The 143,186-nt window shown below is 38.6% G+C and overlaps 11 protein-coding genes and 3 long non-coding RNA genes across 19 annotated transcripts; 5 read left to right on the top strand and 9 right to left on the bottom strand.

The window, feature by feature from the left end:
* Positions 1-840: 840 nt before the first annotated feature.
* Positions 841-1,666, bottom strand: LOC110227133 (uncharacterized protein At4g04775-like). Its single transcript, XM_021020466.1, has 2 exons — positions 1,168-1,666; positions 841-1,084 (listed from the first exon to the last, which is right to left on the bottom strand). Exons 1-2 carry the CDS (start codon positions 1,327-1,329, stop codon positions 875-877), a joined length of 372 nt encoding a protein of 123 aa, XP_020876125.1. The 5' UTR covers positions 1,330-1,666; the 3' UTR covers positions 841-874.
* A 398-nt stretch (positions 1,667-2,064) lies between these two features.
* On the bottom strand, positions 2,065-5,138 carry LOC110227160. Its single transcript, XM_021020533.1, has 3 exons — positions 4,999-5,138; positions 4,351-4,531; positions 2,065-4,249 (listed from the first exon to the last, which is right to left on the bottom strand). The coding sequence occupies exons 2-3, from the start codon at positions 4,364-4,366 to the stop codon at positions 3,045-3,047; spliced, it is 1,221 nt and encodes a 406-aa protein (XP_020876192.1). The 5' UTR covers positions 4,367-4,531; positions 4,999-5,138; the 3' UTR covers positions 2,065-3,044.
* A 276-nt stretch (positions 5,139-5,414) lies between these two features.
* LOC9310496 (AT-hook motif nuclear-localized protein 14) lies at positions 5,415-8,119 on the bottom strand. 2 transcript variants are annotated; one of them, XM_021023121.1, is made up of 6 exons: positions 7,643-8,119; positions 7,111-7,163; positions 6,803-6,931; positions 6,373-6,525; positions 5,959-6,238; positions 5,415-5,834 (listed from the first exon to the last, which is right to left on the bottom strand). In XM_021023121.1, exons 1-6 carry the CDS (start codon positions 8,082-8,084, stop codon positions 5,824-5,826), a joined length of 1,068 nt encoding a protein of 355 aa, XP_020878780.1. In that variant the 5' UTR covers positions 8,085-8,119; the 3' UTR covers positions 5,415-5,823. The 2 variants fall into 2 exon arrangements, with proteins under 2 accessions (XP_020878780.1, XP_020878779.1); XM_021023120.1 differs by having other exon boundaries at positions 5,415-5,829; positions 7,643-8,116.
* Positions 8,120-33,570: 25,451 nt separating this feature from the next.
* On the top strand, positions 33,571-34,469 carry LOC9308385 (major centromere autoantigen B). Its single transcript, XM_021022975.1, has one exon. The coding sequence runs from the start codon at positions 33,918-33,920 to the stop codon at positions 34,320-34,322; it is 405 nt and encodes a 134-aa protein (XP_020878634.1). The 5' UTR covers positions 33,571-33,917; the 3' UTR covers positions 34,323-34,469.
* Positions 34,470-36,612: 2,143 nt separating this feature from the next.
* LOC9308386 (neurofilament medium polypeptide) lies at positions 36,613-37,235 on the top strand. Its single transcript, XM_002872271.2, has one exon. It carries the CDS (start codon positions 36,702-36,704, stop codon positions 37,128-37,130), a length of 429 nt encoding a protein of 142 aa, XP_002872317.2. The 5' UTR covers positions 36,613-36,701; the 3' UTR covers positions 37,131-37,235.
* Positions 37,236-50,189: 12,954 nt separating this feature from the next.
* LOC9308387 lies at positions 50,190-50,785 on the bottom strand. The gene is made up of 3 exons (XM_002874384.2): positions 50,721-50,785; positions 50,489-50,615; positions 50,190-50,402 (listed from the first exon to the last, which is right to left on the bottom strand). The coding sequence occupies exons 1-3, from the start codon at positions 50,757-50,759 to the stop codon at positions 50,248-50,250; spliced, it is 321 nt and encodes a 106-aa protein (XP_002874430.2). The 5' UTR covers positions 50,760-50,785; the 3' UTR covers positions 50,190-50,247.
* A 1,605-nt stretch (positions 50,786-52,390) lies between these two features.
* On the bottom strand, positions 52,391-53,041 carry LOC110227839. The gene is made up of 2 exons (XM_021023617.1): positions 52,941-53,041; positions 52,391-52,853 (listed from the first exon to the last, which is right to left on the bottom strand). The coding sequence occupies exons 1-2, from the start codon at positions 53,037-53,039 to the stop codon at positions 52,569-52,571; spliced, it is 384 nt and encodes a 127-aa protein (XP_020879276.1). The 5' UTR covers positions 53,040-53,041; the 3' UTR covers positions 52,391-52,568.
* A 40-nt stretch (positions 53,042-53,081) lies between these two features.
* On the bottom strand, positions 53,082-54,671 carry LOC110227785 (zinc finger CCCH domain-containing protein 13-like). Its single transcript, XM_021023378.1, has 2 exons — positions 53,676-54,671; positions 53,082-53,603 (listed from the first exon to the last, which is right to left on the bottom strand). Exons 1-2 carry the CDS (start codon positions 54,444-54,446, stop codon positions 53,385-53,387), a joined length of 990 nt encoding a protein of 329 aa, XP_020879037.1. The 5' UTR covers positions 54,447-54,671; the 3' UTR covers positions 53,082-53,384.
* Positions 54,672-61,401: 6,730 nt separating this feature from the next.
* On the bottom strand, positions 61,402-63,808 carry LOC9310498 (GRF1-interacting factor 1). Its single transcript, XM_002874385.2, has 5 exons — positions 63,648-63,808; positions 63,427-63,531; positions 62,276-62,352; positions 62,100-62,184; positions 61,402-62,018 (listed from the first exon to the last, which is right to left on the bottom strand). Exons 2-5 carry the CDS (start codon positions 63,505-63,507, stop codon positions 61,632-61,634), a joined length of 630 nt encoding a protein of 209 aa, XP_002874431.1. The 5' UTR covers positions 63,508-63,531; positions 63,648-63,808; the 3' UTR covers positions 61,402-61,631.
* Positions 63,809-69,432: 5,624 nt separating this feature from the next.
* On the top strand, positions 69,433-71,491 carry LOC110227157. The gene is made up of 2 exons (XR_002330939.1): positions 69,433-70,919; positions 71,006-71,491. It is a non-coding gene; the product is annotated as an uncharacterized LOC110227157 (long non-coding RNA).
* Positions 71,492-79,752: 8,261 nt separating this feature from the next.
* On the top strand, positions 79,753-81,825 carry LOC9310499 (protein WAVE-DAMPENED 2). Of its 3 annotated transcripts, none has more exons than XM_021020587.1 (6): positions 79,753-80,130; positions 80,441-80,598; positions 80,693-80,830; positions 81,007-81,078; positions 81,151-81,261; positions 81,366-81,825. In XM_021020587.1, the coding sequence occupies exons 2-6, from the start codon at positions 80,449-80,451 to the stop codon at positions 81,489-81,491; spliced, it is 597 nt and encodes a 198-aa protein (XP_020876246.1). In that variant the 5' UTR covers positions 79,753-80,130; positions 80,441-80,448; the 3' UTR covers positions 81,492-81,825. The 3 variants fall into 3 exon arrangements, with proteins under 3 accessions (XP_020876246.1, XP_020876247.1, XP_020876245.1); XM_021020588.1 differs by having other exon boundaries at positions 79,754-80,130; positions 80,441-80,544; XM_021020586.1 differs by having other exon boundaries at positions 79,766-80,130; positions 80,441-80,610.
* A 687-nt stretch (positions 81,826-82,512) lies between these two features.
* Positions 82,513-84,305, bottom strand: LOC9308388 (probable WRKY transcription factor 74). The gene is made up of 3 exons (XM_021020531.1): positions 83,168-84,305; positions 82,957-83,082; positions 82,513-82,873 (listed from the first exon to the last, which is right to left on the bottom strand). The coding sequence occupies exons 1-3, from the start codon at positions 83,878-83,880 to the stop codon at positions 82,726-82,728; spliced, it is 987 nt and encodes a 328-aa protein (XP_020876190.1). The 5' UTR covers positions 83,881-84,305; the 3' UTR covers positions 82,513-82,725.
* A 14,056-nt stretch (positions 84,306-98,361) lies between these two features.
* LOC110227078 lies at positions 98,362-98,999 on the bottom strand. Its single transcript, XR_002330881.1, has 3 exons — positions 98,807-98,999; positions 98,658-98,707; positions 98,362-98,559 (listed from the first exon to the last, which is right to left on the bottom strand). It is a non-coding gene; the product is annotated as an uncharacterized LOC110227078 (long non-coding RNA).
* A 7,398-nt stretch (positions 99,000-106,397) lies between these two features.
* LOC110227185 lies at positions 106,398-108,731 on the top strand. Of its 3 annotated transcripts, none has more exons than XR_002330969.1 (5): positions 106,398-106,952; positions 107,062-107,143; positions 107,381-107,737; positions 107,880-108,199; positions 108,518-108,731. It is a non-coding gene; the product is annotated as an uncharacterized LOC110227185 (long non-coding RNA). The 3 variants fall into 3 exon arrangements; XR_002330968.1 differs by having other exon boundaries at positions 107,381-107,480; positions 107,647-108,199; XR_002330967.1 differs by having other exon boundaries at positions 107,381-108,199.
* The last annotated feature ends 34,455 nt before the right edge of the window (positions 108,732-143,186 follow it).

Raw genomic sequence — 143,186 nt, forward strand, 5'->3', positions numbered from 1 at the left:
AGAAGCTAGACGATGAATAGATCCTACAGAGCCTCGTCCTTGAACAGATCCAGACCCTCGAACTTGAGTAGATCCAGATGCCCGAAATGGATATGACCCAGACCCTCGAATCATCGCCGGACTGGAACAGCTGCGTCGGAGGAGGATAGTCTCTATGAGTCGGAGGCTGAGACTCTAGGGCTACAGGATTTACCGGACTTTGTTGAGTCTCTGGGGCTTCAGGATTCGCCGGAGTGAAGGTATACTGGCTAGGAAGAGTACTGGGTCTTCGATTTGACGTCCCAGAAGCAGTGGGTCGATTGGCGACAGGTCGATTTAGGGAAACCTTTGGAGCCCTTCCTCCTCCTCCTCTTCCTCTCTTACTTTTTCCACCACGAGGAGCCATCGAGAGATACAAAAAAGGATTAAGAAGATGAAGGATTGATAGGATTTAGAGAAGAATTGATGGGGAATTAGGGTTCTTCAGTGAAGAATTAGTCGTCTGCGAAGGGAAAAGAAGATTAGGGTTTTCTGCGAAGGGAAAACGAGATATATACTTGGGCTTATGGGCTAATGTTACTGGGTCGTTGGGCTTCTTGGCCCAATTTGAATGTCCAACTAGAATTACGCAGTCGCTAATTCGTAGCCACTGAGTCGCTCCAGTTGGCGACTAAATATTCGGTAACTAATCCATCGCCATATTTAGCGACTATATAACGACAATATAAATCAGTCTCATATTAGATACTAATTAGCGACTATCGTATTTTGGTTCATATTTAGTCGCCAAAACGTAGCTAAACGGTCACTAGCTGTAGCGACTGCAAAATTAGTCGCCGAATTAAGTCGCTAATCCCATGTGACAAACTTCTTAGTAACCAAGAACAAGGTTTACTTAGTTGTACCATTTTACTAGACATACTACAAGAACACAACTACAGAAAACGATTATCATCTTTTTATTAAGTTCCTTCATATCTTGTATCTTCTCCATCTTCATCAGTCTAACTTCTTCTTCAAGAACATCTACTTGAAAATCCAATTGTTCTATCTCATCCACCAATGCTTCATCAAGCCACTTGAAGACATGGTTATCATTCTCAAGCTACATCAACAAATTGGTAAAATAATAGGAAACATTACACAATAGTAGGAAATGTTAATCAAACTAAAAGGCATAATATTTACCTTCATTTGTGCCGCATACGCACACCTGTAGTAGCGACGATACGGATTTGGTACCGATCTAGAAATTTTTTGAACAATTGGGGACTCACAATGACACTTTTTCGGAATTCCAGGAACCCTTACTCGGTTAGAGGAGATCGAAGCTCCTGAATTGCAGCTCATTCTCAATTAGACTGAAATTGAAGAAAAACCCTAGAGAAAACCTATGAAACGAGGAAGAAGGAGGAGAAGGAGAAGGAGAGGGATGGGAAGGGATAATGGGCTGATCCATTAAAATGGATAATGGGCCGATCCATTAAAAAGGTGGGAAAAGAGGGATTTTTCAAATTTTAAATTTGCCTCAGTTTTAAAAATCACGTGATACACATTGGCCAGGGAGAATCACATGTGGCGCCGCCAAAGGACACTAGTTGTACTGGAGTATCAAGTTGTACCATTTTTACAAGTTGTTCTTTCCGGATTTTTTGATTCAAATTAGTTATACCCTAATTACAAGTAAAAAATTTTAGTTGTACACATGATTGACGTTAATTTTGGTACATTAACAACGTATTCATGCAATAATAAGCGTTAAAACAATATTTTCGTAGCTTTCGAAATGTTATGTGGTTTACATTAACAAAGTGACCCTTAAAGTGTAAGGTGTTTCATGAGAAACCAAGAATATGATGAGATCTATTCTCACAATTGTTTTTTCTATATTAATAATAACTAATGTTATAAAAGGTTATAAAACATTGTTTAATATTTTTCTCTATACAATATTTATATATTTTTGTAATAATAATATTTTAAAACAAGTTTTTAATAATATTTCAAACAAGTTTATAATAATATTCTAAATTGTTTATACTTGAAATCATTAATGATTCCATTTCCATTTGAGATCCCTTAAAGTTAATATAAAATATTAAATTCATATTGTTCTCAAGTTGTACCAAAACTTAAACAAGTTATACGTAGTTGTTCAAATCAGAGATTACATAAAACACTCCAAAATACAATTAACTTTGATGATGTTCTCCGGATGATGGAACCGTCTATGTCCTTGTCTCTTTCTTACGCTTTTTCTTGCGTCCATGTTCTCCTGTCGACAGAATTCTTTTTGTTCGTTTACGTCCTTTCTTTATGACATACTCTTTCGGAAAGACAATCAAATCACGTACATGTGCAGGAACATCCCACATAGACATATTAGGAACAGGATAGATGGTCCTTGAATATGCCAATGACCAATTTTCCATCCAATAATACTTACTGCACAACTCATGCAATTGGATCTCAGTTCCTGTTTTTTTTTCAGCTTCCATGGCAGCAGCAATAGCATGCACACACAAATACTTGTCAATGTCAAATAGCTTGCAAGAGCAAGTTTTCTCAACCAAATCAACCACATAACTACTACCACCAACTCCAGTCACATTATACTCAAGAAAATAGCGGTTTAGTTCAGTCACCGGCAAGAGAGTCGCTTCCACACATCTTATATGCATCAAATTCTCAACAAACGGTATTAACTTCTGCGTCCTTGGTGTCTCCAATGATATCTTCCTATATTTGTTAAACCATTCCGACAGTTTAGCAACCATCGCATCAATCATTGGTAATAGCGCGTAAGCCCTTACGTATCTAAAGACACCATTAATAGATTCAACTGTATTAGTGGTGTCTATGTTGTATCTTGCGCCTGGAAAATAACATCGCGCCCATTTGTTCTGTCCAACAGTTCTATCAAGATAAGCACCTGCAGCAGGATATCTTTTGATAAAAGCAGCATAGAGTTTCTTGAACTCGGCCTCTGTATAAGTCTTAGCGCATTTCATGAACTTGGTCGCAACTAACTCTCTGTTCACGTTCTTACAGCTCAGTTTCACATTTTAGGACAAATGATATATACAATATCCATGGTCAGCCAACGGGTATACCTGCATTACTACCTTGATGAGGCTTTGATTTCTATCAGAACAAAACACCAGTTCAGGACAATCAAGTACAACTGATTTCAACTTGCTGCAAAACCAAGTCCAACTTGCATCTTTCTCACCATCAACTACACCAAATGCAATCGGGTAATGGTGATGATCTGGATCTTGAGCTGTAGCAATGATAAGTACTCCACCATATACAGTTTTAATATTGGTTGCATCCACAATGATCACCTTTCTCATGGCCTTGAAGCCTTCAATGCACGCTCCCAATGCGAAGAATAAGTACTTAAACCTCTTATCTTCATCCAATTCAACATAGGAAACTGTACCTTGATTCATCTTCTCCAACATGTGCATATAAGAATACACCATCTTATAACTGTCATCTGGAGTACCACGTAGATCATAAGCAGCTAGCTTTTTCCCTCTATTTGCCGTGGAGTATGACACTTTTACACTGGCTCTTAGCTGGACCAAAGGAATGAGATTTTTGGGAGTTGGAGTGTCTATCAAACATGGAAAATCCTCACGTAAAACAGATGCAACTAGATGTTTTGTGCCTCTCCTTTTGTTTCTCATTGTACTTGTTTCTGACCGTAAGCACGTATGAATCTTGTTGTATGTTCTGACCGAGAAACTGTCTGAGTTCCCATCCTTCGCAGCTCGTAAAGACCACTTGCAACCCTTATCTACTTCTGAACATTTAACCACAAACAACGTCGTATCCGACTTCACTATAATAAACTCAAAACAGTTCTTATGTGCAGTTTTGTCAACTAAATCTTTAACTGCTTGCTTGTTTTCAAATTCTTGACGTATGGTCACATTCATACCATCTTCCCATTCACGCTTTACAACAGGTATAGCTTCAGCACCTTCACACACATCACTGTTATCTACCACTGCTCGTTCTTCGGATCTTTCTTCATAAAGAATAATATTGTCATCTCTCGCTTGCCTATTTTCCACCACCTCATCACGTTGAGATGACTCCCTTTCATCAAGAGTCATGTTCTCATCTGTCTCTCTACTACTTGAAATCAGCTCCTCATTACTTGCACAAGCTACACTCCCTCGATCTTCTCTACCACACGGTTGCTCTTGTCCCTGATTTCCCTCGTTTATGACTTCCACATGCAAAACTTGGAATTGATCTTCATTCATTTCCAAATAACACATAACATCATCATCATCAGATATATATATTGGCCTTTTAGGATCCACTAGTTCTGGAACATAACTAAGTTTCATCAACCTTCGCTTTTCTGCATATTTTGTTCACTAATGCAGAATAAGTAACCTCCTCAATAGATGTTTCCATTCTAAGAGATTGATGAACTTGTTCTCTTGATTTTCATCTTGATTCATTTCCCCTTTAACATAGTATCCCCCATAATCAAAAAAATATGATTTTCGACGATTATTATTCATTGTCCCTGAAATAGAAAAAAAAAACTCACATTAAAATTGGTACCAAGTTGTACCAAAAAGTCCCAGAAAATAGTCTAACTTGTAACAGTTGTACTATATAAGTTATACCAAATACTACTGGTTGTACCGTATAAGTTATACCAAATACTACTGGTTGTACCCGTACAAGTTGTACCAATTACTACTAGTTGTACTACATCCACAAAATCACTACTAATGATTCTCTAGTAGTTTCAGACTATTCTCCAGACAATTCCCGACTTGGTTCGATTGAAGAGTTACAATGCGTGCATTATCAATAGAATTTGACCCATATCGAGTAGAAGAACAAATAAGACTGAATCTAATAAGCATTCAAGATAAATCTTAGAACTCTAGACAAAAATCCCTAATTGAATACACAACATCCTATACCATTCACGAGTTTTAAACAACTTAAATTTAACAATGGGAATAAAATTGGACAAATTACCTCAATGCCGGACTGGTTGCGTTGATGGAGGAGCTCTCCCTCGAGTTTCTAAGCTCTTCTTTTGGGGGAGAATTTGGACGACGAAGAAGATGAGGAATGAATGGGAGAGAGAGTGTATTGGTGTGAGCCACATGTTTTTTTTTTCTTTTTTTTAATTGAATTTCGTTTTATTAAATCAGGGGCAAGAAGGAGAAAATGAGATCAACACAAAGTCAAAAGATACTAAGAACATAAAAGGGCATTATTGAATTATTTTTCTGGTCAAAGGGCCTGATTGATGATTCTCCTTATTTTTACATGGAGAGTTTCGAATACAAGCGATTAAAAATTTTAAACTAATTTTCTCCAACTATTCCTCTTTTTGGCTCGATCATTCTTCAACAGTACAACCCCTATGTCATAACCAATAACAACACTTTTGATCTTTTTCAACATTGCATTAAAGTATAACTTAAAAGCCGCTTATTGAACAAATTCTATATTTCTAAAGTTTGCAATTCCTTTAAGAAACAAAAAAAAAAAACTGATTGTAAGAAAAAAAAAAGAACAAAAAAGGATGAAATGAAACAGAATCCAGAAAAGGGAGTGCAGTTATTATAATTTTACACTGAACCAAGAACAAAAGCATCACTGTCTTCTCTACCTCTCTTTCTCTGCCTTTGCAATGAAAAATTCCTTCAGACATTATAATGATGATAAGTCCACTCTCACCTTGATTCATGCTCATCTCAGTTTCAATCTAAAACCCTACACACGTCTCTTTGAATCCGTAACTAATCTGTGCCATTTACTCATAATCTCCGTTTTCTGATGACCCATTTCCTCTCAGTCCTGCACTACATAACATCCATAAGGCTATCTGCTTTACTCAAAACTCTTAAGCCAAAGTATTGATTTACCAATCTCCATAAACCAAAGATGCGAAAGTATATAAATGAATAAGTGGTTAGCTAATTTTACCTGACAAATCATACCCAGTACCGCCCCATTCAGAAGGTCGGGCATGTGTCATGTGCAAGCCCTGAGGTGGTTGCATCATGAAATGAGCTCCACCACCCAATGCACTACTAGTAATAGTGTGATGCTCATCGTTTGGATTTTCCATATCAGGATGGTAACCAAGCAAAGATTCTGTGCCAGAAGGAGAAGGTAACATGTTTCCACTTCCCGAAGCATCATCTCCTTTCACACCATTTCTTCCATCCTTCCTTTTCTCTAGCTGAAACGTGCCAAGAACCACCTGTACAGGAAACCAAAGCCAAGAACCAGAGACTATCCTATCAAACTCGGCAAATAATCAAGGAATTCCATTTCTAAATTCAGGTGAGTTTGTGCACAAAGGTAAATTAAACTATAAGACAAGAGGAAAGATACCTGAACTGGACCAGCAGCCTTTAGGAGTCCCCCAACTCCTCCACCAAATATCTGACCATCTGAACTAGATAAACAAACGCTAAGGCCACCAGTTTTACCACCGTGCTCGCCCCGAATATAAGATCCACTCAGTGAGATAATTTCATACTGACCCTGAATAAAAGTTCGTAATTCTGAAGCAAGTTGATGATCATATGCAATTATCAAGCATGTATGTCGGAAGTCAATAAAAGATTCTTTAGCTGTAACGGAAGTTTAATTGTAACAAACAGTTCCCAAAAGAAACCAATTTCTTTGACAGAGAATCAATTCATAATTTCTTTGAGTAAAGCAGAAAACCCTTTCGAAAGTTCACACATTTAAGATCCTTTTTTTACAAAGTCAGTTCAAGAACTAGTTTAGAGGGACTAGATAGTAACAAGAGAATCACCTCATAAGATACACTGGTTCCTGATGCCAAGTGAGACAAGGATGCATTAGAGATGGAGCCAGATGCAGAAAGAATGCACAACTCATGCTTGCTTTGCTGAGCGAAAAGGACAATTTTCTGCGCCACATCCTATCAAATTAATCCGCAAAACACATAAGAAGACAGCAAAACCAAATCCAATGTATATTAGCACCAATGAAAACAACAGAACACATTATTAACGCACTCTGGCAAAACCAATTATACAACTGATGCTAGATTCACAGTTTTAACCAAATCATAGTCTCAAAAGAAGGCTTTACACTCACCTCACCAGGAGTTATATTAACAATGTGTGGAGTAAAACTTTGCCCAGTTTTCCCTGAAACAAGAGAAATTGTTTATGTGAAGCTCACAAAATGACAACAGCAAGAAGAGTACAATGGGGATCAATTAATCTGATAAACTGATTGAATCTTTAACATAAACTCACCTGCCAATTGTTATCACAAGATTTAAACGATTGGTACCGCCACAAGTTTTAAACAAAACAAGGACCATCAATCAGTAAAATGAAGCAATACTAGAAACACGAATCTACAAATTCTTCAATGAGTTCAAAACAAAGTTTTTGCTCCAATACATTACACATTTGGAAGCACAGAGAGTGTCTATAGAAACTCAAGAGTATCAAAGAGTTCTATATACCCAAAATTCAAGAATATTCAGTTCCATCACTAAAAATTGAAACCTTAACACAATTCACATAGAACTCGAACAATATACGATTCCAGATCACGTAAAAAGCCAAACTTTGCAACAATTAGATGAGAAAGAGAAAAGGGTTTTGAGTAAACGAACCGACGGAACCCAAAAGTGATTTCTTTGAACCGGATTTAAAAACCGGCGGCGAAACACCGGCGGCAGCAGCAGCGGCGGCTTGTTCTCTCCTTTCTCTAGCAGAAGAATTACTCGCAGAAGAAGCCAATTTCTTAGCCGCTAAAGCTTGAGCTGGAGTATCATACTTCCTAGGTCTACCTCTCTTTCTCTTAACCGGATCAATCGAAACATTCACAGCAGAAGACGGAACCGAGAAGAGAGAAGAAGAAGACCCATCATTAGGTAATTGCAGATTACCATTGTTAGAGGAAGGAATCGAGTTTCCGGCGGAAGTAGTGGTGGGTGGTGCGGCGGAGACGGTGGTGGGATTGTGGTGGTGGAAAGGATTGTAGTAAGAAGAAGTGAGATGGTGTTGTTGTTGGTCTTGGTGGTGGTGGTGGTGGTGCCTTTCGTTAGGTTCCATTCTTTTTAGATAGAAGAGAAGCTACAAAAATAAAAATGATATTTTTTTTTCTTTTCTTTTATTTTCTTTTTTCTTTTTATGCTTTATGGATTTTTTTTTTGGGTGATAAAAAAAAAGAAGGGTTATCGAGTCTATCGTGTTGTCGTCGTCTGGGATTAGATGTGTTTTTTAGTCGTTGGATTAAAAAAAAAACTTTTGAGTTTAGTAGTTCTTGACTTATGGGATCTCTGAGGATTTTTTTTTTTTTTTTTGTATTTTAGTATAGGTTCGTTTAGCTTTATATATACATTCCAAAGCTTTAAATTAGGGAAATAATAACACCTAGTTTATATTGGTAATGTCCTTTTTTTTCTTTTTGATAATTATTGGTAATGTATCTTAAACAAAACATTGGGAAATCTAACAAAATATTGTAGGTTGTAAAAGTAGGTGTGTGTATATAAACATGAGATTTCACAAAGATTTACTTCCTCTGAAATATCTGTTTTTTTTTCTGATTTCTTTTTGTTTTTGTATCTATTTTTTATTTGAAAAAATAATTAGTGTTATGATTCGATAGAAAAAAAAATCCTAATAAAACATGGGTTACCGCATTTTTCCGATCTAGATTTGTTGTATTCTCAGCTTTATGTACTATATTTTCGTTTCTGAAAAAACTACTAAAATTTACTTTATTATTAATAAACTATACGTACTTTCGAAATTATTCTTAAAAGTACACCTCTAATTAAACCGATCAATAAACCGGTAATCACTTAGACCGGTTTGATTTAATCTGAATATAACCGAATTTAATACAATTTTGACCAGTTTTTTCTTCTTTGTTCACCCGATTTTGACCCAAACGATTTTCACTAATTTCGATCTTCACCTTCCTATTCTTCATAGAAAGGTTTGCTCAGCACAGCTTAAGCCCAAGCAAGATTAGATAAAAATGGATTCAGTAAATCACACATTGTCCAAAATCCTACAGCTGCCACTAGTTACACTTCCTCTAGCCACATCTCCACCATGGACTTCTCTACCAACAATCAGTCGTAGTCTTCTGCTTCACTTCAATCGAAATGTTCCCCAAATGAAGAATCTATTCTTCCTCTACATCCGTCTATACCATCACGTTTTCATGATGCCCATTCGAATTAGGGTTCTTGAACAACAAGATCACGCCACAAAGGCACAAACATGTAAATCTCGACACTTTGTTCAAAACAAATCCAAACCCGATTAAAAAAACAAGAACCTGAATAAATAAATCGGCTCTTTTATTTTCGGTCTAGAGCACAGATCTCCAAAATAAAAAAAAATTATGGCTCTTCTCTAATTTAACTGTTTGAAAAAAAAAAATCTAAGTTAAAAGAAAATTTATCAATATAACCTTTTTTGGTAAAACATTCCCAATTTCAGAATTTCCCTATCTGAGAACTACCATCTTGATAAACAAAGAGTTTTCAATTATCTTCTCCAAATCCAATTATAAGATTATTATTTTTTCGAAGGCTAAATCTTAGGTTCGAAGAGAATGTAGTAGAGAGGGAACAATGGCTAGAAAACTACTTTTTGTGTGGGAGGGGTGGGGGGGAGAGGAATCTAAAATGCCACCATTCTAATTTTGTATTGATGCGAAAATAAAATTTAAAGGAATTTAAATCAAATAAATATGAAATTTTTTTTTAAAAAACTATCCAACATAGGAATCATGACCCAAGCTCATCCGACCTAAAACCATCAGACAAAAGAAACCGAATTGATTTCCCCTTTCAAAAAAATCGAATCCCTAATTTTAGAACAATAAAAATCGATATAAATCAATTTCTTTTCCCCTTCCTTCTCTCAGTCGCTGTCGAGGATAAAAAGTGAAATTTCGTCGAGTTTCTCCTATGTCGGTTCGCTTGTTCATATCTAACTCCTTCAGCCATTGAGAATCTGTCGCCGCTGGTAGTACTGGCTCGTGTTATAGACAGTGGCTTGGTATATGATTCGGCGGCGAGGCGTCCGTTGAAAGAAACTATCGTGATTAATCGGAGAGAACCACCAATAGATGCTTCGGAGATTGAAGCTGCAAAAGGAACCGTGGAGATGGAACAATATCCGACAGAACCACCAACATATGCTTCGGAGATTGAAGCTATTACAGGAACAACTTAGATGTAAGAGGATCTGATAGAACCACCAGCAGATGCTTCCGAGATTTAACCTGTAAATGAAACTCTAATAGAAGCTACAATTGAATGGGCAATTGAAGCACGAGAGGCTGAGTTAGAGAATGATCCAATAGAAGCTGGAGTTGGTGGCGTGAATGGTTCAAGAGAAGCTATGATAGATGCAACAGAAGCAAGAGACATTCTATAAACAAGATAACCTCCCAGAGAAGTGGAAAATGTAAATGAAATGGAAGAAGCGAGCACCTTTTCAAATGAAGGTGATGGGGAGGAGGAGGAAATGGTGAATGCAATAGAAGAAAAGGAAGATAACATTATCTCATGTGTATATACATTGAAAGCTCTATATATATATATATATATATATATTAGTTTGACAATGGATTAGAAAAGTTATGACACAACTAGTTTAACTATTACAACTTAGTAGAATTTTGTCTTCTTGGTAAATATGTTCATATGTGTTTAAATTTATGTGTTTTGATACAATTAGTTTAACTAAGTAGTATCAATGTATTTTTTGAATTTGTAGGATACATATGAAGCCAAGGATGTTGCTGGTATAGAAGATGATGATCATGCTGATAAGGACGATGATGATAAAGAGGAGGATGATGATGATGCTATATAGTAAGGATGATGAAGATGGTGAGTATGAAGATGAAGATGCTGGTGATTATGGTAAAGATGATGGTAAAGAGGATGATGATGACGATGCTGGTACAAACAATGATAAAGATGGTGATGATTCTGGTAAGGATGATGGTAAAGAGGATGATGATGTTGTTGGTAAGGATGGTGAATCTGGTAAGGATGATGATTCTGGTAAAGAAAATGTTGGTATGGAGGATGATAATTCTGATGCTTCTAAGGCTCCTGAGAATATTGATATTATTACAAATGAATATGATTCCCAGTAACTACTGTCAAAGAGTATGTTTTTAGGTCTGACAGAATACACCAAAGGATGTAAAATATGAACTAGGTGTAAGGTCACACAGACAGTGGAATACATAGAGAAGAAGTGTACATGAGTATTAACTTGGTTTATAAATCACCTTTGATTCAACCATGTATTCCACATGCCTAAAGAACCAAACTACATGACTGAAGGCATGTGAATGATTATGTTTCGCACAATTTGCATAGAGATGGAAACAGAATGCTGTTTTGTGGTGAATGGAATACCTATTAGTTATTCTCTGAAAACATATGTTATTAACTGGGTTTGATTGCCATGAATGCCTGGAAGACTAAAAGAATTGGGGAATTTGAAGTTTGTGAAGATGATGTTTGGCGGGACTGAAAAAATAAAGATAAAGGATGTAGAAGATAAGTTGAATGAGAAGAAGAGTAAGAGCACTATAGACATGAATAAGTTAGTCATCTTGTACTTCCTATGCAAGGTAGTAAAAGCAAATTCAAAGGATAATAAAAACAAAGAATCCTTTCTTTTAAGGATTGTTGATGATGTGAATGCATGTGAGAAGTTTTCATGGGGCGTTATTCATTCTTAAATTGTATGAAAGGGATCCAGAATAGATGAAGAACATGAAAGGGTCCGTGAAACGTAAAGCGCAACATAACTTTAGTGGATTCATTGTGCCTCTTGAGGTAAGTCTTTATGATTATTGTATGAGTATAAGAAATAAAGCAATATTTTTATGATATTAACAGTGTGTTTGTTTTGTCATTGTATTTGTAGATTCTCGCTTTTAAATCTATTTCATACCTTGAACTAAAATTTAGAGAAGTTGCACCCGTAGAGAAGGACTGTCCAAGGATGTGCAAGCACGGGTTTAAAGAAATTTGCATGTAAAGTATCATGTTGGAAGAAATATACCAAGAGCTTAGAAAAAATACGACTAGAGTTTATGTATTCACTTGGTAATTTTTATATATATAATGAGATTAGATTTAAGTTAAATATATTTCTATTTACAAGTTATTGATAGCATCTGTTGGTGTCGGATCCCACACCAGAAGTCCGAGACCAACCAAAGATTGCCACGAAGACAAGATAATGGCCCATAAAGGATAAAGCCCATTGGACCCGTGAGCCGAAGGAACGGTCGAAGTGGTTATCACCACTTCGAGAATCCGAAGTGATTGCGCTTCGACATGAGTTCGGTGTAGAAGACACGGGTAAGTCGGTTCAAGGACACTTGGGCCAAAAGGCGAGACCCATAAAGACCAGAGTCAACTCAAATTCAAACGTTGAGCATTAAAGTCAAAGAATCAAAACGAACACATTTAAGAGAGAATAATTGTACTTAATTAGCCATTTAAATGTCATTTTTTTTATGTATAAGTATGGAGGCCAATGGCCATGTAAAAGGGATCTCTCTCTTGAGCAAGAAATACGATAGCAATTTTTGTAGCAATTCATAAGCCTTTTACGTTCTTATTTTTTGTCCCTCAAGAATAATCTTTCCTACTAATAAAAATACTTGAGTGTGTGAATCCGACATCCACATTTTGGCGCCGTCTGTGGGGATAGAGGATTCTTGAGTGGTCAGATTTTTCTTTACTACATTCCCGAGATAAGCAGCAATGTCCGGAGGAGACGCCGTTGAGACATCATTGGCCGAAACCCTCAAAGCTATGCAGCAAACCATGTCGGACATATCACAAAAGTTCTCGGATGTGGAAAAGGCTGTCGATACGTTGTAAACATCCCAGGTATCTCTTAGTCAAAACGTCAATACTATACAAACTCGTGTTCGCTCTTTAAGTGCAGGAAATCCTGTGGGAATCCGAAGGCGGATACTCAACTCGCCAAGTTCCGTTGCGCGAAATGAAACCAGCGGACAAACAACTCCTGGTACTACTAATAATGTAGTTCAGCCATTGGATGGAGAGGCACAGCTCGAAGATGAAGCTCAACTTGCAGATCAATACGAGCAGGAAAACCTTGACCAGTTCGAGACTATGAGGAAGGTTAGCCAAGAACTAAAAGAAATGAAGTCAAAGTTCCATCAGGCTACAAGTTCGGAGCCGGATGTCAATCGAGTCATTGAAGAAGCTAGGAGAACACCTTTCATCTCGCGAATTGCGAGTTTGAGAATCAAAGATTCCCGGAAGCTCAAGTTGGACCCTTACAGCGGATTGGAGGATCCAAAGAGCTATCTCGCAGCTTTTCTGATCGCTGCTGGAAGAGTCGAATTGGATGAAGCTGATGAGGATGCAGGTTACTGCAAGCTTTTTTCGGAAAATCTATGCGGCCAAGCTTTAATGTGGTTCACCCAATTAGAGCCGGGTTCGATCAGCAATTTCGACGAGCTGTCAGCTGTATTCTTAAAGCAATATTCCATCCTTATGGATAAAAGCGTTTCGGATGCCGATCTTTGGAACTTATCACAAGGATCAAATGAATCCCTTCGAGTTTTCATCACCAAGTTCAAAGGAGTGCTGTCAAAGCTCCCAAGAATCTCACAACAATCAGCTTTATCTGCCTTACGAAAAGGATTGCGACATGATTCAAGATTTAAAGAAGATTTAATACTTCATAAACTAGACACAATTCAGGATGCACTCTTCCGCGCAAACAACTGGATGGAGGTAGAGGACGAAAAAGAAAATTTTGCCAAAAGAAACAAGCAAGAGAAGCCGGCAATCACCGTCCCTAACAAGAAGTTCGAACCCAGGGAAAAAAAAGGACCAAAGAAATTTGGGTCGCAACCCTTCAACAGTACCGTCGGAAAGCAATTCCAAGGGAAAGGAAGATCAAACACTTGGGTCCGTGATGAAAGTTTATATTGCGACATTCATAAAGTAACCGGACATTTAACCAAGGATTGTAGCGTTCTTAAAAGGCACCTCGCAGAGCTTTGGGCCAGTGGAGATCTTTCCAAATTCGATATAAAAGATTTTGTGAAGGAATACCACGAAGCAAAGGAAAGTTCCAAAGATCAAAATTCCAAAAGACCAAGGTTAACCAACGAGGAAGAACCAAGGAATTCTAAGGGTAAGATCAATTTTATTCTAGGAGGTTCCAAATTTTGCGGAGATTCGATAAGTTCCATCAAGAAACATAGAAGAAATGTCCTACTCAAAGCAAGCTTAAGCGAAGAAGTCGATTTTCAAGGTGATCAATATCATTTAATGAAGAAGAAACGCGGTACCTCGAAAGACCTCATGATGATGCTCTAGTCATTACCCTTGACGTTGCCAACTTCGAAGTATCAAGGATCCTTATAGATACAGGCAGTTCGGTCGATTTGATCTTTTTAAGTACTTTAGAAAGAATGGGAATTAGTCGGGCGGACATAGTGGGGCCTCCGTCTCCATTAGTTGCATTCACAAGTGAGTCAGCCATGTCTCTCGGGACAATCAAGCTACCGGTCCTTGCCAAAAAGGTATCAAAGATCGTGGACTTCGTTGTCTTCGATAAGCCCGCAGCTTAAAACATCATCCTCGGGACTCCCTGGATTTATCAAATGAAAGCAGTCCCTTCTACATATCATCAATGTATCAAATTTCCAATATCAAGAGGAGTGGAAACAATTCGGGGAGATCAAGAAGCTTCACGGACGTGTTATCTAGCTAGCCACCGTATGAAGATTCAATAGCAATTAACGAAGCCCGCAAAAGAGGGACTAAGAACAAAATTTCCTAGCGGGCAGAAGAAAGACGATGTAGTAATCGAAGTGGTGTTGGAAGAAGACAAGCCGGACCGGAAAATTCGAATTGGGGCAACTTTGACTGGCCAAATAAAAGAAGCTTTGATCGAACTCTTAAGGAAAACCAAAACATCGTTTGCGTGGTCAGCAGCGGACATGCCTGGCATAAATCCAAGTATAATTTGTCATGAACTAAACGTTGATCCAAGCTTCAAACCGGTGAAACAAAAAAGAAGAAAGCTTGGAGTGGAGCGAGCAAAAATAGTAAATGACGAAGTGGATAAACTTTTGAAGATAGGGTCCATAAGAGAAGTGCAATATCCGGAATGGGTAGCAAACATTGCCGTTGTCAAGAAGAAGAATGGGCAAGATAGGGTTTGCATCGACTTCACAGACCTCAATAAAGCATGTCCCAAAGACAGTTTCCCGCTCCCACATATAGATCGACTTGTAGAGTCCACCGCTGGGAACGAGCTGTTAACATTCATGGACGCCTTCTCGGGTTATAATCAAATAATGATGAACCCCGAAGACCAAGAAAAAATGTCATTTATCACTGATAGAGGTATCTATTGTTACAAGGTAATGCCTTTTGGTTTGAAAAATGCAGGAGCAACTTATCAACGGTTGATTAACAAAATGTTCCATAATCATCTCGGGAAAACAATGGAAGTTTACATAGATGATATGTTGGTTAAATCGTTAAAGAAAGAGGATCACGTTAAGCATTTAGAGGAATGTTTTGATATTCTCAATAAATATCAAATGAAGCTGAACCCGGCGAAGTGCACATTTGGAGTCCCATCTGGAGAATTTCTTGGCTATATCGTGACAGAAAGAGGGATTGAAGCCAATCCAAATCAAATTAACGCCTTCTAAACATGCCGTCTCCAAGAAATTTCAAAGAAGTACAATGGTTGACTGGGCGGATTGCGGCTTTGAATCGTTTTATCTCGAGATCAACATATAAGTCGTTACCTTTCTACCAAATTCTAAAAGGGAACAAAGGATTCCTTTGGGATGAGAAGTGTGAAGAAGCTTTTGGGCAGCTTAAGGCATACTTAACCACTCCACCTATACTGTCCAAACCAGAAGTGGATGAAAAACTTTATTTGTACGTGTCGGTTTCAAACCACGCGGTTAGTGAAGTCTTGGTTCGGGAAGACCGCGGGGAGCAGAAACCAATTTACTACGTAAGCAAGTCAATAACGGATCCGGAAACCAGATACACAATGATGGAAAAACTTGCACTCGCGGTGGTGACTTTGGCTCGGAAGCTGCGCCCATATTTTCAATCCCATCCGGTTGAAGTATTAACCAACCAACCACTCCGAACAATACTTCATAGTCCAAGTCAGTCCGGACGTTTGGCGAAATGGGTGGTGGAATTAAGCGAGTACGATGTAGAATTCAAAAGCCGGATCAGTATCAAGGCTCAGGTTTTAGCAGACTTCTTGACCGAGCTACCAATACCTGGAACGATAGAGCAACCGGAGAACCAAACTTGGAAATTACATGTAGATGGGTCTTCAACAAAGCAAGGATCCGGAGTGGGAATCAAGTTGGAGTCTCCAACATCAGAAATTCTAGAACAGTCATTCCGATTGTTATTCAATGCATCCAATAATGAGGCAGAATATGAAGCCCTGATTGCCGGACTTCGATTGGCACAAGGAGTTGGGGCTAAGGAAATAGTGGCTTATTGTGATTCGCAATTAGTAGTTAACCAGTTTAATGGAGACTATGAAGCCAAAGACTCAAGAATAGAAGCGTACCTCGAAGTGGTGAAGCATCTATCTAAAAATTTCTCGAAATTCGAATTAATCCGCATACCTCGGGGAGAGAATACAACTGCGGATGTACTTGCCGCATTGGCGTCAACATCAGATCCTGAGTTGAAGAGAGTTATTCCAGTGGAATGCATTTCGGAGCGAAGCATTCAAGACAACAAAGAAACCCTCGTCGTTACAAGGTCTCGAGCAGCGTCACGTGACCGTGGCGAACCAGAGATCGAACCGCCACCCAACAAACGGAGGAAGTCAAAGGGATCAAATACATCTAACAAGGAACCCGTTGTCTTAGCTGAAGATGTGATTCGAGAAACGATATTAGAAATCAAGCCGTTAATCAAGGAGGATGTTCTTAAACCAAACGAACATCCCGAGCCAGAGCCACGAGTATTTCACAAGGTTGACCAAATTCCGGCTAAAGACTGGGGGGCTGACTGGAGGGAGCCAATAAAGCACTACATCATGACAGGTGAGCTCCCAAAGAATAAGTGGCAGGCCAGGAAAATGAAAATCGTTAGCGCGAAATTTTGTCTATCAAAGGATGCGTTATATAGACGAGGTGTCAGTGACCCTTATCTATTATGCATTTTTGGGCCCGAAGTCGAAATCGTCATGAGCGAAGTGCATGAAGGATTATGTGGGAGTCATTCATCAGGAAGAGCTATGGCTTTTAAAGTTCAAAAGAATGGGATACTATTGGCCCACTATGATCACGGATTGTGTTAAATTTGCCCAAAAATGTAAGCGCTGCCAACTCCATGCACCATTGATCCATCAACCTTCGGAGTTATTCTCTTCCATCTCCGCCTCGTACCCGTTTATGAGGTGGTCAATGGACATCATTGGACCATTGCACAGATCAACTCGAGGTGTACAATACCTTTTGGTCTTGACGGACTACTTTTCGAAATGGATTGAAGCTGAGGCATATGTTGGCATCAAGGATTCGGCGGTAAAGACTTTCATTTGGAAGAATATTATATGTCGACATGGAGTTCCATATGAAATAGTCACCGATAACGGGCCACAATTCATTTCACAAGAGTTTGATGCCTTTTGTGCGGACTGGGGAATCAAAGTCAGTTACTCGACTCCACGATATCCGCAAGGAAACGGTCAAGCTGAAGCCGCGAACAAGACGATATTGAGTAATCTCAAGAAACGTTTGAATCATCTAAAGGAAGGATGGTACGAAGAACTCCAACCCGTCCTATGGGCCTATCGTACAACCCCTAGGCGACCTACCGGAGAAACTCCATTCTCTTTGGTTTATGGCATGGAGGCAGTAGTACCAGCTGAACTCAACGTGCCCGGACTTCGCCGAACAGAAGCACCGTTAAATGAGGAAGAAAATTCAGCAATGCTTAATGATTCACTAGATACCATAAATGAAAGGCGTGATCAAGCTTTGATTCGGATTCAAAACTACCAGCAGGCAGCAGCCCGATATTACAACTCTAAAGTCAAAAGTAGGCCGTTCTTCGTAGGAGATTATGTGTTAAGGCGCGTCTTTGACAATAAAAAAGAAGAAGGTGCCGGTAAACTTGGTATTAATTGGGAAGGACCTTACATTATTACCGAAGTGGTTCGGAACGGTGTCTACAGATTGAAAGACTTAGAAGACAGGCCAGTCAAGCGACCTTGGAATGTGATCAACCTAAAGAAGTTTTATATTTAAAGCTACATGCATTTTATATGTACATGAACTACGGTGTGGCTTGATCCCGAAATGGGTACGTAGGCAGCTCGGAAACGAGTTCAGCTATTAATAAAAATTTGTTTTATTTCTGTATTAAAGGGAAAGGTTCGACTGTGCGAACAAATGAAGCAAATAAAGGTTCGGCTATGCGAACATACAAGGGATTGGAAATAGAGCGTTTATTCAAACAAAAAAAAAAGGATGGAATGTTCCTCATCGAACACCTCAGGTTATGGAGATCTTGTTGACGAGCAGAACACTTCAACTCCTTGACCAGCAAGGTCGAGGATTGGCATCATGCAGTCCGGAATTCGAGCGAAGTCAGAGATTCCGAGCTCGACCCATTCTCCAGGGTGAGATTCAAGGATGTGAAGATCTCTTGACACCGTAGTAAGCCTGCGTTTCATCCGGTTAATCTTCTTCCGGAGTCTCCTCTTTTCCAACGTAAGCTTCCGATGTTGAAGCGCAAGTGCCTCTATGAACGCCATTGCTGTTCCTTGGTCTCTGATTGGGAGATTCCTGATCAAAGCACATGGAGCTCGGATCTGGGATCTTAAGAAGCCGCGAAGTGGAAGAGGCCGCCTATTTGGCTCATTTTGGGCATCTTCGTGTATCATTCCGATCCTGGAGAAGTCGGGCATAAATTCTGAACATCGAAGGTTGAACTCCATACCTGCTAAAATGAAAAAGAGTGGTAAGGAGAAAAGAGAAGTTGAGGCTATAATTTATAAGAGTATCATATTCCTAGTAAGCTGCGGATTCTATCCTAATAATTGAGTGATTCGCGGAGAGATTTATGCCTTTAAACCGATCCTGCATTAAAAGACGCATCTCCGAGAATATTTGAAGAATAAGGAAAATCGCAAATGCTTCCATAAATAAAAAAGGGGCCGAAGCCCATTACGAGTTCAAAATAAGTAAAGAAGTTAGAGAACATTTATGGAAGAGGCTCAGGAACAGGCTCCTTCATTGCCGGTTTAACTTTCGAAGTGGACGCCTTGTTCTTGGCATCCACTTCGGGACAATCTCGAACGCGTTTTCGACAGGTGCTGGCCTCCTCCTCGTCTTCTTCTTCGCTGTCAGATGGAACGGCATAGACCGGGGCATTCACGGGACCCGGGACTCCTTTAGCGCGGAGATACATCCGGAGCATCTTTGGGATCTCAGCGACAGAATCAAAGTTCCGCCATTCCCATTGAAAGGGATCACTTTCCAAAGCCCGTATCTTCCTCTCCACCCGAGCGATGCGAGCCTCGAGCGTTTGCCTTTTGAGGCCCAGCCGCTGCCTCTCTTCACACAAGCGACGGTGTTTGTCGGCAACCTAGCATAAAGATGAATGAATAAGATGAAACAAAAAGTTTTTAATCAAAGACGACAGATATAAACCTTGTCAATAAAGTCGCAAGCCTCTTTCTTCTCCTTCGAAGGAAAGTGAAAGACGGTGTGAGGGAAAAGAACGCCGCCCGGTTCAAAGCCGTCGCCGGACAAGAAGAGTGGGCTGCCGGGATCAATGGGGGCTACTTTTTCGTTTTCCATTCTCGTAATATTTCTCAAGTAAGATTCTAAAATCGTATCTAAAGAAAGCTTAGAGGTAGGTAAGCCTTTATTTATAATGGTTTAGGGTTTGTCTTGGAACCATAAATCCAATAATGGTAGTGTGCCCGAGTGGTTTAAACCATTTTTGGAAATAAAGAAAAGGCAGCTTTTGCATTAAAGACGAGCCGTTTTCCTACTTTTAAGAAATAAGAAGGGAAAGAGCAACCGTCGCATTAACTACAAAAGTTTCTAAGGCCCAAGCCCAATAAATTTATCGAGTTGACTAAACCCGAAGTGGGGAACTCGCTTTAAGCCGAGCTTAGTTCTCGCATTCTAAAGAGAAAGGTCTGATCAGCCTAAAAATCTCGAAAGCATAACCACAAGGCCACAAAGGGTTAAAAGCGGACTTTGCAAACCCGCACATAATTTTAACCAAACCCCCTTGGGGTCAAAACCTAGAAAGGTTTAAAAGCCTCCTCAGGCAAATATCTTGTTCAAAAGAAATAATAAAGCCTCCTTAGGCAAAAACAAGTTCGAAATTAAGTTTTAAAATTAATGGGACAATTCCCAATTTAAAGTGGACGCAGCCACTACGGAGTAACAGCCACCTCGGACTCCGGCTTGACAGTTGGAGTTTCATTCGCCTCCTTGGCTGGTGCTTGGTCAGATGGAACTCCTGGTCCGCCCTCCACAGTACAACCATCCTCCGGGGTGACCTCCGATATCACAGGAACTTCGGGTGGGATGACATCTTCCGTCTCACTTGGGCCTAGGAAGGACGGTTCCAGTCAATTTAAAAAAAAAACAAACAAAACATAAAGTGAGGAAAAGGTAGTAAGAGTCAGGAGCCAAGCGTTACCTGCCCAGTCTAGACCCGATTCACTTATAGGAGGCGATTCAGTGAAGAATTCCTCGAAGTCCTGCGGGTTGAAGGTCGAAGTAGGAAGAGCTGCCAAGCGACTCCGCTTTTCAGAAAGATTAGCCGATAGTTCGGTCCTCTCTTGTACCTCGGAGAAATCTGTTTCATGGATTTGATCCAACAAAATCAGATTGCTTTCATGCTCCTTGATGTCTGATTCTAGGTCTGACCTAGCTTTCTCGGTTTGAATGAAGCAGATGGCTCCTTGGATCAACTCCATCCCGCGTCCCTTAACCTCCTTTCTGGCTTTCGATACCGACTTCGCCAACTCGGAATCACGCAATTTGGCCATCGCCTTGTACTTCGCGTTAAGCTCGATAAGTTGGTTGTTCAGGGAATCAGCGGTTGATTCGGACTCGTGAAGCCTACCCTAAACACCAGAAAGCTCATCCTGGAGTTTGAAATTCTGGTCGTACTGGTCCTGCAGCTCCCCCTTTATCTTCGCCAGCTCGGATGTTAGATTGTCGACCTTGTCCTCCAGATCGTTCTTGGAGCCGGTAGAAGAGCTTAGTTCAGCCTCAAGAGCAGAAAGTTTTTTCTTCCACGCGTCAATCTCCTTTTCCCGACCAAGGACCAGCCCCTCATAATGTTCAATCATGTCATTAAGCTCACCGTTAGCCTGCCATTATGCATGAAATCGAGATGGTGAGGCATTTCGATGAACGGCATCACAATCGGAAAAATAAATCGGAACTAACCCGAGATGAATGATGAGCGTGAAGAAAATAGCGTTCACGAATCGCAGGGCGCCACTTGTCGAAGTCTGGCAAGACCGCGCCCGATCGGGTCTTGAAGCATCGGAAAACACTGCCTTCTTTCTCCATAGCTGTAAGGGAAGAAGAGTTGTAAAAATTAGAATCTAAGCAGAGATAAAAACTCTTAAGCATATGTAAATCTTCAAACCTGAAAGTGATTTGATTTGAGAGACAAGAACAGGCTTTAACTTCGAAGAAGCATCTCGAGACTCGGAATCTCCCTTTTTAGGAGATGCACTCCGGGAAGTCTTCTCGCTTTCGGGCTGGGAAGAGGAAGACATATCAACAGGTCGAGGAGGACCCATTGGTTCAGTGGGAGAGGATGATCGTGGTGAACGGTCAGTCCGGGCTCTTGATTTCTCCCTTCGCGGAGAGGAATCACTGCGAGATGACTTGTCTCTCTTCCTGCGAACCAAGTTCTTAAGTGGTTCATTGCTAAAATCATCTCGGGGAGGACGAGGAGAATCACGACAAGGAGATCGGTCCCTCCGAGGAGAACGATCGTCACGACGTTCGCGACGAGGAGTTAATCTGAAAGCAGCGACGGATCTGGCTCCCTCGGTGCTGTTGTCATCAACCAGCAGGGTCCTGCTGTAGTCTTTTTTTTCGATGGCGGTCGCAAGGAACGCCTTGTTTTCGTCGCAAGCCTCTACTATCGGCTTGGAGAGTTTCTTACGCTGGGCAGTAAAGGCCCGAGCTAACATTCCCTGAGTTGAGGGAGGAAGCGGAAGACGATGAAGTTGATTGGGGGGACTCATCCTGAGTTTTCGATTGGCTTCAACGAACCGATCGAGGGTGAAAGAATTCCAAAGGGTTTCCCCTTCAAGGATTGTTTTGAAGAACTTGACGAATTCTTCAGTCGGAAGAAACGGAGCGATGACAGCTGCGAAGTGAAACAACGAGTTTGGTCAGTAAGAAAATAAAACAACCAGGAAGGAAATATACGACCTAGTTTCTACCGGGCTTTGCAGTCCACTTCGATGGGAGTACATCGGAAAGATTTCCAATCGAAGTAGGAGTTTTCTTAATCAGGAACCAAGGATGGTGCCAGTTTTCATCCTTGTTCGGGAGGTGCGAGATGATGTTCCTGTTGGCATTCGGGTACGCCGAGAAGTACCCTGTCTTCTTTGACGAACTTCTCACGCTCAGAAGCTCGTTCAGCTCGGGGACCCCAATAATGTAGTCTGCTTCCGCCGTAACGGTTATGATCCCGAGGATGGTTCGGATAAGATTGGGGATTAGCTGAGGTAAAGCGATCTCAAGAGCCGCCAAGTATCGAACCATGGCTTCAGGAAGAGGGAAGGTCAATCCGCAGCCCTTGAAATAGATTTCATAAACGCAAAAGTAGCCGTCGCGATGATTTTCCGAGGATTCCGTAGGGTCAGCTATCTGCGCTTCCGCTATAATTCCAGGGGGAATCTGGCAAAGCCCTTTTAATCGCTCTAAGGATTGAAGGGTACAGGTGGATCTGTAGTGTGGACCAGCTATATCGTTAGGACGAGTGCATTCGTCATTACTGGAGCCACCTTCAAGGGATGGAGACTCGGGTCTTTCGGAATCAGAAGTCATCGGAGAATATGAGAAATTTAAAATCCGGCAAAGAGAAAATTGGCGAAGAAAGAGAAGAGAAAGTTTTCGATTAAAGCGTAAGAGTAAAAGTGATGATGAAAGAAGTTACCTCACGAAAGCTAAGTGATAATGATGAAACCGCCTTGGGAATCGTGAGGGAAGTGGAAAGGTTTCCCGCTTTAATAGAAAATAATTAAGATACGGTCATAATGGTGACAGATGTCACGCGACTAAATATGGGTAGCGCCGAAATTAAAGGGTTGATGGGATCTTGGCGGGAAGAAATCAGAAGATTCCTCGGAACGCAATCTTTGGTCATTAAAGCATTTAAAGTCCTCCGAATTGGAATAGCACTTCGAAGAACTTGGGGGGCTAATTGTTGGTGTCGGATCCCGCACCAGAAGTCCGAGACCAACCAAAGATTGCCACGAAGACAAGATAATGGCCCATAAAGGATAAAGCCCATTGGACCCGTGAGCCGAAGGAACGGTCGAAGTGGTTATCACCACTTCGAGAATCCGAAGTGATTGCGCTTCGACATGAGTTCGGTGTAGAAGACACGGGTAAGTCGGTTCAAGGACACTTGGGCCAAAAGGCGAGGCCCATAAAGACCAGAGTCAACTCAAATTCAAACGTTGAGCATTAAAGTCAAAGAATCAAAACGGACACATTTAAGAGAGAATAATTGTACTTAATTAGCCATTTAAATGTCATTTTTTATGTATAAGTATGGAGGCCAATGGCCATGTAAAAGGGATCTCTCTCTTGAGCAAGAAATACGATAGCAATTTTTGTAGCAATTCATAAGCCTTTTACGTTCTTATTTTTTGTCCCTCAAGAATAATCTTTCCTACTAATAAAAATACTTGAGTGTGTGAATCCGACATCCACAGCATCTTGGAACCGGACTCTGATGAGAAATCGATTTTGACGTAGATCGTAGAAGACCATGTTGATGATTGCCTAAATTATATTGATCTACTTGTTGATAGTTGGAGACAACGTCTAATCGTAGAGAATAAAAAGATATGGTGGAAATAAATGTACCCGTTGGACTTGGATTTTCGACGTATCGTTGAGAATATTGATGAAGTCCATGAAAATGAAGTCTCCGAGGAAGAATTTCTTTAGAATGAAGTCACTAGATATGTTGGCCCTAATCTAACTACAATTGTTGCATCTATTAGCTGACTAACAGAGGCGATGACCAAAGGCTGCTAACATGAATGTGAGAGTGGGGGCTCTTGAATTGTATGTAGTTGCGCATGTAGATAGAGAATCTGAGATGGAATACCAAAGAATTTTCAACAAAGGCCACCAATGGATTTGGTTGTTTATAATGGAATTCCTGACCCAATTTCTCCAAATACCCAGGATAAAAATGAGTATAAATCCTATGTTGGTTATTTTTAAAATTTATGTATAGGTTGGTCTTAAAACTTGTTTTGTTTGAACTTGTATGAAGGTAGTAAGGAGAAAAACAAAAAAATGATGAAAGAAAAAGCGAAGCAGATGAACAAGAAGGGCAAGAAGCAAACGGGTAGACTATTAATAGAAACTGGAAAGAAGTAAACAAGGGAAGCATTCTATCTTCTTAAGACACCGTATATATGAAGTTGAAGCGACGGAGAAAGAAGAAAGTAAAGTGGGTGTGTAGGCATTTTGGTTGTATGGTTGTAGACTAAAAGTATTTTGGTTGTAGACTGAAAGTATTTTGATACAAGTATGTTTTAGAGCAATCGTACAACTCGATTATTTGGTACAACTATGTTTTAAGCATAATGGTACGAATGGTTTATTTGGTACATTTATGTGTTTGTAAATGGTACAACTATCTTGGTTCAACTGGTTTTTTTAGTACAACTACCTTATAGTCAGATCATATTAAAAAGTTGATTAGGGAAGCCGAAGACATTGTAGATACTTAAAAAAGTCGAGAACAGAAATTGTAGATACATAAAACCTTAACACCACAAAGAGTACAACAAGATTATTAAACCGCATATTGTTTAAGTAAGGAGCCAACTCCAATAACCACCAACTACCACTTAGCTAGTAAATCTTTCAGCATTCTAATCTCACATTCTTTCTGGACCAAACGCTCCTGAAGATCGATTTGAACACACATTTGACGCATAGTCTTACTAATTGACTCCAACATAGGATTTTGGTAAGGATAGCATGTATGCATCTTTCTATGTACTCTAACATTCCAAAAATTTAATTTCTGGATTTTTGCAACTCTTAATTACCAATCACAAACCATGGCTGCTTGATTGAATTATATCATAAGTCGCACCGGGTCCGATTTAACATCATTCACACCAAACAAGTTCTTTATTGCAGCTCTATGAACCAAATCTCAGACTACCTCCTTAGAACAAAATTCTTGATCTTTTTCCAGACCCAAACAATCTTCCCATTCTTTAACAACTTCCTCACTTTCTTTTACAAGATGTCGAAGCTCAACAAATTCATGCCTAACATGCAAATCTTCATCCACATTCTCCCAATGTTTATAAATACCATTCTCTATCATCAACTCTTGAATAAGCGGTTCATTAATTATCTGGATAAGGCCGGTGAGCTGGACAAGTCGACCTCAGTTGGTTTCTTCGGAGGAGGAGCAGTTCTGGACCGGACGGAACAAATGTCGATCGATTTCGATTTTAAGATTTCGATCTCGATGGAATCACTTGATTTCAATTTTTTTTGGTTTTTTGTTTTTATTATTCATTAAAGGCAAAACTTAAATTATTAAATGGCATGCCAGATTTATTTTCTCTATTTTGTGGCAATCTAGCCTTTGCCCAAGTAGAAAGAGAGAGAAGAAGAGAATCTAGTCGAGAGATGGAGTTTTAATATAGACCGTACATATTAGCGGTGGATTTGTGATCTTGCCTCGATCTGACTTCTAATTTTTAGATCAAATATTTGCTTGTAGTTTGATTTAGTCTTGGTTAAAATCGGGTGAAAAGAAAAAAATTCGGGTTAAAATTGAATTAAATTTGGATTAAGTTAAACCAGATTAACTGGTAATTGGTTTATTGTTCGGTTCAATTGAAGGCGTAGTTTTAAAAATAAATAGAAAAATACGTATAATTTTATTAAAAATAAAGTTATTTTTGTAAGTTTTTTCAAAAACGAAAAACTGAAATTGCAACTAGTTCTATAAAATGATTATTTCATTTCAGTTACTCGTCGTTGTCGCTATTTGATGACGTACATAACTGTAAAATATTATCTTCATATTATTTTTATTTGGGAAATTGGAGGCTATATCCAAGAAAAAAAAACTTTAATTAACAAAATAACCATATAAACTATCGATCTACAATATTCTCTTTATCTATAATAATGATATAGATGTCCTTGTTGCATGACTAATAGTTACTATTGTTCTCTCTCCCTAACATACGGACATACTCTCTCTCCCTACCTTGTCGATATGCACACAAATTTTCTCCTCCCCTCATTTCTTCACTCTTCTTTCTTTCACTTTCTCTTTTATTTTTACTCTTTCATTTAAATTTTGCAGTGAATTTCTTCACACAAATTGTTCAGATTTCACAATCTCACTTAAAAACATATATAGATTTACGTTCATGATCCCTTAAAAGAAATAGACTTAAGACTTTTTTTTGTATGTATCATGATTTGAATTTTTAAAAACTGATAAAAAAATTTAACGAACTAAAATATGATTATAAATACAATATTTTTTTCTACACCAAACATGAGAATAAAAAAATAGTCTGATCTCTCCCTAATATTACTCTTTGAATTGCTACTTCCATATGCGTTTAACTAAAAATTTTTTGGTTATTTTCTAGGTATAATGTCTCTTACTCGATGTGTGTTTAACTCGAAAAATTGTGTTTTATATGTTGTATTATTTAGGGGTATAACTTCTTTATTTGGCATGCATTTAACTTGGTCATTTGGATTCTCTACGTTGTATGCCTTAGGGTATAGTGTTCTTTATTCGTCGTATGTTTAATTCAGCATTTTGTATTCTCTATGTTGTATTTGTTAGGGTATAACGCGTATTTTTGTACATATGTTTTTGGTTTGAGTGTATGTTCTTAGGTTTTGTATTTAAAGTTAAAGGTAGGTTTATTTATGTAGATTTGTGGAAAATGGTATAGTACAACATTCTACTCCCTCCGTCCTACGTAATTAAATTTTTTAGAAAAACAAACTGTCCCACAAAGATAAAAGTTTTGTGTTTCCAATGTAAAATATAAAACACTTTATCTATTTTACCCTTATTAAACAATTACATAGTTTTTAATATTTTTCAAAATCTTTTTGTCCATTCCTGAGACTGGTCTTCTCCATTAATTAAAGGTACACATTCCAACGTATTTCTTCCTCCATGTACTATATTCCTTGTTATAATAAGGAATCGGATCTTTTTTGGTTTGGGTACGACCCAATACATGGTTTCGTCTCGGGTTTACGCACCAAACCGACGTAACCACGATTCGGGGAGATTAAGCTATTGAACTTCCATTTCGTGGGGAAATAAGTATTTAACTTCCGTTTCATGGACATATAGATCAAGGTCAAAGAATGGATTCTATCTGGCGCGATACGCATACTTCTCATGGGAAAATAGACTGTTTTCCACATTGTACATATCAACAAACTTTGGTAGATTAGGAAGAGTACTCTTATAGTTTACAAAAAAAAAAAAAAAAAAAAAAAAAAAAAAAAAAAAAAAACTACTCTTATCAACCATGGATAGACAAAATTGCAATCGAACTGTCATATCATCCTCCTTAAGTCTTGGTTTAAGATTACCTTCTTTTATACGCCGATGCATTGTTGATTTAGACACATCCAAAGCTATTGCAATTGATCGTATTGTTGTTCGACGTCGAAATGGAACATCAATAACTCGATTGAGATCTTTCTGATTTTTTTAGGACCACACTTCTCTTTCCTCCTATGTGACACATCAACAGCCTCAGCATTAAGAGTATTCTTTGCTCGCCGCCAAATTTTTTGCACCGTTTGCATAGGTATTGAAAATTAATCAGAAACATCTTTCGTAGTATTTCTCTTTAAGTGTCCATCCACACTCTTCTCTAACAAAGCATTGTAAAATTCCATTTTTCTGCATCTGACATTTATTTTCTCTTAGGCTTTACTTCTTGTTGACTTTCCAACATTTCAATGTGCTCTATATTAGAAAAAACAAAAGTAACAGCAAAGAAATTAGTATAAAATCCAAACGCTGCTAATAATAATGCTCTCACAAAAATATTTTCATTGATAACAATAATTTAGTTCCACTATTCACACAAATATAACGTAACAATAATCAAGCTAAGTAAACGTACTTTTCCAAATAATTCACTATTCTATGTTACGTTTCCTAATACTCCCTATTTTATATGAAAAAAAAAGCTTGGTGGATTCATAGTAGAATCATGAAGAGTTGAAACACTGAAAGCCATCATTGAAGAGATGCTTTCACTTGGATTCTCAATATTTTCAAAGGTTGTTGGTGTTTAATTCAAGTCAAAAGAGTATTATTTTTTACTATTTATAACTGGTATATTTATATCAATATTCTGAGAAGTCATTGATAATGTGTTTCCCACCATAAGAATTATGTAACAATATATAGCCAAGGAGACTTTCACATTTTGGCTCCATTCAAAAAAATTTAATTTTTTATTATTATTCTGATTTTGGCTCCAAATGAAATTTTAGACCATTTGCACAATTGATTTCTCGGTGGAGTCTTCAAATAAATTGGGAAAGTGTTTCACTTAAAGACAAATGAAACGTACATGACGTTTTGCATTATTTTTTTATTAAAAATGTTCAGCTAGTCATTAACATGATTTAAAGTTTACGTATCTTTTTATGTTTTAAAACCGTCAATTTAATTTTAAAGTAGATAAGCATATACTCTTGAAAGTGTGTTGAAAGGTTAAAATTATCATTATACATTATTTTTTAAAGAATGTGAAATTTCTAAAAAATTCACATACGTGAGAAGGAGGGAGTATTTAATATAGATTCTATATAGTACACCTTGTAATTAACTACAAACACTATTCACTATTATAAAATTTTCACATCCGATTTTTAAAATTCAATATGTTTCATTCAGAAAAACTGTATACTTTTTTAAGATAGATTTGAAATTCTAATCTTCAAAGAAAAAAGGTATGCTCCATTCAAATAAGATGGGGTAACAAAATAAATTTTTTTTAAAATACATACACCCTAAAATGGTAATTTCCCCAACCCCTCATGTTAGTCTCTTCATTTTTTCAAGGGCTACCTGCCTCTGTCCCCCTGTAATATAGTATTTCAACTCGGATCCACCCATACTTTGCATAGTTGCTCATCTAATGGGAAATGTGCGATCTTGAAGTCCCGTAATTGCTAGATTGTTCTTGGACAAGCTGAGGCTAAATGAGAAATTTATGCATATGGATATTCAGCAATACATCAAAGAGCATTGGAAATTGGTGTCTACAATTCCACAATGCCAAAGAGGAAGACTTCTTGAACTGAAAAATGCTTAAGAAGGGGTATAAAGACCAATTTGCACATATTCGAGGATATGTTGAAGAGATTCATTCTCAGAACCCGGATTCTATTGCATTCATTGATACATATCCAAATGATATTGGTGAAGATGTGTTCAATAGATTTTATGTATGCTTTAACATACTAATGAGACAATGGGTTGGGTCTTGTAGACCTATTATAGGGCTAGATAGTACATTCTTGAAAGTTGCGGTGAAAAGAATTTTATTGACTGTAGTAGGTCACAATGCAAACAATCAAATCTATCCAGTTCCTTGGACTGTGGTTCAATATGAGAATGCCGATAATTGGTTGTGGTTAGTTAAGCAGCTCAAAAATGACTTGAATCTAGCGGATGGCAGCCGATTTGTCGTTATATCAGACCACTCAAAGGTAAGATTCTCTCATTACCTTTGTAATCCATTACATGTTGGTAAAGATCTCATTCTCATTTTGTTTTTCAAATCGTTTGATAGGGTCTTTTGAGTGCTGTTAAACATGAATTGTCAAATGCTGAACATAGAATGTGTGTGAAGCATATTGTAAAGAATTTGAAGAAGAACCATGCCAAGAAGGACATGCTGAAGACATTAGTGTGTAAATTGGCTTGGAGTTACAATGAGAAGGAATATGAGAAGAATCTCAATAACTTGAGATGCTATGATGATGCATTGTACAATGATGTCTTGAAAGAGGAGCCACATACTTGGTCAAGGTATTTCTATAAGCTCTGTAGTTGTTGCGAGGATGTTGACAACAATGCTACCGAGTCATTCAACTCAACAATCAGCAAAGCAAGAGCGAGGTCATTGATTCCAATGCTAGAAACAATAAGGAGGCAAGGAATAACTCGAATTGTCAAGAGGAACAAGAAATCATTGCGTCATGAAGGTAAGTTTTCTAAATATGCTTTGAAGACTCTTCCATTGGAGAAAACAGATGCGGATAGAAGTATAGTATATCGTTGGTGTTTTTGAGGTTTATATAGATAGGAATGGTCATAGAGTGGATATGCAGAAAACACTGTGTTCATGTGGGAAGTGGCAAATAAGTGGGATACCTTGTGAGCATGCTTATGGTGCTATGATAGAAGCTGGTTTGGATGCTGAAGACTACATATCCGGGTTCTTCTCGACAGATCTGTGGTGATCCAGCTATGAAACAGCCACCATGCCATTAAGGGGACCTAAGTATTGGATGAATGAAGGTTATAGGTTGGTAACCGCACCACCAGAACATGTTCCTCCTGGAAGAAAGAAAGAAAAATCTAAAAAGGGGAAGTTTTCAAGGATCAAAGGGAAGAATGAGTCACCAAAGAAGAAGAAAAGGAAGAATAATGAAGTTGAAAAGCTAGCCAAAACTGGTCGAACCATACATTGCAAGAGCTGCGGTGAAGCTGGGCATAACGCATTAGAATGTCAAACGTTCCCTAAGGAGAAGGTACCGAGGAAGAGAAAGTCAAAGAGTGATGGCCACGATGAGGTCTGTTTCTGTTTAAAAGTTTATGTCTTCATTCCCTGCCTTTTTAGTAGCTTTCTTACTTCTACTTACCTACTCAGTTTGAAAAAAAAAGCTAAGAAGGCAAAGAAGGATACCAAGGAGAAGAAGAATGATAACAAGGAGAAGAAGTCTAAGAAGGCGACTGAAGGGCCGGATACGCTCACCATCACACAACCTTCTCAAGCAACAAAAGAGTAGTTTAGATGTTAGGCTTCTCGTAAAATGGCATTTATATATGTTGTCAACAACATTATTGCCGTTTCAGATGTGTTTTGGTGCTAGACTAATGTAACAATTATGATGACGTTTTTGAGAAGAAGCTTTGTTTCAGATTTCATTTTGATTTCTTTCTCTTCGAATCAAACTTTCATTGCATAACACCCGAAGGTCTTAACATAACAACAATGCTACAAATCAAGGGTCTATATCTTAGCTTAACAAGACACATTCAATTACCAAACAGATCACAGAACCTTTCCACAAAGCCATGCCATTGAAACTACCACAACCACAAGTACACAAACTGTCTTCATGCTCGCCTTCTCCATACTCTCCTTTGGTACCTTCAGCTCTTGCTCAATTATCTCCTTGATCTTCTTGTTCATCTCTATTTCCATCTCCTTCACCATCTTCCTTTGAAGCTCTACATTGTCCATCACCATCTTCCTTAAATCATTGACGTCTTCCAAGAGTTGGTTATGCTTAATCTCCTCTAGAAGAGCTTCACCAACCCAACTGAATAGGTGTTTCTCCTTTTTATCCTTAAAACATGCCCGAATAGAAAGCTCAATCTACTGAACAAACAGAATTTTGATAAATTTTAAAAACCAATACATTACCTTCACGCCCCTAATGCATCTGTAGAATCATCGATATGGATTCTCATCTGTCTTTGAAGTGAAGGTAGTAATCTCGTCACCACACCAGCACCTACTCGGAACACCACTCTGAATAGTGTTCCAAGTTAGTTGAGACGAACCAGAAGAAGAAAATTGACTCATAACTTGATTTTTTCACTTAGACAAAACGAAGGACAAGAGAGTGTGAGGTCGGAACGAAGCTGAAGCTGTCGGGTGTCGATGGAGAGAAGAAGAATGAAGAACACAACCGTAATTTCTAAGTTTCCCCAAATCGATTTGGGTTTAGTAGTCTGTTGCGTTTATTAGGGTTAAATTCGGGTTTAGAGACATTTGGTCGGGTTATGATACATATTTTATCACGAAAATTAGATATCTTTGTTTTGTATTTTTTAACCTTAAACTCGAAGGATAATGTGACTAATGACTATGCCTAGCCCGATTACTCCCCACTTAATCGCTAGGACCACCCTACCCGCCTCGATTAATGATTAATCCCCTAAAAAATCAATTACACGATTACTTTCCGCTTAATCCGATTACTTTCCGCCTAATCCAATTACTCTCTGCCTACTCTTACATATCCCGATTATTATTAGATTCCAAGTATAATTTTTTTTTTTATTTTTGTTATTCAATCATTTAAATTGGGAGTTTGTGATGTTTTACAATAACTTATGTTCAAACTTTAATAAAAATCATAAAAAATTATCTCAGGAATATAGTTTTATGTGTTTACTGTATTTATGAAAAAAATATTGGATTAATATGTTTTAAGAATATTAAAATAATCCTAAAACTAATCTCTGATTAATCTCTGATTAATCTCTGATTTTAATCCAATTTTCCAATTAATTGCTAAGTTCATACCAAACGCGTGACTATCAACTAGCAATTTTTCAAACAACAATGGTTATGAGTCATGACAACCAAGTGGATGCAGGTCATTATTTTATTTAAAGTTAATTATATTCAATGATTATGCTCGCTTGACCAAGTCTCATAATTAAGTCTCATGTTTTACCTTTTATATATGTCCGACTATTTTCAAGTAAATCAATAATATTCTGGAATGTAATTTTCTTCTAGTGGTTTCATATTTTTTAAGAAATCTGAAAATATAAAATTTTAATTCGTGTATCAACTATAATTCTTAAAGTTGTACAATTTACTACTTAAATGCAAATAAGTTTATTACTTTTATTTGTGTTATCGTGTGTTTGAGCATAGATAAAATTTCTTGTGGTCTTACTCGTTTTGAAATTGAGTCTCCGGGATTGGAACAATGTGAAAGGTAATAATATCGGCTCGGAGGCTAACCAAAATAAGAGATAGATATTTTTTTGACCATTTCTTGTAAGAAAATCTAGTTAGTTGAGTCTGACTAAGTCAATATGTTATAGGCTTATAGCTCTAAAGCTAAAGCCAGAGATTTGACACTTTTTGAGCATGTTTTCATATTTTGTTTTTCTCAATTTGACTAAAATTATATTAAGGTCTCCAAAAAAAAAAAAAATCTTTAATGCCTTTAAATACATATCCGCCTCTGAGTTAAAGAATATTTGCAAGAAATGAATAATCTAAACACAATTTGTTTAATTTACTTAAAAGACTAACTCGATTCATCTTTGAAACAAAAAGCACTAGTATATATATTGTAAAATCTATTTTGCTCGGTCAAGGTTGGAAGAAGTCAAACTCTAGGTGCCAAAATTAGCGAGTAGAATGATTGAGAGCATATTATATATAAGATGCAAGTGGTGGATCGTGGATCGTATATATATATAGGTTTGCTTATAAAACACAAAGAGGTCAAAATTCAAATTATGATTTCAGGAAAGAAAAAAGAAAAAGGACAAAAAGAGAAAGAGGATGGAGAAACAATTATATCCAAACATGGAAGCTGCTCACGTCGAACGAGGCATCGGAACACTAGACTCGTCGCCGGAAAAGGAGAAGGAAAAATCCCATAAGCATAGAGGACTATTTCACCTCCACCATCACTCAAAAGATGAGAAAGATGAAGACAAAAAGAAAGAAGGATCAAAGAGAGAGAAGATAGCTGCAGCAATGGTTGGTCTTGGAGCGACACTCAAGAAAGTTAAGCATCCGCGCCACCATGGAAGCGGTGGAAAAGAGGAACAAGAAGGAGCAGCAGAGGAAGAAGAAGTAGAAGAAGAAGAAGAGGAGGAGGAGGAAGATGATGGTGGAGATGAAGAAGAGGGAGGCAAGTTTAGTGCTTTCATTTCGATAATCGCCAAAGCATTTGAAGAATAGAAATTGTACATTAATTTGTTATTACTTTGTTGTATTTTGTTTATCCTAACTTGTTATCAAATTTAGTATTTGTAACGTTTCCCTCTTAGCAAACGTTAAAATGAGATTTTTAATTAAATGATTTATAAAATGGTATATAGTTTTATATATTATATTTGTTATATATTTCGAGTACTTGTAAAAGTAGTTTAAGATATAAAGTCCTATCTTTACTTGTGTGAAGATAAGAAATACATCTTACTGTCCTGATGTGGTTCGAAGTTTGAAGTTTCTAATATAATCATGAGGCTGACACAAAACAATATACCTATATAAATATATATAGTTGATTGTACATGGTTGACATTTTAGTCTACGTGTATATATGATGGGTTGATAATCAATTAGCTTATAAGGAGATATTAAATTACAAAATGGTGAAAAGTTTCATGATCTTTAATACTAGCTAGAATGTATTTATTACAAGATCAAACATATCACCAACGATTTGACCTAATGGTTGAACATCTTAGTTACCAAAAATGTAGGAAGGTCACAGGCTCGATTCATGTTAGGAGGGTTCTACTCTATAAAAAGAGTTAAATTATATGGTATGAGACTCGTCATAGAGAATATACGGATCCAGAATCTCCTAGTCATAAAAGAAAAAGAAAAGACAAATGACGGCTTGTCTTTTCTTGTGGTAGGAAAAGAAATTAGTTATAGCATAATATAGTCAAACTGGTTGATATGTTAGTCTTCATGTATAATTGATTGATCATATATACCAATATGTTTAATAAGATCTACAGATATATATTGATAAAATCAGTTTAAAGGCGGAAGATTTTAGGCAAGATTTGATGCAATGTATGCACATTTGTTGTCACATACCAGTATTGTGTGATCTAGAATTGGTATGCATAGATTAAGTGATTAACAAACAAACAAAAAAATTGATTCAACCAAAACAGTTCACATTTCACATTTACCATATTGTGATACTTAGCTTACATACTACTTGTACTTATCGTGAGCAGACTGATGGTGAGTTACTTTTAGATTTACATGAATGAACTAATTTACCAATGTGCATGCATTCTTAAATCCATCCATTAAGGCAAATCTTTAAATTTGAGGCGTATAAGAAATTTTCTCATGAATTAAAATTGATGTATTTGATGATTTGATAGCTCCATATAAATGTATATAATCATAACGTCTCGACTGTCACATGTTGTGGAGCCTAACATCTGTTCTCGACCACCCCCTTAAACGGTATATAGGTTATTTAAGAAAATTCTAAAAACTTGTCAATTGACTAATGTAGTAATTTCGTTTCTTATCTGTTTTGGTGTATAATGTATACTCCCTCCGTTTTCGAATAGTTGTCGTTTTAGAGAAATTTTTTTTGTTTTTAATTAGTTGTCGTTTTCAGTTTTCGATGCAAAATTTATTACTTTTTTATTTTTTATATTTATTTTTATTATGCAACTTGATTTACTATTGGTTAAATTATGTTTAGGTAGATAATTAATGATATTTTTATATTGAAAAACTAACGACATTAATAGTTTCTTAATTTGTGTGCATATAGTTAAAACGACAACTATTCGAAAACGGAGGGAGTATGTAAGCAAACAAATGTTCAATTAATTCTAGACGTGTTTTGTGTTTACCTAACTTGTCGTTGTGGTCATTTACTCGTCGTGAAATTAAGCCTTGGGTTTGGAACAATGTGAAAGGTAGAGCCAGTTCTTAATCCCAACCAGATTAGGTTGACTTCGAAATTTCATATACTTAACGACCGAGTTTTTATAAGTCCATTTTTGTTAGAAAATCGTGTTAATTTTAAATGGACAGAAAATCTCATTAGTTGAGTCGATTTAAATAATTCCTGAAGATTTGACTATTTTTATTTTTCCGTTCTTCAAAAATTGTTAATTGGTCTCAATAAAAAATTTTAAAAAAAATTGCTTGGAACCTTTGAATTTTCATTGCCGCCTTGAGTTGATAGAATGTTTGCAAGGAAAAAAACTAAAACTCAAAAAAAAAAAAAAAAGACCATTTGTTCTTCTTAAAAGTTAAAACACTAGCTAATTCAATTCATTTTTAAAACTAAGTAGCACTAGTTAATGTTGTAAATCAATTTTACTCGGTCAAGGTTGGATGAAGTCAAAGTCTTGGTGGCAAAATTAGGGAGTAGAATAATTGAGAGCACATTAATGTAACAAGATAATGGGGCCCTAATATATAGTTGATCAATAGTAAATGATGCAAGTGGTGGTTCATGGACCGTGTTTAATGTTTATATAAATATGCATAAAAACACAAAAGAGCTCAATTCACGATTTGAGAGAAAGAACTAAAAACATCAAGAAAAAAAAAGAGAGAAAGAGGATGGAGAAACAGTTACATGAATCCATGGAGGCTACTTATATCGAAAAAGGCATCGGAACACAAGACTCATCGCCGGAAAAGGAGAAGGAAAAATCCCATAAGCATAGAGGACTTTTCCATCTCCACCATCACTCAAAAGATGAGAAAGATGAAGACAAAAAGAAAGAAGGATCAAAGAGAGAGAAGATAGCTGCAGCAATGGTTGGTCTTGGAGCCACTCTTAAGAAGATTAAGCACGGAGGCGGTGGAAAAAAGAAAAAAAGAGGAGGAGGAGGAGAAGAGGAGGGAGGAGAAGAGGAGGGAGAAGAAGAAGAGGAGTCGTCATCGGAGGAGGAAGAAGAAGAAGGAGGTGATGGTGGGGATGAAGAAGAGGGAGGAGGCAAATTTAGTGCTTTCATTTCAATGATCGCCGAAGTCTTTGAAGAATGATAATTTCATTTGTGATCAGTTTGTTATCAGTTTTTTTTTTTCAAATTATAGCATTTGTAGTGTTTCATATGGTATGTTGAATTGAATAATAATTTTATCTATAATATTTTGATATGTATTTGGAAAAGGAACACAAGAAATATATATGGAGTCCTTCTTGTGGCAATGTATAAAAGAAATTAATATAGTATAAATAGGTGCATAGTTATTTTTAATATATAGTGCATATATAAATGCACCTTCGTGACGACCTGTTCGAATCTTCAGTACTAATTAGACAGCCTTTGTTTATGTTATTGGATTAGTCTAAGGATCTCAAGCTCAGAGTTTAGTTTTCTATGCTAATTAAAATATACTTTTATAGAGTTGATCGGTAAATTGGGAGTAAAATAGAGTTGATCGGTAAATTGGGAGTAAAAGTCTACTTTTGTAGGTCCTCAAGCTTCTAATCTAATTTTGGTTGGCATAAAGAATTTCTGGTTAATCGATCATATAGATGTGTACTTACATAACTGATTAAATCTGGTTGACATTTTAGTCTACATGTAATATTTTTGTTTTTTAAACAATGTTGATGGTATTTTTATCACCAAAATTCACTTATCTTTTTCGTATCAAATATTAAGATAACTCCACAATTAAGATAACTACAACGATTTAATGATATGTAGCCTACTTTCACTACAGGAAATGAAGGTATTCATAGCGTCCGAAAACCGCTATATAAAGCTACTATAGTGTTGGTGTCGGATCCCGCACCAGAAGTACGAGACCAACCAAAGATTGCCACGTAGTCAAGATAATGGCCCATAAAGGGCAAAACCCGTTGAGCCCATGAGCCAAAGAAACGGTCGAAATGGTTATCACCACTTCGAGAATCCGAAGTGACTGCACTGTGGTACGAGTTCGGTGTAGAGGACACGGGTAAGTCGGTTCAAGGAGACTTGGGCCGAAAAGGCGAGGCCCAAGAAGATCAGAGTCAACTCAAATTCAAACGTTGAGCATTAAAGTCGAAGAATCAAAACGGACGCATTTAAGAGGGAATAATTGTACTTAATTATTCATTTTAATGTCAATTCTCTATGTATAAATATGAAGGCTAATGGCCATGTAAAAGGGGATCTTCTTCTCAAGAAAGAAATATATAGCAATTTTTGTAGCAATTCATAAGCTTTTTACATATTCATTTTTTGTCCCTCAAGAATAATCTTTCCTACTTAATAAAATACTTGAGTGTGTGAATCCGACATCCACATTTTGGCGCCGTCTGTGGGGAGAGATTAGGATTCTTGAGTGGTCAGATTTTTTCCTTTATCACACTTCCGAGATAAGCAACAATGTCCGGAGGAGACACCGTTGAGACATCATTGGCTGAAACCCTCAAAGCTATGCAGCAAACCATGTCGGACATATCACAAAAGTTCTCGGATGTGGAAAAAGCCGTCGATACGTTGCAAACATCCCAGGTATCTCTTAGTCAAAACGTCAATACTATACAAACTCGTGTTCGCTCTTTAAGTGCAGGAAACCTTGTGGGAATCCGAAGAGGGATATTCAACTCGCCAAGTTCCGCTGCACGAAATGAAACCAGCGGACAAACAACTCCTGGTGCTACTAATAACGTGGCTCAGACGTTGGAAGAAGAGACGCAGCTCGGAGATGAAGAACAACTTGCAGCTCAATACGAGCAGGAGAACCTCGACCAGTTTGAGACCATGAGGAAGGTTAGCCAGGAATTAAAAGAAATGAAATCAAAATTTCATCAAGCTACAAGTTCGGAGCCAGACATCAATCGAGTCATTGAAGAGGCTAGGCGAACACCTTTCATCTCGCGAATTGCAAGTTTGAGGATCAAAGATTCCCGGAAACTCAAATTGGACCCTTACAGCGGATTGGAGGATCCAAAAAGCTATCTCGCAGCTTTTCTGATCGCTGCTGGAAGAGTCGAGTTGGATGAAGCTGATGAGGACGCTGGCTACTGCAAGCTTTTTTCGGAGAATCTATGTGGCCAAGCTCTAATGTGGTTTACCCAATTAGAGCCGGGTTCGATCAGCAATTTCGACGAACTATCAGCCGTATTCTTAAAGCAATACTCCATCCTTATGGATAAAAGCGTTTCGGATGCCGACCTTTGGAACTTATCGCAAGGATCTAATGAGTCGCTTCGATTTTTTATCACCAAATTCAAAGGAGTGCTATCAAAGCTCCCAAGAATCTCGCAGCAATCAGCTTTATCTGCCCTACGAAAAGGATTGCGACATGATTCAAGGTTTAAAGAAGACTTAATACTTCATAAACCAGACACAATTCAGGATGCACTCTTCCGCGCGAATAACTGGATGGAGGTAGAGGACGAAAAAGAAAGTTTTGCCAAAAGGAATAAACAAGAAAAGCCGGCAATCACCGTCCCTACCAAGAAGTTCGAGTCTAGGGAGAGCAAAGGACCAAGAAAATTTGGGTCGCAACCCTTCAACAGTACCGTCGGAAAGCAATTCCAAGGGAAAGGAAGATCAACACTTGGGTCCGTGATGAAAGTCTATATTGCGATATTCATAAAGTAACCGGGCATTTAACCAAGGATTGCAGCGTTCTTAAAAAGCACCTCGCAGAGCTTTGGGCCAGTGGAGATCTTTCCAAATTCGATATAAAAGATTTTGTGAAGGAATACCACGAAGCGAAGGAAAACTCCAAAGATCAAGATTCCAAAAGACCAAGGTTATCCAACGAGGAAGAACCAAGGAGTTCGAAGGGTAAGATCAATGTGATTCTAGGAGGTTCCAAGTTTTGCGGAGATTCGATAAGTTCCATCAAGAAACATAGACGAAATATCCTACTCAAAGCAAGCTTAAGCGAGGAAGTCGATTTTCAAGGTACATCAATATCATTTAATGAAGAAGAAACGCGGTACCTCGAAAGGCCGGATGATGATGCTCTAGTCATTACCCTTGACGTGGCTAATTTCGAAGTATCAAGGATCCTTATAGATACATGCAGTTCGGTCGATTTGATATTTTTAAGTACTCTAGAAAGAATGGGAATCAGCGGAGGAGACATAGTAGGACCCCCATCTCCGTTAGTTGCATTCACAAGCGAGTCAGCCATGTCTCTCGGAACAATCAAGCTACCGGTCCTTGCCAAGAAGGTATCGAAGATCGTGGACTTCGTCGTCTTCGATAAACCCGCAGCTTACAACATCATCCTTGGGACTCCCTGGATTTATCGAATGAAAGCAGTCCCCTCTACATACCATCAATGTATCAAATTTCCAACATCAAATGGGGTGGAAACAATTCGGGGAGATCAAGAAACTTCACGGACGTGTTACCTAGCTAGCCACCGTATGAAGATTCAATAGCAACTAACGAAGCCCGTAAAAGAGGGACTAAGAACAAAATTTCCTAGCGGGCAGAAGAAAGATGATGTAGTAATCGAAGTGGTGTTGGAAGAAGACAAGCCGGACCGGAAACTCGAATTGGAGCAACTCTGACTGGCCAAATAAAAGAAGCTTTGATCGAACTTTTAAAGAGAAACAAAACATCGTTTGCATGGTCAGCAGCAGACATGCCTGGTATAGATCCAAGTATAATTTGTCACGAGCTAAACGTAGATCCGAGCTTCAAGCCGGTGAAACAGAAAAGAAGAAAGCTCGGAGTGGAGCGAGCCAAAATAGTAAATGACGAAGTAGATAAACTTTTGAAGATAGGATCCATAAGAGAAGTACAATACCCGGAATGGATAGCAAACACTGTCGTCGTTAAAAAGAAGAACGGGAAAGATAGGGTTTGCATCGATTTCATAGACCTAAATAAAGCATGTCCCAAAGATAGTTTCCCGCTCCCACATATAGATCGACATGTAGAGTCCACCGCTGGGAACGAGTTGTTAACAGTCATGGATGCCTTCTCGGGTTATAATCAAATAATGATGAACCCCGAAGATCAAGAAAAGACGTCATTCATTACTGATAGAGGTATCTATTGTTACAAGGTAATGCCTTTTGGTTTGAAAAATGCAGGAGCAACTTACCAACGGTTGGTTAACAAGATGTTCCATAATCATCTCGGGAAAACAATGGAAGTCTACATAGATGATATGTTGGTTAAGTCGTTAAAGAAAAAGGATCACGTTAAGCATTTAGAGGAATGTTTTGATATTCTCAATAAATATCAAATGAAGCTGAACCCGGCGAAGTGCACATTTGGAGTCCCATCCGGAGAATTTCTTGGTTATATCATGACAGAAAGAGGAATCGAAGCCAATCCAAATCAAATCAACGCCTTTCTGAACATGCCCTCTCCAAGAAACTTCAAAGAAGTACAACGGTTGACTGGGCGGATTGCGGCTCTGAATCGTTTTATCTCGAGATCAACAGATAAGTCGTTGCCTTTCTACCAAATTCTAAAAGGGAACAAAGGATTCCTTTGGGACGAGAAGTGTGAAGAAGCTTTTGGGCAGCTTAAAGCATACTTAACCACTCCGCCTATATTGTCCAAACCAGAAGTGGATGAAAAACTTTATTTGTACGTGTCGGTTTCAAACCACGCAGTTAGTGGAGTCTTGGTTCGGGAAGACCGTGGGGAGCAGAAACCAATTTACTATGTGAGCAAGTCAATGACGGATCCAGAAACCAGATACACAATGATGGAAAAACTCGCACTCGCAGTGGTGATATCGGCTCGAAAGCTACGCCCGTACTTTCAATCCCATCCGGTTGAGGTATTAACCAACCAGCCACTCCGAACAATACTTCATAGTCCAAGCCAGTCCGGACGATTGGCGAAGTGGGCGGTGGAATTAAGCGAGTACGACATAGAGTTCAAAAGCCGGATCAGTATGAAGGCTCAGGTCTTAGCAGATTTCCTGACCGAACTACCAATACCTGGAACGATAGAACAACCGGAGAACCAAACTTGGAAATTACACGTAGATGGGTCTTCAACAAAACAAGGATCCGGAGTGGGAATCAAGTTGGAGTCTCCGACGTCAGAAATTCTAGAACAATCATTCCGGTTGTTATTCAATGCCTCCAATAACGAGGCAGAATACGAAGCCCTGATTGCCGGACTTTGATTAGCACAAGGAGTTGGAGCTAAGGAAATATTGGCTTATTGCGATTCGCAATTAGTAGTTAACCAATTTAATGGAGACTATGAAGCCAAAGATTCAAGAATGGAAGCGTACCTCGAAGTGGTAAAAGATTTATCTAAAAATTTCTCGAAATTTGAATTAATCCGCATACCTCGAGGAGAGAATACAACTGCGGACGCCCTTGCCGCATTGGCGTCAACATCAGATCCTGAGTTAAAAAGAGTTATTCCAGTGGAATGCATTTCGGAGCGAAGCATTCAAGACAACAAAGAAACCCTCGTCATTACAAGGTCTCGAGCGGCGGCACACGACCGTGGCGAACCAGAGATCGAACCGCCACCCAACAAACGGAGGAAGTCAAGAGGATCAGATACATCTAACAAGGGACCCGTTGTCTTAGCTGAAGATGTGAGTTCAGAAACGGTATTAGAAACTGAATCGTTAATCGAGGAGGATGCTCTCGAACCAAACGAACATCCCGAGCCAGAGCCACGAGTATTTCACAAGGTTGACCAAATTCCGGCTAAAGACTGGGGGGCTGACTGGAGGGAGCCAATCAAGCACTACATCATGACAGGTGAGCTCCCAAAGAATAAATGGCAGGCCAGGAAAATGAAAGTCGTTAGCGCGAAATTTTGTCTGTCAAAGGATGCGTTATATAGACGAGGTGTCTTACCTATTATGCATTTTTGGGCCCGAAGTCGAAATCGTCATGAGCGAGGTGCATGAAGGATTATGTGGGAGTCATTCATCAGGAAGAGCTATGGCTTTTAAAATTAAAAGAATGGGGTATTTTTGGCCCACTATGATCACAGATTGTGTTAAGTTCGCCCAAAGATGCAAGCGCTGTCAACTCCATGCACCATTGATCCATCAACCGTCGGAATTATTCTCCTCCATTTCCGCCCCATACCCATTTATAAGGTGGTCAATGGACATCATTGGACCATTACACAAATCAACTCGAGGTGTACAGTACCTCTTAATCCTTACGGACTACTTTTCAAAATGGATTGAAGCTGAGGCATATGTTAGTATCAAGGATTCGGCGGTGAAGACCTTTATTTGGAAAAACATTATATGTCGACATGGAGTTCCATACGAAATAGTCACTGATAATGGACCACAATTCATTTCACACGAGTTTGATGCCTTTTGTGCGGACTGGGGAATCAAAGTTAGTTATTCTACTCCACGATATCCGCAAGGAAACGGTCAAGCTGAAGCCGCAAACAAGACAATATTAAGCAATCTCAAGAAACGCTTAAGTCATCTAAAAGGAGGATGGTATAAAGAACTTCAACCCGTCCTGTGGGCCTATCGTACAACCCCTCGGTGGCCTACTGGAGAAACTCCATTTTCTTTGGTTTATGGCATGGAGGCGGTAGTACCAGCTGAACTCAATGTGCCCGGACTTCGTCGAACAGAAGCACCGTTAAATGAGGAAGGAAATTCAGCAATGCTTAACGATTCACTAGATACCATAAATGAAAGGCGTGATCAAGCTCTAATTCAGATTCAGAATTACCAACAGGCAGCAGCCCGGTATTACAACTCTAAGGTTAAAAGTAGGCCGTTCTTCGTGGGAGATTATGTATTAAGGCGCGTCTTTGACAATAAAAAAGAAGAAGGCGCCGGCAAACTCGGTATTAATTGGGAAGGACCTTACATTATTACCGAAGTAGTTCGGAACGGTGTTTATAGGTTGAAAGACTTAGAAGACAATCCAGTCAAGCGACCTTGGAATGTGATCAACCTAAAGAAGTTTTATGTTTAAAGCTACATGCATTGTTTATGTACATGAACTACGATGTGGCTTGATCCCGAAATGGGTACGTAGGCAGCTTGGAAACAAGTTCAGCTATTAATAAAAATTTGTTTTATTTCTTTATTAAAGGATAAGGGTTCGACTTTGCGAACAAGTGAAGCAAATAAAAGGTTCGGCTAAGCGAACATACAAGAAATTGGGAATAGAACGTTTATTCAAAAGACGGAATTTCCCTCATCGTACACTTCGGACTATGAAAATCTTGTTGACGAGCAAAACACTTCAACTCTTTGACCAGCAAGATCGAGGATTGGCATCATGCAGTCTGGAATTCGAGCAAAGTCAGAGATTCCAAGTTCAATCCACTCTCCGGGGTGAGATTCAAGGATATGGAGATTTTTTGACACCGTAGTAAGCCTGCGTTGCATCCGGTTAATCCTCTTCCGAAGTCTCCTCTTTTCCAACATAAGCCTCCGATGTTGAAGCTCGAGTGCCTCTATGAACGCCGTCGCTGTTCCTTGGTCTCTGATTGGGAGATCCCTGATCAAAGCACATGGGGCTCGGATCTGAGATCTTAATAAGCCGCGAGGTGGAGGAGGCTGCCTGTTTGGCTCATTTGGAACATCTTCGCTCATCATTCCGATTCTGGAGAAGTCAGGCATAGATTCTGAACAGCGAAGATTGAACTCCATACCTGCTAAAATAAAAAGAGTGGTGAGGAGTAAAGGGAAATTGAAACTATAATTTATAGGAACCCCATATCCTTAGCAAGCTGCAGATTCTATCCAAAGAATGGAGTGATTCGCGGAGAAATTTATGCCCTCGAGCAGATCCTGCATTAAAAGACGCATCTCCGAGATATTTGAAAAGAAAGGAAAGTTGCGAATGTTTCCATAAATAAAAAGGGGCCGAAGCCCATTACGAGTTTAAAGTAAGTAAAGAAGTTAGAGGACATTTATGGAAGAGGCTCAGGAACAGGCTCCTTCATCGCCGGTTTAGTCTTCGAAGTGGACGCCTTGTTTTTGGCATCCACTTCGGGATGATCCCGAACGCGTTTCCGATAGGTGCTGGCTTCCTCTTCGTCTTCTTCTTCGCTGTCAGATGGAACGGCGCAGATGGGAGCGTTCACGGGACCCGGGAGTCCTCTAGTGCGGAGATACATCCAAAGCATCTTCGGGATCGCAGCAACGGAGTCGAAGTTCCGCCACTCCCATTGAAAGGGGTCACTTTCCAAGGCTCGTATCTTCCTCTCCACCCGAGCGATGCGAGCCTCGAGCGTCTGCCTTTTGAGTCCCAGCCGCTGCCTCTCTTCACATAAGCGACGGTGCTTGTCGGCAACCTAACATAAAAATGAGTGAATAAGACGAAACAAGAAGTTTTTAAATCAAGAACTTTAAATATTTACCTTGTCAATAAAATCGCAAGCCTCTTTCTTCTCCTTTGAAGGAAAGTGAAAGACGGCGTGAGGGAAGAGAACTCCGGCCGGTTCAAAGCCGTCGCCGGACAAGAAAAGTGGGCTGCCGGGATCGATGGGGGCTACTTTTTCGTTTTCCATTCTCGAAATATTTCTCAAGTAAGATTCTAAAATCGTGTTTAAATAAAGCTTAGAAGTAGGTAAGCCTTTATTTATAATGATTCAGGGTTTGTCTTGGAACCATAAATCCAATAATGATAGTGTGTCCGAGTGGTTTAAACCATTTTTGGAAAATCGAGAAAAGGCAGTAATTGCATTATAAGACGAGCCGTTTTCCTTACTTATAAGAAGGGAAAGCGCAACCGTCGCATTAACTACGAAAGTTTCTAAGGCCCAAGCCCAATAATTTTATCGAGTTGACTAAACCCGAAGTGGGGAACTCGCTTTAAGCCGAGCTCAGTTCTCGCATTCTAAAGAGAAAGGTCTGATCAACCTAAAAATCTCAAAAGCATAACCACAAGGCCACAAAAGGTTAAAAGCGAACTTTGCAAACCCGCATATAATTTTAACCAAACCCCCTTGGGTCATAACCTAGAAAGGTTTAAAAGCCTCCTCAGGCAAATATTTTGTTCAAAAGAAAATAATAAAGCCTTCTTAGGCAAAGACAAGTTCGAAATTTAGTTTTAAAATAAATGGGACAATTCCCAATTTAAAGTGGACGCAGCCACTACGGAGTAATATCCACCTCGGACCCCGGCTCAGCAACCGAAGTTTCGTTCACCTCCTTAGCTGGTGTTTGGTCGGATGGAGCTCTTGGTCCGCCCTCTACATTACAACCATCCTCCGGAGTGACCGCCGGTGTCGCAGGTACTTCGGGTGGGATAACATCCTCCGCCTCACTTGAACCTGGGAAGGACAGACCCAGTCAACTTGTTTTTTAAAAAAAAATACATAAGGTGAGGAAAAGGTAGTAAATGTCAGGAACCAAGCATTACCTGCCCAGTCTAGACCTGATTCACTTATAGGAGGCGATTCAGTGAAGAATTCCTCGAAGTCCCGAGGGTTGAAGGTCGAAGTAGGAAGACCTGCCAAACGACTCCGCTTTTCAGAAAGATTAGCCGACAGTTCGGTCCTTTCTTGCTCCTCGGAGAAATCTGTATCATGGATTTGATCCAGCAGGATCAGGTTGCTCTCGTGCTCCTTGATGTCTGATTCCAAATCAGACCTAGCCTTCTCAGTCTGCATGAATCGGATGGCCCCTTGGATCAACTCCATCCCGCGTCCCTTAACCTCCTTTCTGGCTTTTGATGCCGACCTCGCCAACTCGGAGTCACGCAATTTGGCGATCGCCTTGTACTTCGCGTTAAGCTCGATAAGTTGGTTGTTCAGGGAATCAGCGTTTGATTCGGATTCTTGAAGCCTACCCTGAACACCAGAAAACTCTTCCTGGAGCTTGAAGTTCTGGTCGTACTGGCCCTGCAGCTCCCCCTTAATCTTCGCCAGTTCGGATGTTAGATTGTCGACCTTGTCTTCGAGTTCGTGTTTGGAGCCGGTAGAAGAGCTTAACTCAGCCTCAAGAGCATAAAGTTTTTTCTTCCACGCGTCAATCTCCTTTTCCCGACCAAGGACCAGCCCTTCATAGTGTTCGATCATGTCGTTAAGTTCGCCGTGAGCCTGGTATTATACATAAACCCGGGATGGCGAGTCAGTTTGCTGAATAGCAATGCAATAAAAAAATAAATTAAAACTAAACTAACCCGGGATGAATGATGAGCATAAAGCAAATAGCGTTCACGGATCGCAGGGTGCCACTTGTTGAAGTCTGGCAAGATCGAACCCGATCGGGTCTTGAAGCACCGGAAAACGTTGCCTTCCTTCTCCATAGCTGCGAAGGAAGAAGAGTCGTAAAAACCGGAATCTTAATGGAAATAGAACGTCGAAGACTGTATGAATCACCAAACCTGAAAGCGATTTGACTTGAGGAACAAGAGCAGGTTTTAACCCCGAAGAAGCATCTCGAGGTTCAGAATCTCCCTTTTTTGGAGATGCGCTCCGGGCAGTCTTTCCACTATCAGGCTGGGAAGAGGAAGACATATCAACCGGTCGTGGAGGACCCATTGGTTCCGTAGGAGGAGATGATCGAGGTGAACTATCAGTCCGGGCCCTTGACTTTTCCCTTTGCGGGGAAGAATCACTGCAAGAGGACTTGTCTCTCTTCCGGCGAACCAAGTTCTTAATTGGTTCGTTGCTAAAATCATCTCGGGGAGGACGAGGTAAATCACGGCGAGGAGATCGGTCCCTCCGAGGAGAATGTGAATCATGACGTCCGCGACGAGGAGTTAATCTGAAAGAAGCAACGGATCTGGCCCCTTCGGCGCTGCCATCATCAACCAGCAGGGTCCTACTGTAGTCCCTCTTGTCTATAGAAGTCGCGAGAAACTTTTTCTTCTCCTCGCAAGCCTCAGCCATCGGCTTGGAAAGCATCTTACGCTTGGCCGCAAGAGCCCGAGATGACATCCCCTGAATTGAGGGAGGAGGCGGAATTTGGTGAAGATGACCAGGTGGACTCATCCTGAGTCTGTGGTTAGCTTCTAGGAATCGTTCAAGAGTGAAAGAATTCCAAAGGGTTTCCCCTTCAAGAATTATTTTGAAGAATTCGATGAATTCTTCAGATGGGAGAGTGGAAGCGACGAAAGCTGCGAAATGAAACAACGGTGTTAGTCAATAAAGATAAAGAAACAACTGGGAAAGACACGGGCGACCTAATCTCTACCGGGTTTTGCGGACCACTTCGAAGGGAGAAAATCTGCAAGATTTCCAATCGAAGCGGGAGTTTTCTTAATCAGAAACCAAGAATGATGCCAATTTTCATCCTTGTTCGGAAGATGCGAAATGATGTTCCTGTTGGCATTAGGATATGCTGAGAAATACCCCGTTTTCTTCGATGAACTTCTCACGCTTAGAAGCTCATTTAGTTCAGTAACTCCGACAACGTAACCGGCCTCCGGCGCGATTGTTATAATTCCAAGAATAGTACGGAGAAGGTTGGGAGTTAATTGAGGAAGAGCGATTTCAAGAGCCGCTAGGTATAGAACTAGGGCTTCGGGAAGAGGAAAGGTCAGCCCGCAACCCTTAAAATAGATCTCGTATACACAGAAATAGCCGTCGCGATGGTTTTCTGGGGACTCCGTAGGATCAGCTATCTGCGCCTCTGCTATAATTCCCGGTGGGATTCGGCAGAGCTCTTTCAATCGTTCAAGGGACTGAAGGGTGCAGGTGGATCTATAGTGCGGACCGGCAATATCGTTAGGGCGGGTGCACTCGTCATTGCTAGAACGCCTCTCATCAAAAGACGGAGATTCGGGTCTATCGGAATCGGAAGTCATTGGGAAGAAAGGAAAATTCAAGATCCGGCGAAGAGAGGTTTTTGTGAAGGAAAGTAGAGAGAGTTTTTGATTAAAGCACAAAAGTAAAAGAAGAGAGTAATGGTGAAAAGAAGTTACCTCAAGCTAATGATGAAACCGCCTCGGAAGTCGTGTGGGACGTGGGAAGGTTTTTCCCGTTTTAATAGTAATTAATCAATATACGGTCATAATGATGACAGATGTCACTCGGTTAAAAATGGCTAGTGCCGAAATTAAAGGAGTGATGAGATTTTCGGCGGAAAATCAGAAAGATTCTCGAGCGCAATCTTTGGCCACTTGAGCATTTAAAGTCCTCCGAATTGGAATAGCACTTCGAAGAACTTGGGGGGCTAATTGTTGGTGTCGGATCCCGCACCAGAAGTACGAGACCAACCAAAGATTGCCACGTAGTCAAGATAATGGCCCATAAAGGGCAAAACCCGTTGAGCCCATGAGCCAAAGGAACGGTCGAAATGGTTATCACCACTTCGAGAATCCGAAGTGACTGCACTGTGGTACGAGTTCGGTGTAGAGGACACGGGTAAGTCAGTTCGAGGAGACTTGGGCCGAGAAGGCGAGGCCCAAGAAGATCAGAGTCAACTCAAATTCAAACGTTGAGCATTAAAGTCGAAGAATCAAAACGGACGCATTTAAGAGGGAATAATTGTACTTAATTATTCATTTTAATGTCAATTCTCTATGTATAAATATGAAGGCTAATGGCCATGTAAAAGGGGATCTTCTTCTCAAGAAAGAAATATATAGCAATTTTTGTAGCAATTCATAAGCTTTTTACATATTCATTTTTTGTCCCTCAAGAATAATCTTTCCTACTTAATAAAATACTTGAGTGTGTGAATCCGACATCCACATATAGCGTTATTAGAAACGCTGTATCTCCGCCCGTTATAATAGGTCTGATACTTTATATAGCGGTTGTTTCTTATGCTATGGTATATTTTTAATACATAGCGGTTTTGTAAACGCAATATTTAAGTTTACAATAGCGGTTGTTGTTTGCTATATATATAGTTAATTATTCTATTATGAATTACAATAGCAGTTAATATATGGTTATAGATAGCGTTTTCTTACGTATAGTTTTATATAGATAGCATTCGTATGAAAGTATTAAATACGTATAATTTTGTATAGATAGCGTTTTTGTAGAAGTAAAATACGTAAATTTTTATACGTATATTTGTAGAAGTATAATATACGTATAATTTCCGATACGTATATACAAGATTTTAAAAGGTATATACAGTATTTTGTACATATAAAATTATACATTTTATACAAATGATGCATTGTACAAAAGAGTATTTTTATACGTATTTTTATACTCATTTTTTTACAAAAAAATAAATAAGAAAATACATAAAATTTGTTTATTAACAAAAAATAAAATAAGAAAATACATAAAATTTGTCTCTTTAGCCTCTACACCTTTCCACTTCCATTATAGTTTTCCTCCACTTCCATTGTAAACCGAAACATCGTAAATTCACAAAATGGTGAAACGACTTTGAGACTTTTTGTTTCCGGATCCATAGCAAAAACTCCATATCCCGACAATGCCAATCTTCTTGCAATTCCTGCAAAATCAAGCTAGTTAGCAATCAAACAAGCCTCATTTTAACATACAAACCATTTGCTATTTATGAAAAATAAACAAACATGCCTTCGAAGAAAAACGTGCAAGTATCTCCATAACCATGGCAGAAACAAACCAAAGCTCTAGGCCTAGAAGCTTCAGGAAGCCAGCTTTTGGAGAAGATCTCAACTCCTCTCGAATTCACCTCATAAGACTACATAAACCAGAGATCATTACAAACAAGACAGTTGCTTCAAGCTATAAACTAACTTTGATTAAGGAAAAATTGAATTAAAACCTAATCCTTGTCTTCTTTTACCTCCTTTGTCTTAATCCCAGTCTCTGGTGTCTGCAACATCACGAAAAACCAACACTTTTAATAAAAAACCACACATCTCAAACAAAGCTGAAGCAGATTGGTCTAAAGTCTCAACCTTTCTAATACTCACTTCAATTGGAAAGGACAAACAAACAAAAAGACTTAACAATCTACCGATTCATTCAATTTCGGATGTTTAAAAATCAACAAATCTGGATTCCAAATAAGAATAAAGCTCAAACTAATCTGGATTCCAAATAAGAATCAAGCTCAAACTAATCTGGAGTTCAAATAAATGTTGTTAATTTGACTACTCAGGCTAATTAAAATCACCATTTTCATGTCTAAACAATAGCAGTATTAATCAATTTAAGAATCGATAAAGCGAGATATGAGGAAAAAGGGAGAAGCATATAACTCTATCGAGAAGGTGATATCTGTTGATGTTTGTCTCAGGAAGAGAAGGTGAGAAAGCTAGGGTTTTTACTGTCAAACAAATAAACAAGTGTTAGATTCAGTTGAACAAAACTCTTATAATGGTATCAAAAGAAACACATAAACAATTTGTTAGATTCGACAGACCATTCTTATTCTTCGTCTTCTGCTTTGGTTCTCTCATATTCGAGTCAGACATGGCAATGAATTTGAGGTTTGAAGAAGTAGGATGAGAGAATTTTTTTCTGAATCAGCGAAGAGAAGACCTAATCTGAATCAATTTTGTTGTGAATTTTGTTCTCAGTCGAGGAAAGGAAGAAAGGGTTGAAGAGAATCTCGCCCCAGAGCGATGAACGGATGAGATTAAAGGAAGAAAGGGTTGGGCGATGAACGGATGAGATTACCTTAAACATGCAGCCGCCAAAGCATTTGAAAGGCTGAGATGTCGCCACGTCATGTATCCGAGTGAAACATTATGATTGGATAGAGTAAATTGATCAGGTATTAGATCAGATAAATGGCTGAGATCTCGCCACATCAGCAATCCGAGTGAAACATTATGATTGGCTTATTTTGTTTATAGACATAAAAATGTGTTTTTACAATTTATATAATTTTAAAAAATTATATATTGATGAATTAATATGTTTATGATTTATTTACATGATTAGATAATTTTTTCGCAATTTAAAAAAAATATTTTGCAATGTTTTTAGAAATTTGAAGGTAACACATATGATTCCCTTATAATACATGCACACTAACCTTTTTATTGTGTAAATCATATTGTTGAAATACATTAATGATGTTATAATTAAAAAAATGATTGAATTCATTTCTGTTATAATAGTATACTTTATATCATTAATATTAGCTACTATTTAAAACCCTAAACCCTAAACCCTAAACCCTATACCCTATACCCTAAACTATTTTAAAAAATGAATATTATTTATGTTATCATTTGTTATAATTAATATTATTACTATTTGAAACAAATATAATCCAAAAACCTAAACCATACATTTCATACCCTAAACCCTAAACCCTATACCCTAAATATTATAATTAAATATTTATGTCTTTTTGAGCTATTGGGTTATATTTGTTTTTATTTACTTTTATTTTTTAACTTTTTTTTATAAAATTCGAAAATCATTTAAAAAATCTTTAAAATCTTTAAAATCATTTCCAATTAAAATGTTTTAAATATGTGTTTTTGTTTTTAATATATGTTTGCCAAGAGATAACATATAATTAGTAACATGAGAAAACAAAGTCAAGTGCATGTAATAAAAGAAAACACAAAGTGTTTGACAGTTGAAACAACAAATTGTTGGACACTTAAAACAACAAATTGTTCGACACTTGAAACAACAAATTGTTCGACATAAAGGACAAAACACAAATTGTTCAGAGATAGACTATCTTGTCATTAGGCCAAGCAACGGTTGTGCCTTGTGCATCTGCTATGATTTGCACTTCTGAGGAAGGCCTCCACACTTTAGCATTATCAATCAATGAAACAACAACCCAGACCTTCGTAGCATTTGGTCCTAAGGGTCTGTTATGGACTTTGTCTGCAGGATCAGTTGAACACACTCGGCCCTCTGCAACAGTTTTTCCAGGATTTTTGCAATCCAAGAGGAAGCACTTCTTGTTTTTCCCATTGCTGGAACCAGAGTTTGAACTTCCATTCTACCACATCAATAACACAATCATAACACAGTCATCAGAAATTCATCATTAAAATGAAAAACAAATCATAGCAACATCAATACTTACCCCAGGCGAGTTTCTCACTGAAGGCACCTCTGCATTCTGACTGATGCGTTTCATCTTAGTAAGTGGCCATTGGATTTCTCTATTCATTGCATCAGCCATCACATGTAATTCAGGCTTCACAGGTCTTCCATCCTTATGAGTATGTCCTTCTATCCATATCTTACTTCTAGTAACCTTAGAAGGGTCTGAACTCTTCTTTTTCTACAAGCAGTCCTAATATGAGTAACATGACTTATGCTTCTTATATAACTAAAGAGAAACAGAATTTACCATCTCTTCTCCCAGACGAAACATTCCTTTGCGGCTAGTTGTCTGTGGAATCTGAGAATTTCTCAGCTTCCTCATTATTTCACTTTTCTCCTGCAAAATTAATCCACAACGATATCCACATTTACTATATATGTATAGAAAATACATGTATCAAAGACATAAACAAACAAAAAATCAAGACTGCACCTTAGATTTTGTACTAAGCTTGCTCTTCACCCATTTATTCCATTGGGTTACAGATGGGATGTTGCTTGGTTTAAGCGCTAATCGTTCTGCGTGACTGCTCGCAGCTCGAACTTCGCCCACAAGAATAGATTTAGCTGACCTCCATATACAATTCATCTGCTTAAAAAGAGAATATTTTTGCCACTCTTCCTGTACTTTAAACCTCCCCTACAACAATTGTGAGGTTAAATGACAGTACCTTTTTTGGATAATTAGACATATACTTATAATACACTATACCTGAATTTCCTCCCACATTATGTCCTTTGTTTGTTGATCGAGTTTTCTCCAGTCATTGAGTAGTACAGAAACATGCTCTTTCACCAAAACACCAAGAAACGATGAAAGTGTAGTTGAGCCAGCTCCAGAATGTTCACCAAGACATGAAAAATCCACCTCAAGCTTGGCATCCTCGTCTTTAGCCAGTTTACGCATCCTGGTCTTGCCCCTTGTTCTCTTGGTGGTCTTGGCTGAGTCTCCTCCATTCGAAGCATTTACAGTGTCACCTTCAATAGACTGGGGAGCAACTTGTGTATCATCTCCAGCATTCTCTTTGTCACATTCAGTAGACTCTACAGGCAGTTCTTCTGCATCTTCCTCTTCTCCTTCAGATTCTACAGGCATGTCTTCTGCAGCTTCCTTTTCTCCTTGAGATTCTACAGGCATGTCTTCTGCAGCTTCCTTTTCTCCTTCAGATTCTACAGGCATGTCTTCTGCAGCTTCCTTTTCTCCTTCAGATTCTACAACCTCTTCTTCCTCATCTACTATTCTCCCTTCATCCATTTGCACAGTATCATCTTTTCCTCTTTCATCCATTTCTTTCTCTTTCTCTTTGTGACTTTCATCAACTACTTGTTCCTCAACCTGATTAGCTGACTTTTCTTTAACCAACTTTTCAACACTCTTTTTCTTTGGCTTCTTGGTGATTTTCTTGGTAACAAGAGAACTCCAGCCTTTTCCCGCCTGCCGGTTGCTGCGGCGGAGATTTTCTCCTCCTCTCGTAGTAACCATGACTTCCTGCAACACAACAACACAAATTATACCATAAAAAGCTGTAGCCAATTCCCTAGCTTGTACTTTGATATTAATCTTCCACTATAACTCCATCACAGTCATCCCTAACACAGTAACTCTCATCATCAGATGACTGATTCTCCAAATCTTCAAGTTGCTGGTCATACACTGGTGCTGTGACAAACTCTTCCTCTGTATCTAACTCATGATATCCTCTTGGTGGCGCCCTCATGACTACATACCAAGGAGAGGATTCATCCTCTCTAGAGTAAAACACTTGTTTTGCTTGTGATGCCAATATGTATGGATCACGGAGAAACGCCGTCTGGCTAAGATGGAGGTTTACAAGAGTGAATCCTTCTTCTTCTTTCACACCATTCCCTGTGTTTGCCCAACTGCATTTGAAAAGGGGAACATGGAACATGTGGTAGTCAACAAGAATGATCTCCCTGATCACTCCATAGTATGTAACTACGTCAGCCCTTTGGTTACTATCTCGTGCACTAGCTCTACATATAGAAAATGCTTCATATGTCACTCCACTGTTCTGAGTCTCCCGCTTAACATCATCAGTATGGAATCGAATTCCATTTATGACAAAACCCTTATGGCTTTGAGCAATATGTCTTGGTCCAAATGCCAGCCACCTCAGCTTCTTAGAGTGAGCCTCTGAGTTAAAAGGTATCTACAAATTGAAATTACAGAATTAGTTAAAACCAAAATGAAGATAAGTAAAGTAAAGGAAACTTAAGCACTAAAGTATAGAAAAAAAAGTCAGACCTTTTCTTTTATCCACTGTGCAAACCTTTCTGTATGCAATTTCCATAGTACATTTTCATTTCTTTCACACCGGACATCATTAGCTTGCAATTCTTCTAAATGCATCCTGTTTATAAAGATTCAGCTCTACAGTTTCATGTATATAAATTTTCATAAAGATATAAGTTATAAACATAATTTTACTTACTCAACATAGGGCTCCATAAGTGATTTGTTCATTAACACATACAAATGGGCTATATCTCTCTCTTTGTCTGAAAGTCTTACTTCAGTAGCCTTCTGCAGTGGCCGACCCTCAAGGAGAATATCATCAGCCTCCACATCTTCATTTCGCTTTACAGCATCTTCAACCGGTGCAGAATTCTTTAGAAAATCTAAGCAGAAGGCTATGCATTCCCCAGCCAAATAGCCCTCAGCCATACATGCTTCTGGCCTTTCATAATTTTTCACATATCCCTTAAGTGTCTTCATATACCTACAACTCAATCACATAACATAATGTTACTAATCTAATTGTATCAAAACAGAACTAATATAGACAAAATCAAAGAAAATTGTACCTCTCAAATGGATACATCCAACGAAAGTGTACCGGTCCACCTAAACGAGCCTCTCTTGCTAGATGTAGAGGAAGATGGAACATGATGTCAAATAGTGATGGTAGAAAGAAACGCTCCATTTGGCACATTGTCTCCACAATCTCAGTCTCCAATGATGTTAGCATCTCTGTGTCTATTGTACGCTGGCATAATCGGTGGAAGAAATTGCATACTCGAGTCACAGTTATCCTAGGCCCTTTTGGCAGCAAGCCTCTCAAAGCCACAGGAAGCAGATTTTTCATTAGCACATGATGATCATGCGATTTGAGATTACCAATACCAGGAGGATTCACTGTCACACAATTTGCGATATTCGCACAATATCCATCAGGTCCTCTGAACTTAGATAACCTAAGGCAAAATCTTCTTTTCTCTTCCTTTGACATCCAATAAGCTGCAGGAGGCAAGTAAGTTTTCTTTACCCTAGATTCTGTATGCAAGTGCCTTCGTATTCCCATATCTTCCAAGTCTTTTCTTGACTTCAATCCATCTTTAGATTTAGAATTTTGCATCAGAGTGGACAACATAGCGTCAGACACATTCTTCTCCACATGCATGACATCAATGTTGTGACGAACCGGCAAATCCTAACACATAGTAAATAAGATTTTCAGCATTTACTCAAAATTATATCTTAAACAAATCTAAACCACTACTAACCTTCCAGTAAGGTAAAGTGAATAATATGGACCTTTTCTTCCACCTCCATTGAACACTGTCTTCATCATACTCTTCCTCTTCAATAACCTCACCTCGGCACAAGGCAGACCCTTTCCGCTTACGCTTCTTATCCAAAGGTTTTCCAAAATTATTTCTGAAATCTTTTAGTATCTCAGCAATCTCTGCCCCAGTTTGAATTCTATTTGTTGTCCCATTCTCAACAGTGTTGTCGAACCATAAATTTTTGCGCCTATACGGATGTCCAGCCCTGAGTCGTTTCCTATTGCGCATATACACATATTTGCTACTAAACTTCAACCACCTACTTGGTGTGTCCTTCCCACAAACGTTACAGGCTTGTTTCCCCTTAACTTTACATCTAGACAATGTCCCAATGCTGGATAGTCACTGATACTCCACAACAACATAGCCCTTAGTGTAAATTTCTCTTCCATAAATGAGTCATAAACCTCAATACCTTCATTCCATAAATCAATCAAATCATCTATCAGTGGTGCTAAATAAACATCGATGTTGTTGCTTGGTGCAGTTGGACCAGGGATCAACAAACTCAACATGATGTTCTCGGACTTCATACACATTGTTGGAGGCATGTTATAGTTCACTAATAAGACTGGCCATACACTATATTTGGTGTTCTGCATCGAAAAGGGGTTCATTCCATCTGTAGAAAGACCGAGTCGAAGGTTTCTTGGTTCTGCAGCAAACTCTGGCCACTTATTATTCACACGTGACCAGGTAATAGAGTCTACCGGATGTCGCATTACACCATCTTCACTACCATTGTTGGAATGCCAACGCAAATCCTCAGCCTTTCTTTTTGATCTAAACATCCTCTTCAATCTGTCTTTGATAGGAAAATACCGAAGGACCTTTGCAGGAATGCCTTTCTTTTCCTCACCACTGTGTTTATCCATTTCTCATCTTGATGCAGTACATCTAGGGCAGCTTTCCATCTGAGCATATTGTTTCCGATACAGTATACAGTCGTTCTTGCATGCGTGTATGACATCGTAACCAAACCCAAAAACCTCAAGAACTTTTTCATCTCAGCAGTGGACTTTGGAAGCACATTATCTTCTGGCAACATGTCTTTAATTGTCGTCAATAGCTGATCAAAGAAGTTCTCTGACATCCCACTCTTCACTTTGATGTTGTAAAGAACCGTTATTGCAGAAACCTTGTTATACTTGTGACACGTTGAGTATAGTGCAGTTTCAGCATCCTCTAACTTTTCCCTAAACTCTACTTCTTCTGTAGTATACGCCTCAGATGGATGTTCATCACCAACTTCAGACTCAAAATATGCTGTCCTTATCAAGTCATAAGCCTCTTCCTCTAAAGTTAGAACATCTGCAGATGTTCTCTCTCTCCTGTCCCCATGATTAAACCAACATGGATTCCTCCTGTACTTCAAATCCATACCTCTCATCACAAGATGATCCACTACAGTATCTAGTAGCTGATGGCAAACATTCCGACAATCGACACATGGACAGAGAATCTCTGCAGGATTACCCATAATACTTGATGCTCCATACACAAAATTCTTTGCTCCAGTCTCATACTCAAGGCTATTCCTAATATAATAATTTAAGAAAAAAATCAAAGTTCAGAATCACTATAAATGAAACAACCTATGATAATAACTGAGAGATGCATACCTTGGAAGCCAAGCCCATGTCTTGTCCATATTAGACCAATACGACCCAATCTCCACCACCAATTTATACATACATTATCATAATAACTTTAATGATCAGACACTCACATCAGACACAAAGTGTATAACAAACAGGTAAAGAAATAATATCTTACACAAGTCAAAGAACAAGTTAGGCACGGACAAGAAGTTTGAAGATTATGAATCAAGAATCTGCAAACAAAAAAACGACATGGATTATCAGAATCATTACAACAACACAACTCATCTTTACTGGAACAGCTACAAAGCTATAAATACCTTGTAGTTCTTGTACTGAACAGCTACAGAGCCGCAACTACAGATCCGCAAATCCAACTACAATTCACAATTACAAGTCAACAAAATATCATCAGCAACTGGTAATGACCAGAGAGCAGCAAAAAAAAATCGAATTAAGCTTATAAAACTAGAGACACAATAATTGATTTTTATGTTCTTTACATGTATAAACTTTTATGAATCTATGCATCACACAAACAAGACAGTAAATAAGAACTTATATAAACCCGATTCTCAACAACAATCAGACAAAACTGAGTCAATTCCATACAAAAGATTATACTCACAAAAGCTAGGAAACCAAATTAGCTTCAGACAGATCTAAACGCAGACAAAAATTAGGCAAATTAAAACACAGATTGAAAGTCGAACACCAAACTCACATAAAAAAAATCGATTCCAATCATACAAACATCAATCCAAAACCCAATTACTTCAGAAACAACTGAAACAGAGCAAACCCAACACGAAATAAAAACTAAATCGTTTACAAAAACGAAAACCCATATATATTTTTTACCTTATGTATCAAATTAGGCGATCGATATGAGAGGGAATAGACTGAGCGGGATCGATAGTGGAAGAATCAAGCTAATTGGGATCTATGGTGTTTCAGATTTCGACTTTCAGAGATGAGAGAGACGAGAGAGAGACGAGATCGAGTAGAAGAAAACACTAATTTTTAAACTCATTTTCTTTTTTTATCTCATGTTTTTTTTTCCTTTTTTTTTTGTTGTTCCCATTTTGGAGCCAATGAAAAATTTTGTTCCCGGGTTAACCTACAATAACGTTTTAAGTTTACCTATGCTATAATAGAACCAAGACTAAGTGCCACTCTGAAATAATTTTTCGCGCTCAACTTACCATAGCATTTACCTTTTGGGAAACGCTATCTATAGTTTTTCTATACTCAATTATAGCATAAAAATAAAAAACGCTATAATGTTGTGCTATTAAAAGCCTTAATTCCTGTAGTGTTTGAAGTATTTTTCAGTAAAATATGAGTGAAAAGAACATGGGAAATTTTTTTGTAGTGATCTTTAGGGTCAAGACGAAAAGTCTTCCAGAATAGTGTACTGACTCTTGAGTGAAGGTAGAATTCACGGATCGAAATTGGGTATGGACTATTGTGGTGGTGATATGAGAACTTAACTTATACAATTGTGAAGTGCTATGGACTCATAATGTCGGAGGTAATAGTTTGATTCGTAGCAATGACATTACGCTCTCTAAATGGGATGTATTGATGTATGGCGGTGCACCGTGCACTTATGTTTTCTTCAATACATCCTGATATAATATTATAATTAAACGTATTTGAGATAAAATGATTCATGAGGGTTACGTAGTAGAAACTAGAAAACAATTTCTAATGTCTTAAGTGTGAGCAAAACACAAAGGACAAAAGACACATTTTTTTGTGTTAAAAACTTACGAGTTTATTTCTAATTTTATTCGTGAATTACAAATGAAAAAGTAATGAGCTTATAACAAACGTTCACTGGGCATAAAGAAGGAAACTTAACTTTGTGACAATTTGAAAGGGAGATTATATGGGCCGTTGGCCAAATTAATGAGAAGCAAAGCATAAAAGGAATGCTTGAACAAGAAGAGATAGGCGTGAGCTGAATATCGCAAGTCTTGTGTCTCTTCTTTTTGAAATATAATAGCTCTCTTTAATTTGGTTGGATCTAGCCGTTGAAAGAGATGCGGCCAAATATGCATATACAAGGAAAGTGCATTCAATGTATATCTCATCTTCCTTAGGAGTCCTCTGGCTTGGTCCGAAGGTTTGAAACCCTCTTTCTCTTCACGGGTCTTTGACAACGTGATGGCACATACGCTTGATTTGGTCGGCTGTAGCAGTTTTCATAAATGGACCCGAATATGGTCGTTGGTTTGAGTGCAGCTTCGTGGGTGGCTATGGGCTGGTCCAGGTCGGGTCTTCAGCAGTATGGGACCTTGCGAGGACCACTAAGGCAGGTCATATGAGTCATGGACTGCACCGGTTGTGTTCAATTATATTTTAACTACACTAATGGTAAATCTCAATATCATATCTCCATTGCACCATAATTGTTTGTACCGAAGTTTTAACAATAAATATGTAAGGGTTTTTAGGTAGAACGGAGCAGCTTCTTTATTAACGATGAACGAGAGAACAGTAAGTTACAAAACATAAAACTGAAGTACAAAACAGAAAACCGAAATACAGAATGGAACACCAGAAAGTTAGAGAGAAATGAGCTAGGCAACAATTTTCTCTTAAATTCTCTGGATAATGACTTTAGGTCCGGATCCTGTTCTCAACAGTGTCTTCTGCTATTTATAGGCTAGGAGATGACCTAGGGTTCCTTTTGTCTCTCTTGTGATTTTTCCTTTTTACCCCTCCGAATTTATGGGGTTGGGCCGAACCATGATGGGCCGAGCTGATGTGTTATCGGGCCGAGCCGACATCCCGTTGGGCCGAACCGTCTTCATTCGGGCCGAGCCGGCGTGCTTGACGGGCCGTTGTTGTCACGATGAGCAGTTTTCCCCTATTTACAGCATGTTTAACTTAGTTGATCTTTGTTTAGGCCGAATTAGTCATAGAGGGCAAGTCCGTATCCCACAATAATATAGACTTTTTTTTTTTCTCTTTTTCTTTTGGTGTTAATTGTGGAATGTGTGCTCGATCACTCGAGCTCGTAGACACAAGCACTGACCCATGCTTAAATGCTACCCACGAGCCACTAGCGACAAGCACCAATAATATAGACTTTATCAATTAGAAAATAAAATTATGAATAACAACAATAATATAGGCTTCATAACGATTTATAATCCAATTAGGTAATATCAATGATCTCCAAAAACTCAGTCCTGGTTAAAGCAACAGAGTCTGCCTCAGAGAAATAACATACTAAGATTAAGACACAACTTGGAGCCAGCAGATTTACATGGTACATTACCACGAAAGAGGTTCACTTTTTAGGGAACAAACATAGAGAGAATAACAAAAACTAAGAAAGTAAATAAAGAGTTCTTTGCTTCTTCAACAAGCAACTAAACAAAAACACACTAACTTCAAGACTCCTATTATTACTACTACTACTTCTGCTGCTGCTTCATCATTAAGATTCCTTGTGCCACACTCTTTTAATTCCCATCATCTGATGATTTCAAGTAAAGGGTTTCGCCACCATCCCCTGAACTTCCTCCTCTGCCTTCACCGCCACCACCACTTCCCATTTCGGGCTTCCCACGGCCAAAATCATGAAACCCACCAGCCTCTCCTTGAAGGATATGGAGACCACTGCTTCCTCCTCCTCCGCTGCTCGAGCTCATTCCAAGCTGGCTATGGTGCAATTGCTGATGCTGAAGCGTTGCGTAAGGCTGTTGCTGCTGCTGCTGAGCATACAACATTGAGGATCGAGCCGCCATTAGAGACTGCTGAGTCATCTGTTGCTGCTGAGTCGCTTGTTGCTGCTGCAAATAGTGTGACCCTCCTTCTCCTTGAATCATCCCACCACCAGCAGATCCATACTAATAACCAAACAATACCAATGATAGTTTCTCAATTTCATACAACAAAATTTCAAAAACTTTACTGATTTAACTGTTTACCTGGCTATGCACACTTGGAGGCTGAGGCTGAGAATCTGCTATTGCAGCTAAGTACATTAGGTTGCGTTGAAGTCTTGCCTGATTCCTGTAACCATCAAATAAACCATTTTGATCATTTATTATTATTATTCAACAGAACACAAGTGAAATCATCAAGGAGATATGTTGTGTCTTACTCGGCGCACTCGCTAAGCTTTCCCGAGTTTTGAGACTCAACAATCTTCAGAATCAACGATTTGTTCTCGTCCAAGTACTACAATCAACATTCTCATTAATCAGTAATGTTACAAACATAAAATTTGCATACTTTTTTTTGTTTTTGTTGGAATAAAGACATAGAAAAACTCAAAAAGAGACCCCAGTAACTTAGATTCCGACTTATCTCAAAAGACAATAATGTTGAAACATCACAAAAGTGTAATGAAAGATTTTCTTCGAAAAGATTTAGAGGACCACACAAAAAATAAAACAGAGATAAGGACCAGATGTTGTTTCGGACCACAAAGTATATCTGGTCATGTAAGCAATAAAAGAAACACTTGGACTGGAAAATACACATAGATCTACTAATGATAACAAATCTAAACAGGACCACCACCATATTCACATAAATGGCTTTGTGGTTTTTGCCATCAATGAAACTTCCAGAACCCGAAAACCAAGACAAGAAGAAAAAACGAGATATGTGAAACAAATCTTCAGTTCCCAAGATTTGTCTGTTTTGAACACATTATTTTTCATTACATGTTTCAAGAACTTAAAACAACTGGACCCTAAAAATTCATTTTCATTAAAAGAAGGAATCTTTCTTAACTTGTCTGGTTTTAGACAATTAATTAGCATAAAAGTTAAGAAATACAACAAATGGTCCAAATCTTTGTGGAAAAGAAAAAAAGTGGGCTAAGAATCATCTAGTGACATGATAAAAGAAATTGAAGCTGATGCACAAAACAAAAGACCAAAGCATCTCTACCAACCGAATTTATCGAACATAAACACAGATGTATTAAAAGTTATAAAACTAAAACTAATTTATCTATGAAAAAAGACATGGAAACAAGAATAAAAAGAACCAAATATCATTTTAGTTATACCCATGAAAAAAAAAAACCCATCATTCATATATGTTATTATGAGAACAAAAGAAAAGGGTTTCACATACCTTTTTTTTTTTTAATATATATAAAAAGAAAAAGTTATAAGGTACTTGCAAGAGAGATTTCATCACTTTTCTTTATGATTCAAAGAAACATATAATAAAGAAAAAGAAAGAGATAATATAATAGAAGAAGAAGAAGAAAAAGAAGAAGAAGAAGAAGAAGAGAACCTGTTGGATATGATCAGAGGTAACATTGCTGGGGTAGTAACCAGCCATCATGGGCTGCATCTGCATCAGGTGCTGTTGCATTTCTTTTGCTATTTTATATAAAACCTGATAATTCCTTCTTATTTATTAATATTAATATATATAAATATATATATATATATACAGGTTTTTATAGAGACAACCCCCACCACAAAACCCAGAGGAAAAAAGAGAAGTCTCACCAAGTGAGAGAGAAGGAGAGATATTAACTTTTGTATCTGTCTCTCTCTCTCTCTCTTTTCTTTGCTTCTGTATATAGAAAACTCTTAACTATTGAAGATGTGTATCTCTGCGTTGTGTTATCTCGCTTTCTCTCTTCCACAAAAGTTGTTTTGCGTTAAAAGACTGAGAGAGACAGTGAAGTCTCTTAAATAGACATAGAGAGAGAAGAAAGAGAGAGAAGAAAGAGAGAGTTTTCTCTTTTTCTTGGGTTTTGGGGTTTGGTTTTGTTGGTTTCTTTCTGTCTCATCCTATCTCTGCCTCTGCCAAGAAGAGGAGGTCACGTGACGAGTCATACTTTATTATAGAGACGTGAGACCTTTACATATACTACTACATATCAATATATACACATCATTGATTTAATTATTACTTTGAAGTTTGAACCCTTAACTCTATACCAAATAAGACTCTTTTACTCCTTCGTATTTTATGTTATATACGGTGTATTTTACGTGTATATACATATGTAGCATAATTTTCATACATTTTTAATAATATTTACGTTTTTCCTCTTGTATTAAATCATTTTAGATAGGGATGTAAAAGTAGAATTTATTATTTTCCTAGTTTTCTTTTACTATTATTAAGACTTAGAACTCATGTCGCAGAGGAAAATATTTCAAAAATCGTTTAAAAAATATCAAATGAAAAGTGAAAAAAAACATCAAATAAACTAAAGGTTACACCGGTTTGATAAATAATCCAAAATGTTCATTGGTTCATTAAATAAACCTAATGCTACTATTTTAAACTAAACGGTAACAAAAATTTATTTAAATATATTTAATAATTAATTTTTTAAAAAAAATATGACAAACTTTAACCGAGAGACGCGACAGTAGATATCAAATATACCAAAAGTTAAAATAGTTAGTCAAATATACCAAATGTTGCAATGGTTCATCAAATATACTAAAGATTACAATAGTTCGTAAAACAAAACCAAAAATTGCAATGATTCCTCAAATAAACCAATTGTTGCAACAATTCAATTCAACGGTTACAATCTCATTTAAATACATTTTTGTTTTAGAACTCTCATTTAAATACATTTTAGTAACTAAAATTTAAAAATTAAGAATAATAATTTATGAAAAGTGACACCGACGGTATGACAATTTATAAAATAAAACTAAAGTTACAACTATTCGTAAAATAAATTAAATGTTGCAATGATTTAACTAAACGGTTGCAACTGTTTTATGAAGAGTCACAATAAAAAGATGCAACCGTAGAAAACATTTACTCAGATTGCAACTTTCTCAAAAAAACATAACGTAAAATATAGTTTTAGTTTTAAAAAATAAACAAAATTTTGCGATATACCAAAAGTTTCAACGGTTCCTTAAGTTCGTAAATCAAACCAAAAGTTGCAATGATTTATCAAATAAACCAAATGTTACAACAGTTCAATTAAACAGTTACAATCTCATTTAAATATATTTTGATAATTAAAAATTAAAAATTAAAAATAATAATTTATAAAAAGTTACACCAAGAGACGCGACGGTAGATAATTAAATGTTATGATGATTTATAAAATAAACCAAAGGTTGCAATTGTTCGTGAAATAAACTAAATATTGCAATGATTCGAATAAGCGGTTGTAACTGTTTATGTAGAGTTGCAAGAAAAAGATGCAAACGTAGAAGACATTCATATTACAATTTTCTAAAAAACATAACCTTTAAAAATATATATTTTAGTTTTAAAAAAAATAACGAACAATTGCGACAAAAAAAACACAACCGTTCATAAGTGAAAAAAGCATTTATTGAGATTGTTATTATTATTAGATTAAAGAATAATTTATTTTTTATTGTTTTGGTCATTAATATAATACAAAGATTTGTTTAGTTTTTCGAAAATAATATTCATGTGTTTACATTTAATAAAAACGATTAAAGAATATATATGAGTTTTTATTAGTGGATTGCTTCTGTATTTTCTTAATAATTTATTCTACTTAATTCTACATATAAATCTAGAAAAAACATTAGCCTTTAAAATTTACAAACAATACCACTTGTGGGTCGGGTCGATTTTACACTGGATATCTTTCAAACGGATATTACCTTAGATATCTATATAATATTTCATAGTTAATAATATAAATATTTAGAAGATTTAGTTAAGATTAAAAATTATGATTCACTTTATCATTTTTGTTTGATTTTTTAATTGTTTTAAATTATATTTATCATATAATATATAAAGTTTTTTAAAAAATCTCAAATTTGTTTTTCGGCATATATTGTGATTCAAAATTTAAAAAAAAGACATAAATTACTTAATTAATGAAAATATTTAGACAAGTATTCAGAGATATATTTTAAATAATATCAAAATGAATCCAAATTTGAATGAACGGAAATCTTAACTTAACAAGGATACAAATTTAAGAGTTTGTAAATTTAAAATAACACATGGCGAATTATATTGCAGGACGGGATTATATAGCGGGACGAGTTTGAATTAAATTTTAAAATATCATTAATCCACCGCTTCGATACCGGTTTAATTCTCATTTTATTATTTTTAACACCATCAATATTAGGCATATAGCTTGATTAAGTTAAGATTGTATAAAACAAAAAATTTCACGTGTATATCGTCATTTGATGATAATTATAAACTATAAAATAAAAATGTGTTAAAATGATATAATTTGAAAATTTTTAGGTATATTACATAGTTATAAAACTTTAAGCATCATAAATTTTAGAAAATAAATTAATTACAACATTCTCAACAAATAACACCTAGAACATAATTAGAGAAATATGTACTCCTTCCGTCCTACAAAGATGAATTTTTTAGAAAATTTTTTTGTCCCGCAAAGATAGAAATTTGGTGTTTTCAATGTCAAATTTAAAACAGTTTACCCATTCTACATTTACTAAACAACAATAAATAATATACTCTTTAAAATATGTTAAAAGGTTAAAAAAAATGTAAATTTCTATCTTTGTAGAACAGAATGAGTATGCGATTTGATTGGCCCAAAGACATATGTTCTCTTATTCAAATCCCAAGTATCATTTCTTCGCATGGTTGGGCTATATCGGCTCTCAACTGAAACCGTATCAAAAACTGGAGCTTGGGACAACGGGTGGACTGTGTTAATACTAACTCGATCACTTGTCTCGACCAATAAGACGAGTTATCGACCATCAAAACACTGCTCTTGGTTTGAATTTTTAATATTGATGACGCTCGACCAAAGGGTCTCTAAAGTTTTTGAAATGCTTTTGTAAAGAAAAATTAAATAATAATTTTTGAGTTATTTGATAAGTCCCTTGCATTATTTTTTGTTCGAATTCTTGAAGTACGTTTCGATGGTCGGTAATTTAAAAAGAAAAAGATTTAACAGCTATATTATCTTTGCGTGGTTATACTTAATTCCACGTTAAACCCTCTTGTGGATGTGGTTAAATATTAATTAACACTTTATTCGTTGATACCAAAAATGGATCCGAGATATTCCTTCTGCATATATGAACCACGGAGGCTCAACTTTTAATGTTTGTTTGTTTAATTAAGTATTAATACTACATATGAACATTAAATTAATCTGTAAGGATTAATGAATTGTTTTCTTTTCCCAATTAATCATGTCTTAGAGACAATAACAAAACAAATATTTGCATACTCTGAATTGAGATTTTGAATTTAATGGTTGGAATCCGAGACGCTAACAAATCATAAATTCATTTTGGTTAATATCTAAAAGCAACTATTAAATTTTATGACATATTGTTAATATCGTTTTTTTAGATTAAATTTGAGGATGGTTTCTTTACAAACTTTTATTTTCTGATTTGAAGAACCAATTAAAATGTTTTCTTTTCCAAACAAGACAGGAATTCGGATCAAAACAGACTAATATCATGATAACTTTTTAAATGTATTTTTGATAGCTCCGTTTATCAAACACTTTAATGTGATTTTCAAATAGAATCAAATATGAGGGATGAGACGTTGGATCTATTACAATCACCACCATATACTCAATACCATTTGTGAAGTGTGTTTTCTAATTTAATCTGTATGGTTGACCAAAAAAAAATCAAAAATCAAAACAAGCAAATTGGCCATTCTAAGAACTTTTAGATTATCTCTAAGTTTCTCATATTAAATACAATTATTATAAGAATCCCTTAATACATTTAGATGATGGTGTTCAAGTGACTTATTTATTAAGACATTATTTTTAGACTACCTTATTTTTTATATAACAGCTATAGAATTTATAATTAACTTGAGGTTTATTTTGAATCTTCTTTAAAGAGAAAAGTGTTGCAGCAACTTGTAACTTATTATCGTACTATATATTTTTCATGTAACCTCACGTTACAAGTTACAAGATCCGGCGTAATTAAGATATTTTGTGGTTATAGATATATGAAATTACGTAATTTTTTTTTTTTTTTTGTAATTTCGGATGACAAAAACAAAATTACGTAAATTTTCTTAATAACAATAAATGAAATGTTAAACCAAAATAAAAAATAAATGAAATGAAATGTTATTATCAAAAGAAAAAAAAAAACAATAAATGAAATGTTATACGTTTTTTTTTGTGCAAAGGAAATGAAATGTTGTTTATACGTATAAAGTGGAAATCACGTTGAAGAAGAATATGTGCGTCGATCTTTTAAAGACCGCTTCTGTCCAAATAATACTTCTTGTCAGTTATGACATCACATAGAGATTCTAGTTTCTTCACGATCTTAATTTTTTTTTCTTTATTTTTATTGTTTAACAATAATACTAATTTTTTTTTTTTTCAGAAAAAGTGTAAGAAAGAAAAAAAACTGAAACTGATTTCTTTTTCTTTTAACACTTTATTCGCTAGAAAAAAAAATACATAGTTGAAAATAGTTAACACAGTTGTACCAAAAATGTGATGTATCTTATACATTTTACTTGACCAAAATAGATTTCTTCTGCTACATAATACCATGAGAATGGTTGAATAAAGTAAATAAAATCATTAGATAGAGTATAGATTTACAGTTTAAAGCCATGTTCTAAAAATCCCCGCCTAGACCCGATTACTCCTCGCTTAATCGCTAGGCCTACCCTATCCGCCTCGACTAATGACTAATCCCCTAAAAAAATCAGTTACCCGATTACTCTCCGCCTAATCCGATTACTTCCCGCCTAATCCGATTACTCCCCGCCTAATTTTACATATCTCGATTATTTTTAGATTGCAATTATTAAAAACTTTTTATTTTTGTTATTCAATCATTTAAATTGGGAGTTTGTGATGTTTTACAATAATTTATGTTCAAATTTTAATAAAAATCATAAATTTGTAATAAAAATCATAAAAATTTATCTCAAAAATACAATTTTATGTGTTTACTGAAATTTTGAAAACAATATTTGATTAATATGTTTTAAAAGTATTAAAATAATCCTAAAACTAATCTCCGATTAATCCCCAATTATAATCTGATTTTTCGATTAATCGCTAGGCCCATACCAAGTGTCTGACTAGCGCCTAGCGATTTTTCAAAGAAGGGTTTAAAGTGAGCACGGAAATTAATTGAGAACGACACATTTTACATGCAAATGACCATAACAACATAACTACGATGTGTCGAACATGTGATGTCCACGTATATTTTATGTCTTTTCTTGTCTAAAATTTGGCAAGTTTTGTTAATTGTCGGTTTATATAACTAATGAGAAATGCTTAATGGCAAGTGACAGTACTATTAGGTTTCAGTTTCTAATAAAAAACAAGAATAATCCACCTATTTTTGCCTCTCTTTTTTTCTTATGTCTAAATATATTATAGTATGGTATTTATATGTGTCTAAATGTATTATAGTATTTAGATGTGTCTTTAGCAAATGTTAGATTCTATATCTGACAAGAAAAATATGCAAGCATGCTCTATATTGAATACTATTATCTCAAACAATGTTATTGAAGTAAAGTAAATATTTTTTGTTTTCCACCTACCAACAGTGCAAAGTATTTTTCTAACTATATATAATGTATATAAAAATATTATTTCACTTAATTGTGACTATTAATTATTTGGATTAGTCTCCTGCAATTCTTCTCTCATTTTTGGATACAAAAAAAAAGCTTTTGAGGGTGTTTTTATTTTATTTTGAATTCGTTGCTCGTAGTGGTTAGTAAGATTCTTTGTAGAAAGAAATCATAAAAATTTTGATTGTTTGATTGATTTTACTAGATTTGTTGGATCACATCTTGCACGATAGATTATTGCTACATGATGGCATTTCACCGGAGTTTACATGAATCGTCTTGAACAACTTGTTTTGTTTACATTTTTTGTGTCACAAGACTGATTCAAATAAGGGTTTGTATCTCCTCTAGTTTGACTATGAATCAATTTGTTGCTCGTAGTGGTTAGTAAGATCTCGTTTTTTTCCCCGACTCTTCCTTCTCTCTCTAACCTAATCGCTGCTCTTCATCTTCCTCGTCTTGGCCACGATCTGACCGGCGCGTGACGGCTCCCACAGCGTCGGCGTCGGTCCTCTCTTTCATTTATTGTCTTTGATTTCTTCGATTTTGGAAGTGTGGTAGTTTTGGCGAGTTGTTTTGGGTTATTGTTGAATCTCAGATCTGATGGAGTTTGGTTCTAGGAGACTGGAATCGAAAGGGCTTTTGATTGATGGTGATGATGGAGTCGTAGTTCTCACTATCGAATCTATGTGTGGTGCCTCTTCTTGTCCCTGACCACTTGCTTCATTGTGTTTGGAGCATCTATGGCTTCTTCTGATCTGAACAACGGCTCTGTTTTCTCGGTGACCCAATTCTCCTCTTGTCTCTCATGCTTCTTTTTTCTTTGGCTCTTCGTTGGTTGTGTTTGGTTTAGATCTTGTAGTTTGTGTTGAAGGTTTAGTTGGTGCTTTAGGCTTGGGCAGAGATTAAGTTTTGCTTTATTGGGTTCTAACTCTACGGCTTATTGTATGGCTTTGCTGTGCTTTCCGGATTAGTGCTTTGCTTGTTTTAACTCTCTGCTTTGGGTTCCTAGTTCTTCTTCGCTGTTTGCTTCCTCTCGTTTATGTGTGGGTTCTGGTGGGCTAGGTTCGTGTTTGGGGTTTGTCTCTCGGATGGTACATCGTTGTAGGTGCATCTACTAGGTCTTTTATGAAGCCGTCTTCGGTTTTCGTTGTTGGGTTCTAAGCACAGCAGTGGTTTCGTTCACTAGTTCTTCTCTTGCGAGGTCGTGACCGGTTCAGGTTTGTAGGTGGTTTTGATTGGTTCGCTTTGTCCGCGTGTAAGAGTTGGTGCTCCTCTTTGACTTATCCCCAGCCATTTTTCGAAGGTTATTTGTGCCTAGTTTCGCTCGAGCTCATTTCCATGGTGGAGATGGCATGATGGTGTTTGTTGCTGTGCTCATTTTTTGGATTGATCTCGCTCTCTGTTCTGTCAGATTGTTGCTGGTTGAGCTTTCAGATTCGTTCTTCTTCGGGATCTCCGGTCTATTGGAGTTTGCATGTTTGGTTGGTTCTTCTTGAGGCTCATGTTTCTTGGTTTCAACTCCGACGCCAACCGTTTCTCTGGAATTATTTTGCGGGTTATGATGGTTTCGAGTCTCAGATTTAGTTTTTGGGTTCCTTTTGAGTTTACCTTCTTGTACCTTTTGGTTTATAGTTTGCTTCCCTCTTTTGAGCTTAGTTTCCCAGGGATATTTATGTCTTCCGCCGGCTTAGTTTCCAAAAGAGTTTTGACTCTTGTCGGTGTTGTATTTTAAAACCGTATTCTACCCCTCGTATAATATAATGGAATCATTCAGACGAAAAAAAAAAAATCACATTGCTATTTGTCAAAATTTCAAATACGAGAAGATTTATACATGTGAGAAATGAAGGATCAATAATTAAGAAATTGGGTCCCAAAAGCTCACATGATCTCCGAAAGTCATGTCCAATCCATCATTCAACATTTTGCAATAAGGTTGTTGACAAAACTCTTATTTTTTATTTGTTTTTCTAGCGACAATATTCCTCTTTAAAAGTTGATACCTAGAATAAGATTCCTAAGAAATATAGCAAAACAGTAATATAAAAAAATTATAAAAGAAACTTATCCAATGGCACTACTCCCAACTTCAAAATCTTGTATGCAATGTTTTTGGACTAAAATCTTGTAAGAAATGTTATTCGAAATATATTTCATATGATAAAATAAGATGATAAACTATCACAACAGATTTTATATAAAATTTTTATCGCCCAAATATAGTTTTTGATTTTAATGGTTAAAATTACCTTTTAATATGTTATCTTATTTCTTTTAATAGGTATTTTCTTGTTCTACGAAAAATAGCGATTTACTTTTAATATTATATAACATGTACGATTTAAATTGTATCTTATTATATTAATTATATTTATAATAACTATTTTAAATACTCAAGACTTTAATATTTCCACAAAACATAATTATTCGATAACATTTATCTATCATGGGTGATTTATCTTGTTATAAATGATCATTTAAGTAGAAAGATGAAGAAAGTAATTAAGAACTATTAAAAATAAGGTATGTATGTGAAAAGTAACATATTATAATTCAAATGATGTGAAATATTTTTCGTATTTATTTGATAATTTTTTGTTTATTAAAAAAAATTAGATGTGAAACTCTAGTTTCTATAAAAACTACTTATCCAAAAAAATTTTAAAGATTTTTTAAAGAGAATTTATAGTAAATAGCCATGGATTCAAAAAGAATTAAGAAAATAGCCATGAGCTACAGCTTTGTCTGTTGGATGTCGGAAAACACGTGAAATTACACACATGCCCTTTATAACATGTTTTTTTCTCGAATTACATGTGATAGAATAATATATCTCTTTTTATCATATTATTTTCCGGTTTTACACGTTATTTATAAAGAGCACATGATATTTTTTGAAAAAACACTCTATTCAGTTTAATATCTTTCTCTATCATGTTATTTTATAGTAATACACGTTTTTTTATTATGATCACATGTGATTTTTTTTAAAAAAAGATTCTTATTTTCTAGTAATTCACGGTTTTTATTAAGATCACATGTTATTTCTTTGAAAAAACACTCTATTCAGTTTAATGTCTTTCGCTATCATGTTATTTTGTAGTAATACACATTTTTTATTATGATCACATGTAATTTCTTTAAAAAACGATTCTTATTTTCTAGTAATTCATGGTTTTTATTAAGATCACATGTTATTTCTTTATAAAAAGATTCTATTCAAGTTTAATTTTTCCGTAACAATGTTTTTAAAAAAAAAAAACACTACGTAATAATGTTTTTTCTTAAAAGTTCACTACGTTTTTTAAATAGCATGTATTTTAGTTAAATATAACATGTGAAATTTAGATCTTACGTGCTATTTTGAAAAATATCACGAAACAATGTCGCCTACTGTAGATCTCAAAACAAACGGAGGATGATTTTGTTATTTCACCTCTTCAGACAAGGTGGGTCCATGCTGTTTTCCGACATAATTTTCTCTCTCTGCTAGTTTCTTAATTTATGTATCAAATTTGGCTAGTTAGTAATATTACCCTTTTTTAAAACCTTAAACCAAAAACTATTCCAGAAAAAAACAACTATTTAAGGTCATATATTTTTATTAATTTCTACTATACCTTATTAAATGATTTCACTATTGAATATAATTTTATTAATTGTTATTTATGAACTTTTTATCATTTGTTATTGGATTTTTAGTTGTAGTTTTTTTTTCTTAGTAATTTGCTATAGAAAATTTAAGACTCATGTATAACCCATGAGATTTTAAAAGTTGTGTATTATGAGTAAAATGCAGAGGATTCATGTTCCAATAATATTAGATTTAAAAGAAGAATGAAGGTGATATCTCCTTGGTATATGGTACGCGACTAAAAGATAATAGCGTCTCTACGGATGGTATCGAACGACTACTTCTCTCTTATGTACGTAAAACTTGGATCTCTTCCTAATGGCGGTGTTGGTGTCTTTGTGGTCTTTTTTCTCCGTTCGACCTTGGATCACAATCCTCATTTCATCTGTATTTGATGGGGTTTAACAAGAAATCACCTCCAAGTTAGGCTTTTTGAGTAGGGTTGGTATGTTGGATCGTTCCGTCTTAAGTCCAGTTCCATGCCATGTAAATGGTGGCTGGTTAGGGAGACTGTAGCTTTCACTTCCATCCTTATCCTTTTATCTAATGCATACACTCATATATATATTATTAAACGGTGTAGATATTTATTTATTGTATCCAATCTTAAAATTTGTATGAATTGAGTATATTTTCGTCGTATATATTTTTGCTTACAAGTAAAAATAATTCTCGTTCCATCATGTTTTGTTACATTCCTTTTTTTTGTTTTGATTATCGTTTCATATATACAGAAAAATAATCCTGATGTACAAGTATTTAAATTCCGTTTAGAAACAGGATGGGATGGGACAAGCCGATAATTGAAATTGCCAATCCCATTTGAAAATAAGTTATGAAATAAATATGATATTTTATATGCTTAAGTATATACGTTATAGTCGTAAACTATTAGAAATATAGAATAGTACCACAAACTTAAAATTAAATTTTCTAATTTTTCCAAAGTATTACAAAAGTTACATATTATTAGATTTCATAGCATTCAAAATTCTACTTTGTCTTGTATAAATGGAAAGATTTTAATTTATTTTGATTTTGTTATGACTATGTGATTTATATGAAATGGATTATAATATAGTTTGGTTTGTCTTTGTTCTTATTATTACATATTTTGTCTTTAACTTTTAAGTTTATAAAAATGATAAATGATATATAACACAACCCAAGGTATGTTTTTCATTTAATTCTCTTCTATCTTTATTTTTGACATTTTTTTTTTTGCTTCTCTTTATATATGATACTCCCTCCGTTTCAGTTTAGTTGTCGTTTTAGGATTTAAAGTTTGTTTCATAATAGTTGTCGTTTTAGGTTTCAATGCAAATATTTGGTGAAATTTCCAGTTTTATCCCTACTGTTTTAATGTTTTGGCCAATGAAATTTTTTATAAAATATATTAATAAAGGGTAAAACAGAAAATTAAATGTTTTTCTTAATTTGTGTGAAAAAAACATTAAACGACAACTAAAACGAAACGGGGGGAGTACATGATAGCCAAAATGGAACATAAATGAGACTTCGTTTTTGGTTTCCGAATACTCATTCTATTTCCGTTTCCGCAAAGTGTTATCCTGAATTCCCGTTTGTTCAGCCCCTACTTTCCTTCATCCACCCAACGAATATACATTTTGATTGATAATTTTTTTATGGGCTGCCTGCCCCTGTCTCCCTGTAATATAGCGTTTCAATTCGGTTCCCCCTATACTTTTAGTCTCTTTCCAATTCTACTTGAACAACTTATATTTTTTTCTCAATTCCACCCAATCTTATATAATTATGTCTAATTAACCAAAATCAATTAAGCTTCTCAAATGCGTTTTAAAATTGATAAATCATGTTTTAAAATCGATTAGCCATGATTAAACCATTGACCCAACCACGTCAACCCGAATTGAACCTTCTGTTTGAGTTGGGAAACAAGAAAGCTTTGTTCAATTCAAGCCCTTAATCGATTTGGAGTACAAGAAAGCTTTGTTCCCCAAAATCATTTTTGTTTTTGGTTTTAAAAAGATAAATCGAACCCTCTTTCTCAAACAGAAGGTTCAATTCGAGTTGATAGATCGTGGTAGGATTAACGGTTTAATCATAGCTAATCAATTTTAAAACGCGATTTATCGATTTTAAACCACATTTGAGATTGGGTGGAATTGAGAAGAATATAAGTTGTTCAGGTAGAATTGGAAAGAGGCTGAAAGTATAGAGGAACCAAGTTGAAACGCTATATTACAGGGAGACAAGGCAGACAGCCCATTTTTTATTGGAATTATAAGAAAGTATTTTACATTTTTGTTATAAAATATAAAATTAGTTAAATCAAATATGGTATCACTGTTATATTTGCACATTTATTTCTTACCATTATTTTGTATCTCTTATATATTAATTGAGAAAAAAATTTTTAAAAAAATTTACCCTCCCGTGTTGTTAACTAAAATATCATGTTAACGTGTCATGCTTATATAACTTCTTAACTCATCTAATTAACTGTCAAACATTTATTAGAATATATACAAGTTTTGCCAATAGTATTATATATAAATTGATTAACTACATATGCAATGAATTAATCCACAGTATTCCGAAATGGATGACGAGGACCTAACAATTTTCTATCTACATACGTAACAAGTCTATATAACTATGTTTCTATTTTAAATACAATTCTTTTATAGGGTAACTATCATTTTAGAAAATAAATTTCTTTTTATAGGTATCAAAATACCAGATTCAATGAGAATTATTTGTAAGTCAACTTTTTTTCTGGTCTAAGGCGGATCACGTATTTTCATCAACTGTTTACAAAATAAAATAAAATGTTTGTTATTTAATTAGAAAAGAAATTATCTTTTTCCATCAATTTATCCGTAAAACAAATTCCAATATAAAACAATCGATTGTTCGAATTAAATAAAATAATATATATTACATATATGTTTCGTAATATACTAACAACTTTCAGTATCCAGATAATAATAAAATAAATTTGTAATTAACCATAATGCATATACTTAATAATCATTTTACTCCGCACATAATGCAGGTAAACTACCTAGTTCCAATATTAATTATTTAAAAACAATATTACGCCATTAATCGGACCTATAATATGTTATTTTGGTGATATTGGTATAATGTTATTAACTTTTCAATTTTGACATTGTAGAAAGAAAAAAAGGTATATAGATTTTGGTTGGTGGGTTGTGGAGAGTACAAACTGATACTGACAACTTGAAAAATACAAATACTGAACTTGAACCATACTTGCCTAGACATTGGTTATGAACTAATGGTTATTGGCACACCTGAAAGTTCTATTCGTTTAGAAAATTTAAATTTTAGTTAAATTCATTTAGTTATAGTCATATTTCAAAATTTTGTATAGAAATACGCTAAAATAACTTAGTTCGTGGAAAGAATCTGCCGTTTTCCCCATATTGGTCATGTAAAAAAGTTCGGCAGCATTTAAAATAACAAGAAAAGTAATATTGGTAATGGTAATGATAAAAGAGAAAATAAAGTGAATGAGTCTTAAGAAACAATGATTTGAGAATAGTGGTTACCATTGATATTGCCTTGTGTTTGTGTTTGTGTTTGTGTTTTGTCCAACCAAATTGATTGGTATTACAAGAAGAGGGAACATGTGGGTGGGTATGAAGGCATTAATGATTAGTGAGTTACGTCAAATCAATTTAGGATCTCCACAAGAGAACATACCCTACTATTCAACCCATTCCTCTCCTCTTTCACACTTCTAATTTGTTTTTTCCTTCGATGTTTAAAACATTAATTTGTCTCACTTTCTTAACCACTTCAAATCTAGAACTACAAACAGTTTTACTCGTTCTAATATTTTTTAGAAACATTTTTTTTTTAGTTCTTGACTTGAAAGTTGGTAACCTTTTGTATCACTCAATCAAAATATTTATTTGTTATCCGTATACTAACAATTTGAATCGGTATACTATTTCTTAGAAATATCTAAAGTATTTGCGATTTGGATAGTGATCAATATTTTCATTATTTGGCTTTATAAAGTTGTAATTTTTATCCTAAAAAATACAAGACCTCTTTCATAAAATAATGGTACCAACTACCAATTCAATAGCCAAACAAAATGTTCTATACATACAATTTATATCCTTTACTACCTACAACAGATTTTTTTTTTTTTAAAGGACTAGAAGAAACATAATCTAGCGTCTTGCTCATCATGCCTAATTATCACCAGAATAATTGAAAATAATTAAAAAATCTTATCTTGTTTAAGAAATTTGAGGTTAGGATAAGGAAGAAGGGAGAATGGGACTGAATTCGGTGAAAAAGAAAAATAGAAAAATAGAAAAAGTACATAAATTCACATGCCATGTTGGTTTGGGTAAAGCTTCATTGAAACGTCACATCTTCATCTCCATTTTCTTGAAGTTAAAAGACGTTAATAACCCATCGTTCTATCCATCCATTCACCATTTAACTTTTTTTTTTTTTTTGATAAAATTTTGTTACATTTTTTTAATTTATTGGTAGCAACTAGCAAGCGGATCAAAACAAAAACAAAAAAAAACACCAATTTGAGAATTCAATTGAACCCAATAAAAGAGAAATAAGCCCATTTTCAAAGTAGTCCACTTAACTGATCAGTAAAAAGAAGGATGAAGTTATCAGAGAAAATCGTATCAATGGAAAAGACAACCAAAGTCTACACCAAGACTAATTAATATCAAAAGACTAATATACCTTCTTGAACAGTACCATTATACCCAAACCGATACTTCAAAATGGTGCCCCTTAATTTTTTTGTCCAAGCATCTGTGCTCTAGTGGCAGAAGAAGCTTTGGAATATGGTGAAACTCCCAAACCTAAGTTCGATTCTCCCTAAAAACAAAAACACATTTGTTTGGGAAGTCTGTCAGTTGGCCTTTGGCCCGATTGGTTTACCTGGTAGCTAGAAATGCAGGCGGCTTGACTACTCCCTGGCATTAGTCGGAAGACACTCCAAACTCGGATCAGGCAGTGTGGTGGTCCAATTGTGGATCTCATGATCTCATGGCCCGTTCGACCCGAGTCCGCTCGGAGCTCATGGTGTCCGTTGAATCGTTGAACCGTGGGAGAAGTCCACTCTGTAGCACCTCGATGCGTTCCTACCGAGGCTGACCGGATCAGCCGATAGGGTTTATAAAAAAAAAAGGATTGGACCTGATTGTTCTTGACACCGACAAAGAAAAGGGTTCATGGAGACTAAAAGCAGAGAAGCCAGTTGTAACAAGATCTAGAACATCGATGAAGGTTAAATGGAGAATCTTCTAAGACAATTATGTCAAGTATGTTTAAGCACATATTAGACATAAGTTTTCACTATGTTTTATCATCCAAGCAGGAGGAGAATATAAGATTTCAAGAGAGATTATGAGATTAACTACGGGAGAGTTTGAAGATGGTCTAAACTATGACTTAGCCACTCCAATATCACCATGTTTTGCTAGGAATTTGTGTTAAGTGATTGAAGTTTTGATGATGAGCTTGAGTTGGACAACTTATTGACAAAGGGAAGATTGGAAGACAAATTTGGGCATACTCAAACAAGAGATAAAGAGAAAAAAAAAAAAAAAATTGAAGGTAAAGAGAAAACTTTTCCTCCAAAAAGGACATATTCTCGTGGGCTTTTTATATATTAAGTCAATTTGCTTTGGGAGATTATAAGACCACTTATCTTGAACATGTTAGGGTTTTCTTGTGAGCATATATACACACACGACACGGACACACTCTTTTCTTTTTCTTTTTGCATATACACTATCTCATCGCTTAAACGAAGACGTACTACCCCAAATCTGCTTTTTCATTAACAAAGGCTTGAGGCTTCGGCTTTAGCTTAGGGTTCTCAGTTCTGACCAGTTTTGTTTCTTCATGGACAAACACACACTGTAATATACACGACGGCTTAGACTATTTTAAAGTTTTTTTTACTTGGGCCTCAAGTTAGGACTTTAAGCCTCGACGAAGCCCAACAAGAGACACCTGAGATCGTGGTGTTACAAAACCCTCAAATATCAAGCCACAATTCAACGCTAAAAAGAATTGTAAAACATTTCATAACAAAAAGTGCCCAAAAAGTTGTAGAAATTTTCAAAAGCTTGAGACAAGATGACCCCAAAGATAGATACGAGATCATAAGAGTTTGGTTGTTGGGTGTTCTTTCTTTCCCGTGTGTCGGCGTTAACTAACGTCGTCAACATTGACGACGCGAATTTAAAAGCACGACAAAAGCAAAAGATGATTCACGTGTTATCCGAGGATGTTTTATTCTACACGACAATATTTCTATTCAATTTTGTCGACACTTATAAATTAAAATATTATAGAGAATTGTAGTCGTCGAAGATATAAAGTTATATAGTTCTGTTTGACTGAAATTCAACTCTTCAACAACTATTTTTTTGGGGTTAAATAACAACAACTTATTTTAAATATACAATCTTGTTTTCGGAATATATCATTCATTCCCGAGATGAAGAGTTTATATTTTCGAAAAAGGAGTTACTAGAAATAGACAGAAGCTGTTAAAAGAAATAATTAAAAACAGAAGAGAAAAAAACAGAGCTGATAAATATCCAACAACTTAACAAACCAAACACTTCCAAAACAGTCATCGCACAAAAACAGAACCTATCTTTATTTTCTTGAGAGAGACAGAGAGAGATAAAGGAAAAATCTTTTGTTCTTGTCTGAAAAAAAACCTCACGACAGATCGGAAAGAGTAAGCTTATCAAGAATAATTGTTCAATCAGACAAGATCTGTAAGAAAACTATCTCACAGTTCTTTGTTTCAATTTTTGTTTTTCCCCTGTTTTTTGTATTTTGTTGGAGGAAAATGTTTTTCAAAGGGTTTTATTATCCAAATAAACATCAACCAAATCCCTGTTCTTTTATAAATATGAACTAAAAGAGATTTGAGAAAAAAAGATTGATGATACCTTTAGCATTTCGAGTTAATTGAAATGGGTTTAGTTTAAGGATCTTGTTTTCTATTATGGTGAATTTTGAGTTAATTGAAATGGATTTTGTGCATAATTTTAATGAAGAATCTTGTTTGGTAAAAAATTGCAGTAGTTGGAATGAGAAGAGAAGTTGTTGAGTCGGTGAGCACCAATGCTTCTAATGAAAGGGTTCACGTGGCTCCCAAGATAGCTGCAGAGGAAGAAGATTATGAGGTGAAAGAATGCACTGAGGAGAATTCTCTCTCTCTGAATCATAAATCTTCTAATGTAATCAGAGAGGTATTTTATAAAGAGAGAGAGATGGTAGTTGAATGAGATTTGAAAGTGGTTTTTTGATTCTTTTTGTTCTTGATTGTATCAGAATGATTTGAAGAAGAAACATTTGGATGAACAAGATGATTGTTCTGTCGCTTCTTCGGTGAAGAATGCTACGTCTAAAGTAACTCATGGAACCGCTCCCCGATTTAGGAGTGCTCAGCGAGCTGAGAAACGCAAAGAGGTAACATCAGTTGTGTTTACATAAAGAATGCCTCGGTAGTCTTTCTAATGCCTTCTTCCTTCATTCATTTTCTTTTAGTTGCGGTAGCTTCCGCGCCAGCAAGAAACTAATAATCTATGATAGGTTAGGTGTATTCTGTTCTGTCCACTGATTTTGAAGTCTTTTTGTGGTTTTAGTATTATCAAAAGCTTGAAGAGAAACACCAAGCACTTGAAGCCGAAAGGATCGAGCTTGAACAAAGGCAAAAGGCAAGAATCTTTTTAGTTACTAAATCAAGAAAATGTATCCTGAAAATCTAAATTGGGAACACAATTTTGCAGGAAGAACAAGAAGCAGCCATTAAACAGCTTCGAAAAAACCTTAAGTTTAAGGCTAATCCCGTTCCCGACTTCTATTACCAAGGACCTCCCGTGAAACCAGAGCTTAAGAAGGTATTAAATGGTTTCCAAGAAAATTTCTCATATTTGTTAGGATTCAAGATTATGTCACATTTTTCTTGTGTGACAAGCAAACTTATGAAATGCTCTTTATGTAGTTTCCTTTGACGCGTCCTAAGTCGCCGAAACTCAATCTGTCCAGGAGAAAGAGCTGTAGCGATGCGATTACCTCGTCTGGTGAAGAGAATTCGAAGTCACAGAACCGCCAAAGCGTGGTAGAATAGGGTTGAAAGCTGTGAATGTGAATGATTCCTCTCAAGAAGATTCCATGGAGGAAGATGTTTACATAAACTAATTTTACTATTCCGGAGAAAACCAAACTTTATCTCCTGTATTTGTTCGGTTTCACAATCGTTCTCCTCCAACGATTATTGATTGTTTTTTTTTTTTTTTTGTTTTTCACGTCTGTCTCTACTTGATTTCGGTTTTAATTTTACGTAACGTTTAAATCTGAAACTGTATATTTTAACTGTGTTGTGGAATCTTGCATCTAAAGTTTGCATGGATTATGTCGGTCGTTGATTTGTACGAACTAATAATACGTTTGTTGTGATTTTAGATTTAAAGAGAATATATAGTAATTGTGATCTCACTAGCTTTTATACCATGACTACTTCTACAATTCTTGTCTTCTTTGTTTTCTTCAACCCCGAAAAAGAACTCAGAACTCCGGTTTTCAACTTTGGTTCAAGTCTAGAAGTTAAATTGATAAGCTCTTTTAAATTGAGTTTATCTTCAAACAAATGATGAATGTAACTTTTGAATTTAATTTAATATTACATTCAAAAAAAAAAAAAAAAAAAAAAACTCCGGTTTATTATTAGTAATGTTGTAATCTTTGATATTTGAGATCATCTTTAAAAATACCTCCGGATTGTGGAATTCTCTGTTGTAAAAGTTTCCAAGATAGTGAATCGTTAGATTCTGATCAGGCCGAGACGTAGGATCAATTACACCTATTGATTTGAACTCGTAAAGCTTGAGCTTTTTCTTTTTCTTCTCCTCTGTTTGTATATATCTTTGCTCTGTTCTTGCAAGTTCCTCAGACGATCTTCTCCAAGTCTCCACCGCGAATTGTGGTGATCGCGTCTTTGCCACCAAAGCCTGGTTCTTTCCGCGCAACACACAGTTTTTCGATTGGTCTGTTTGTTTTTCTTGCAAGCTTTCCTTAATTTGTCAATGTTGAATCAGGCTTGGTAGGTGGCTGATGTAGTTTTCAAGATTAGCTTTGTGTACTAACATACATTCGAGTGAAACAGAGGAACCAAATCATATAAGATTCTGAGAACTACATCAGTTTACAGTTTCTCAACAAAGCCAAACCTATTGAATCAACATCTGATGCAAACCAAAAAGCTTCTACATTATGCATATATAACTAAACTTCTATGTAGATAAAGCTGGAGCCAAATTGTTATGCAAGAGAAAGATCGTAGCTACAAGGCTGGTTTTAATCAATCAGGTATGAGCTGACTGAGAAGAGAGTAATCTTGAATGGTTATGCTCGCCTTCATAAGTCACAATTAACATCGAAGTTTCATCTACACATCGCTCAACATGCTTCCTTGCTGGACAACCGCGCACACTGCTACATTTATAGTATCCCCTGCAAACAACAAAAACAAGAAGCAAATTACAAACCAAACATAAGAACAAGTCCAATGTTTTCTTCTTGTAATGTTTATGTACCTAGGATGTGGAGAACCCTTTATCGGCTTCTGTCCATACTTCCTCCACGAATACTCATCAGGAGGTATATCCGCAATCCTGTTACTGATTGCCGGTACTCTGATTGTTCGTTTCACCTTCAGTTTCCTGTAAACAAACACCAAAACATCGAATCAAACAATCTCTTAGGACACTTTTCTCTCAAAGAAGAACAAAACCAACAAACAAACACCTTTTCTTGGAACAATGACATTTGCTTCTACTTCCACATTTCAAACTACCAGAGCAACTAGTCCTCCTAGAATGTTGCGATATATGATCGGATCCTTGAGGTAATCCGATTAAATGAAACGAGTTCATATCGTAATCTGTCACACTACCATCCATACTAAGAGATGAAACAAACGATCTTGATCCATTTGACATACTTGGTGAATAACAACTAACACCACCAGACCCATCAAACTTTAGATTTAAACCACTTTTGCTCCTAGAGTACACTCCTTGCTGATGGTTATGAATAACCTGATAAGGTTTTGGATCAACAGCTCGAAAAGACGGTGGCTTTAGCTCGAGAAAGGACTTGTCAACACACATTTTCTGGTTAAACAACATCAATGGAGGATGACTTGCTGGTACAATCTGAAGAGGCTTTGGTGCTAGAACTGGAATACTACCACTTATAGCATTATTACTGCAAATGGGACTCTCCAAAAACATGTGTTGAGGCAACAAAGAAGAGCTAAACTTGTAGTTGTTGAGTTTCTTAATCTTCCTTTGACCTAACCCTCTAGCTAAAAGAGAGGAGACTCTCTTGAACTTGGAAACTGCTTCTCTTGTTTCAACCATTATGGATTTGGAATCATTGGTTTGTTGTGATAAGAGATTCAATACTCCATGACAGCTTTCCACTGCTGCTTTGTTTGCAGCTTCAACTTCTTCCATGTTTATTATTCCCCACAAGGAAACTAAAAAAAAAGAAAAACTAATGTCTCTCTCAACTCAAAAACCAAATCACAAGCTTGGAAAAACCCAAAACTCAAACGTTAAAAATCCTTATGGAAAATAAAAGAATCATCATCATGACTCATGAGCTAGCTCAAACATTGGAACCATAAAATGTAAAGGGGTTGAAAGGTGAAATCTTTATCAATACGAATTAAGGAAAAGAAATAGCTCATGAACAAGAAATCTCCCAGAAATTAAGGGTTTGAAGCAGAAATTCTTTTCACACTATAATTTATAAATCAAAGCTTCGACAGAGGTGAGAGAAGAAAGAGTGGAGATGGTCGTCACTCATCACAGTGACAGAGGAAGGAGAGAAAAACAGAGTTCTCTGCAAAAGATTTTCGTGGTGGGTTCCATTACTGGACCTACTTTGCATCTACTTTTTTTTTTTCTTTTTTTCTTATAAAAAATAATATTTTTTTTAGTGAGAACCAAAATAATATTTTACAAAGAATATTAAGGTTTCAGATAATATGTCTATCTATTATTTATGTATATTATTTTTTGTTTTTTTATATAAGAGCATGTTTATCAATAAACCCCAATGAGTATCATAAGCCTTTTTTTAGTATTAAATTAATTAGTTGTTTAATCAATGATACTCAATAAGATTTTTGTTAAATTTGTATGTTTAGTGGTAAAACAAAATTGGGTATCAATAAAATAAAAAAAATAATTTTATAAATTTTCAATCTGAGACTTGTTTAGACTGAAGCAAGCAGCGACGGTTGAAACGTAACCGGAGCAACACCAAGACTCTGTCTCCGGTTCGGATTCCGATTCGATTCGAAACAGAACGGGAACAGAAACGATCTGGCGTGGAAAATTCTTGAATTTGATTTTACAGTAGCAATTACCAGATGATACATCCGCAACAGCATGTCCCGATGAGGAAGACGACGAAGACGATGACGGTGATCTCGGCAAGTGAGCTGCGGCTGAATGATGTCCTCGTCTTCGTCGTCTGAGAGAGAGAAAGGAGGAGAAGAGAGAAGACGAGATGATTAGTTAATTTTCCCTCAATTTTTTTTTCCCCACTCAGCAAGTGACATGTAGTGAGATGAGTCGGTTCAGAAGACTCACTTCAGTGAGACGAATCAACTCATTCTCAGCCCAATATCAATTTTTTAAATATTAAAAATGGGCTGATACCCACATTAGTTCACCAATAAACATGCTCTAAGTATCGGATGTTTAAAACTTGTACACACTAATTAAAAAATTCATTAAATTTTTATTTATTTTTAAACTAAAATATTATTTATTAGCTATAAAGACGATTCGACCAATAATAAAAATCTTGAAAAATATAAATAGTTAATATTAATAAAAAAACTACTTAATTTTACATTAAAATCAAAAACATCAATTATTTTAAAATAAACATTTTTCTAAAACACACAAATAAAAACAGAGATAGTATTCCATAGTACAATAATTATCAAATGAAAAACAATATGGCCAAACTAATGCTTGAACTTAAATGATAATATATGTGATAGTGATAGTATCAAGTAGGCCTGCGAGTTCGGGTTTTCGGATCAGGTCGGGTCGGTTTGTTCGGGTTTTGCGTTGATTTGTAATTTTAAAATGTGTTCGAAAATACCTTTATCAATTTCGGTTCGGTCGGTTTGGAAACGGGTTATTTCGATTTTTCAAAACTCAACCGATTAAAACCGAAAAACAAGTATATCATCAATTATTCTATTAACTACTTGCAATAATCACTAATTCTACTTATATCTACATGCTATTATCATCATCAATATGCAATCAAACAAACAATAATCATAAGAAATATATCATCATCATTCATCAGTCATCACTCATCATCATCATTGATCAAACAACATCCATAAGGCATTACCAAAAGAAGTAAACAACATTCATAAGTTCAAAAGACATTATATCAGAATAGAGAGTAGAGAGTAAACGAGAGAGAGAGAGAGAGAGAGAGAGAGAGAGAGAGAGAGAGAGAGAGAGAGAGAGAGAGAGAGAGAGAGAGAGAGAGAGAGAGAGAGAGAGAGAACAAGTTTGGGTACTGATTACATGGTGATGGTCCAAAAAAGATAGACAATTTCAAGTGATCAGGGCATGCGTGCATCATCAGCCACTGTTTTGGACCCTACAATTGAAAATAACGAAGTAAGTCAATAAGATATGAAGTAAATCATAGAAAGACTTTGAGAAACAATAAACTTGAGTACCCAAGGACTCATGGAAATCTAATTCTTCTACCATTTGAACCAAATTTGCAAGCTTCTCTGCATGAATGGTATTCCTCAACCATTGTTGTGTGCAAATGAGAGATTCAACCATGTGAGGGGATAGACAACTCCGGAAAGGATCCAAAATCCTTCCACTTGTACTGAATGCCGACTCTGAAGCCACAGAAGACACTTGAATAGCAAGGATATCTTTCACAAATTCTGACAAGACTGGAAACTTATGGTTGTTGCGTCTCCACCATGATAAGACATCATACTCCATACCCAATCTATTTTTTTGCCTTGGCACATGCTTTTCCAACAAGTAAATGTCAAGCTCACTGGTCGCTACATCATTCACTGTCTCTGTAGCCAGCTCATCATACAATGAATCCTTACTTTCTAATTCACCATCCTCCTTAAAAAGCTGAGCCAAATCATCCCCATCTCCACTCTTGTTTCCTGTACTTTTAGCTTGAGAGTTGTTACATAATCTCTGCACATATTCTTCAAACAAGTTCTTCATCAGTTTCTTAATGGAGCTTTTCAGATGGTCACTCTCCAAACTATCCTTCCCATAAACCTTGTCAAAGCAGATATTAGCAAATCGCATCTTATTCCTGGTTCAAACACACTAGCAATGATTACTAGTGGATTCATATTGATCAGTCCATCCCAATACTTCTCAAGTTTGGCCCTCATATCCATTGCTTCAAGCCGCAACTCTTGATCATCATTAATGCTCAAACCAATCAAACTTCTTTCAGTAAGTACTATCTCATAGTAAGAGATTGAAGAATTAACTGTCTTAATGGCTAAAAAAGCCAAGGTGTAGTTGAAAAAGATCTTTAATAACTTCACTAACCTTTGCAAATCATCCCAGCCATTTGAAGTAGGAGGTCCACCCCTCTTCTTTGCACCCTTTGGTCCACTCTCTGGTCCACTGACTCCATTCTTTTCTTCTGATTCCTGGAAGTAGTCATTATAGAGTTTGTCTTCTGTGAGTAACTTCTCAAATGTAACTCTAAATTTCAAAGCATTTGTTAGCATGAGATATGTGATGTTCTATCTAGTCACACAGTCTAAAGAAAAGCTTCCTCTATCACACTTACATGTCTCAACCCTCAACTGAAATGATTTCAACCTATCACCTGGTGATCTTACATACCTAATTGTATTCCTAATGCCTACAATGCTTTCATTTACCTTTGCTAGACCATCTCTGACTATCAAGTTTAGTATATGTGCACAGCAACGCATATGGATTAATGAACCGTCTCTGACTAATGCATTAGGCCCCAACAACCTACAAGCATCTATGAACAACCTAATTGCTTTGTCATCCCCTTTAGCATAATTTACTGTGATAGTGAATACCTTTTCAATTCCCCATTCCTCTAGAAATGCTCTAAGATGCTCAGCAATGGTGTCCCCTATATGATCTGTTACAGGCTTGAAGCTAATAATCCTTTTCTGCAAATCCTAGCCCCTATCAATCTAATGAGCAGTGATCACCATGTAGCTGCAAGCAGTTGTAGGAGCAACCCAAATATCAGTCGTCAAAGACACTCTCTACTTATCATAGCCAAACAAACTCTTCAATTTAGCTTTCTCACTAAGAAACATTTTATAGATGTCTTCAGTTACTATCTTCCTATAGTGAACCGTGTGTACAATGGAAGCATATTTTCACAGAATCTCCTAAAGTCTTTAGATTCCACAAATGCAAATGGTAACTCAGACAAAACAAGTATCTCATTCACTGACCTCCTAAACAGAGCTTTATCATATAGAATTATAGTCACTACACCCCTCATATCACCAACAAACACCTTATGAGTACCAAGCTCTTGATATACCAAGCTCTTGATATGCCTTGTAAAACTTGTCCCATGTAACTTAGTATCGCAGCCAATCTGTTGGGCACAACACCGACAATTAGCTACACCTGCAATACCTTCCTTCTCAACAAAATACTGCCAAACTTCACCTCTATGAGCTTGCTTTTTCTTCGCTTTCTTCGGTTTTGGAACATCACGGCTTGATCGCTCTGTCATAGCCCTTTTCCTTCCCACAGAAGATTATGTACCATCAGCTTCCTCACCCAAAAAAGCTTCGTTCTTATGTTCAGTTTCCGACATCTACACAGGAGACATTATAAAGATCAATGACCATACCTAAATGCATATATAAAACCAAACCCAATTGTCTGAAACCAGACCCAATTGCAGAATACCTAGACAGCTAGACTCATATGGTTGGGTTTGAGATTCGAAATCTAGGGTTTGAGTTTTAGAGACTCAAACCCTAGATTTCGAATTTTCAAACCCAACCGGAACTGAGAAATTGTGCAATAACATCGATTGCTAAAAACCCCAAACCCAAAGTCCGAAACCCTAATTCCCAAATCGAAAAATTTAGGTAATCGACACTTAAACAGAGAGAGTAGAGAATTTCGAACTAACCTTATACCAAATCGGAAGATGAACAAGGAAGAATGACTGATACCAGTCGCAAATCGAGAGTGTGGGTCGAGAAGTGAAAGAGAAATCAAATGAGATTAGGGTAAAAAAATTTAGGCTTTTATAGTTAGGTTAAATGTTCGGTAATGTTCGGGAACCGATCGGAATACCCGAACCGAACCGACCAAATAGAAAACCGAATTAATAATTAAAACCATTCCGATCGTAATATCTATACTACCCGAAGCTTAACTGAATTGCGTTTCTTCGGTTTGTTCAGGTCGGAAAATTCGGGTCGGGTTTTTATCCCTGGTCGACTATCAAGTACTTCATCTGTTCCTAATAGTTTGATGTTTTGGAGTTTTAACACATATTAAGAAATCAATCATTTTTAATCATTTTAATATTGTTTTTAATCTTAAATATTTTAATAATTATCAACCAATAGTAGTCTAAAAAAATTAATGATTTATAATCATTTAATCTTGATTTATAATTTACTTTTATAAGTCAATAAAAATAAAGAAAAATGCTAGAAAATCAATCTTTGTAGAACAAATAATAAAAGCACTACAAAAAAAAATATTCAACTTTTATAGAATATCGGTTAGGAATTTCAACAAAATACGATTATTGGAAGCATATGTTGGAATATCACATGTTTTCTTGTAGTGTTAAGGTATAACATCAATCTTTTAGAAACAAATAGAGTATTATAGTTAAAAATTTATTATAATAAATAACTACTACTTATTACCAAAGTACATTATGGCTGTGAGTGGTTAACTTTAACAGAAAAAAAGAAAATGGAAAAAAAACATTCTTGGCAAAGTGTACCAGTAAAAAAAAAGTGAAAGAAAATTATTTCTTCTGAAAATATTAAAAAGTAACTTAATATGAAGAATTCTTCCATTTTTATAGCAAATAGATGCGACTTTTCTTCTCTTCTATTTTTTCTTCTCATTTATTCTATTTTTTACACCAAGTCACAGCCTATATTTATCACCAAATTTGTTTATTTTTTCTCTGTTACTAGCCGTAATCTTCTTGAGATAAGAGGGAACTGTAATTAGGCCTGGGCATTCGGGTACCTGTTTGGGTTAGGTTCTTTTTTTTCGGGTATTGGGTCTATTCGGGTAGGGAGTCAAGACACATTCGGGTATTCTAAAAATTCGGTTCCCGTTCGGTTTGGGTTCGGGTATTTTAATAAAAAAGCAAAATACCCAAAAAATAACCAAAAATACCAGAAATATTTTCGGATTCGGGTCGGGTTCGGGTTTTTTTACTCGTATATACCCAAATCTAACCGAAATACCCGATTTTTCAAAAATACATTGGTCACACTTTGCCCAAATATAACCAAAAATATCTAAAAGTACTAAAATTACCCAAAAGAAAACTACATCATTAATTACTTTTTAACCAAATATATCCAAATATATCCGAATTACTCAAAAATACCTAGTATATTCGGATTTATGATTGTAATTTTAGGTATTTCGGATATTATAAGTATAAATATAACTAATATTTTAGGTGTATATTTGTATTCGGGTACCCACGGATATTAGATTCGGTTCGGGTTCGGTTCGGTTTTTTTCGGGTAGGAGATCTAGGATCCATTCGGGTATTTTTAAAAATCGATTCAGGTTCGGTTCAAATATTTTTTCGGGTTTTTCGGTTCGGATATTCGGTTCCAGTTATTTTGCCTAGGCCTAACTGTAATGGTTTCACTTTCCCCTCTGTATTCTTCAGAATCTCGAGCATGCAAATTTAGGAAAATGACGGTTAAGATCTGGACAAGTGTTAAGGCGTCTGCCTTTCTCTCGTGATTCGTGTAGCAAGAATGTTGACTGAACATGCAATATTGTCTGTTTCTTGTCTTATCATGAAAATGGAAACTTTCACACAGCTTAAAATAACATAAATGGTTATTAAAGTTATAAAACTAGTTGCTCTTTTTTTTTTCTTTTTTTTTTTAACACAATTACGGCCTAAAGTTAAGGCTTAAAAATTACGGTTTTCCGGAAAAAAAACTCTCAAAGTTACCATGTTTTACATTTTACTTTTATTTCTAAAAGTACAGAATATATTTTACAAAACTAAAAATAATACATAGTATAAATTTTATATGTATTTTATAAAAAATTTTTATCGTTACATACATTATATTTTCATAATTTTTAAAATAAACTTGAACTCATCGTTGCAAACATTTTGATTTGATATATTATTTATAAAACTTTTACTTGACAATTATGAAAAATTGATTATATCACATATTATTTTCGACTTAACGAGTTCAATCTTCAATTTTTAGAGATAAAAGATTAAATTTTTTAAAAATAATAATTTAGAGCTTTTTCTTTTTCGCAGAACTAAAAATCAAGAGAAATTGATGCTAACTTAAGTATTCCTTAGCCTTTATAATATATTTTCTAAACAACTAAGAATTATTATTAATTTTTTTTTTTTTTTTTTTTTTTTTTTTTTTATTTTTTTTTTTTTTTTAGAGGGAAACAAAAATATTATAAGAGAAGAAGTTAGATATCTACGGAAAATGGAAAGCCAGAAATCTTCAGATGCTTATGGAACAAAATTTTTTTTTTTTTTTTTTTTTTTTTTTTTTTTTTTAAATTTTTTTTTAAAAGCATACCATAAAGGCAGCGCAGAAAGTTCACATTACAAGTACAATAAAGTTGAGTAAAGATGGTAATCGAATCTTCCGCTTCGATTAGCTTGATAAATAAGCAAAGGAGAGATACTAGCCACGTCCACGACCGCTTCCTCGATTCCCGCGTCCGCGGGGACCCCGTCCACGGTTATGTCTTCCCCGAGCATTAGAGGACGCTTGTACCTCCTGAGCTTTGATCGACGGCTGAACAGGTCTTTCGCGTAGAATTCTCTGCCCAGAAGGAGTCATAGAGCCTACTAAGACATCGTATGAATCTTCTGAGGCAAGAGAGTCGGTATCAGAATTAATGGAGTTTCCTTCCGAGAACGAGGATCCTAACCTGGAAAACATGTTTCCAGCTAGGACATTAGATTCCTCTCGTTCACTAAGGATCCCACTATCCATTTTTCCAGCCATACCGTTACCATTCCCAAAAACACAAAGTGCTTCAGGAACAGCATCAGCATCCACATGGCAAACTGCCACAGTTGTAACCGGAACTTCTACAGATGAAGGGGCAGTGTTGATGACTTCAATGGTTTCTATTATAGGGAAGATTACCTCAGAGTTGTTTGTTACATCAGTAACTGACGCGGGAATGGGATTGGGCATCGCTGGGCTTGCAGGAGCAATCACGGTTGACTCAACATCAGTTGAAGTAGAAACAGTGTTTGAAACTTCAAGAGGAATCACAACTTCTGAGGCACATCCCGCAAAGGATGCATTTAATGGCTTAATAGGTGTAGAAATATCCACAATCTTAGTATCCTTGTTTAGAGGAAACAAACAGCGGGATTTCTTATGCCCTAAGTGACCACATCCAAGACACTTAGATGGAATCCAAGAGTATTCGACATCTACCAAGGAAACCTTTCCTTTCATGTCTGTAGCTGCAACTTTCTGTGCGAAAGGCTTATCTAGCTCTATTTCAACCATGATCTTGGCATCACCCATTAGAGTCGGATCTAACCTTGGTTTGTTAGTAAGCATGGGTTCACCCACCCCAGAAGCAATCCACTTGATTCCCTCGATTGAGTAAAGTTGACTGGGAATGTTTTTGAGAGTTACCCATACAGGGACCGTCGATATCTCCGGTAACTCAAAAGAAGCAGCGGGACTCCAAGAAGCAACAAACATAAGGCAGTCGTCAACATGCCATAAACCCCTCTGTAGGACCCAAGAGCGAGTCGAATCATCTGGGATATGGAACAAGTAAGTAGTATCACTAAGTTTACGAGTAAAGATTCGGCATTTTCTTCCCCAAATGCGATTAACAACTGCGTTAATAAGTCCTCCAGGTGGAGCAGAGCAGCGGTAAAATTGCCCTAACACAAATTCCTTTTGGTTTTCTAGGCCTTTGAGGAATACATGATCGGGAATTACTACCTTAGGCGTTCCATCCTCCAAGAAGGTTGGAGTTGTGGTTCGATGGAGGTTGCGGGTTAGTGGATTCATCTTAGCTGCCCAAGGAAAGCGAGTCCTCTGATCAGAGAGGCAGGGAGAGGAGCCCTCTATTGCCTGAGGAATACCCACGGTTGGTTCCACCACGGGTGCCATCCGTTTTCCTTTTGCTAGTTGAGCCTCCGAGAGTGAAGGCCATTGTTGAGGCGAGATAGTGTCAACTAAAGGACTTCCTGACGCTAACAACCCCACCGGAGAAGGAGGTACATGATCAACCGAACCAAGAGTCAAGATATTGACATACGAGGCTGGGACTAGAGAGCCAATAGGAGCCAACTTCGAACTCTGGATTGCTGAGTTCGCCGGTGATGAAGCTCCAATAGCCAGAGGATTATCCTTGATCGGACATGAACCCGGCGGGAGAAGGTGAGGCTCGGCAGTGACCTTAGCATGAAAGCTCGTGCTCGGGATACTTGGAGAGATCGGCGATGAAGCAACTCCAGCAGCAAGAGGAATAGTCGTGGCCGACGGAGGAGAGTTCATGGACGGAGAGCCCTGGCTCCAACGGTTAAGGTGAGGCCACCTCGGGTCGGGAGGAGAGAAGGCTACGCCAAGAGATTCCGGTGGTTTTGACATAACCATGGGAGAAGGGGGAAATGACGAGTAAGGAGGTAACGAAACCTGAGAGGAGAAGCTCTTGGGAGCTAGCCGGAGACTTTGCCGAGAAGAACGGCGCCGTCGACCTGAGATTGGATTGCTAAAGTTTCGCCGCGAGAGAGAAAAATTGGGGGCGCGTGTCTTTCACGTATTCAGGAACCTCCTTATGGAACATCATTATTAATATTATAATTGATATTTAAGGGTCTAACTTTTATTTTAACTAAAATTAGTTAGAAATAAATAGATTATGTTTATATTATTTTGTCATTCTAATGTTTTTTTATATAAAAGTATTACACAGAATATATCATGAAAGACTAATGAATGAGATTGATGTTATGATGACTACCAATGGATGTTTTAAGGGGTTAATGAACGAGACAAGTCTCACACCACAGAATATATCACGAAAGACTTAATATGTTGTTACCTGTTAATTATCAAGAAAAAATTAAAAAGTTTAATTTGTTGCCCATAGATTAAAAGAGTGAAATTGCAATGAAGAAAACATAGAATCCAAAGGGAGACTGTGTTGACTTGGCAAAGATTCCCTTTGCTTCTTGTCATGTAATGAACTGTTTGTTTCTTCACAAGACTTGTAGAAAGAAATCCAACTCATCTTCCCCTTTTGTTCGTGAGTAGTTTCAATTTTGTTTGATTTAACAAAAAAAAGGTTTCAATATTGTTCATTCATTAGTAAATAATTTTTTTATGATTAGAAAATTTATTTTCCAAAGAGTCCAAACTATGTACTTTAATTCTTTTTTACAAAGCAAATTCTTCCTATACGAATGGAATATGTGAATTCCAAAATCTCTACGTTTTTGGTAATCCAATTGTTTAACTACTATACTAATTCATAGTTGATATAAAAATATTCAAAGCAATTAGTATATGTTTACTTAAAAAATAATATTTTGAAATTTAATTAAAATTATAATTGGCTGTTAAATGATAGATGTTACATAGATGTATCTACATCTCTAATATAAGATTCTCAGTTTTTAATATCTATAATTTTATATCACATAGCTTGTATACTTTGGCTATAACGCACCCAAAAATAAATAATTTATCATAATTTCCATGTAGTTTAAAATTGTTTATGAAAATATAAGCAGCCAAAATATGGTAACATATTTGATGTGTACTTATGATAACTTTAGATTAAATTGAATATTTATGAAAATAATATTTAAATATACTCTTACTTTCTTACAATTTAGAAAAATATAATCTCATATAGTCGCATTATTTTGAATTTGACAGGCTAGTTTAAGTTTTTCTTATATTTTATATTTGCATAGAGTTTTTAAAAACAACTTTTGCATCGTCCAAAGCAATGTTTTCTGTATTATAGGCGTTTTGTTTGTCGTTATATGTTCGTCTCCTAGTCTTCAACGAGTTAGGCCAAGTAGGGCATGGCCGTTTTATTTTCGTCAATTTTGTCGCAAAAACCACTATCAGCATCACACTAGATTGGCCAACTCCACAAATATAATAAGATTTCAATATATGTAAAAACATGGATCCACTAAGGTTCTCGAAAACGTCAAAAACATTAGGAGCAAAAGCCAAAAAGTAAATCGATGATTTGGTTGACAATAATCTTTCTGACGCATGAAGCTTTTCCTTCTCCTCTTTTTAGTTTTTGATTTCGTATCAAACCTATGATGCATTATCTTATCACTAATCCCTTCGTTGATTTTACACCTACCCCAATCATATACATCTATGGATGTGCATGTGCAACTTTAATAATGACGTGTGCCGTATATAGAATGAGACTAATTCCAAGTTGGGTAATCCAGTTAATATGACATTTTTTATATTTAGAAAGATTTGTATTTAATTTCTAAGATACTAGATTGGTAGTTGATAATATGTTTATCGAACTTGTAAGATATTAATACTTCATATTATTAACTTTGAACTTATGGTCATTTTTGAATTCGGGTCCAAAGAAAGTTTTGTAATACATCACAATTAATTACAAAAAAAAAAAAAATTGAAGGGTGGGATCAAAACACCTAAACTTTATAGTACAGACTTTTAGACTTTTCTAAATACCAAAAACATAGAAATACATATGTAAATTAGTCATAGATTCTACATCATAACAGAAAAGAATTTCACTATCGAAAAACACTTGAAATTATCGTAGAGATCCTTAATAATTAGCACCATGGTTATATTTTTTCTTTCAAGAATTAGTTTTATTTTGGCTGATATATTTTTGAAGATATTTTTCTTAAAAACAGCCTTGGACAAACAACCACTAATTGTACCATGGTAGAACACTGTTAGACTTTTTCTTAAGAAGATAACTCTTTATTTTAAGAAAATATATAGTAATCTTAGAAATAACTTGTTATCGAAGATAGATCTTTTCAACAGTTCAGTTAATCTTTACCTCTATTAGATTTTTTTTTTTAATCTAGTCACCCTTATCTTTCTTTTTTTAGTAAAATTTTGGACCAACAAAAAGAAATTTGTGTCATGCAAAACTCTAGGTAAAACACACTGAAATCAGAAATAAATTATTTAGATTGAAGGGATTATTGTTGATTTTGCCATTTTTTACCAAAATCTTTTGAAAATGCCATTTTTGCAAAAATCTTATGGATTTGCCATTTTCTAACACTTAAAAATGTACGTATTTCGGATTTTTTTGGTAAAAATACGTAGTTTATACAAAATACTAAACCCTAAGAACAACCACAACCGACTAAACCCAAACATAACGAATAAAACGCATGTTTCCGTAGCCTGAAAAAGGGTAAAATCCATAAACTATTCAAAAAAGGGCAAAATCCACAAATGCCATCCCAAAAAATGGCAAATCCGTAATTGATTCTAGATTGAAATAAAGTGAAACGTTAACAAATTTTTAAGATAATGGCCAAATAAAACAAAAAACAAAAGACAACTAAAAACCTCAAAAATAAAACTCCATAAATCAAGAGTGTCATAGAGAGAAATATAGAATACAACAACAACACGAGAAAGAGTTCGGCGACCGCTCTTACCGAATATAAACAAAACCAAAAATTGGAACTTATTTTCTGACTAAATAAAATTATTTATAGCTATCCTGATTGGGGAAAGGTTCCAACGGTGACCGGCTCAGTGAGCAGGCGATTTCGATCCGATAGAGAAAAGAGTCATAAACCACTAAATGTCTCGTCCAAAATTACAATCCATAGATTTAGTAATTTCGTTATGCATTTGAGAAACCTTATTACAATTCATTTCGCACGTCCCTAAATTCACATTTTTGAAAACCTTTTTGATATCAGAATATGGGCTTCCAACTCAAAACCAATTGGCAATGAGTGGAGTGGCCCATATCCCTTATATATTACTTAGGATCCCTTCCAACTTCCGATGTGAGACATTATGTCCTAATATCAGAATATGGGCTTCCAACTCAAAACCAATTGGCAATGAGTGGAGTGGCCCATATCCCTTATATATTACTTAGGATCCCTTCCAACTTCCGATGTGGGACATTATGTCCTAATACGCCCCCTCGAGATGATGGTTCTTTGGCCATTAATCTCGGAATGTTCGGGCTTAGATCGACGGCATCAATTTTGGGCCTTGTCGATGATTGGACCATCTTTGGGTCGGATCGGGTTGGACATGTGTGGATCGGGCTCTGATACCATATCAGAATATGGGCTTCCAACTCAAAACCAATTGGCAATGAGTGGAGTGGCCCATATCCCTTATATATTACTTAGGATCCTTTCCAACTTCCGATGTAGGACATTATGTCCTAATATTTGATTCCATAATTTAACATGTTCAAGCCTTAAAACGTTAAACTAAAATACCTATGGAACATAAACTTTTAGTATATTATATCTGCAGCTAAAGATAAAACACTTGAAACAATTGGGAAAAAACCTCTGCTTATCTGACGAAAAAAAACCTTGTGCTTGTCTATTGAACCAAAACCTTTTTAGGAGCAAAAAGTAAAACTATCGTTCGAAAATGAAATATATATTTTTAGTTTTTATCTATCGGTCTTGAATATTGAGCTACTATTTATAGTGTTGTGGATAAGAATTCCAAACGACTTTGATGGTGATACGATCAGCAAGCTACCGCAACTTGATATATATTTATTTCTTAAAGAAGAAAATGTTACATAGCACCCCAAAAATAAACTTATGTACTATAATGGTACCTAGGATGATTGCAAATCAAATAAATAATTTTTGGCATAAAATATGATTTTAGTGTCATCGTCCACTTTGGTAGTGACCTTCGGTTCCACATCCACTATAGAATGTGAATATGATTCCCAACACAAAATTATTGAGCAATTATGTGTATATATATATTCTAATATCCGGTTTGTAATTTTGTTTTTAGAGTTTTCGAAAAATTAGCTTGTTAGGCAAACCATTCTTAATAGTTACTTAAAAAACGAATTTTTTTTAAGATTTTCTTTATTGCCTAACAAACTATGAATTCACCAACCACACAAAAATGTTATTTTGTATGTGTGTTATGTGTCACCCGCATAAATGCAGAAATTATATAAAAAGTATATTAATGTACAAATAAGCTACTATATGTTTATTGTCTCCTTTTGATCTGTTGGCAAACTCTAATTGGTAGCCCTGGGACTTCGGTGGAATCGGGTTATTCGGTTCGGGTTGTTTGGTTTGCCTTAGATTCGGTTCTTTGAAATTTGTACTGGATTAATCCGAATTGTAATTCGGTTCGGGTTCGGTCGGTTGTCGGTTTAATCGGGTCGGTTAGTTGATGTATTTTAGCCTCCGAGAACAAATGAATATAGTGTCCAATTCGGTTAATTTAAACCGAATATGATATTTTCCAAAGTCAACACAAGCTTAACTACTACATAATGACACAAAAGAAGGAAGAACCATTACAAAACCATACATAAAGCTGTATTGGTAGCTTAAAGCTGTGTTTGTGAGTTTAAGCTACTAGTACAGACCATGAAGCTGCCAAGCTAGCATTTTATCAAAGTTTAAGCTAGCATTACTTCAAAAAACAATAACAGAACCATACAAATAACAAGTTTGCTTTAGTAGTTAGCTTACCATATGCAGATTCACAAAAGCATGTTGATTCGCACCAAAAAATTATCAAAACAGCAGCTTCAAAGTCAGTACTGTCCAAGGCTGCTTTTCTACATCAAAAGGACAAAAAACCGCAGCTTCCTACCTACCTAATAGAATCATAACAAAGACATAACATTGTAAATCAAAAACAGAATCAAATACTTAACAATGAACTACTTAGACTACAACAGAACCAGAATCATACCTGCCATACTATGAAGAATCATGTAAGAGCAATTGTTGAATTCCGAGCATCTAGACAAGAAAACAGAAACATGAGATTAGTTATAGTTAAACTTATCAACAGTTTTGAAAGGATAAAAAAACTGAATCAAAGAGAATAGTTAAACTTACCAAGTGACTCAAAAAAATCAACTTCTTCTAACATTTGGGCCAAGTTTGTTACATCATCCTCTTTTTTATAGGAACACCTTAACCATTGTTGTGTGCATATTAAAACCTCAACCATGTAAGGAGTTAAAGAACTCCTATAAGGATCCAATACCCTTCCACTCGTACTAAATGCAGACTCTGAAGCTACAGAGGAGGCTTGAATAGCAAGAACATCTTCTAGCAAATTCTGACAAGATTGGGAACTTAGGGCAATTGCGTCTCCACCAACTGAGAACATCATAAGGAAACCCCAACTTATTTTCAATTCTAGCCTCAGTTTGTTCTGTGAGATACATTTTTAACTCATTGCAACTATCATCATTACCCTTCAAGCCAACCACTTTATCAAATAATGACAGCATCCCTTCACAATCATCTTCATCATCAAATAACACAAAGTTCTCAGGCTGTGGCTGAGAATCTGGTTCTTCATTTTCTACAGGTTTGCTCAGCTTGAAACTGTAATCCTCATACATTGAACTCATGACACTTGAAACAGATGCATGGAGTTTTCTATTCTCTATGGTATCTTTACCATAGAGCTGGTCAAAGCAGAGTGAAGCAAACCTCATCTTGTTGCGAGGATCAAAGACACTAGCCACAATCACTAGAGGATTCATGTTACCTAATCCATCCCAATACTTGTCAAACTTATCTCTCATGGCAGTAGCCATCTTTCTGGTCTCCTCTTCGGGACTGTGAGACTTAGTGATGAGACTCCTCTCAATGTCCACAATTTCATTGTAACACAAAGTGGAAGTCACTGTCTTTGATGCAGAGAAAGTGACAGTACCCTTGTAAAAGACTTTAAGAAACTTCACTAACCTTGAAACTTTATCCCAATCAGAAGAAGTTGGTGGTCCTATTCTTTTAGTCTTGGTCTCCTCCTCCTCCTCTTCCAAGAAATAAGCACAATATAGCTTATCCTCAGCTTCCATCTTCTCAAAAGCAACCCTCAGCTTCAAAGCTGAGTTCAACATCAGATATGTTGAGTTCCATCTAGTGACAACATCTAATGGCAAGTTGCCTCTACACAACTTTGATGTCTCACACCTCAATGAAAAAGACTTCAGCCTACTAAAGTTTGACCTGGCATACTTAACTGCATTCCTAACTGCAACAACTTCTCGCTTTGCTTTCTTCAAACCATCTCCAACAATCAGATTGAGGATGTGTGCACAGCAGCGCATATGTATGAATTTACCATCCTTAACTAAAGCTTGTAATCCTATCAGCTTAAACGCTTCCTTAAAAGCATCCAAAGCCTTGTCATTGTTCCTAGCATTATCAACTGTAATTGTATAAACCTTCTCAATTCCCCATTCTTCTAAACAATCCAGCAACTGACCTGCTATGGTATCTCCTTTATGATATGTGATCACCTTAAAGCTGATAATTCTCTTCTGCAATTCCCACTCTGTATTAACCCAGTGACCTGTGATCACCATGTAGTTGAAAGAAGTAATAGGACATGTCCATATGTCTGTAGTCAGCGACATCCTTTGTTTCTCAACACGAAACAAAGTCTTTAAAGCTTCCTTCTCTTCCAAATACATCCCAATTATGTCTTAACTGCATGTCTTTCTACAAAAGGTCTTGTACATAGGCAAGACATTGAAACAGAACCGCTTCCAACCCTCAGATTCTACAAATGAGAATGGCAATTCATTGACTACTACCATCTCATTAACTGATCTCCTAAACAAATGCGGATCATACTTAATCACCTTCAGATTCCCTTTGTTATCACCACTTAGAACCTTCTGATTTTCCTTATCTACCCAATCCTTGTAATGTTTGCATACTTTTATGTGACCAATCATTAGACTAGTACCAACCTTTTTTGAATCACAACCAATCTCTGCTAAACAGTACTTACAGTAGCTCTTAGTAGGATCTTCTCTTTGCAGAAAATGTTCCCAAATAGAAGCTTTTTTTGCATACTTCTTCCGGGGTTTGGGTGGCTTATCACCACCAGAGGCAGGCCTTGGACGTTTCTGCCCAGTTACATCACTTTCAACTTCTTCTGTCGTCTGAGGTTGAACAGGAGGTTCAATATCTTTCTCGACGTTCACGTTCTCCTCTTCTGGCATCTACAGAATATATAAACAAAGTATAAACAAAAGAGGTTCAGTCAAACAATCTATAATCAATGACTTTCAAGTATAACAAAGGCCGAACCCTAAATTTCAGGACGAACAATGGAATCCAAAACCCTAACATTCTCACAATCGAAGATTTGAGTAACATTAGGGTTTTGAATCCCAATTAATCATCCAGATATTAGCAAGTCGACATTAGCTTATTAGCTACCAAGAAGAACGAAGAGCTGACCTCTAACGCTATCTCGGTTACGGGTTGAATTTCGGAGAAATGGGAGTAGAATCACAAAGGTATGAAGATGATGAATTGATGAAGCTAGGAAGATGAGATGATGTTTAGATCAGAGCATAAGGATGAAAACTGATGAGATTAGGGTTTAGGATTCCACTCTCTGTTTCGCATGCGGCAAAGGCGAAGAAGAAGAGAAATGAAATTAGGGTTAATGTCTTAGGATTAGGCTTATATAGGTCTGCTGCGAATGGACTTAATATTGCTAATGGGCTACATAAAACCTAATATTGCTAATGGGTTACATAAAACCGATCGGGCCGATTACCGAACCGATCCGACCCGAAAACCGACCCCCCAAATAATTGATTCCGTTCGGTTTGGTCTCCTCAATTCGGTATGTCCCGATAACCGAAAATTTTGGGTTCCTCGGGTCGGTTTGCTCGGTTCTTACCGAAATCCCAGGGCTACTAATTGGTAGTCTTTTTTTTTGTCGGCAATTTGGAAGTTCAAGTAAATGTAATTGTTAAACTTTTTATAATATATAAGTATGATGTGAAAAAAGGATAAATTTGTGAAGGGTCCATTGAAATGTGTTATATAATTTAATTTAGTTGAAGCCACGCTTATTATCGTGATTATTATGATTTGACTTCCGTGCTATATGACAAATGACAAATTCCTAAGCCACTACAAACTGACTTTTGAGTTATTTTAGTCCGATAATGATATAACAATTCTGACCAAAATGATTTTTATATTTTTTACACTTTTAGAGGTTGAGACTTAAAGAAGTTCAAACATATGTTTATGGAACATATTTGTATGGGCTTCATAGCGCAAGCTGATAAAAGTCCAGTCCAATGGGTGATATGGAGTTTAATTACAATTTGGTATTCGTTTTTATTTACCTATAATTTTTTTCTTAGCATTGAATCATTGATATATCTACCGGTGTTCTAAAATACGTTAGGCGGTAGTCGGGCGGTGAATCACTGTATAGCACCTAATTGTATATGCGAGATATATACGGTGAATATATTATTATAAATATATATATATATATATATATATATATATATATATATATATATATTTATATAAAATATAAATATATTGCAAAGATATATAATATCATTAAAGAACAATTGTAAAAAAAAATAAAAGGAGTCGCACGTTAAACTCCAACTCTCGAAAAAATGAAAACATAATGACAACCGTATTTAAATAAGCAGCACCGTATAAGTAGCCGTATTTAGCCGTATAACGCTGCATAATGACCGTATTGAGCCGTATAACGCCGTATAATGGCCGTATAACGCCGTATAGCGCCGTATAAGTGGTCGTATTGATACCAACCATATTTATTAAACGCATAGCTTAAAAACAGTACAGTAGTCTGCCGTATAGCGTATAGCTACCGTATATACGGCCGCCTAGGGCGTATTTTAGAACACTGCTATCTACACATGTACATACATAAATATTGCTATTTCTAGAGATGAACAAAAATCCCGAAAAAAACTGTAGAAATATTAAACTGAATTGGTTAACCGAAACTTTGTTTATAAGCTTATTAATTTCAATTATAGAAAAACTAAAAATGCAAAAAACCTCGAATTGAAACCAAATTTAATGTATCCAAACAAAAGCAGCCCGAAATAATTTTTGATTTTTCTTTCAATTCAAATTTGCTATTAAAATTGCATTAACACGATTGCAAGAGTGAAAATCCATCTCTAAAGTGTCCTTAATTTTGCCCAAGCATCCGTGGTCTAGTGGCAGAGGAAGCTTTGGAAAAGGGTGAAACTCCCAAACCTGAGTTCGATTCTCCCTGGAAACAAAAACACATTTGTTTGGGAAGTCTGTCAGTTGGACCTTGGCCCAATTGGTTTACCTGGTAGCCAGAAATGCAGGCGGCCTGACTACCTCCTGGCACTTAGTCGGAAGGCATTCCAAACTCGGGATAAGCAGAGTGGTAGCCCGTAAGAGCCTAACCGTTAACACGGTGGACCAGTCCACTATGTAGCACCTCGGTGCGTTCCTACCGGGGCCGACCGGATAGCCGATAGGGTTTATCAAAAAAAAAAAAAAAAAAAGTGTCCTTAACGAGATAAGAGTACTATTGTCAAAGAAAAGCATAATAAAAAGGAAAACTACAAACAAACTTAGCTACAGAATCATCACATTGGTTTGTCTCATGGCTTTTAAAGGAGCAAATGTGGTCTACAGTTCGATGTTATTTCTCTTTAGTCTCCTTTGTATAGGTCTGTAGTCTTGGACACTCTTTTGAATCATCTATAACTTCCATTAGTTGCTTTTAACGCTGTTAAAATAGACATCTTCAAATCCAAGGTTAAGTACAAGACATGGTCCATATTAGTGTTCTAGCCTCTGCTTCCAAGTTGGACACCACTTTTGGGGAAACGTGTGCTGCACTTAACTTCATACTCATCATCCATCCGTAGTACCCACCCATCCAATAATACCACAAGTGTTGTTTAAATTTTCTACTTTCAGTATATTTTAAATAAATAATAATGTAATATAAATGAAATTTTAATCAGCAAAACTTCCCAACTATCAGCTGTCTATTTTAAATCACTCAGTTAAATTATTAATAGCAACGCTTCAAAAAAGGAATTTTGATTAAAAACTCTTCAAGTATCGAGTGGTCCATTTTACATCAATCGACGTATTAAATTATTTATTAAAAAAAACACATCAAGTATAGATAGATCTGTTAATGAAATAACTACTGCGTCTATAATTCGTCTAAGAATATGATCTATAATCGATATTTTGCGTTTTTGCTTGTTATAAAATATGAGTGTATTTTTTTTAGACATTAAACAATGTGGTGTTTGTTTAAAACAATATAACATTTCAGAATTTGCCAAGTCATATATTATCCAAACCAAATATAAACTGAAAACTGAACCCACATAGTTTTATGAAAACTAAAAAGCCAAAACCTTAACCAAGCTCAAATATGTGTCTTCCCACTTTAAAATTGGTTTGCATTTGAGGTAAGAAATATATATAGTCTCATCATGAAATTTAAGTGATGATGTTAAATTCGATGTGTAACAGATTATAGGTCAATTGATGTTGTATGTTGTAGCTCAATCTCGATCCTTCTTTAAGTGTAAGTTAAACACACAACGTATAGTCGGTAGTCCATTGCTTTATTTTTTTTATTTTTTCAAAATATTTCTATTCACTTTCGATTTTCATGACGCATTTATTGTAAAACAGTTTTTTTGGTGAATAAATTTTACATTCATACAAAAAAAAACACACACACAACTATTAGAGTAAATGTCCGGTTTAGCTTAATTAGTTGGTTTAACTTGGTACAGATAGATAACCATATGTGTATATAATCCAACACTTGTAAATCGTGTTTACTAAGAAATGAAAAGGAATCTTTCATAACAAACTCTTCTTTCTTCATCTACAATCTCTCTCTATAGATCGTAATATGGTATCAGAGCCATCAAGCTCAGCTGTTCGTAAATCATCGCGATCTACTGGTGTGACTGATCACCTCCGGATTCTCCTTCAGGTGCTGTTAATCAAGCTTCTAAAGCTTTGCGAGGCAGGATATCACTGGAATCTTCAGATCCGACTTTCTCTCCGTTTTTTATGCATAGTGCTGATCATCCAGGTTTAAACATCATCTCTCATCGTTTAGAAGAAACGAACTATGGTGACTGGAGTGTGGCTATGCGAACTTCTCTTGATGCTAAAAACAAGAATCCTCTGTCCCCACAGACGGCGCCAAAATGTGAATGTCGGATTCACACACTCAAGTATTTTTGTTAAGTAGGAAAGATTACTCTTGAGGGACAAACAATGAATATGTAAAAAGCTTATGAATTGCTACAAAAATTGCGGTGGTATTTCTTATTCGAGAGAATCCCCCTTATACATGGCCATCGACCTTTATATTTATACATAAAAACGACATTTAAGTGAATAATTAAGTACAATTATTCTCTCTTAAATGTGTCCGTTTTGATCTTTGCTTTTAATGCCTAACGTTTGAATTTGAGTTGATTCTGATCTTCATGGGCCTCGCCTTTTGGCCCAAATGTCCTTGAACCAGCTTAACCATGACTTCGTCTCCGGAATTGTGTCGAGGTGCAGTCACTTCAGATTCTCCTTATGGTGATATCCACTTCGAATGTTCATTTGACTAGCGGATCTAACGGGCTTTATCCTATTTGGGCCGTTAACCCAAATACGTGGCAATCTTTGGTTGGTCCCGAACCTCTGGTGCGGGATCCGACACCAACACTCGTCCCCTTGAATCGGATGTTAACTTTCGTCTCTGGTCTAGATGTAACAGCATGGTCAAATCATGGCTATTGAACTCGGTTTCTCCGCAGATCTATAGGAGTATTTTGCGTATGAATGATGCTTCTGAGACATGGCGTGATTTGTTTAGTCGCTTCAACATGACCAACCTTCCACGTACATACAACCTCACTCAGGAGATACAAGATCTTCATCAAGGTACTCTGTCTCTCTCTGCGTACTATACTCGATTGAAAACTTTATGGGATCAATTAGATGGTGCTGAAGAACTAGATGAACCATGTGTTTGTGGTAAAGCTGCTCGAATCCAACAAAAGGCAGAAAGAGCTAAGATAGTAAAACTGCTTGCTGGGTTAAACGAGTCTTATGCTATTATCAGACGTTAGATCATTGCTCAGAAAGTTCTTCCCACATTACCAGAAGTTTATAACATCTTAGATCAAGATAATAGTCAACAAAGTTTTTCAGATGTTATTGCTCCTTATGCTGCTTTTCAGGTTTCAGAGATGCACTCGTCTTCTCCTGCAACACCTCTTGAAGTCATGTATGTGCAGAATGGACCAAACAAAGGTCGTCCTATCTGTTCATTCTGCAACAGGGTAGGTCACATTGCAGACAGGTGCTACAAGAAACATGGATTTCCACCTGGATTTACTCCTAAAAGCAAGTTCTCATATAAGGTCAAGAAACAACAACCAGTCACTGCTCAGGTTTCCCTGTCTTCTCCAGGCCCTGACAAGATTTCTAGTCAACTTGAAATAGTCATTGGTAGTCTTTCTTCTGATCAGCTTCAGAATGTTATTGCTATGATCAGTACTCAGCTTCAGAATCAGTCTATCGCCAATCAGTCTATTTGCTCTTCTGGTTCAATGGAAGCAACACTACAAGAAATATGGGCATTGATAGCACCAGAGGATAGCTCATTTTCGCTTACTGCTATTAAAAATGAGTTTGTAATCTTGGTTACTAGATAATAGCATTTATTAAACGCTAAGATAAAAATTCCCTAAGCGGGAATCTAAAATCACCTAGTCCGCCAACACTTAACCAAATTATTCACTTAAGCGGCAAAATAATAGCTTTTTATCGAAAAACTTCTTAGATCTAAAATAATTTCTCTTTTTCTTAAAAAAACCTCTGAGATCTAAAAATCTCATACCCACGAACTGAATCTCGTCCTAGCCAGAGCAATTGTCCCTTCCCTTGCTCTATCCCTCTCTCGTCCTCCCTCTCTGTCATTTTTTTGTGTCTAAAAACTTTGGCGGTTGTACGCAGACCATGTGTTTGATGAAATTACTGCGACGGCGCTGTGGTTGGATTTTGAAAGGGGAACTATGGGTCAGATCTTCAGTTTTCATCAGATCGTTAGCTAAAACGCCGTTTGTTGTCTCCCTCGTTCGTGCGTTCAATTTTCTTCTCAGATCTTCACATCGTTTTGGCTTCATCTCTAAACGTAAGGAAGTGTTGGGGGGGGGGGGGGAAGGAGATGTTCTAATGTCCAAAAATTGCAGTAATACGTTATAAATCTCAAGTTCTAATGTTCTCTCCTTTGTGTTTTGCAGGTTGGGTCTGTGAAGCCTGGAGATTCGACTAGTTCTCCCGAGAATCAATTTCAAGTAGCTCAATCCAGTCCTCTTTCTCAAGGTTAATTCCCTGTTAACTGCTTATAGTTCGTCTCTTAGTTTCACCATGTGGATGAACGAAGATAAACCTGCAGATTTTTTTCTCTGCTCTCATCACAAGTCATTTGATATTAACTTCATTACACTCATGAATACAATTTTTTTTAATGAACTTATGTTGTTCGACATAATGCCTCAATGAGAATTTTTTTTCTGATTATAGTTGTTTTATGAATTAAACTTATTCTTTTATGAGAAGGAAGCTAAGGCGATGCTAATGATAGAAAATTTGAGGGTCTTGAAACATATTTTAAAGGCCAACGAAGAAAGGAGTGAAGGTCGCTGCCAAGAAAAAGATGGTATGACCTAGATGATTTGTTTTTTTTTTTTTCTAATTTGTAGTAAGTTTTCGAACATTCAATTATTGTGTGTTTCTATTTTAAATGTTGAGTTTTTTTTTTCCTGTGCTTTGCTTGATTTTGATGCAAACTTGATATTTCGATTAACACTTTTCTGGATGTGAAGGAGTTCGATAAGAGAGCAAGTTTTGGCTTCATTGTTGCCGAATTCAACAGGGACTTGTTATTTTTCAGTCTCAGGAGAAGCTAATTTGAATGTAACTATATCCTTTGACAAGTTTATGCTCTAACTAGCTAGTGTGCAGTTTTTTTTTTTTTTTACTTAATTAAACTCCTAACTAGGTACAGAGTGCAAAAATATATTTCTTTTCTTGACCAACCATAATATTTACTTTGCAGGAGCATCGAGCAGAGTTGGAAAACTAGACCAACCATAATTTTTGTTGAATTATCAATCTCAGGCCATGAAAGGTTCTTTCTATGACTTCTAAGTATCTCTAAAAACGTTTGTTGATGCTTCCGAAGAGTTAAAGCTCTTAGATGATAATGGAGAGCTTGGAAATAAACTCATTGTCTGTCATTTATATACTACTTTCTAAGTTTGAGTTTAATTTTCCTAAAGGTCTTGGTTTTGCTCATTTATGTTTGTTTAGTACATACAAGTGAGAAGGAAGGTGTTTAGGAGAAGGAGCTTGCATGTGGCTGCAGGAGCTTAAGTGGTAAGACGTTTTTTCAAGTTTTAAACTCCCTATTAGCTTAATTCTATGGCTATCATGATTATGTCCATGCTAACCAAGTACGTAGTATACATATGTGTATGTTTGGTAGATGTATTCCCATGTGTCAATTTCTTTTTTCATCTTAGTGAATAAGAGTTCTAAGATGGTCTTTTGTCTTCTTGTTCTTTTGTCATTTACTTGAAACCTCTTTATTTTACTAGCTTATGGTTCTTGTTTCAGTTGTGTTATCTTAATCATGACGTGACTCAATAGTTCTTCATGAAGTGTCGTCACTCAAAAATCTTTTGTTTCATGTAGCCTATGGACGGGAGTTCTAATAGGAACAATTGATGAGGAGGTGAAATAGATAGAGGGGAAGAAATTGAAGAGATTGAAGTTTGTCTCTTTCCTTATGATGTTAGTATAAGACTTGGTGTTATGTAAGACTTGTTTGACTAATTAGTTAATGTAATATTATTTGTTGATGATTTATAAAATAGAAAAGTTATATATATGTCCAATTAAGTAAATTTTATAAAATTGGATTCCAATATAAAATTTATTTTATAAAATAAATTAATTTATATAACGAAAATATGTTACGACAGTATATAAAACAGCACTAAACATGTGTAATAACAAAGTATATTATAGCATTCGACTAATGCTATTATACGAAAATGCTATCGTAAGTGGGGGTCTACCGTAGGGTGCTAAAAACGCTATCGTATGTGGGGTCTACCATAACAGGGGCATAAGACAGCGTTTATGAAAACGCTATTGATGACATATAATAGCTCTTCTCTCTTGCTAATAATGTACATATTTCTTGTAGTGCAAGCACTCCTCATGCTCCTACAGGTTATACTGGTATCACCTTTTCTCCTTCAACATATTGTTTTGTTGGGATATTGGCAGTCTCTCAGCATACTTTGTCTACTGATACATGTGTGATTGACTCTGGTGCAACCCATCATGTATCTTTTGACAGAAATCTTTTCCCTAATAGAGATACCTCTGTTGAAAGTTATGTTAATCTGCCAACAGGACCTCTTGTTAAGATCAGTGGAGTAGGGATGATTCAGTTAAACAAAGACATAGTACTCAGAAATATCTTGTTTATTCCTGAATTTTGTCTCAGTCTTATCAATATCAGCTCTTTGACAAGTGACCTTGGTTCTAGAGTGATTTTTGTTCCCACTTGTTGTGAAATACAAGATCCTACCAGGGAGTTGACAATTGGAAAAGGTAGATGTGGATGTCGGATTCACACACTCAAGTATTTTTGTTAAGTAGGAAAGATTACTCTTGAGCGACAAAAAATGAATATGTAAAAAGCTTATGAATTGCTACAAAAATTGCGGTGGTATTTCTTATTCGAGAGAAACCCCCTTATACATGGCCATCGGCCTTTATATTTAAACATAAAAACGACATTTAAGTGAATAATTAAGTACAATTATTCTCTCTTAAATGTGTCCGTTTTGAGTTGATTATGATCTTCATGGGCCTCGCCTTTTGGCCCAAATGTCCTTGAACCAGCTTAACCGTGACTTCGTCTCCGGAATTGTGTCGAGGTGCAGTCACTTCGGATTCTCCTTATGGTGATATCCACTTCGAATGTTCCTTTGACTAGCGGATCTAACGGGCTTTATCCTATTTGGGCCGTTAACCCAAATACGTGGCAATCTTTGGTTGGTCCCGAACCTCTGGTGCGGGATCGGACACCAACAATTAGCCCTCCAAGTTCTTCGAATTGCCATTCCAATTCGGAGGACTTTAAATGCTTTAACGACCAAAGATTGCGTTCTGAGGAATCTTTTGATTTTCCCGCCAAGATCCCGTCAGTCCTTTAATTTTGGCGCTATCCATGTTTAGTCGCGTGACATCTGTCACCATTATGACCGTATCTTAATTATTGTCTATTAAAGCGGGAAACCTTTCCACTTCCCCCACGATTCCCAAGGCGGTTTCATCATTATCACTTAGCTTTCGTGAGGTAACTTCTTTCATCATCACTTTTTACTCTTACGCTTTAATCGAAACTTCTCTCTTCTCTTCCTTCGCCGATTTTCTCTTTGCCGGATTTTAAATTTCTTATATTCTCCGATGACTTCTGATTCCGAAAGACCTGAGTCTCCATCCTTTGAAGGCGGCTCTAGTAATGACGAATGCACTCGTCCCAACGACATAGCTGGTCCACACTACAGATCCACCTGTACCCTTCAATCCCTAGAGCGATTAAAAGGGCTTTGCCAGATTCCCCCTGGAATCATAGCGGAAGCGCAGATAGCCGACCCTACGGAGTCCCCGGAAAATCATCGCGACGGCTACTTTTGCGTTTATGAAATCTACTTCAAGGGCTGTGGATTGACCTTCCCCCTTCCTGAAGCCCTGGTTCGATACTTGGCGGCTCTTGAGATCGCTTTACCTCAGCTAACCCCCAATCTTCTCCGAACCATCCTTGGGATCATAACCGTTGCGGCGGAAGCAGACTACATTATTGGGGTCCCCGAGCTGAACGAACTTCTGAGCGTGAGAAGTTCGTCAAAGAAAACAGGGTACTTCTCGGCGTATCCGAATGCCAACAGGAACGTCATCTCGCACCTCCCAAACAAGGATGAAAACTGGCACCATCCTTGGTTCCTGATTAAGAAAACTCCTACTTCGATTGGAAATCTTTCCGATGTACTCCCATCGAAGTGGACTGCAAAGCCTGGTAGAAACTAGGTCGTATATTCCTTTCCTGGTTGTTTTATTTTTTACTGACCAAACTCGTTGTTTCACTTCGCAGCTGCCATCGCTTCGTCTCTTCCGACTGAAGAATTCGTCAAGTTCTTCAAAACAATCCTTGAAGGGGAAACCCTTTGGAATTCTTTCACCCTCGATCGGTTTGTTGAAGCCAATCGAAAACTCAGGATGAGTCCCCCCAATCAACTTCATCGTCTTCCGCTTCCTCCCTCAACTCAGGGAATGTCAGCGCGGGCCTTCAATGCCCAGCGTAAGAAACTCTCCAAGCCGATAGCAGAGGCTTGTGACGAAAACAATGCGTTCCTTGCGGCCACCATCGACAAAAAAGACTACAGCAGGACCCTGCTGGTTGATGAGAACAGCACCGAGGGAGCCAGATCCGTCGCTGCTTTCAGATTAACTCCTCGTCGCGAACGTCGTGACGATCGTTCTCCTCGTCGCGAATGTCGTGACGATCGTTCTCCTCGGAGGGACCGATCTCCTCGTCGTGATTCTCCTCGTCCTCCCCGAGATGATTTTAGCAATGAACCACTTAAGAACTTGGTTCGCAGGAAGAGAGACAAGTCATCTCGTAGTGATTCCTCTCCGCGAAGGGAGAAATCAAGGGCCCGGACTGACCGTTCAGCACGATCATCCTCTCCTACTGAACCAATGGGTCCTCCTCGACCTGTTGATATGTCTTCCTCTTCCCAGCCCGAGAGCGAGAAGACTGCCCGGAGTGCATCTCCTAAAAAGGGAGATTCCGAGTCTCGAGATGCTTCTTCGAAGTTAAAGCTTGCTCTTGTCCCTCAAATCAAATCACTTTCAGGTTTGACGATTTACATACGCTTAAAAGTTTTTATCTCTGCTTAGATTCTAATTTTTACAACTCTTCTTCCTTCACAGCTATGGAGAAAGAAGGCAGTGTTTTCTGATGCTTCAAGACCCGATCGGGCGCGATCTTGCCAGATTTTGACAAGTGGCGCCCTGCGATCCGTGAACGCTACTTGCTTCATGCTCATCATTCATCTCGGGTTAGTTCTGCTTTATTTTTCTGATTGTGCTGCCATTTTTCGAACTGACTCGCCATTCCGGTTTTATGTATAATATCAGGCTAACGGTGAGCTTAATGACATGATTGAGCATTATGAGTGGTTGGTCATTGGTCGGGAGAAGGAGATTGACGCGTGGAAGAAAAAAACTTTCTGCTCTTGAAGCTGAACTCCGTTCTTCCACTGGCTCCAAGCATGATCTGGAGGACAAGGTCGATAGTCTAACATCTGAGCTTGCGAAGATAAAGGGGGAGCTGCAGGACCAGTATGACCGGAATTACAAACTCCAGGATGAACTTTCTGGTGTTCAGGGTAGACTTCATGAATCCGAATCAACCGCCGATACCTTGAACAACCAACTTATTGAGCTTAACGCGAAGTTCAAGGCGATCACCAAATTACGTGATTCCGAATTGGCGAGGTCGGCATCAAAGGCCAGAAAAGAGGTTAAGGGACGCGGGATGGAGTTGATCCAAGGAGCCATCCGCTTCATTCAAACCGAGAAAGCTTGGTCAGGTTTGGAATCAGACATCAAGGAGCACGAGAGCAACCTGATTCTGTTGGATCAAATACATGAAACAGATTTCTCCAAGGTGCAAGAGAGGACCAAACTGTCGGCTAATCTATCTGAAAAGCGGAGTCGGTTGGCAGCTCTTCCCACTTCGACCTTCAACCCGCAGGACTTCGAGGTATTCTTCACTGAATCGCCTCCTATAAGTGAATCGGGTCTAGACTGGGCAGGTAACGCCTGGCTCCTGACACTTACTACCTTTTTCTCACCTTATGTTTAAAATTGACTGGAACTGTCCTTCCCAGGCTCGAGTGAGACGGAAGATGTCGTCCCACCCGAAGTTCCTGCGGCACCGGAGGTCACCCCAGAGGATGGTTGTACCGTGGAGGGCGGACCAGGAGCTTCATCTGACCAAGCACCAGCCAAGGAGGCGAATGAAACTTCGACGTCCGAGGTGGCTGTCGATCCGTAGTGGCTGTGCCCACTTTAAACTGGGGATTGTCCCATTTATTTTAAAACTTAATTTCGAACTTGTTTTTGCCTAAGGAGGCTTTATCATTTTTTTTTTGAACAAGATATTTGCCTGAGGAGGCTTTTAAACCTTTCTAGGTTATGACCCCAAGGGGGTTTGGTTAAAATTATGTGCGGGTTTGCAAAGTCCGCTTTTAACCTTTTGTGGCCTTGTGGTTATGCTTTCGAGATTTTTAGGCTGATCAGACCTTTCTCTTTAGAATGCGAGAACTGAGCTCGGCTTAACGCGAGTTCTCCACTTCGGGTTTAGTCAACTCGGTAAATTTGTTGGGCTTGGGCCTTAGAAACGTTTGTAGTTAATGCGACGGTTGCTCTTTCCCTTCTTATTTCTTGAAAGTAGGAAAAGCGGCTCGTCTTTAATGCAATAATTGCCTTTTCTCGATTTCCAAAAATGGTTTAAACCATTAGGGCACGCCACCATTATTGAATTTTCATTCCCAAGACAAACCTTAACCCTATTATAAATAGGAGATTGTTTGCCTTTAATCTTTTCTCAAGAAACTTCATAATCCATTCAACAAACAACACATTAATGGAAAACGAAAACGTAGCCCCCGTTGATCCCGGCAGCCCACTTTTCTTGTCCGGCGATGGCTTTGAACCGGCCGGCGTTCTTTTCCCTCACGCCGTCTTTCATTTTCCTTCAAAGGAGAAGAAAGAGGCTTACGACTTTATTGACAAGGTTAACATCCGTGTTTCTTGATTAAAAACTTTTTGTTTCTTTTTATTCATTCATCTTTATGCTAGGTCGCCGACAAACACCGTCGCTTGTGTGAGGAAAGGCAGCGACTAGGTCTCAAAAGGCAAACACTCGAGGCTCGCATCGCTCGGGTGGAGAGGAAGATAAGGGCTCTGGAAAGTGATCCCTTTCAATGGGAATGGCGGAACTTCGATTCTGTTGCTGAGATCCCGAAGATGCTTCGGATGTATCTCCGTGCTAAAGGAGTTCCGGGTCCTGTGAATGCTCCGGTCCGTACCGTTCCATCTGACAGCGAGGAAGAAGACGAGGAGGAGGCCAGTACCAGTCGGAAACGCGTTCGGGATCGTCCCGAAGTGGATGCCAAGAACAAGGCGTCCACTTCGAAAACTAAACCGGCGATGAAGGAGCCTGTTCCTGAGCCTCTTCCATAAATGTTCTCTAACTTCTTCACTTACTTTGAACTCGTAATGGGCTTCGGCCCCTTTTTATTTATGGAAACATTTGCAATTTTCCTTACTCTTCAAATATTCTCGGAGATACGTCTTTTAATGCAGGATCGGTTTAAGGGCATAAATCTCTTAGCGAATCACTCCATTCCTAGGATAGAATCCGCAGCTTACTTAGGAATATGACATTCCTATAAATTATAGCCTCAACTTCTCTTTTCTCCTCACCACTCTTTTTCATTTTAGCAGGTATGGAGTTCAACCTTCGATGTTCAGAATCTATGCCCGACTTCTCCAGGATTGGAATGATAAACGAAGATGCTCCAAATGAGCCAAATAGGCGGCCTCTTCCACCTCGCGGCTTCTTCAGATCCCAGATCCGAGCTCCATGTGCTTTGATCAGGGATCTCCCAATCAGAGACCAAGGAACAGCGATGGCATTCATAAAGGCACTTGTGCTGCAACATCGGAAGCTTACGTTGGAAAAGAGGAGACTCCGGAAGAGGATTAACCGGATGCAACGCAGGCTTACTACGGTATCAAGAGATCTTCACGTCCTTGAATCTCACCCTGAAGAATGGATCGAGCTTGGAATCTCTGACTTCGCTCGAATTCCGGACTGCATGATGCCAATCCTTGACCTTGCTGGTCAAGGAGTTGAAGTGTTCTGAATGTCAACAAGATCTCCATAACACGAAGCGTACGATGAGGGACATTCCATCTTTTTTGTTTGAATAAACGCTCCATTTCCAATCTCTTGTATGTTCGCATAGCCGAACCTTTATTTGCTTCACTTGTTCGCAAAGTCGAACCTTTCCCTTTAATACAGAAAATAAAACAAATTTTTTATTAATAGCTGAACTCGATTCCGAGCTGCCTACGTACCCATTTCGGGATCAAGCCACACCGTAGTTCATGTACATATAAAATGCGTGTAGCTTTATTCATAAAATTTCTTTAGGTTGATCATATTCCAAGGTCGCTTGTACTAGCATGTCTTCTAAGTCTTTCAGCCTATAAACACCGTTTCGAACCACTTTGGTAACAATGTAAGGTCCTTCCCAATTAATACCGAGTTTACCGGCGCCTTCTTCTTTTTTATTGTCAAAAACGCGCCTTAACACATAATCTCCCACGAAGAACGGCCTACTTTTGACTTTAGAGTTGTAATATCGGGCTGCTGCCTGCTGGTAATTCTGGATCCGAATCAAAGCTTGATCACGCCTTTCATTTATGGTATCTAGTGAATCATTAAGCATTGCTGAATTTTCTTCCTCATTTAATGGTGCTTCTGTTCGGCGAAGTCTGGGCACGTTGAGTTCAGCTGGTACTACTGCCTCCATGCCATAAACCAAAGAGAATGGAGTTTCTCCGGTAGGTCGCCTAGGGGTTGTACGATAGGACCATAGGACGGGTTGGAGTTCTTCATACCATCCTCCCTTTAGATGATTCAAACGTTTCTTGAGATTGCTCAATATCGTCTTGTTCGCGGCTTCAGCTTGACCGTTTTCTTGCGGATATCGTGGAGTAGAGTAACTGACTTTGATTCCCCATTCCGCACAAAAGGCATCAAACTCTTGTGAAATGAATTATGGCCCGTTATCGGTGACTATTTCATACGAAACTCCATGTCGACATATAATATTCTTCCAAATGAAAGTCTTCACCACCGAATCCTTGATGCCAACATATGCCTCAGCTTCAATCCATTTCGAAAAGTAGTCCGTCAAGACCAAAAGGTATTGTACACCTCGAGTTGATCTGTGCAATGGTCCAATGATGTCCATTGACCATCTGATAAACGGGTACGGGGCGGAGATGGAAGAGAATAACTCCGAAGATTGATGGATCAATGGTGCATGGAGTTGGCAGCGTTTACATCTTTGGGCAAATTTAACACAATCCGTGATCATAGTGGGCCAATAGTATCCCATTCTTTTAACTTTAAAAGCCATAGCTCTTCCTGATGAATGACTCCCACATAATCCTTCATGCACTTCGCTCATGACGATTTCGACTTCGGGCCCAAAAATGCATAATAGGTAAGGGTCGCTGACACCTCGTTTATATAATGCATCCTTTGATAGACAAAATTTCGCGCTAACGATTTTCATTTTCCTGGCCTGCCACTTATTCTTTGGGAGCTCGCCTGTCATGATGTAGTGCTTTATTGGCTCCCTCCAGTCAGCCCCCCAGTCTTTAGCCGGAATTTGGTCAACCTTGTAAAATACTCGTGGTTCTGGTTCGGGATGTTCGTTTGGTTCAAGAACATTCTCCTCGATTAACGGCTCGGTTTCTAATATCGTTTCTGGAATCACATCTTCTGCTAAGACAACGGGTTCCTTGTTAGATGTGTTTGATCCCTTTGACTTCCTCCGTTTGTTGGGTGGTGGTTCGATCTCTGGTTCGCCATGGTCACGTGCCGCTGCTCGAGACCTTGTAACGACGAGGGTTTCTTTGTTGTCTTGATTGCTTCGTTCCGAAATGCATTCCACTGGAATAACTCTTTTCAACTCAGGATCTGATGTTGACGCTAATGCGGCAAGTGCGTCCGCAGTTGTATTCTCCCCCCGAGGTATGCAGATTAATTCGAATTTCGAGAAATTTTTAGATAGATCCTTCACCACTTCGAGGTATGCTTCCATTCTTGAGTCCTTGGCCTCGTAGTCTCCATTAAACTGGTTAACTACTAATTGCGAATCGCAATAAGCGACTATTTCCTTAGCTCCAACTCCTTGTGCCAATCGAAGTCCGGCAATTAGGGCTTAGTATTCTGCCTCATTGTTGGAAGCATTAAATAATAATCGGAATGATTGTTCTAGAATTTCCGATGGTGGAGATTCCAACTTGATTCTTATTCCGGATCCTTGCTTTGATGAAGACCCATCTACATGTAATTTCCAAGTTTGGTTCTCCGATTGTTCTATCGTTCCAGGTATTGGTAGCTCGGTTAGGAAATCTGCTAAAACCTGAGCTTTCATACTGATCCGGCTTTTGAATTCTATGTCGTACTCGTTCAATTCCACCGCCCATTTCGCCAAACGTCCGGACTGAATGGGATTGAAAATATGGGCGCAGCTTCCGAGCCGAGGTCACCACCGCGAGTGCGAGTTTTTCCATCATTGTATATCTGGTTTCCGGATCCGTCATTGACTTACTTATATAGTAAATCGGCTTTTGCTCCCCGCGGTCTTCCCGGATCAGGACTCCGCTAACTGCATGGTTTGAAACCGACACGTACAAATAAAGCTTTTCATCCACTTCTGGCTTGGATAATATAGGTGGAATAGTTAAGTATGCCTTAAGCTGCCCAAAAGCTTCTTCACACTTCTCATCCCAAAGGAATCCTTTGTTTCCTTTTAGAATTTGGTAGAAAGGTAGCGACTTATCTGTTGATCTCGAGATAAAACGATTCAAAGCCGCAATCCGCGCAGTCAACCGTTGTACTTCCTTGAAGTTTCTTGGAGATGGCATGTTTAGAAAGGCGTTGATTTGGTTTGGATTGGTTTCAATCCCTCTTTCTGTTACTATATAGCCAAGAAATTCTCCGGATGGGACTCCGAATGTGCACTTTGCCGGGTTCAGCTTCATTTGATACTCATTGAGAATATTGAAACATTCCTCTAGATGCTTAATGTGATCCTCCTTCTTTAATGATTTAACCAACATGTCATCTATGTAGACTTCCATTGTCTTCCCGAGATGTTTGTGGAACATTTTGTTTACCAACCGTTGATAAGTTGCTCCTGCATTTTTTAAACCAAAAGGCATCACTTTGTAACAATAGATACCTCTATCCGTGATAAATAACGTTTTCTCTTGGTCTTCGGGGTTCATAATTATTTGGTTATAACCCGAGAAGGCGTCCATGAATGTTAACAGCTCGTTCCCAGCGTTGGACTCTACAAGTCGATCTATATGTGGGAGCGGGAAACTGTCTTTGGGACATGCCTTATTGAGGTCTGTGAAGTCGATGCAAACCCTATCTTTTCCATTCTTTTTTTTGACAACGAGAGTGTTTGCTACCCATTTCGGGTATTGCACTTCTCTTATGGATCCTATCTTCAAAAGTTTATCCACTTCGTCATTTACTATTTTTGCTCGCTCCACTCCGAGCTTTCTTCTTTTTTGTTTCACCGGCTTGAAGCTCGGATCCACGTTTAGTTCATGACAAATTATGCTTGGATCTATGCCGGGCATATCTGCTGCTGACCATGCGAATGATGTTATGTTTTTTCTCAAAAGTTTGATCAAAGCTTCTTTTATTTGGCCAGTCAAAGTTGCCCCAATTCGAATTTTCCGGTCCGGTTTATCTTCTTCCAACACCACTTCGATTACTACATCATCTTTTTTCTGCCCGCTAGGAAATTTTGTTCTTAGTTCCTCTTTTGCGGGCTTTGTTAATTGCTATTGAATCTTCATACGGTGGCTAGCTAGATAACACGTCCGTGAAGCTTCTTGATCTCCCCGAATTGTTTCCACTCCTCTTGATGTTGGAAATTTGATACATTGATGATACGTAGAGGGGACTGCTTTCATTTGATAAATCCAGGGAGTCCCGAGGATGATGTTGTAAGCCGCGGGCTTATCGAAGACCACGAAATCCACGATCTTTGACACCCGTTTAGCAAGGACTGGTAGTTTGATTGTTCCGCGGGACATGGCTGATTCACTTGTGAATGCCACTAACGGAGATGGAGGCCCTATAATGTCTGCCCGACTAATTCCCATCCTTTCCAAGGTACTTAAAAAGATTAGATCGACCGAACTACCCGTATCGATAAGAATCCTTGATACTTCGAAGTTGGCAACGTCTAGGGTAATGACTAATGCATCATCATGAGGTCTCTCGAGGTGCCGCGTTTCTTCTTCGTCAAATGATATTGATGCACCTTGAAAATCGACTTCTTCACTCAAACTTGCTTTGAGTAAAACATTTCGCCTATGTTTTTTGATGGAACTTATCGAATCTTGGCAAAATTTAGAACCTCCTAGAATCACATTGATCTTACCCTTCGAACTCCTTGGCTCTTCCTCATTGGATAACTTTGGTCTTTTAGAATTTTGATCTTTGGTGTTATCCTTTGATTTGTGGTATTCCTTTACGAAATCTTTTATATCGAATTTGGAAAGATCTCCATTGGCCCAAAGCTCCGCGAGATGCCTCTTAAGGACACTACAATCCTTGGTTAAATGTCCGGTTACGTTATGAATATCGCAATATAAACTTTCATCACGGACCCAAGTGTTCGACCTTCCTTTTCCTTGGAATTGCTTTCCGACGGTACTGTTGAAGGGTTGCGACCCAAATTTTCTTGGTCCTCTGTTCTCCTTAGGCTCGAGCTTCTTGGTAGGGACGGTGATTGCCGGCTTTTCTTGCTTATTTCTTTTGGCGAAATTTTCTTTTTCCTCCTCTACTTCCATCCAGTTATTTGCACGGAAGAGTGCATCCTGAATCGTGTCTGGTTTATGAAGTATTAAATCTTCTTTGAACCTTGAATCATGTCGCAATCCTTTTCGTAGGGCAGATAAAGCTGATTGCTGCGAGATTCTTGGGAGCTTTGACAGCACTCCTTTGAATTTGGTGATAAAAACTCGAAGTGACTCATTTGATCCTTGTGATAGGTTCTAAAGATCGGCATCCGAAACGCTTTTATCCATAAGGATGGAATATTGCTTTAAGAACACAGCTGATAGCTCGTCGAAATTGCTGATCGAACCCGGCTCTAATTGGGTGAACCACATTAAAGCTTGGCCGCATAGATTTTCCGAAAAAAGCTTGCAGTAACCTGCGTCCTCATCAGCTTCATCCAATTTGATTCTTCCAGCAGCGATCAGAAAAGCTGCGAGATAGCTCTTTGGATCCTCCAATCCGCTATAAGGGTCCAACTTGAGCTTCCGGGAATCTTTGATTCTCAAACTTGCAATTCGCGAGATGAAAGGTGTTCGCCTAGCTTCTTCAATGACTCGATTGATGTCTGGCTCCGAACTTGTAGCTTGATGAAATTTTGATTTCATTTCTTTCAATTCCTGGCTAACCTTCCTCATGGTTTCGAATTGGTCGAGGTTCTCCTGCTCGTATTGAGCTGCAAGTTGTTCTTCATCTTCGAGTTGTGTATCTCCCTCCAATGGCTGAACTGCCGTATTAGTAGCATCGGGAGTCGTTTGTCCGCTGGTTTCATTTCGCGCAACGGAACTTGGCCAGTTGAATATCCTTCTTCGGATTCCCACAGGGTTCCCTGCACTTAAAGAGCGAACACGAGTTTGTATAGTACTAACGTTTTGACTAAGAGATACCTGGGATGTTTGTAATGTGTCGACGGCCTTTTCCACATCCGAGAACTTTTGTGATATGTCCGACATGGTTTGCTGCATAGCTTTGAGAGTCTCGGCCAATGATGATTCAACGGCGTCTCCTCCGGACATTGCTGCTTATCTCGGAAATGTAGTAAGGAAAAAATCTGACCACTCAAGAATCCTCTGTCCCCACAGACGGCGCCAAAATGTGGATGTCGGATTCACACACTCAAGTATTTTTGTTAAGTAGGAAAGATTACTCTTGAGGGACAAAAAATGAATATGTAAAAAGCTTATGAATTGCTACAAAAATTGCGGTGGTATTTCTTATTCGAGAGAATCCCCCTTATACATGGCCATCGGCCTTTATATTTATACATAAAAAAGACATTTAAGTGAATAATTAAGTACAATTATTCTCTCTTAAATGTGTCTGTTTTGATCTTTGCTTTTAATCCTAACGTTTGAATTTGAGTTGATTCTGATCTTCATGGGCCTCACCTTTTGGCCCAAATGTCCTTGAACCAGCTTAACCGTGACTTCGTCTCCGGAATTGTGTCGAGGTGCAGTCACTTCGGATTCTCTTTATGCTGATATCCACTTCGAATGTTCCTTTGACTAGCGGATCTAACGGGCTTTATCCTATTTGGGCCGTTAACCCAAATACGTGGCAATCTTTGGTTGGTCCCGAACCTCTGGTGCGGGATCTGACACCAACAGTAGACGCATTGGAAATCTCTATGTGCTGGATACTAAAGCTTCATCAGTTTTAGTAACTGCAGTGGTGGACATTGGTATGTGTCACAAGAGACTTGGACACCCATCATACTCAAGACTGGATGTTCCTTATGAAGATTTGGGAACTAGTAAACATAAGAATAAGGATAGTGCTTACTGTCATGTATGTCACTTATCCAATTAGAGGAAGTTTTCTTTTCCTTCTGCCAATCACCTCTGTAATACGACTTTTGAGCTGTTACACATAGATATTTGGGGACTCTTTTCAGTGGAAACAGTTGATGGTTTTAAATTTTTTTTGACGATAGTTGATGATCACTCCAGAGCGACATTGGTTTACTTACTCAGGCATAAGAACGAAGTACTCACTATTTTCCCTGCTTTCATCACTCAAGTTGAAAACCAATACAACACCAAAGTAAAATCAGTAAGGTCTGACAATGCAAAGGAGTTGAGTTTTACAAAGAAAAAGGGATCATACCTTATCACTCCTGTCCAGAAACACCATAACAGAACTCAGTGGTAGAGAGGAAACATCAGCACATCCTCAATGTGGTAAGGGCATTAATGTTTCAGTCCAATATGTCATTACCATACTGGGGAGACTGGATCCTCACTGCTGTGTTTCTCATCAACAAGACCCCTTCTTAGTTGCTTGCTAACAAAACTCTTTTTGAATTGCTTATAGGTCATAAACCAGATTACTCTCAGATCAGAACATTTGGGTGCCTCTGCTATGGTTCTACTTCTCCTAAGCATAGACATAAGTTCTAACCGCGATAAAGAGCATGCATTTTTCTTGGTTATCCGGCTGGTTTTAAAGGGTATAAGTTGTTGGATATAGAGAGTAACATGGTCTTTATATCAAGGAATTTTGTTTTTCATGAAGCTGTTTTCCCATTGGTGACTTCTCAGACTTCTCCTACTACGGCTACTGATGTCTTCACACCAATGAGTTCTTTGCCTTCAGGTAATTTCATTCCTTCTTCTCTTCCATTACCACAAATTTCTCCACCAACACAAATTTTTCCATCACTGCCTATTTCAACTCATAGGCCTAAGAAACTACCTGCACATTTAAGTGATTATAATTGTTATTCTCTTAACAATGAAATCATTCATCCCATTTCATCTTCTCTTTTCTATTCTCAAATTTCTCCATCACATATGTTATACATTAATAACATCTCAAAAATTCCAATCTCTCAATCATATTTTGAGGCAGAGAATTCTAAAGAATGGTGTGGAGCTATAGACAAGGAAATTGATGCAATGGAGACTACTAATACTTGGGAGATCACTAGTTTACCTCCTGGAAAGAAAGCAGTTGGCTGCAAATGGGTCTTCACTTTGAAGTTTCTCTCTAATGGCATTCTTGAGCGATACAAAGCAAGGTTATTTGCTAAGGGTTATACTCAAAAAGAGGGCTTATATTACACAGACACTTTCTCTCCAGTTGCTAAAATGGCCACAGTTAAACTGCTTCTGAAAGTTTATGTTTCTAAGAGATGGTTCTTGAATCAACTTGATATTTCCAATGCTTTCCTAAACGGTGATCTCGAAGAAGGTCAGAGTCACAATCGCTTTCTCAATTGACACTGCGCCAGAATCTACCACCCCATTCATTGACTATCTCACCTCACCTCCCATGGGTCTGGGCGCTTAGCAGCCCCTACTTTCACATTTCTTCCTATGAAACTACTTGGTCAGTCAAGTCAAGAATAATAATCGAACTGGAGGAGCTTGCCAGGATGGCTTGGTAAGCAAGCAACCAGGCGCCTATCTATATGAAGTTACCAGAGGGATATGGTGACATTTAGGGGGACATTCTGCCTCCTAATGCTGTTTGTCGACTCAAGAAGTCCATTTATGGCCTGAAACAAGCCTCACGGCAATGGTTTTTGAAGTTTTTAGACTCATTGGTTCAATTAGGTTTCCTCAAAGGTCATGGTGATCATACATTATTTGTGCGTTGATTTGGGGACGACTTCATTGCATTTTTGGTGTATATTGATGATATTTGTTGGTGTCGGATCCCGCACCAGAGGTCCGGGACCAACCAAAGATTGCCACGTAGTCAGGATAACGGCCCATTAGGGATAAAGCCCATTAGACCCATAAGTCAAAGGAACAGTCGAAGTGGTTGTCACCTCGAGAAGAATACAAAGTTACTTCACCTCGGCACGAGTCCGGAGCCAAAGTCACGTTTAAGTCGGTGCAAGGACATTTGGGCCAAAAGATGAGGCCCATAAAGATCGGAGTCAACTCAAATTCAAACGTTGAGCATTAAAAAGTCAAAGATCAAAACGGACACATTTAAGAGAGAATAATTGTACTTAATTAGCCAATTAAATGTTGTTTTTCTATGTATAAATATAAGGGCCAATGGCCATGTAAGGGGGATCTCTCTCTCGAGTAAGAAATACTACAGCAATTCTTGTAACAATTCATAAGCTTTTTGCATATTTATTTTTGTCCCTCAAGAGTAATCTTTCCTATTTAATAAAAATACTTGAGTGTGCGAATCCGACATCCACATTTTGGCGCCGTCTGTGGGGATAGACGATTCTTGAGTGGTCAGATTTTTCTTTACTACATTTCCGAGATAAGCAGCAATGTCCGGAGGAGACGCCGTTGAGACATCATTGGCCGAAACCCTCAAAGCTATGCAGCAAACCATGTCGGACATATCACAAAAGTTCTCGGATGTGGAAAAGGCCGTCGATACGTTGCAAACATCCCAGGTATCTCTTAGCCAAAACGTCAATACTATACAAACTCGTGTTCGCTCTTTAAGTGCAAGAAATCCTGTGGGAATCCGAAGGAGGATATTCAACTCGCCAAGTTCCGTTGCGCGAAACGAAACCAGCGGACAAACAACTCCTGGTGCTACTAATAATATAGTTCAGCCATTGGATGGAGAGGCACAGCTCGAAGATGAAGCTCAACTTGCAGATCAATACGAGCAGGAAAACCTAGACCAGTTCGAGACTATGAGGAAGGTTAGCCAGGAACTAAAAGAAATGAAGTCAAAGTTCCATCAAGCTTCAAGTTCGGAGCCAGACATCAATCGAGTCATTGAAGAAGCTAGGCGAACACCTTTCATCTCGCGAATTGCGAGTTTGAGAATCAAAGATTCCCGGAAGCTCAAGTTGGACCCTTACAGCGGATTGGAGGATCCAAAGAGCTATCTCGCAGCTTTTCTGATCGCAGCTGGAAGAGTCGAATTGGATGAAGCTGACGAGGATGCAGGTTACTGTAAGCTCTTTTCGGAAAATCTATGCGGCCAAGCTCTAATGTGGTTCACCCAATTAGAGCCGGGTTCGATCAGCAATTTCGACGAGCTATCAGCTGTGTTCTTAAAGCAATATTCCATCCTTATGGATAAAAGCGTTTCGGATGCCGATCTTTGGAACCTATCACAAGGATCAAATGAGTCACTTCGAGTTTTCATCACCAAATTCAAAGGAGTGCTGTCAAAACTCCCAAGAATCTCACAACAATCGGCTTTATCCGCCCTACGAAAGGGATTGCGACATGATTCAAGGTTTAAAGAAGATTTAATACTTCATAAACCAGACACAATTCAGGATGCGCTCTTCCGCGCAAACAACTGGATGGAGGTAGAGGACGAAAAAGAAAATTTTGCCAAAAGAAATAAGCAAGAAAAGCCGGCAATCACCGTCCCTACCAAGAAGTTCGAACCTAGGGAGAATAAAGGACCAAAGAAATTTGGGTCGCAACCCTTCAACAGTACCGTCGGAAAGCAATTCCAAGGGAAAGGAAGATCAAACACTTGGGTCCGTGATGAAAGTCTATATTGCGACATTCATAAAGTAACCGGACATTTAACCAAGGATTGTAGCGTTCTTAAAAGGCACCTCGCAGAGCTTTGGGCCAGTGGAGATCTTTCCAAATTCGATATAAAATATTTTGTGAAGGAATACCACGAAGCAAAGGAAAATTGCAAAGATCAAAATTCCAAAAGACCAAGGTTAACCAACGAGGAAGAACCGAGGAATTCTAAGGGTAAGATCAATGTTATTCTAGGAGGTTCCAAATTTTGTCGAGATTCGATAAGTTCCATCAAGAAACATAGACGAAATGTCATACTCAAAGCAAGCTTGAGCGAAGAAGTCGATTTTCAAGGTGCATCAATATCGTTTAATGAAGAAGAAACGCGGCACCTCGAAAGACCTCATGATGATGCTCTAGTCATTACCCTTGATGTTGCCAACTTCGAAGTATCAAGGATCCTTATAGATACAGGCAGTTCGGTCGATTTGATCTTTTTAAGTACTTTAGAAAGAATGGGAATTAGTCGGGCGGACATAGTAGGGCCTCCGTCTCCATTAGTTGCATTCACAAGTGAGTCGGCCATGTCTCTCGGGACAATCAAGCTACCGGTCCTTGCCCAAAAGGTATCAAAGATCGTGGACTTCGTTGTCTTCGATAAGCCCGCAACTTACAACATCATCCTCGGGACTCCCTGGATTTATCAAATGAAAGCAGTCCCCTCTACATATCATCAATGTATCAAATTTCCAACATCAAGAGGAGTGGAAACAATTCGGGGAGATCAAGAAGCTTCACGGACGTGTTATCTAGCTAGCCACCGTATGAAGATTCAATAGCAATTAACGAAGCCCGCAAAAGAGGGACTAAGAACAAAATTTCTTAGCGGACAGAAAAAAGATGATGTAGTAATCGAAGTGGTGTTGGAAGAAGACAAACCGGACCAGAAAATTCGAATTGGGGCAACTTTGACTGGCCAACTAAAAGAAGCTTTGATCGAACTCTTGAGGAAAAACAAAACATCGTTTGCGTGGTCAGCGGCGGACATGCTTGGCATAACTCCAAGTATAATTTGTCATGAACTAAACGTGGATCCGAGCTTCAAACCGGTGAAACAAAAAAGAAGAAAGCTTGGAGTAGTGCGAGCAAAAATAGTAAATGACGAAGTGGATTAACTTTTGAAGATAGGGTCCATAAGAGAAGTGCAATACCCAGAGTGGGTAGCAAACACTGTCGTTGTCTAGAAGAAGAATGGGAAAGATAGGGTTTGCATCGATTTCACAGACCTCAATAAAGCATGTCCCAAAGACAGTTTCCCGCTCCCGCATATAGATTGACTTGTAGAATCCACCGCTAGGAATGAGCCGTTAACATTCATGGACGCCTTCTCGGGTTATAATCAAATAATGATGAACCCCGAAGACCAGGAAAAAACGTCATTTATCACTGATAGAGGTATCTATTGTTATAAGGTAATGCCTTTCGGTTTGAAAAATGCAGGGGCAACTTATCAACGGTTGGTTAACAAAATGTTCCACCATCATCTCGGGAAAACAATGGAAGTCTACATAGATGATATGTTGTACGTGTCGGTTTCAAACCATGCGGTTAGTGGAGTCTTGGTTCGGGAAGACCGCGGGGAACAGAAGCCAATTTACTACGTAAGTAAGTCAATGACGGATCCGGTGATTTTGGCTCGGAAGCTGCGCCCATATTTTCAATCCCATCCGGTTGAAGTATTAACCAACCAACCACTCCGAACAATACTTCATAGTCCAAGTCAGTCCGGACGTTTGGCGAAATGGGTGGTGGAATTAAGCGAGTACGATATAGAATTCAAAAGCCGGATCAGTATGAAGGCTCAGGTTTTAGCAGACTTCTTGACCGAGCTACCAATACCTGGAACGATAGAGCAACCGGAGAACCAAACTTGGAAATTACATGTAGATGGGTCTTCAACAAAACAAGGATCCGGAGTGGGAATCAAGTTGGAGTCTCCAACATCAGAAATTCTAGAACAGTCATTCCGATTGTTATTCAATGCCTCCAACAACGAGGCAGAATACGAAGCCCTGATTGCCGGACTTCGATTGGCACAAGGAGTTGGTGCTAAGGAAATAGTGGCTTATTGTGATTCGCAATTAGTAGTTACCCAGTTTAATGGAGACTATGAAGCCAAGGACTCAAGAATGGAAGCATACCTCGAAGTGGTGAAGGATCTATCTAAAAATTTCTCGAAATTCGAATTAATCCGCATACCTCGGGGGGAGAATACAACTGCGGACGCACTTGCCGCATTAGCGTCAACATCAGATCCTGAGTTGAAAAGAGTTATTCCAGTGGAATGCATTTCGGAACGAAGCATTCAAGACAACAAAGAAACCCTCGTCGTTACAAGGTCTCGAGCAGCGGCACGTGAGCATGGCGAACCAGAGATCGAACCACCACCCAACAAACGGAGGAAGTCAAAGGGATCAAACACATCTAACAAGGAACCCGTTGTCTTAGCAGAAGATGTGATTCCAGAAACGATATTAGAAACCGAGCCGTTGTGGAAGTCGAAACTAACACAATCAAGATTTGTCTAGGGTTTTATTTTAGGGATACGATAATCGTGAATTCTCAAAGAACAACAGAAACGATTGTAACCAAAGATGGTGTTCTTGATATTATTAAGAAAAAGATGACTTTGATCGTACAAGAGTTTGATCGTAAAAGGAAAAAGATGTTTGTGCTGTGAGAGCTTTGCGTAGTGTAAATTCTAGAGCGTTCTTGCGTGCCTTTTGCTTGAGCCTTGAGTCTCTTTATATAGGGGTGATAAACCGCCTCTCCAGCGATATTCTCGGAAGATTTCCATTTATCTTGAAGTCGGTGTAGAATATCGCGGATCAGGATAATTTCCTTATTCTTCGGAGTTTTTGGAAGATATCCTGATTTGAGTCGATCCTTTGAGATTCTTCCTTATCATTTCCGGGTTCATCGGAAATGGTCCTTCTCTTTCGGAAATGACGACTTACTTGGAAATGGTACTTTGAAGATGAATATTTTACCAAGTCTTTGCCTCGGGTGACTTGTGCAATCGGCTCAGGGACAAGAGAGGCACAGCCTAGGCTCCCGAGGGAAACCGGCTCGGGTCCACGGAAGGAGCCAGCTCGGGGGTCTTGACACGAACCGGCTCGGTTTCCCGGAGTGAACCGGCTCGGGTCCACGGGAGGAGCCAGCTCGGGGGTCTTGACACGAACCGGCTCGGTTTCCCGGAGTGAACCGGCTTGGGCACTTGAAGGGAGCCGGCTCGGGTTCACGAGCTTGCTGACAGACCCCGAGCAGACTACGGGCGTTCCCCGAGGCAACCAATGCAGTTTGACCCGAGGTGAATGGCAGTTTGTACCGAGGCGAATGGCAGTTTGTACCGAGGCGAATGGCAGTTTATACCGAGGCGAATGGTTCGCTTCGCCGAGGTGACTTCAGAAGTTCCCTGAGGCGTTCTAAGTTCGGCTCGGTGCTATGGGATGAAATCCGACCCCAACAGTTAGCCCCCCAGCTCATTGGTTCGAAAAGCAACCGATGAGCTTCACGACTGTTAGTCCGAGCCGTTTTAAACTTTGTTCCGAGCCCATCCTTGTATGCCGCGAAATTTTCAATGTTTCAAAGATGATTAGTGTCCTTCGGTGATTCTGATTCTTGACGATTCAAATCTCTTTGACGCTTTATCTTCTTCTAGCGCGTGTGACGGTTGAGATTCTACCTCGAGAAGTGGAAGAGTCCTCTGCTGATTCCCGAGACCCGTGCGGATGCGAAGTTTCTTAACGTTGGTCACGCGCACCCGACGCGCCCGAGACTTGGGCGGATGCGAAAAATTATTAAACTCGTGTGTACCCGACGCGCCGAAGCGTTCTATAAATATCCGACTCCTGCTTCATTTTCTCATTTCGCAATCTGCAAGGAAAATTTCTAAGGTTCGCTTCTTTTCTCTCTGATCTTGATCTCTTTAATTTCCTCTGCTTTGCTTTATTTTCCGTCGTTCCTCCGCCGTGCCAGATCTTAGATTTGGTTTTTCCGATTTCAAATCTTGTTTTTCCGATTCTTTTTGATTCACCCGAGCCGAAGATGTCACTCTCTGATTCAAGTGGTTCGTCCCGAGGCAGAAACATTCCTGTTCATGAAAGGAAGATGGTCTGGAGCAGTCCCTCGGAAGGAACCGAGGTTGGTTTTTCAGATTGCTCCGAGCGGAACGGCGATAGTGAAGCAAAATCGTCATCCGTGGGCCAAGACCCGAGCCAATTCGTGGCTCGGGAGGATACAGTTGCGAATGTGGCTCGGGATGAGGATCTTCCTGACGACCCCGAGGCAGCTTTAAATATGGGGAGAACGCGTCCTCCGTCTAAGGACGAAGCTGGGGGTTCTTGTTGGCAAAAAGCGCCCGAGCCGTCTTTGCTTCTTGTAAAGGCCGAGGCGGTTCACTATGATTCCGACGCGGAGGCGAGAATGTTTCAGGCCAGGATGCAAGCGGCTAAGGCTCTGCAGCAGAAGACGAAGCGGGCCAGAAAAGTAAAAAGGCCCGACCCTCCTGGTTCTACGCTATCCACCGAGGACTCCCTCAGAGAATTGAGAGTTCGGTTCGGTTTCAGTGAAGGAGTCACGATGAGGCTTCCGACCCCGAGTGAACGAGCCGACAATCCTCCCGAGGGGTTCTTCACGTTGTACGAGGGGTTTTTCAGTTTTTGTTTCCTGTGGTTCCCTCTCCCGAGGCTGATCGTTGAGTATTTGTGGTCGTATAAGATTGCGTTGGCTCAGATCTCAACTCGTGGACTGCGGCATCTTATTGGGATCTTAGTAAGGAGTTTCGAGGCGGATAAAATTTTGTCCCTCGGGCATTTAAGAAACTTCCTGGAGGTTCGTCGTAGCCCGGGTCCCCTGGAAAGATACTACATCTCGCCGAGCAAAAATAAAAAGATCATTGGCGGGTTCCCGAGCAAGGATGAGAAGTACACTGATCATTTCTTCTTCGTCGCGATTGACGAGGACTCCGTCCCCGAGGGATGCCTTGATAAAATTGTTGCGAAATGGGGCAAAATCGGTAGTTTACCCGAAGCGTTTGAGTTTTCTTTCTATCGTGATTTGATCGATTTGTTCTAATCAGTTTTGTTTTCGTTTTCAGATCGTAACCCGACGTTCCTCGAGCTTGTTCCCAAAGATCTTCTAGAAACTCACGAGGAATTGGCCTCCCGGAAGTGTAACTGGACCAAGCATTTTACGCTCAGAAGAGTCGAGAAAGCGCTGAGATTACTCCTAGGCGTGTCCTGTTCGTCGTCATCATCATCTTCGGATCACCGATTAAGCGGCTACATGGAGATGCAGAAGGCGAAGATGACGCTAAGGGAGAAAAAGGCTGCTGAGAAGGAAGCGGCCGAACAGAAAAGAGCCCTCGAGGCGGTCTTCAAACCTTTGACCGAAGAGTCTAGAAGGCCCGAGGCGTCCGACCTTCCCGAGGCGTCTAGCAGGCCCGAGGTGGTTAAGGGCCCCGAAGGATCCGGGGTTGATCTAGCTGCTGCTTCGGACCCTCCCGAAGCGGTCGACGATGTCCTAGCTGGGGACAGTGGCGTTCAAGCTCCCGAGGTTGAACACACCGAAGTTGTGGTCGGCTTGGCTGTTGGTAGACAGGCCAAGTCTAAGGGAAAACGTCCTCGGGGCGACCACTCTACCGATAGGAGGAAGAGGTCGAAGAGCGATCACAGCAGCTCTCGACCGATTTACAAGGACAAGGTGGCTTCGGCCAACCTTGTTGCTTCGTGTGCATGGCCGTTGTTGACGGCCCCTGAGAATCTGGCCGAGGCGGAGAGAGATACGCCGAGACTTCGGCCAACTTTCTAAAGGTAATGATTTTTTTTTGTTGAACCTCTTGTTTCGAAGTTCTTTTCCGTTCCTAACATGTCGTTTTATCCCCAGGCTTTCTCCTCAATGAACACGCTGGTTTGTTCTTACGAATCCATGAACCATCAGCATGAAGCTGCCAACGAGCAGTTTGAGATAGCTCGTGCGGAATCGGAGAGGAGAATAGCCGAGGCGACTACAGCGAAGAAAAATGCGGAGGCCCTTGTCGCAGCTGAGCAAGAGGCGAGGCAGAAAGAGGCCGAGGAGAATGCTCGAATTCGGCAAAAAACCGAAGCAGAGGTTGAGCGCCTCAAACGCCTGCTCGCCGAGGAGAAGTCTCTTCGGGAGGTCGAGGTAGCCCGAGCCAGGAAAGCTGCAAAAAGGGCGGTTACTGAAGAGTTCGCCAAGCAGATCGGGACGATCGAGGCGAAACTGGAACAGTTTGACCAAGTTGCCGACCGTTACATGTACTTCTCCCAGGCCAAAGCAAACGCCGAGCTGATTGCCGAGCTCGAAGGGGGCAAGTCGATCGAGGACGAGAAGAAAGAGGTAGAGGCATGGAAAGAAGAGTTCGGGGACGCTGAAGCGGAGTATTCTCGGCTTGCGGTTGAACTGCTCGGAACTTTGAAAGTTCCTCCGGTATCACCCGACTCCGCTCATGATAGCCTCGGGAATAGGTCGGTGGAAGGCGACGCGACCGAAATCGGAGTTATCGATCAAGCGGGAACGTTTCTGGATCCTGCGGCAGCACATGCCGAGGAGCGAAACGAATAAGCCCGAGGCATCTCTTGTCTCCTTTTTCTTCTGTTTTTTTTTTTTTTCTTTTGTAAAACTTATGCCTGGACGGCTTTATCCATCTGAATGCATGTTTCCTGAATTCGATACCAGTGTTGAGTAACTGGGTTTATGACATGCCTGTCGAGAAGTTAGTTTTTCCCGAGTCGTTTTAACTTCCGAACCGAATTATACACCAATGTCAACGTAATTGGGTTTTGGTAAAAATGAGTTTTGTAAGTGTGATGTGAAAAAGCTAATTCTCCCGAACCGTTTCCACTTCCGAACTGAAAGTGAAATGGATCGTTCACCAGTGTTAAGATAACTGGGTTTTGGTTATATGGGACTAATCTCTATCGGTTGCGACCCGAGCTGATATAGTCGAAGCCAGTGCTTAGAAGCGAACTGGGGTACCAGTGTCGAAGTCAACTGGGTTTTCTGAAGACAATTTCTTTGTGGCCAGATATCTCTGACCGAATTGTCTCGAATATTTTTATAGCGCGCTGTAACCGAAGCGGTGAAATGAGCTCTATGTTCGGGGACGTGGCCATCGTCCGGACGAACTGTTGGCTTTGTGGGTCGATAAGAGGACCGTAAAAGTTCCCGAGATGAGTTTTTGGGAAAGATGTCGAAGGGTAAAAACTTAGAGAATTTGAAAAACTTAGTGGGAGTATATGTATATGGACCCACTCCCCCCCCCTTTTTTAATTAGGGGGGGTAGCTGAACTCGTCCGAGGACGAGCTGCCTACGTACCCTTTTCAGGGATCAAGCCACCCCGTAGTTCAAGTACATGCGTACCTTAGGTTTTTAGCGGTAATATTTCCTTAGATGCATTGCGTTCCAGGATCTAGGTACCGCTTTGCCGTTCATGTTGACGAGTTCGTAGACGCCGGGACGGATTACCTTTGCGATCGTGTAAGGTCCCTCCCAATTCGTACCGAGCTTACCTGCGTTCTGCTCGGCGGTATTTTGGAAAACTTTGCGTAGTACGAGCTCTCCTTCGTGGAAGCGGCGATGCTTCACGTGAGAATTGTAGTACCGAGCCGTTGCATTCTGATAGTTCTGCATACGGATCAAAGCTGAATCTCTTCTCTCGTCAATTAAGTCCAGCTCGTCCAGCATCATCTGAGTGTTGGAATTTTCCTGCTCGGTGTTGGGGTCGGATTCCACCCTTTGGCGCCGAGCCAGACTTAGAACACTTCGGGAGTCTTTCAGTGATCACCTCGGGGCATCGCATCATTCACCTCGGGATATCCATCTAATCGGTTTAGTATACCCGAGCCCATCGCCTCGGGGATACTTTAACAAGACGTTTCAAGCACCCGAGCCCATCGCCTCGGGGATACTTTAACAAGACGTTTCAAGCACCCGAGCCCATCGCCTCGGGGATACTTTAACAAGACGTTTCAAGCACCCGAGCCCATCGCCTCGGGGATACCCTGAACAAGACGTCCCAAGCACCCGAGCCCAATTGCCTCGGGGGTACCCGAGCCTGGTCGCCTCGGGAGTTTCTGAGCCCATCGCCTCGGGGACACCCAAACAAGCCATCCTAGAGTGCCCGAGCCAGTCCTTCCTGTGTACCCGAGCCGATTGCACAAGTTTCTCCGAGGTGAAGTCTTCATCATCGCCCGAGGTAAAGACTTAGTAAATATTCGCTTTCAAAGTATCATTTCCAAGCAAGGTATCATTTCCGAACAAGAAGGATCATTTCCGATATACCCGGAAATGATAAGAGAGAATCTAGAAGGATCGACTCAAATCAGGAAATCTCACAAAGACTCCGAAAAATAAGGAAACTATCCTGATCCGCGATATTCTGAGCCGACTTCAAGATAAATGGAAATCTTCCGAGAATATCGCTGGAGAGGCGGTTTATCACCTATATATAAAGAGACTCAAGGCTCAAGCAAAGGACAAGCAATATCGCTCTAGAAATTATACTACGCAAAGCTCTCACAGCACAAACACCTGTTTCTTTTACGATCAAACTCTTGTACGATCAAAACTACTCTTTTCATCAATAAGATCAAGAACACCATCTTTGGTTACAATCGTTTCTGTTGTTCTTTGAGAATTCACAATTATCGTATCCCTAAAATAAAACCCTAGACAAATCTCGATTGTGTTAGTTTCGACTTCCACAATTTGGCGCCGTCTGTGGGGATTACTTTAGAATTCTCTTACCCTAAGAACGCAGGACTCGAATACCAGAGAGGATGGTGAACGAAGACGATCGTCAGACACCACCACCCGGAGGAGGGAACCCTAACCCTCCGAACCCTCCTTCTAGCGCCACTAAAGCAGATCCGACGATCATGGCGACTCTAGCCGAACTAAAAGATCTAATGGTTAAATTCCAGAAGAAAGCTGACGACCAAGAGAAAGCCAACAAAACCTTGGCGCAGCGAGTCGACGAAATCGCAACACGCGGGCAACAAAAAACCACACGTTTCCAGACTCGGCCGCCACGAGCTCGGAGGGACTTGCCTGGCATCAACCCAACAAGACTCACGTTCGCGACACTAACCGGCAACACCAGAGTCGCAACCCGAGCCGACCCTGCCAGACACGAGAACCGAGATGATCCCACCGAGCCGGACGCAGTGGACTTGACGGACGAGCCAGATGATATGCAAGATGAGCGTACCCGAACCGGAGCTAACTCCGCCGAGCGAACAGATCTCACTGACGATGAAGAAACTGAGGAAAACATAAGGTGGGCCGAAGAATCCGAAAGAGAAGATGAGCTAAGCAAGATCCGAGCCTCCCTAGCCAAGGCGGAAGCTGATATGAAGCTCGTCAAAACCCAGATACATAGCGTTTCATCCTCCGCACCAAACATCGACCGAATTTTGGAAGAATCTCGGAATACGCCTTTCTCCAAAAGAATTTCCGAAACGACGATGTCCAATCTGGGAAAGTTCAAAATCGACTCTTACAACGGATCAACCGATCCAAAGTGCCACATTAAATCGTTCGTGATATCTGTGGCCCGAGCCAGGTTCAAACCCAGGGAAAAGGATGCAGGTCTGTGCCTACTGTTCGTGGAACACCTTAAAGGACCCGCATTAGAATGGTTTTCAAGATTGGAACGGAACTCGATTGATAGTTTCGACGAGCTGTCGACATTGTTCCTCAAACAATACTCCGTGCTCATCGACCCCGGAACTTCCGACGCGGATCTGTGGTCTTTGTCTCAACAGCCCACCGAGCCATTCAGGGATTTCCTCAAGACCTTCAAATCAACGCTAGCCAAGGTCGAAGGAATTACAGATGTAGCAGCTCTCTCAGCTTTGAAGAAAGCTCTCTGGTATAAGTCAGAGTTCAGGAAAGAGTTGAATCTGTCTAAACCGACAACAATTCGCGACGCGCTGCACCGAGCCTCGGATTTCGTCACCCACGAAGAAGAGATGGCGCTACTAGCAAAGAGGCACGAGCCAACAAAACAGGCGTCCCGAACCGAGAAAAACGAGAAAGCCCAAGCGACACCTCCGGTCCAGAAGAAAACGCGTGAGAGCGGTACGTATACGCATCACGAAGGGCGCAATTTCTCAGGATACCATAGCTACCAGATTGACACGCCCCGAGGCCGTGGCCGCGGCAGAGGCCGAGGCCGTGGGCGAGGAAGAGAGTCCTTTACTTGGACAAGGGATCAGCCACCGAGCAATGATCAAGGATATTGCGAACACCACAAAATTTTCGGCCATCATACCTCGAGATTTTGAAGCCTCGGAGCCAAGTTAGCAACCAAATTCCTAGCTGGAGAGCTCGGGACAAACGTTACTCTTAAGGACCTCGAGCCAGAGCCAGAGCCCAAGCAGACCAACCCGGGAAGAGATCCCGAACCAAGGAACCAGGAGTCTCAGAAAAGAACCCGAGGGACGGAAGACGAAGACCGAGATGGTACGCGGCAGAAGGTTCTTACCATAATGGGTGGATCGCCATACTGTCCTGACACCGTAGCGGCAATCAAAGCTTATCAACGCCGAGCCGAGACGCCTAGCAACTGGACGAGACGCTTTGATCGATCTAACGACGTGATCACGTTCAAAGAAAGCGAGACAAACGGGCTCGACATGCCTCATAACGATCCAATCGTCGTCACATTAGCGATAGGAGACCATGATATTTACCGAGTATTAATTGACACCGGCAGTACCATCGACGTAATCTTTCGCGAAACGCTCCGACAAATGAACATCGACATGTCACAGGTAATTCCGACCCCGAGGCCCGTCCTCGGATTTTCAGGGGAAACTTTGATGACGCTTGGAACCATCCAACTACCAGTCCGAGCCGGCGGGGTAACGAAGATAGTCAACTTCTCAGTCACCGATCGACCAACCATCTACAACGTCATAATGGGAACTCCGTGGTTAAACCTAATGCGAGCTGTCGCATCAACATACCATCTGTGTGTCAAATTCCCGACCCCTAATGGCGTGAAAACGATATGGGGTAGTCAGAAAAATTCTCGGATGTGTTTCATGGCAGCACACAAACTCCGAAACCCAGTCACTGAAGCGAAGGCTGAAACCGATCACAAGAAATCAAAACTTGGCCGGAGTGAAGAGAAGGCTATATCTAAACAGTTATAGCAATTACAGATCGAGGAGGCGCGCGAGGAGAAGAAGCCTACCTCGGATCCTGTAATCTCCATTAGCCTCGACGATGAACGGCCTGAACGATGCGTGGAAATTGGCAGCGACTTAACCGAGGAAATCAAGACCGAGCTCATCTCATTCCTCAAAGAGAACATCAACACCTTCGCCTGGTCAGCTGAAGATCTACCTAGAGTAAGCATCGACGTAATCTGCCACGAGCTGAATGTTGATCCATCTTTCAAGCCCATCAAGCAGAAGCGAAGAAAATTGGGCCGGGATCGCGCAGATGCCGTGAACGCCGAAGTTGAAAAGCTCCTGAAGATCGGCTCGATCTCTGAAGCAAGGTATCCGGACTGGTTAGCAAATCCTGTCGTGGTTAAAAAGAAGAACGGCAAGTGGAGAGTCTGCGTCGATTTCACCGATCTGAACAAAGCTTGCCCTAAAGACAGTTTTCCGCTCCCACATATCGATCGTTTAGTGGAAGCAACCGCGGGAAATAAGTTGCTATCATTCATGGACGCTTTCGCAGGATACAATCAGATTCTCATGCACCCCGACGATCGCGAGAAGACAGCATTCATCACAGACCGAGGTATCTACTGTTACAAAGTCATGCCCTTCGGACTCAAGAATGCTGGCGCAACGTATCAACGGCTCGTCAACAGGATGTTCTCCGAGCAGCTCGGGAAGACGATGGAAGTTTATATCGACGACATGTTAGTCAAATCCCTTGAGGAAAGCGATCACATAGCCCATCTACGCGACTGTTTTTGCCAGCTCAACAAGCACAACATGAAGCTCAATCCGGCAAAATGTCGTTTCGCGGTAAAGTCGGGAGAATTCTTGGGATATCTCGTAACTCACCGAGGCATCGAAGCAAACCCGAAGCAAATCGATGCTCTACTGAACATGCCCTCACCACAGAACAAGCGCGAAGTCCAACGTCTCACCGGGAGAGTCGCAGCCTTGAACCGATTCATCTCGCGGTCCACTGACAAATGCCTGGCTTTCTACGATACTCTGCGCGGGAACAAGAAATTCGAATGGACCGATCGCTGCGAAGAAGCTTTCCAGGAACTGAAGAAGTATTTCCAAGAACCACCGGTGTTAGCGAAACCAGTCCCGGGCGAGCCGTTATTCCTGTACATCGTAGTCTCTGATACGGCTATAAGTGGAGTCATAGTCAGGGAAGACAGAGGGGAGCAGAAGCCGATATTTTATGTCTCGCAAACTTTCACCGACGCGGAAACACGCTACCCGCAAACTGAAAAGCTCGCCCTCGCCGTAGTAATGTCAGCTCGGAAGCTACGGCCATATTTCCAGTCTCACTCAATTGTCGTCATGGCGCCCGTATCACTCCGAACCATCTTGCACAGTCCGAGCCAATCAGGACGCCTAGCTAAGTGGGCAGTAGAACTCAGCGAGTATGACATCGAATACAGGAACAAAACATGCGCGAAATCTCAAGTCCTGGCCGATTTTATCATCGAGCTGCCAACAGAGAACGCCCGAGAAGAGTCACCCAACGCTGTTTGGATCCTCCACGTCGACGGATCATCCTCAAAACAAGGTTCTGGCGTCGGAATCCGCCTCGCGTCACCAGATGGTGAAATCCTTGAACAATCCTTTCGACTAAATTTCGACGCGACTAACAACGTGGCTGAGTACGAAGCGCTGATAGCAGGACTTAAGCTGGCTCGGGGACTTAAGATCAACAAGCTGCGAGCCTTTTGCGACTCCCAGCTCGTGGCTAATCAATTCAATGGAGAATACGCGGCTCGCGACGAACGAATGGAAGCGTATCTTGCTCTCACGCAAGACTTGGCGAAACAGTTCGAGTTTGAGTTAACCAGAATCCCACGAGGTGAGAACACATCGGCCGATGCCTTAGCGGCTCTAGCTTCAACCTCCGACCCAAATCTGAAGAGAATCATACCGGTTGAGTTCATCGAAAAGCCGAGCATTGAAGATAATAGCAAAGATCAAGTTCTAACAGCTCGGGAGACAGAAGAACCGGAAGAAATGGACATCGAACAGCTAGACCAGCAAACTACGGACGCAATCGAGCCCGAATACGGAAGCGACGCCAAATGGATCGGAGCCATCCGAAGCTACATCGCCGATGGAGAAGTTCCTACTGAAAAATGGGCAGCTCGGAAGCTTAAGGCCAAAGCGGCTCGATATACTCTGATCGACGGAGAACTCTTTAAATGGCGATTTTCCGGTCCCCTCCTTATCTGTGTCGAAGGAAATGAAGCTCGGAGAGTCATGGAAGAAGTTCACGGCGGATCTTGTGGAAACCATTCTGGCGGAAGAGCTCTGGCTATAAAGATCAAACGCCACGGATATTTTTGGCCGACGATGGTCAAAGACTGCGAGAAATTTTCTCAACGATGTGATAAATGCCAGAGGCACGCACCAACCATTCATCAACCCGCCGAGCTCCTCTCTTCTATAACTTCGCCTTATCCATTCATGCGATGGTCCATGAACATCATCGGACCTCTACACAACTCCAAGCAGAAGAAACTCGTCCTCGTACTGACAGACTATTTCTCCAAATGGATCGAGGCTGACTCTTACGCCAGCATCAAAGATGCGCAGGTCGAGAACTTCGTATGGAAGAACATCATATGCCGCCATGGGATACCTTACGAGATCGTTACAGACAACAGATCGTAGTTTATTTCGGCTCGGTTCGAAGGATTCTGCGAGAAATGGGGAATTCGCCTCAGCAAGTCTACGCCTCGATACCCTCAGGGAAACGGTCAAGCCGAAGCAGCCAACAAGACGATTCTCGACGGAATAAAAAAGCGTCTCGACGCGAAGAAAGGCCGTTGGGCTGACGAATTGGAAGGAGTACTATGGTCGCATAGAACCACGCCGCGGCGGGCCACGGGAGAAACGCCATTCGCCCTCGTCTACGGCGCGGAATGTGTGATTCCCACCGAAGCCGAGATCCCGGGACTAAGAAGACGTTTTCTCCCCGAGCAGGAAAATTCCAACACTCAGATGATGCTGGACGAGCTGGACTTAATCGACGAAAGAAGAGATTCGGCTCTGATCCGTATGCAGAATTATCAGAATGCAACGGCTCGGTACTATAATTCTCACGTTAAGCATCGCCGTTTCCACGAAGGAGATCTCGTACTGCGCAAAGTTTTCCAGAACACCGCCGAGCAGAACGCAGGTAAGCTCGGCGCGAATTGGGAGGGACCTTACACGATCGCAAAGGTAATCCGTCCCGGCGTCTACGAACTCATCAACATGAACGGCAAAGCGGTACCTAGATCCTGGAACGCAATGCATCTAAGGAAATATTACCGCTAAAAACCTAAGGTACGCATGTACTTGAACTACGGGGTGGCTTGATCCCTGAAAAGGGTACGTAGGCAGCTCGTCCTCGGACGAGTTCAGCTACCCCCCCTAATTAAAAAAGGGGGGGAGTGGGTCCGTATACATATATACTCCCACTAAATTTTTGTACTTCTCTAAGTTTTATCAATCTTATCCACCTCGGAGATTTTAACGGTCATCTTATCGACCTATAAAGCTAAAAGTTCGTTCGGACGATGGCCACGTCCTCGGACAGAAAAAGCTCTTTTCACCGCCTCGGTTACAGCGCGCTATATAAACAGTCGAGACGATTCGGTCGGAGATATCTTGCCATAAAGAAATTGTCTTCAGAAAACCCAGTTGACTTCAACACTGGTACCCCAGTTCGCTTCTAAGCATTGGCATCGACTATATCAGCTCGGGTCGCAACCGATAAAGATTAGTCCCATATGACCAAAACCCAGTGACCTTAACACTGGTAAACGATCCATTTCACTTTCAGTTCGGAAGTTGAAACGGTTCGGGAGAATTTAACTTTTTCGCGTCACTTACAAAAACCCAGTTATCTTAACACTGGTTCGCTATTCCGAAAGTTAACTCCTACTGAACCGAAACTCATTTTTACCAAAACCCAATTACATTGACATTGGTGTATAATTCGGTTCGGAGGTTAAAACGACTCGGAAAGGATTAATTTATCGATGATTAAATCCAGTTACTTAGCATCAAGTACTTGAGAAAGAACATACATTATGTGGATAAAGCCATCCAGGCATAAGTTTTTACAAAAGAAACTCGAAACATAAAAAGAGAAAAAGAAACGCCTCGGACTTATTCGTCCCGCTCCTCGACATGTGCTGCCACGGGCGGCAAAAATGTGCCCGCCTGATCCGTAATGCCAATCCCCGCGGCAACTCCCTCGATTGATCTGTTTCCGAAATTATCTTCAACAGAATCTGGAGAAGCCGGAGGAAGCCTCAGATCCTCTCGCAGCTCGGTTCCAATCCGCACGAACTCTTCCTCGGCATCTCCGTACTCCGCTTTCCACTGGAGCACCTCCTCCTTCTCATCTTCGACGTTTTTGCCGCCTTCAAGATCGGCAATCAATTCGGCATTAGCCCTAGCCTGGACCAGGAACATGTAGCGCTCGGACGCCTTCCCGTACAGGTCCATCTTCGCCTCTATCGCCTCGATCTTCTTGGCGAACTCCTTCTTGGCCGCTTTCCTCTCCCGACCTACCTCCTTCTCCCGAAGAGACTTCTCCTCGGTGAATAGTCGGTTCAAGCGTTCGACTTCAGCCTCCAACTTCCGACGAAGGCGAAGACCATCCTCGGCCGTCTTTAAACGCTCGACCTTCTCTGCTTTGGCCAACTGATAGACTCCTAGATGAGGATCTACTCCCAAGAACACACTTTGTTGGTTTTGAACATGAAGGATGCAGCGGAATGGAAGAAGAGCGAGATCGTAGGTGGAAGATGAACGGACAAACGGATGAACTATTGCAGCGGATTGAAGGTGGAACGTTTTGTACTTCCAAGAGAGGTGGAAATCTCTTAGACTACGAGCTTGAATACAACTTAGATATTACACACTAAGAAGGAAACAAGTTGAGAAGATATTACGCACTTCTCGGATCAAACAAGTAAAAGAGAGATTTTTGATAAAATGTTTGATAAGTTCTCATAAGAGAATACATAGAGAATATATAGAGGAGAAGGAGAGAAGAGAATGTAGAGAGACAAGTCTTGGAACAAGCTCCAAGGCTGCCTAGAAACTTAACAAAATATTAAAGATAGAATTTGAATAGAAAAGACCCTTTGGCTTCAAAGATGACTCTTGAACTCCTATTTTCGTCACTCCTCTTGGCCAGCAAATTAAGCACTTGGTTTGGAGTCTTCTTGGGCTTGTAATGGCAATAAAATGGGCTGGACTTGATAGCTAACACCTTGGAAGATTTTCTGAATATTCTGGCCCGGTCTTGATCATCAAATGGGTGATTTGGATGTGAATCATTTGCCTCATTAAAAACCTTTCTTTGGAAAACCCATTGGGATAAAACCAAAGATAAGGGAAAAAGAGTACAAATGAGACACATGCCCATTTGTTGATCATGTATCAAAACCAATGAGGTTAAGATAACTTCTTTTGCGTTATTTTCCTCAGCTACAAGCTGCTCCTTAGCTCCATTTTCCTCAGCTACAAGCTGCTTCCTAGCTCCAAGCTTCTCAGGTTCAAGCAGCTCCATATCTCCATTGTCCGAGCTATCCATGATCACATCATCCCCTCCCTCTTGAAAAAGATTTGTCCTCAAATCTGCTTCTTCTGCAACAAAAGGGATTAAGTTAGAAAAGTTGAAACTTAAGCTCAGATTATACTTACCTTGCAAGCTTTGGTCATAAGCTTTTTCTCTGGTTGGCTCAAAGATCTGAAATGGAAAATTGCTTCTTGGCGTCAGCTGGATCTGTTTGTTGTTTGGAAAACACTTCATTTGAATCCAGAAACATCCACCAGGATCAAAGATCATTCTCCATTGCCTCTTGTTTCCTTGCCATTCATCCTGCTCATTTCTCAACTGCTCGCATGGATCATAATCAATCTTAACAGTAAACCTCATTAGCCACAAGTTAAATAGCCACGTTTCTGGTGCATGAGCTTTCATTGCTTCCCTTTGTATAACCTGTGCTTTCACCACAAATACTCGAAAAACAGGATCATAGGTGCAAAAGGTATACTTCTTTTCTTCAACAAACAGGTAATTACTTAGATCATCTAAACAAGATCTCAGAAATTTAGCATGATCATCAAAGATTTGGTTATAAACTAGAATATCAAAACCTTCAGTGAATGGATAGGAAACAGAAAAAGCCTCTTTAGTTTTAACGTATGAAATGCAGTAGGCTATCCTAGAGAGATTATCAAACTCAAACATAGAATCATTCAAGAAACAGTTAAACTCAAACAGTTTAATTTTATTAAGCATAAATCCTTTCGTTCTATATGTAAATTGATCATAAGGCTGAAACACATCTTTAATTCCATCATGAGAATCGTAAGACTCTTTAGCCTGCTCAAAATCTAGCAACCTATCATTGGGTATAGCAAGAAATTCATACCTTTGAGTCGTTGTATCAGTTACAACATGTTTCTTACCTTGTTTGCTCTGGATGATATAAAGAAAGGTCTTACTGGATTCGCCTGATTCATCAAGGAATTGATGTTCAAGTCCAAAGAATGGTGGTAATCCTCCTGGGTTGTTTTCTTCAAATTCCTGCAAGAGACACTTGATTTTGCTAGGTATGACCTGCTCAGGATTAGTTAGACTCATAAGAGTCTCTTTATAAACAAACAATTGCTTAGGCTTTTGAAAACAACTTCCCCTTTCCTTTTTCTCGGTGATCATGAGGTTGGTTTGAGGTTGATGCAAATCTGGTGGTTTTTCTTTGATTGTCATTTCTCTTATGTGCTTATGCTTCTCCAAAACTCCTGTTCCAGAAAAAGGCATAATGACATGTTTTGGCATATGGCTGGTTGGCCGTTCCATTTCACTAATCAATGACAAACTCCTCGGTTCTCCTTCTAATGATTTTTCCTCAAGCAACTG

Source organism: Arabidopsis lyrata (genome assembly GCF_000004255.2).
Source record: "Arabidopsis lyrata subsp. lyrata unplaced genomic scaffold ARALYscaffold_6, whole genome shotgun sequence".
Lineage (NCBI taxonomy): Eukaryota > Viridiplantae > Streptophyta > Magnoliopsida > Brassicales > Brassicaceae > Arabidopsis > Arabidopsis lyrata.

Coding starts and splice junctions, on each gene's coding strand:
- LOC110227133 (XM_021020466.1), bottom strand. CDS start 1,329: ATGAGCTGCAATTCAGGAGCTTCGATCTCCTCTAACCGAGTAAGGGTT. Junction 1,085..1,167: donor CGTATGCGGCACAAATGAAG/GTAAATATTATG, acceptor TTGTTGATGTAG/CTTGAGAATGATAACCATGT.
- LOC9310496 (XM_021023120.1), bottom strand. CDS start 8,084: ATGGAACCTAACGAAAGGCACCACCACCACCACCACCAAGACCAACAA. Junction 6,526..6,802: donor GAACCAGTGTATCTTATGAG/GTGATTCTCTTG, acceptor ACTTTTATTCAG/GGTCAGTATGAAATTATCTC. Junction 6,239..6,372: donor AGGCTGCTGGTCCAGTTCAG/GTATCTTTCCTC, acceptor TTTCCTGTACAG/GTGGTTCTTGGCACGTTTCA.
- LOC9308385 (XM_021022975.1), top strand. CDS start 33,918: ATGGAGAAACAATTATATCCAAACATGGAAGCTGCTCACGTCGAACGA.
- LOC9308386 (XM_002872271.2), top strand. CDS start 36,702: ATGGAGAAACAGTTACATGAATCCATGGAGGCTACTTATATCGAAAAA.
- LOC9308387 (XM_002874384.2), bottom strand. CDS start 50,759: ATGTTGCAGACACCAGAGACTGGGATTAAGACAAAGGAG. Junction 50,616..50,720: donor CTGGGATTAAGACAAAGGAG/GTAAAAGAAGAC, acceptor TGGTTTATGTAG/TCTTATGAGGTGAATTCGAG. Junction 50,403..50,488: donor TTGCACGTTTTTCTTCGAAG/GCATGTTTGTTT, acceptor TTGATTTTGCAG/GAATTGCAAGAAGATTGGCA.
- LOC110227839 (XM_021023617.1), bottom strand. CDS start 53,039: ATGGCTGATGCAATGAATAGAGAAATCCAATGGCCACTTACTAAGATG. Junction 52,854..52,940: donor CAGTGAGAAACTCGCCTGGG/GTAAGTATTGAT, acceptor TTGATGTGGTAG/AATGGAAGTTCAAACTCTGG.
- LOC110227785 (XM_021023378.1), bottom strand. CDS start 54,446: ATGGTTACTACGAGAGGAGGAGAAAATCTCCGCCGCAGCAACCGGCAG. Junction 53,604..53,675: donor TAATGTGGGAGGAAATTCAG/GTATAGTGTATT, acceptor CAATTGTTGTAG/GGGAGGTTTAAAGTACAGGA.
- LOC9310498 (XM_002874385.2), bottom strand. CDS start 63,507: ATGCAACAGCACCTGATGCAGATGCAGCCCATGATGGCTGGTTACTAC. Junction 62,185..62,275: donor AAGCTTAGCGAGTGCGCCGA/GTAAGACACAAC, acceptor TGATGGTTACAG/GAATCAGGCAAGACTTCAAC. Junction 62,019..62,099: donor CTCCAAGTGTGCATAGCCAG/GTAAACAGTTAA, acceptor TTTGGTTATTAG/TATGGATCTGCTGGTGGTGG.
- LOC9310499 (XM_021020586.1), top strand. CDS start 80,449: ATGAGAAGAGAAGTTGTTGAGTCGGTGAGCACCAATGCTTCTAATGAA. Junction 81,079..81,150: donor AGCTTGAACAAAGGCAAAAG/GCAAGAATCTTT, acceptor ACAATTTTGCAG/GAAGAACAAGAAGCAGCCAT. Junction 81,262..81,365: donor TGAAACCAGAGCTTAAGAAG/GTATTAAATGGT, acceptor CTCTTTATGTAG/TTTCCTTTGACGCGTCCTAA.
- LOC9308388 (XM_021020531.1), bottom strand. CDS start 83,880: ATGGAAGAAGTTGAAGCTGCAAACAAAGCAGCAGTGGAAAGCTGTCAT. Junction 83,083..83,167: donor TGTCATTGTTCCAAGAAAAG/GTGTTTGTTTGT, acceptor GTTTGTTTACAG/GAAACTGAAGGTGAAACGAA. Junction 82,874..82,956: donor AAGGGTTCTCCACATCCTAG/GTACATAAACAT, acceptor TGTTGTTTGCAG/GGGATACTATAAATGTAGCA.